Source organism: Nelusetta ayraudi, unplaced genomic scaffold (assembly GCF_046127955.1).
Source record: "Nelusetta ayraudi isolate G7.1 ecotype Tasmania unplaced genomic scaffold, CSIRO-AGI_Nayr_v1 ptg000005l, whole genome shotgun sequence".
Classification (NCBI taxonomy): Eukaryota; Metazoa; Chordata; class Actinopteri; order Tetraodontiformes; family Monacanthidae; genus Nelusetta; species Nelusetta ayraudi.
In genome coordinates, this window is record NW_027466055.1 from 7,015,160 (window position 1) to 7,155,000 (window position 139,841).

General features: G+C 41.6%; 6 protein-coding genes across 16 annotated transcripts in view; 2 read left to right on the forward strand and 4 right to left on the reverse strand.

The window, feature by feature from the left end:
* Positions 1 to 10,588: 10,588 nt before the first annotated feature.
* On the reverse strand, positions 10,589 to 25,984 carry minar1 (membrane integral NOTCH2 associated receptor 1). Of its 2 annotated transcripts, XM_076011509.1 has the most exons (6): positions 25,834 to 25,984; positions 25,489 to 25,719; positions 23,802 to 24,772; positions 21,738 to 23,243; positions 16,048 to 16,311; positions 10,589 to 11,787 (listed from the first exon to the last, which is right to left on the reverse strand). In XM_076011509.1, exons 3-6 carry the CDS (start codon positions 24,705 to 24,707, stop codon positions 11,590 to 11,592), a joined length of 2,874 nt encoding a protein of 957 aa, XP_075867624.1. In that variant the 5' UTR covers positions 24,708 to 24,772; positions 25,489 to 25,719; positions 25,834 to 25,984; the 3' UTR covers positions 10,589 to 11,589. The 2 variants fall into 2 exon arrangements, with proteins under 2 accessions (XP_075867624.1, XP_075867630.1); XM_076011515.1 differs by lacking the exons at positions 25,489 to 25,719; positions 25,834 to 25,984 and having other exon boundaries at positions 23,802 to 24,858.
* Positions 25,985 to 33,010: 7,026 nt separating this feature from the next.
* On the reverse strand, positions 33,011 to 93,322 carry adamts17 (ADAM metallopeptidase with thrombospondin type 1 motif, 17). Of its 4 annotated transcripts, none has more exons than XM_076011536.1 (24): positions 92,941 to 93,315; positions 92,051 to 92,445; positions 84,988 to 85,159; positions 77,964 to 78,136; positions 77,718 to 77,801; positions 77,183 to 77,340; positions 73,523 to 73,566; positions 62,230 to 62,335; positions 57,382 to 57,522; positions 56,290 to 56,440; positions 54,776 to 54,877; positions 54,481 to 54,626; positions 53,571 to 53,740; positions 51,670 to 51,797; positions 49,269 to 49,389; positions 48,562 to 48,636; positions 44,153 to 44,233; positions 43,024 to 43,181; positions 40,814 to 40,973; positions 38,316 to 38,451; positions 37,497 to 37,701; positions 37,059 to 37,211; positions 36,019 to 36,196; positions 33,011 to 35,031 (listed from the first exon to the last, which is right to left on the reverse strand). In XM_076011536.1, exons 1-24 carry the CDS (start codon positions 92,996 to 92,998, stop codon positions 34,880 to 34,882), a joined length of 3,447 nt encoding a protein of 1,148 aa, XP_075867651.1. In that variant the 5' UTR covers positions 92,999 to 93,315; the 3' UTR covers positions 33,011 to 34,879. The 4 variants fall into 4 exon arrangements, with proteins under 4 accessions (XP_075867651.1, XP_075867643.1, XP_075867657.1 ...); XM_076011528.1 differs by having other exon boundaries at positions 92,051 to 92,448; positions 92,941 to 93,314; XM_076011542.1 differs by lacking the exon at positions 48,562 to 48,636 and having other exon boundaries at positions 92,051 to 92,448; positions 92,941 to 93,313.
* A 6,061-nt stretch (positions 93,323 to 99,383) lies between these two features.
* On the reverse strand, positions 99,384 to 106,659 carry cers3a (ceramide synthase 3a). 2 transcript variants are annotated; one of them, XM_076011560.1, is made up of 11 exons: positions 106,486 to 106,659; positions 104,612 to 104,791; positions 104,094 to 104,211; positions 103,522 to 103,640; positions 103,387 to 103,444; positions 103,180 to 103,230; positions 102,457 to 102,549; positions 102,180 to 102,308; positions 101,151 to 101,257; positions 100,388 to 100,541; positions 99,384 to 100,105 (listed from the first exon to the last, which is right to left on the reverse strand). In XM_076011560.1, exons 1-11 carry the CDS (start codon positions 106,641 to 106,643, stop codon positions 99,911 to 99,913), a joined length of 1,362 nt encoding a protein of 453 aa, XP_075867675.1. In that variant the 5' UTR covers positions 106,644 to 106,659; the 3' UTR covers positions 99,384 to 99,910. The 2 variants fall into 2 exon arrangements, with proteins under 2 accessions (XP_075867675.1, XP_075867683.1); XM_076011568.1 differs by having other exon boundaries at positions 104,612 to 104,786; positions 106,486 to 106,617.
* A 1,480-nt stretch (positions 106,660 to 108,139) lies between these two features.
* lins1 (lines homolog 1) lies at positions 108,140 to 113,986 on the reverse strand. Its single transcript, XM_076011582.1, has 7 exons — positions 113,537 to 113,986; positions 111,646 to 112,425; positions 111,475 to 111,564; positions 110,789 to 110,921; positions 110,025 to 110,612; positions 109,440 to 109,623; positions 108,140 to 108,904 (listed from the first exon to the last, which is right to left on the reverse strand). Exons 2-7 carry the CDS (start codon positions 111,982 to 111,984, stop codon positions 108,154 to 108,156), a joined length of 2,085 nt encoding a protein of 694 aa, XP_075867697.1. The 5' UTR covers positions 111,985 to 112,425; positions 113,537 to 113,986; the 3' UTR covers positions 108,140 to 108,153.
* On the forward strand, positions 113,177 to 119,329 carry asb7 (ankyrin repeat and SOCS box containing 7). Of its 6 annotated transcripts, none has more exons than XM_076011610.1 (5): positions 113,177 to 113,424; positions 114,102 to 114,243; positions 114,746 to 114,957; positions 115,279 to 115,884; positions 118,556 to 119,329. In XM_076011610.1, exons 2-5 carry the CDS (start codon positions 114,173 to 114,175, stop codon positions 118,693 to 118,695), a joined length of 1,029 nt encoding a protein of 342 aa, XP_075867725.1. In that variant the 5' UTR covers positions 113,177 to 113,424; positions 114,102 to 114,172; the 3' UTR covers positions 118,696 to 119,329. The 6 variants fall into 6 exon arrangements, with proteins under 6 accessions (XP_075867725.1, XP_075867753.1, XP_075867707.1 ...); XM_076011638.1 differs by having other exon boundaries at positions 114,102 to 114,210; XM_076011592.1 differs by having other exon boundaries at positions 113,177 to 113,402.
* Positions 119,330 to 130,063: 10,734 nt separating this feature from the next.
* The window catches only part of aldh1a3 (aldehyde dehydrogenase 1 family, member A3), a 10,542-nt gene continuing 764 nt past the window's right edge, over positions 130,064 to 139,841 (forward strand). The window contains exons 1-13 of the mRNA XM_076011652.1: positions 130,064 to 130,192; positions 130,298 to 130,402; positions 131,029 to 131,169; positions 132,867 to 132,996; positions 134,743 to 134,804; positions 135,552 to 135,680; positions 136,444 to 136,557; positions 136,765 to 136,867; positions 137,509 to 137,693; positions 137,804 to 137,968; positions 138,154 to 138,311; positions 138,861 to 138,935; positions 139,040 to 139,841. The exon at positions 139,040 to 139,841 is cut by the window's right edge and continues 764 nt beyond it. Coding sequence (XP_075867767.1) covers positions 130,094 to 130,192; positions 130,298 to 130,402; positions 131,029 to 131,169; positions 132,867 to 132,996; positions 134,743 to 134,804; positions 135,552 to 135,680; positions 136,444 to 136,557; positions 136,765 to 136,867; positions 137,509 to 137,693; positions 137,804 to 137,968; positions 138,154 to 138,311; positions 138,861 to 138,935; positions 139,040 to 139,109 — 1,536 coding nt within the window. The 5' untranslated portion in view covers positions 130,064 to 130,093 and the 3' untranslated portion in view covers positions 139,110 to 139,841. The remainder of the gene's footprint in view (positions 130,193 to 130,297; positions 130,403 to 131,028; positions 131,170 to 132,866; positions 132,997 to 134,742; positions 134,805 to 135,551; positions 135,681 to 136,443; positions 136,558 to 136,764; positions 136,868 to 137,508; positions 137,694 to 137,803; positions 137,969 to 138,153; positions 138,312 to 138,860; positions 138,936 to 139,039) is intronic.

The following is a 139,841-nucleotide window of genomic DNA, read 5'->3' on the forward strand; positions in this document are numbered from 1 at the left end:
GATGTTAATTTAAAATACTGACACGACTTTGATTCAAGTCAGCCTTTGTGTGAGTTGATCTGCATTTGTTTTGCAACTTTTGCTGATCGTTTCACACAAAAACCTACGCACGCTCATTAACAAATGTATGACGGTGAAAAATAAGGAGAAAGGGATGACACATTTTTCCCGTGAAGAATCGTGTTGCAACAGCTTTTGCTTTGTCTCATTGCTTGATTTCCAGGAGTGTAGGCAGAGCAGCTGCCACCCACCTCTCGATGGCTCACTAGTCAGTCTTGCTAATCTTCTGACCTCTCACGTCTTTCCCTTTACTGCATGATTTTAAAAGTAACTGCGGACAACGTTGTACAAACAACACAGTCGCCGTCAAAATACTAATTTTCTTTGTGGAAACTAAGAGATCGATTGAGACGAAGCAATATTTTAAAACTTTGATCTCAGAGTGAAAAATAAGGTGAGCGCTTAGTTAACACTGATTGACAAATAGCTAAGAATCATGACCAAGTTAATCCAAAATTAATCCAAATTGACTTAAAGTAAGAAAGAAAAAAAGGGAATGAATTAATTTACACTAATGTACATGCAAACAATAAAATGAGAAGCTCAATGCGCCGAGTCTAAATGCTTCATCAGTAGCTGGCAGTCATAAAAGAGTTTCCTGCCTGCACCATACAAGCTGCTGGTCTGCTGCTGTGCAGTCCGTTCCAAATTAAGCCCAACTCCTTAACCAAAAACATTCCTCTGCTCTCCTGCAAAAAGCTGCCGCCTTTGCACTCTCTTTTTTGCAGCTGTTGCTGGTGTCTACATTTCATGCACGCCTGAAGACACTTTTTCCACGGGTGACCTTCAAAGCACTTGTTCTCAAACATAAAGAAAATTTACACCACTGGTCGATCTGCCTCCACTTAAAATACAGTGAGACAGCTATGCAGAAAATCCTTTCATGCCACACCTCTGCTGCTCAGCCTGACTGGCTCCCAGCTGAAATGGGCCTCAAAGGCACGTAGTTGTTTCATTATGGAGGAGCGCCAGTGCCCGGAGGACCGGCTGCCTCCGAGCCTGCTCCCTTCCTGACCTTCCTGGCTGACCTTGAAATCAAAAACTCGGCACAGCTCCTGCTCTTTCCAAGCCAAGATTCCCTGTGAGTTTGCTCGAGCTGCGATGTAATTACTGTGACTCCTGAATACGCAGGTGCTCTCGGGCGGGAGAGATGGCTGCAAGCACAAGGATCCGTCCTTGGAGCTTTTTTCTGTTTGAGGACAGAGGAGATGTAGGAGTTTGGAGAAAGAATATAACACATATATAATAACATTTTATAATAAGTACACACTGTTCAGCATCCGTTAAGCATTAATAAATACTGAATGCATCATTTATAAATCATGCTTCTGACCAGAATACTCATTAGTATATAGTTTTGCATGATTTATTCCGAAAGTGATGTGCCACAATAATCCAGGATAGTCAGCACACAACTGTGATAGATACATCTGATAGAGAACTTTAAAAACAGCTCCTCCGCAAAGTCGGCCACAAGTCTATACGACCCAATTCCAACTAAACTTAAGGGATCACCGGTAATTAATAGTTCTATACAATAATTAATAGGTCATTGGCCACAGGTTATGCACTACAATTCTTCAAAGTAGCTGTAATAAAACAATTTATTAAAGAAAAAAAATACACTATTAAAAATAAAATGATAGATAGATAGATAGATAGATAGATAGATAGATAGATCCCAAATTGGTAAACTACACTGTGAATTTTATTTTCAATTTTGCAAAAATGAAAAAAGTTGTGACAGAAAAACCTGGACTGAACTGCCCTTGAGGTCAGAGGTCTTGCCATCTTGAGCAGACGACGACTGGGCTGGCAGGTTGAACAGGTGATGAGCAGGTGGTCCGTCAGAGCAGGTAAATCTTGGTGCAGTAGAACCCGCTGCATCTGCAGCACCTTGTGCTACGATCGGGCGCCGGTGTCGTCTCTCAGCTCAGCTTAAGTAGCAGGTGTGTTGAGTGCTGATGGCTTGCATCTGACTCCACCTGCTGCCTCCTCACGCGGCTGCTGCTGGTCCTGTAATTAGAAACAAGAGCAGGAGGAGGGGGAGGAGCAGAGAGACTTGGCAGATGCAGTTTGATTGCAGCATTCTTCTGAAGAGACTGGAGGATATAGTTGGCATTAAAGATCAGAATGTAGAAGAGTGATGGAGTCCCTCAAGGAGCCCTGCTTGGACAATCCTCTCTCACATTTACATGTTGCCACCTGGTTATGGATGTTTGGTTCCCTTTCACCCCAACATGTCAAAGCAGAAGAGCGCCCTCTGTAGTCCGGTTCTGCTCTAGGTTTCTTCCTACTGGGGAATTTTTCTTGCTCTGGAGGGTTTCAGCTGGTTGTCTCTTGATTGTGCAAAGCACTTTAAGTTGCCTTAGGATGTGATCTAGCTCTTTACAAATACAAGTCGATTGAGTGATTGATTGATTGATTAATTGATTAAACTAGACTTACTGGACACACTACATTATATGTAGGTTAATCATTTTTTGAAATGAGATTTTAAATGAAACCTTAAACGAAACATTAAAACAACTGATGTGTCATCATAATGTGGATTACAGTAAAGTAAGATATATAAAGATAGATAAATGCTGTACACATGCACACATATTCATACTTTCAAGAACCTTTACAGCTGTTAAAGCCACTGACCATTTCTTGTTCTTTATGCCAATGTTATCTTATGTTCTTACTTTCCAAATCTGCTTCCTGATTGGTTCCATTGGAGGCTGTTTCTCATTACTGATTGGTGTGGCTGGGTTCAGCTCCAGAGGCACCAATTGCCAACCACCAATCAGGAGGCCACTTTATTTCATATCTTTAAAAGAAAATGGAATGGTTAATTTTCGTTTTAGATAGGTAGCTCTTATTACTTAAGGAGTCCTCTTTGGGTGATATTTACTTTTTTTCACTTACCAGCACCTGTAGGTACTTTTGTTTGTGTTTGTATTAATAAAACAATATTTGTCACACACATTTTCCCTTCCCAAAACTGAGCTGGGTCATAAGAGAACGCAAAAATACTTTTAATCCAACCAATGGGGACTACAAAATACATTTTGCTTTTTTATTATTAATATATTCTTTTTATTCTAATAGCACTGCAAAACGTTTAGAACAAAAAACAAAGGTCTTGAGTTGTGAGAAAAACAAACCTGTGTCCGGTGGCTGTCACCAGAATGAAACTGCTGCATGATTTATGAGGGAGGGATTTCCAATCTTGGCTCCAAACAACTGTCCACACACACACACACACACACACACACACACATACAAAGACATCGTCACTCTCACTTTAATTCTCTAATTTGCAACTTTACAGATTGGCACAGTTGGGCCGGCCTTAATTGGGCTGATTTATTTCAATTAGCAGCCCACTCAGGTCCCTTACATAAAGAAGTGTCACCACCAGCAATGGAAAAATAGGACAGAGAGAAGGTGGGGGAAAAAAAGCTGCCCTGGCCATATGCTGTATCGTCAGTGCCTTGAATAATTTAGCAAGGATGAATGCAACGTTTTGGAGGAGGAAGCATCGGCGAGCTGTTGATGATGCTGTGGCAGCTACAGACAGTTTTTTTGCAAAATAAAAGCGAAATTTCGAAAATGTTGACATAGTACAATGCCGATTTGCAGGTGTTTCCATTGAATGGTGTGAAGCGCATAGGGCGAGATTTTATGGGTCAATTTACGTTTGTTTGCTGTCAAGAATGGTTGTTCAATCTTTCTCTTTGATTACCTGTAAAAAATATTCCTCCTCCTCCGTCGAAACGTAACGTGCCATTTTTCACTTGAATTGAACTGGTCACGTGAACCCATGCGTCACGCCCGTTGACATGTAAATGCGGGGGGGGGAAAGTGCTTCCATGACACTTTTGCGATTTACCTCTGTATCAATATGTCTGGAAAACCACCTCATGAGAGCGCTAAACCTTTATTGCGATATTTAGGTTTTGCGCAATTCTAGGGGTAATGGAAACGCAGCTAGTGAGAGGCTAGCTGCAACTTCACGCACGATTATCAAACACTCATCATTCTTTACAGTCTTTCATATTTTAGCACAAACTTCTCATTTAACCGTCCCATTATGAATGAGTCTTCATGTAGTTGGTACTGCATACAGGTAAACCACTCTCTCTAAGTAAATTCCTTCTTAGGCAGTGATTAGATGGAAAAAGTATTTGCTTCGACATCAAAACCCTTCACATCCTTTGTTGCAGAGTTTTACTACAGGTGAGCTCTGCCGTCATTCTTTTCTCAGCCTCTCCAATTATGAGTCATGCATTTTCTCCGGCTTGCTCGCTGATCCGTGTCGACCGACAGGCGTTGTTTTGTCTCGCGATTCAGACAGAGGCTTGTCAAAAATCTGTGGGATGTCTGCAGCTCTCAAACTTCAGAAACAAGCCAACGGTAAACCACTGGAGCGTTTAGTTTTTTTTTTTCCTGTCAAAGACACATGTTTGACACTTCTAAAAATATATTAGACAACATTAAGGTCCCATATTGGCATTGTAAAAATGGCTCATACCCACCAAAACAATGTTTAATGTCATGCAGGAAAATGCACAACATTTTGTGTAAGAAGCCAACCTGATTCAATGCTTTTTGTTTAGCTTGTGATGATATTTGTGGACATTTAAAGATTGCTTTGATGGATTGCATGTCAGTCAATAGGGAACTTTACCAAAACATACCTATTCACAGGTTTAAGCAAACAATTGAGCCAAAAACAGCACATGTCATAATCAGTCTAAACCAGAGCAAAACCAAACCTCAATGTTGCAGTAAAGATTATTTTTATTCTCATGCGGACACTTTTGGATGCCGCTGTGCGTAGGCTCCTTGTTTGACCTGATTTTCCTCCAGCCGTCAGTCTGGGAAACTCTGCTAAGGACATTTCTGTCCTGCCTCTCCACTGTCCGGGACGGAGCAGACAACACCCAGGAGAAGTGTTCTAGATGTGCTCCTTTAATTGAAGCCGGCGCAGCACACCGTGTCACGTCGTCTCGGAGAAACGTGTGAAATCTCATGAATTTCCCAACTCTGGGGAAATTGATCTTTCAAAACTACGTAATTCTTAAAGAGCATCTCTATCTGTCTGTCCTGCGGCCGACGAAAGACCATTAATCACTATTTCCTGTCAGTGTGAATGGTGCCTCCTCCCATCCTCCCATCCCATCCTGTCTAATTTCTCTGCACTGTACAGTGAAATATTCAATTTAAATGCAACATGCTGTGCGGTGTGTCTGTGTATGAGTGTGTGCTTCCGGCATTTTTGCTCAGGCAAGTCCCGACGCTTCACAGCCCGTAGATGATAGCACTTCATCTTAATTCACATGCCTTGCCACTGGTTTAGACCTCCCACTGCTTTATGACCCACCAACGCCTCTCACCCGCCTCTCAAAGCCTGTTAAGTGTCTGAAACTAAAGGTTGCGACCTTTGCAAATCATTAAGACTCCCCGTGAGCCGATTTTTATGGCTCATCAGCCTGTGCAATGCAGAGATCACTTTCCCTCCAGCACGTGATTGAATCGTCGCCTTTCCCGAGTTTCTAACCAACTGTACATCAGTAATATCCAAATAAGTGCAAGTCCACGAGATGCCAGAACCTCCCTCCACCCCCCCCCGCGTTCGCCCAAGACATTTCCAGCTACAGTTAATTAATGGAGCGTCTTGGTGATAGATTGCATAGCAAAATATATGTATTTCCTCATTAACCTTTTCAGGCTTCATTTGTGTACTGTAAATTCCCGCAATAACCGTTCTCAGCGGTGACATTCAAGAGGTGGCAAGGAGTTAATGGCGCCCCCTCCCTCAACCCGTGACAACACACAGACACACTGTTGTTATTTCTTGCATTACTTAGTATTTACCTACAATGCTGGACATCCGACAAACCTGTGCACACATCTGCAAAGCAATATGAATCGTCCGCGTCTCTACAGTTGACCAAAAAAAATAATAGAATGAACAGAAAAGAAGATTTTATTATGGTTTATTATTTACCTGTTTTTGCTTACTCTGAGCACGACGAGGTTTAATACATTGTTTTCTTGTGAGGTGTCCAAGAACTGCTGCGTGATTGGTTATAGAAGAAGTGGCCGTGGTTAAAGCTGAAGTGTCATTCAATGCAGGAGATTAAAGACAGAAGATTTTGCGAAGGTTACCAGCAACCAGTTGACGAGTGAACACTGGCAGCACTTCACTTCTGTTGCCTAAATGTTTGTGCAAACTATTGATGACATGGGCTGTTGAAAAGGGCCCAAAAGATTCATTCAGTATAAGTGGCCCGCGCCCACTGGTTTGGTTGGTCAAACCAAAATCTGTTGTGTATTTCTTGCAAGTAAACAAAAGACTGACCACATGAGTGAACTATCAGGGACAGAAGACGACGAGGGTCTCCTTTAAGTGAAGACAATTCAAGTTGTCTGCTCTTGTGTTTCAGCTCACTGCTCATCGCGATGCAAAGTGAGAAATCAGGGCAACAGAGCCAAGAGAGTCTCAAGTTGCTCAAGTAACTGATGCTGCTGATGCAAATGCAGCTGTGGCACAAATGATTCAGCAGCTTTACTCTCAGTGTTTCATGTGTGCAGAATCAAGAAGTGCTGATTGCTGGACAAATGCAAATGCAGCTCATTTGCACCAAGTAAAAATGCTTCAAGGATAATTGAAAGCTCTTTAACACTGATTTTAATTTGTTTTTTGCTCGGGAAAACATGAGCGTTTTTTTTCCATGTTATATCCAGTATGCGTGTGTCGTTTATAAACAGTGTGTTCACTTGTTGATATTGCCTGATGTTTTGAGTTGTTTTGAGCCTAGGCCCCCGAAGCACCTCATTGAACAGCCTCTGGACTCGACTGGAAAGTGCCTGAGGCCTGATTGCACTCTGTCTGGAGCACACTTTGTCTTCACATTAGGCCTGAATAATGCTGTTCACCACCAAGATCGCTTTTATTTTGTGATAAAATAATGGAAACGAGGCGACGATAGGATGCGTTTTCATCACTCTTGGCTTTGAATTGTTCATATGATTCAGGTGCTGATGTTTGACCACCACAGCTCACAGTTTGCCTGCTTTTTTGGCAGAGAGCCAGTAGTCTAAGGTGTGGGGTGTGGATATGCGTGTGTTCAATAAAAATTGGGGGAAAAAAAATCACCCCAAAATAGAATGATAGCACAGTGTCAAACATGTGATGTACCTACAGAGACCTGGAGAGAGGATGAACATGTGACTGCAGCAGCTCACACATCGCTCAGACATGCTGAGTCACTCATCATGACACCTGCACACAGAAGAGGACCTCTGAGGTAGACACATATGGGCATCACACCACCAACCCAAAATGACAAAACCTCATTTGATTTCCGTCTGTGGTCTAGATAGGGTTGCCAACCCTCCCGTAAAATATGCGATTGTCCCGTATTTGGCAACTAAAAAACCTGTCCCGTAATGAACTGATACGCGACGCACTTCACTTTGTCCTGTATATTTCGGGGACGCCTCCGCCCCCCGTCGTCGACAGACTTGAGAGACCCCCCCCCCCGCGGAGATGTCCCTGATTTGAAATTCTAGGAGGTGGCAACCCCAGTTGGGACTCTGGCATTCTTTCTGGGTACTCTTGCATATTTCATTGGAATGAACAATAGACTGATTACAAACTTTGCACTGTCTGGAGGTATGACTGTGAATCTGACTATGGACAGATACGTTTATATCTATACGTGACCCTCCGCTTCCCGTGCCATTTGGTAGGCACTACTGAAAACACAACCTGACATGTGCAATAGCAATGTGTTCGGAGTTTGACGATAAAACAAGTATTCCAAAAACATCCAAAAATCACTTTGATTAACAGTTAGAACAGTACATTTTATTAGAGTAACACCCGAGTTAACACCTGTTTCCACAAAGTGTCAACTTATTTACAGATTACAACATTGTGTTGCAGCGTACAATTCCTCTGCTAAAGGCAGGTCACCGCACGTTTGATCGCGGCTCTTTGCTTGAATCTCCATTCAGCATCACCGACAGTTGGATAGGTCCAAATTCTGACCCACAACGCAGTGCAGTCAACGCGGAGGAGAAAGAAATACATTCTTATGGTTGAATGGGGAAAAAAGTCAACCACCAGTTGCCAGTCAGAAGGATGTATGTGGAAAATCCATTTTGTTTTGTTTTTTTTGTTTTTTTTTGACAACTTGTATGCATTAACCACTATTACCTGTTTTTAAATGCTATAAATCCTCAACAGAATGTAATGGAGTACATTCTCCTGATTGACTCTGTACTCTTCCATGAGGTCTGTGGCTCAAAAGAATCAAAGCAACAGTAGAGCACAGGACTGCTTTAAATGAGGCCCATTTCTTTTATTTGGACTTGAACTAACGTGTCCATTATCACCTACTAATTGCACGGATTACATGTCATGCCCCCTCCTCCTTTGAAACTTGACACTAAAAAAAAAAAAAAGCCCAATGTAATGTAGACATAGTTTTTAAATACACCAGGATGCTATAAATAGCCGCTTGGAGTGTAATACAATCCACAAATTGTAAATTGTGGAAGAACAATATAAATTTCACACAAATATTCAATATTCAGGTTCACCCCCAAAAATAGATACTGGGAAAACCTCAGCGTTATCATGCTCTTATAGGGATTGTACAAGCCTTCGATCCGGAACCATTTATTAAAATCATTTTAAAATGAACGTTAATTTAAATACTGCATAGATTGTGAGGTTACCGTTGAAACTTAGACATAAAGTTTCAACAGTAGCCTCTCAAACACAGTGACACGGGCCAAATTGATTTTATTTTCCTTTTCCTTTAGTTTTTTTTTTTCCTGTGAAAAATAATTTTCAATAACATGAACATTAATTTGTCTTGTTTAGCTTTGGCTGTGAATATTTATATACAGTAGGTATTGAAACATGTATGCATACAGCAAAAAAGCGGAGGAAGGATAGAATTTAAGAAACCGTCCTTAGTTGGATGTTAAGAACAAATGAATGTGCTCCAGTTCATGCATACAATTGTGCAATAAACAGTTCCTATAACCTGAACAGAACACAGGAAACAGTGTAAAAAATGTTTGTGCTAAAAAAAAAAGAAGAAGAAGAAAGAAATCTGTCAGTGTCAATATTGTTATTCCATGTGTTTTGGCATGCATAAAAAAACCCAGTTTGATACAAAAAGAAAAAAAATATATATAAAAAAATAAAAATAAATTAATAAATAAATAAAAAATATTGCCCATAAGCAGATTATCCACACCACTCTTAGTAACATGATTGCTTCTATAAGTACCCATCAATGAAGTGTGCTACTAAATTATCTAAAAATATATAAATATTTAGTATTAAGTTAGAGATAAATCAAGGAGAGAGGGATAGCTAGATTTAATTCAGTGTTTTAGTAAAGTGTGGGACTGTCTCTGAAGCTAAGTACATCGTGATTCAGTGAAATATGTTGTGGGCGTTCAGTGTTTCAGTCTTAGTTTATAAACTGACTGCAGTGTCCATCCATCCAGCACAACCAGTTTGCAGTTTAGCTGCTTCTGTGACTGTGGATTTCTCTCTCTACTTTTGTACTGGTTTATTACATTCCACAGTGTGATTCCAGTTCTCTGTGGGCTGATGATTTAAAAGCTGATTTATTGTTATTTCCCGTATTCCATGGATATCTTGGGGATGAAAAATAAAACAAAAATAAATCAAGCACACCATTTCTGAAACACAACTGCTTTTGGCTTTGCATTCGCACCACAAAAGGTAGAAGATAGGACGACAAAAAGGCAGATTTTTAACAAGAAGATAGCAGCCAGGCATAACATTAAATTGAGAAGGGACCATATGGCTGATAAACAGCTTCTTGTCTTTTACAACAGAACATCAGTGAATGGAAATAAATAACATATGCTGTTAGGAAACCAGGAAGGTCTACTAATGGCCATTATGCCCGGAAACAAATGTCCACTTCACTTCAAGCTCTTGGAATCCCACATGTAGATAAATTCGTCAGAAAATATCTAATATGACGTCCAATTAGAGGTCACCTGGGCTGATTCCATCTCTTTATGTTTGGGTACTACTAGTCACTGGAAGGCAATGAGAAGCCTGAGATCAGTGGATTGACGATACAGTTCCTAACCACTGGCACTGCAGTCATTCTGAGCAAAATGATTTCTTTGCATAAAAATGCATCAGCACAATATCCTTCCTTCAAATCTACAGTTGGCAGTTGTTAGTTTCCGTCACTTGCGCGTAAATGGGTAAATATGACATGACCAGAGTTGTGAAGGTCTTGCAGTGGTCGGATTTTTTTTTCTTTTTCCTATTTACATCTTATACATTAATACCATTAATACCTTGTTATGGTACACTATCATGGGTCGTAATAGTATGCCAATACAAAATCTGAGTCCGGTGTGCAGTGTTTTTCAGTCTTTTTGGTCAGTTTCTTTCACCAATAACATCAACAGTTGCTTGTTGATGTTACTGTGACCTCTAAAAAAAAAAAAAAAAGAGTACGAAACAGGTCGGGTTGTTAGTGGAGTCAGAGACGGTTAGGAAGACAGCACTGAGTGCTGCGATTTATTGCCACTAAGACGGACACTGACAGCATTTGACACTAAATCTAACACTACCTTCTCATGCTGAGCTTATATGGTATTGCAATTCTATGGTTATTATAACGTGTGTGGGCTGGATGGGCTTCACTACTGTTGGTACTTTAAGGCAATTTGAGGATGGATGCTGCCGCTGAGCCTACTATGAGGGAACCGCTCTGGATATGAAACTCTGTTGGTGTCAGTGGGGTTGGACTCGGTTCCGTCGACGGAGCGACTGCCTACAGGCCAGGCCTGTTGAAAACTGTTGGGAAGAGTTGTGCAGGGATGAGGAGGAGCAGGAGTGTTGTGGGGCTGGTTGCATTTCAGACAAAAAGGGAAGGGAGAGGGCTGCAACATTCAAGTTCAATTCTCAAGTCATTACTTTGCAAAGTGGGTACGTACCCCTACATTCAGTTTGGCTCTGTGGTTTGTGCCGGCAATCTATGTACAAGTAAACTTCTAATCCAACCAGAACTACTGAGTGTGTTGGTTATTAGAAAAATGTGTGCGCACAAGTTTGCTTACTTAAAATGCTCGCCGTTACTGAGGAAAGATAACAAAACGAGGGGTCAATTCTCACATTCAACCAGATAATTCATCAAAAATAACTTTGCTCAAAATACACTGTACATTATACCAAAAAATAAAAATATCGTTCCCTGGCTACAATAATAAATCCAGCTCAGCTTTGAAGACCATCAAATGAAGGAACTGTCCCTCACAGTTCGTAACAGTACAATAAAACTGCAAATTTGAAAGAAGAGATAAGTTAAATATATTATACGCACTTGCTGAATTGATGTCTGTCATACAGAAGCTGATACAGTCATTTTTATATTGGCAAGAAGGACCACCGGAAATCAATACAGCACTGAAAACAAAACAATCTCCCCCCTGGAAAAGTGTCTGCGTCCTGTGGGCTCATGTTTTCATGGTACAAAGCGGCACGACGATGACCAGGATCACAGTGCAGGTGGCAGCTGCGATCAGGGCTCCAATTTTACACAACTTGGCCCGCCGGAACTCTGCCTCTTTTCTTTTCAACAGTGAGTCATAGCCTGGTGTGTAAATGTCCTCCATCCAATACTCCAGGTTGTTGGGGTTGAGGGACTCCTGGGTCTGAGGAAACAAGAGCGAGAGAAATTATTTAGTCAGCAGTCTCGGGTCTCATCCCCACTCATGGACGCAATATTAAAAGCTATTTTAGGTAAGTGTTGTACTTTAGCCAAAGTATATCCACAGAACAATATGCTGATGTTGTTATGCATGGATACTGAATGCATTTTAAAGAGCAGGGACGTCTTTGTTCCCTTCAGTGGAGGTTCAAAGTTCAGTTTGCAAGGATTTCATACATTATATTGGTAGAAATGTGGAGAACGACTGAACTAAGAATGTAAATCACGCAATTTGGTAAATCAATAGGTAAAAGTAATTGTACAGATCCAAAGTCAGGTCAGTTGCAGAAAGGAGGTTTGCATCTGGAGGTTGCAGAGCAACTTTCAGCACTGAAATCCAGTCCGGGTCAACATGGCTTGGTCTAATTTTAATGCATCCGTGTTATTTAGCTAGCTTTGTATTTCTAACTGTTGCATCATATTTTAAAAATCTTTTTCTTTTTCCTAATTAACTGATAAGCAACACGATAAAGCAGTGTTTTTTACCTCAAAGATTGTTCCTGTTTGCACCTAATACTTGCATGTTTTTTCCATTTATTTTTAACTTTGGACATGGAGGTTTCAAGCGGGGAAGCCGTGGGTATCATTCTACCTGGTCGGGGATCGATCCCACAGTAATGTTGCAAAAGCAAAAAAAAAACAAAAAAAAAGCTTTATTTTCATATGCACACATGTCAGAAGCCAGGACTGACCCTCGTATTTGATTTTTGGAAGTCTCATAAACTACGAAATCTCTGACTTACTGGCTTCTGCTACTGGAGTTGTGTTTGCTTTCGTCGTTACTGCTCTAATTAGACAGCTATTTGTAAAGGGAACACTATGTGAAAGGCAATAAATGTGATTTGTCTCGTCGGTTAAGCTCTCGAACCTCTCCAAGTCAGTCTAAGTATCGTTTAATTCTTCTGTTTGGGAGCGTATAAAGATGCAGTTAAAGAAAAGGCAGCGTGACCTCGTGTCTCTGGCCACAGAAAAGCTGGTCTGGGACAGAGGCATTGATTTTCTTCTTCCAATCTGCTGTGTAATGGCTTCAGTGGATACAGTGTGGGGGGAATCATCCCTCTTTATACAAGCTACCAATTAACAGCATATTGATATTGTAACAACTTATGTGCATATATGCCTACTACAAAAGGTCACACTAGCTGCGTTTCCATTACAGTTTTTTTGCAAAATAAAAGCGATATTTCTAAAATTTCGACCAAGTACAATTACGATTTGCAGGTGTTTCCATTGAATGGTGTGAAGCGCAAAAGTCGCAATGTTAGCATTGGTTTGCTGACAAGAATGCTTGTTATATTTTTCTCTTTAATTACTGGTAAAAAAAAAATATCCCGTCTCCTCCACTTTTGCAATATACCTCTATATCGAAACGTCTGAAAAAACACCTCAAGAGAGTGTCAAAACTTTTCAGAGGATCTTCAAAGTTTTAGGTGTTTCCATGACCGGTTTTGTATTGCGATATTTAGGTTTTGCGTAATTCTAGGGGTAATGGAAACACAGCTACTGGTAGGCAAGCGGGACAACAACTGCTTTAACTTACTGCATTAATATATGTTTACATCAAACTGTTGAAGAAAACGTTTCCAGATGGACTGCGCCTGGAACACAAATGCCAAGGCTTCATTTGTGAAGTGTTTTGGAATGCGCGCCGCGAAAGAGAGGTGATGCATGTGGTGATTCATCGCAGGTGACAGAGTTAATGTCCTCTCAGGGACTCGTTTACGAGTGAGTGGTGAGCTGAAGCCTGACACAGACTGACGAATCAATGAAGTGTGTTGTGTCATGTGGGCATTTAAACCAGAGAGCTGCAGGATTCAGCAGCAGCAGCAAAATAGATGCTCATTGTATTATGCATCCATTCTTTCCTGCACGGTTTCGCAGTTATTTTCGGAGCTGCGGCGAGGAGCGGAGCACGATGCAGGTTGTGCACACGGCGTTGGAGTCTTTCAGCGGCGAGCAGCTTGCAGCTGGCATCGTGTTTCCTCACTCTTTTATCCATTCGTCACCACCCACTTGTTTGATGGGTGCAGGGTGCGTGAACTGCTCAGCGGGGGGATGGGACGGGGCTCAAGTACGACACATTTGTCACACAAAAAGATGCAAAAAAAATATATACTGAAACGTAAACTCCTGAGTGGGCTGCATTGGAGGGGGGGTCACAGGGGTGGTGGAGTTGTTGGAATAACCCTAAACCTAAGTCGTCATTTATGAAGTATAAATACACCACCAATAAACACATTTTTATGGATTTTGTCTTCTCAAAAAACATTTGCTTTGCATGCATCCATTCAGGAATGTAGATTAGAGCATCTGCTATACCCAGTAAGATCCCAGCTGTATGTCTATATTTATAACGTAACCCATAGAGGCAATTAAATCAAGTTGTCAGCCCAAAACATTATTTTCTGTCTGGCTCATTATAGCTTACACAGACCATAGAAACAAGGAGTCTCATATTTTTTCATTGCCGACCTACAATTACAACTCTTGTAAAAGTGATATAATCAATAAACAAACCCAGACTTGGTTATTTCCCTGCTGGTCGTGCACACAGTCTGGAATGTTCGCACTGCTGAGTCAGATCCCATTACACTGTGTTCCAGGGCTCGATTTTAATTGCACGCGCACAAAGGCCGGCACAAAATGGTGGATCTCCCTGCAAGTGCCTCCAAGGACACCTTGGTTTGACATATGGGATTTTCTCTCTGTCGTTATGGGGCTTTGCTGGATACAATCAAGTCCAAGCAATGAGCTGACCTGCTAGGAGAGGGCAGTGGTGAAATCCCTGCCGGTCACACTGTGTCGTGTGGACCCACTGGAGGTGATTTTTATGTCTTCCAGTTGCTTTTATCCATCATTTATTCACCTGACTCATAAATTCAGCCTAACAACTCAAACAAATCAGAGAATCAGAGGTGAGAGCGTCTCCGGGTCAGTGGTCAATGGAGAAGAAAAGGAAGGTGTAATACAATTTCAGTGAATGAGATGATTAATGGCCACAATCTCAGTCGTGATTACGGTTCTGAAATCCTCGTGGCTCAGTTGGGAACCGCGGCCACAATTAGTCTGGGTGGTGCAGAGCAGCAGCAGCAGCAGCAGCAGCAGCAGCAGCAGGCGCTAATGTGCAGCCAGAGGCAGATGGTGTGGGCTTTTAATAGTTAATTAGTACACTGATGGCTGCAGGGATTTAATGAACTAAATGAGAAGCTTTTTTTATGCTGCATTAAGCAGCTGTGGACAACAGACAGGATAAAAATACCTCATTTATTGACGAAAGCAAGTCGATTTCTGTTGCTCGACTCGTTTGAAGTGACGTGGCAGTCAACACCAGGAGGGAATCAACGCTGATGTGTTTGAGTTCCTGTTGCTGTTTGCTTTTCAAACTTTTTCTCCTTTTCTCGAAAATGAAGTGCAGGCAGACTGAGGCTCTTCGAGATGTGTACGACCAGTCAAAAGTTTGGACACACCTGTTTCTCCTTTATCTTTACTGCTTTCTATACTGTAGACACACACTGAAGACATCAAATGTATGGCCAAGATATGTGGATTAATGTGGCAAAAGAAAAAAAATGTTAAATACCTAAATATGTTATGTTGTATATACTTTATATGAAGGGTGGCTATTCTAGATCATCTAAAATATAAAACGAGTTGTTTAATACATATTTCATATGTGTTCATTCGTAGCTTTGATGCCTTGAGTGACAATCCACAATGTAAATAGTCATGAAAATGATAGAAAAAACGTTCAATTAGAAGTACGTGTCCAAACTTTTTACTGGTCGTGTATGTCCGAAAGAAGTCTCGGCAAATCACAATTTGTCACGTTCCTATCAAAGCTGAACTGCCTGATGGATTCCTTTCCTTCCTAAATTCTTTGGATTTGTGTCACGTATCACTCGCAGGCAGAGGCCACTGAATGTAAAAGGAAGGCAAAACTTCCCCAGTAACTGGAACATCGATCTAATCTTAGGGCAATGGGGGCAGGGCCAGGTCGAGTCTGCTTGTACTGCAAAAAACTGATCGCTGCAATGACATTTTCTTTGAAGAGAAGATACTTAAAGCAAAATAAAGGGGAAAGAAGTGGGCGTGAGACTTCATAAAATAACGTTCATCAAAGAAATACCATGTCAAAATCCAGAGAACCTTTTTCAAAGCGAGCACAATCACAGCTTTGCTACGTGTCGTCGCTGCCGCCCAGTACCTGCAGGTCCAGCGGCGTCAGCTGCTTTCCCTTCTCCCCTGAGTTGCGTTTGTACTCCTCGATGGTCCATGACGGCTGGCTGCGCTTTCCATCCGACACGCTGGTGAGTCTCAGGTCCGTGTACAGCGGGCTGCCTTTGACGTGGGCCTTGACGGAGGGGGTGTAGGGGTACGGCGAGAACACCTGCTCGATCAGGTAGGGTTCCTTTGGCGGTTTGGGGGGCCGATGCGCCTGAGGGAGCTCGTACTGTCGCTCTCGTTCAGCCTGCCGGTGGAGAGGGAACAGCAGAGAGGTCGTCAGGGACGTTCCCGCCGCCGCCTTGTGAGCCACTCTCTCATTCAAACAGACACTCTGGATGAGTTCAGCAGCGGCAGGCGGGGCCGTTGTCTCGGACGCCGCCTGCAGCGTCTATCGGGGGTTCGTCCGCAAGACTAAGAGCCAATTGCGTCTCACAAGGCGGACGGTTTGTTTTGAAAATGACGCTGACACCTTGGGAGAGCCGGCAGAGCGGAACTCTGCACATTTGCCAACAAAAAACAAAGGCCGAATGTTGTTGTAACGCTCTGTGATTTAATGATTTAACTGATGGATATCACATTACTGATAATATATTCATATATGTATGCGTGTGTGTGTGTGTGTGTGTGTGTGTGTGTGCCAAAAAATATGATAATATGAAACTTTTTAGCCTAATTATGACAAATAAGTCTCTCCATTTATTTACACACAAACCTGAGACTGTTTTATAAGCACACAAAGCTGATATCCAAGGAGGAAAATAAGCTCACGTTGCTTTTAAAGCACAGTCACTCCACAATGGAATGGAATGTTTGCGAAACCAATTAAGTGAAATTGGATGATTTTTCACGGCACACCTGACACTATCTCACGGTACGCTAGTGTGGCGCAGCACAGCGGTAGCACTGTATTAAGATACATGTAGTGAATACAGTATAACCTTTTACGTACCTACTCACTGATCTTATTCATGGATACAAGTTGTAATTAGTTTTTTTTCATGTACAAAACAATTATCAACACCTGTTTTCCCAAAATACTGATTTTAACATTTCAGTGTTAAAATCTAATTTTATTTAGTCATTTAAATGAGTTTGTATGCATGCGGCTTTCCGACTCACATTAAAATTGAGAAAGGAGCAATAAAACAGTACAAGCGCCGGATTCAATCGTAAGAATTGACTGCACTGGTTCTGAACCACTTACAAGCAGGTGCCATTAAGTGTGAAATCATCTCCCCCTGGGCTGTTTGCAGGTGTTAATAATGGGGTGTTTAACTGTGTTTAGAAGGATGTGGCCCTCAGGTAACAGCTTAAAACCTCCTGCTAATTGGATGGCTGTGCAGAGATGATTTCAGAGAAATGAGTTTGACGTGAATGATGTAGGGCTTCATATGTTTAAGTTTGTATGGCAAAAAAAAAAAAACAATTTGTGAGAAATTATGTAAAAGCCCCTATGCCAACACTAACCCTAATCCTTTATTTATAAACTAGGAATACATATTTGATAAACACACAATGCTTTCTCCAAGTGACGTAAACTGTAAAATTTAGTGTGATCCATCTTTTATTTGCAACCCGCATGTCAGTATCCTATATCTTTCAATAAATAGTTTGCATTTTTACATTTTAGGAGGTGTACAACGAAAGCACGATTCCAACACGAGTTCAATAGAATTGATTTACTGCAGCTATTTTTTTTTTTCTTTTTAACACCAACGCTCACACACACCGATAAGGAGTAAAGCCTCTGATTCTAGTCCTGGAGCAAATAGCAAACTGGGGTTTATAAAATCCTCTAAATAGCAGGCTCATCTTGGCGCTGCAGCTGGTAAACATGCCGAGGCTACACTGTGCAGTCAGACGAGCAGACATTGTCTGTTGAGTCACGAGCATTATATTTAAACCCCTGGCCCCCACACTGATTTTCATTTCCCCCGTCTCCAAAAAACAGAGTCGAGAGCTCAAACTGAAAGAAACCAAAAAACAGGTATTGATTGATTGATTGATTGATTGATTGATTGATTGATTGATTGACTTTTTTCACCATCAGAGAGCGCATGTTCTATCCTTCCTTGGTGGGAGCTGGGAGCTACCACATAGGAAAAAAAATGAATAAATATAATGTATCATACAGTGTAATGTAATACTATGCATAGCATATCAATGAATCAATCAATCAAATTGCATTTGTACAGCCCAAGTGTGCAGTGACAATTTGCCTTGAAGGGTTTTACATTTTGCAAATGATATTGGATAAAAAAAAAAAAAAAACTCAAAGTGAACCACAGAAGAGGGATCCTTCTCACTCGGACAAGAAAACATTCATAGGTTTCACATAATGCTTTCCATTTGAAGGGTCCAATTAAAAATAATGAGCTGCGTTGGCTATTCCTTCATAAGCCACCGCAGCCTCTCACTCCGGGGCCCTCATCAGTATTATCTGTAAAAAAATCAAATGGCATTCATCAACCTCAGCACAAACAGTTGACCTTCAGCACCAAACATTAACTGAAATCCATCAGCAGTGCAAAGAGGACACAGTCCCAAAAGCCTGAAAGCTACTTCCTGCAAAATAACACACACTGTATGCGGCAGGGTATCCCGTCAGCCACAAGAAGCAGCCAGACCCTCCCAAAACCTTCCTGTGACCTCAAGGACTCGGCTCTACTGGTTCTTTCTTATTGTACCAGTTCCCCAAAATCCAATACATCCACCCTGAATGACTACAGAGAGGAAGCGCTGATACCAAGAAGAGCCAAGGAAGGTTACTATGCACTCAAATTAATTCTCTGGCTCCTGTCATAAAATGCCACAATGTGTTTATTGGCAAGTTTTACAACACCTCTTTGTTTTACTGCTTACACTTTGGTGAAGTGTACCACAAATAAATAAGTTGTTTGTAGTCTTGCAAATCACTGTACTTCACTGTGCTGTAACAGCAGCCATCTGTGTGCAACACAGTTTAATTAGCACTGTTGTTTCAGACCTACTGAATCGAGATGCACTCCATTTCTCAGTATGGCATGTTGAATTATTGTACTTAAGCCTTCTGCATGTACTCCCTCCTTGGTTTTTTTTCATACATCTGCAATTGCTTCTACAAAATTAGGGTTAGGGAAAAGGCCAGTGGTGAAAACCACATCAGTGTTTACTTGCATCTAATCTGAAGCTGAACTTTCAGTAATAGGGTTACTTATTCATTAAAATGTTACTATTCATTGATTAATTCATTAAAATGAAGAGGTAACATTTCATAACATCACATTTTTTTCAAGTAAGTTATTTGATCATGGCTTGAAGCGCATGGAAATGAAAACTTCATTGTCTTAAATTATTACAATATCACAGCACCAATTAAAGAAGGAATTGGTTATCCAGAAAGGTCAAAAATAGTTTGGAAGACAACAGCGTGCTAACTACAAAAGTGACAAATGTCATTATTTTCTGTTTATGTTATAAGGTTCTACTTCTTCTTCTCAATACAATTATGACTATTAGTATTAGTATTATCATGATTATTATGATTATTATTATTATTAGTAGTAGTAGTAGGAGGAGGAGGAGGATGAGGAGGAGGAGGAGGAGTATTTAAGAATATCTGATTGATATACCTATTAATAGGTAAATCAATTGGGACCGTGCCAACACACACACAGGATATTAAATACATATACATAATGGATATTTTTATAATTCATACATTCAGTGTCATAAATCAGGTGCACTGCACTGGACACAGCCCTTTAAGGTCTGATTTTAATAACCAGCGCGCTGGTTCCGTGGTCCACGGCTCTGAAGATGTGCTGAGGCAGGAGATAGTAGCTGGTCAAAGGCAGCTCAGGGTCAGGAGACATTACAGCAAAGCATTTAGCTTCCTGTCGAGAGCTCACACAGAATGACTGGTGTGTTTAGCACCTGCTGACACTCCGTGACATCTCAGTGTGGTTAGTTACAAGCCGGGCAGCAGTCGGCAGGCAGGGCTGAGTGAAGCTCAGCAAGAGGAAACGCACAGAAATATGTGCACCCTCTGTCAGTCACATCACAGAATATAAAGAGCAAACTTTAGGGAAGCATGCATTAATGTGCCATAAATGTAGTGTTGAAGTCAAGACCGCACCAACTGAGACCAAAGCATTATCAAGACGAGAGTATTGAGATCGAGACAAGACCAAGACTTTGCCAACTATTTTGAACTATTTTCAAAACCAACTTTGCTTCATAAAATCAAAAAAAATAAATCAACTAGGACTAAGGGGCTGTGTCACTCTGGCTTTGAGTTTCTCCCCACCACCTCTACATACTGAGACTCTGAGGAGACTTGCCCACTGCCTAATGCCTCTTGTCTCTCCTCGATTAACTTTTGGCTTTATTCCATGTTAATGTTTCTCCCTGCCCTCATTACAAGCCACATCCATCAGCAGCATCAGGACAAAGACTTGGCCTGCATAAACACTGAACAATGTCTTCTGAGCTGCGTGTGAGCACCCTGACGGACTGCCAAAACGGCGATGCCTTATGGTGACCTGTTGATGGACCTGCCTTAATTAGCTGCTGCAGCCAGAAATCCTATAGACTGCAAGGTCGTCCTTGTGTAGTCACATGCTACCACACTGCTCATCGATCACAATGTGTTGTCGGGACGTCCCATACATTTAGGGAATAGCCAAAGTGATCAATATAACTAAAAACTATAAGAACAAAAACCAGGAGCAGTTTGAACTTTATAGGTAACTGCATGGCTTTGCAGCCACATGAATGCATTTCCATTAAAGTTTTTCGTAAAATAAAAGCGATATTTCTAAAATTTCGACAAAGTACAATTGCAATTTGCAGGTGTTTTCATTGAATAGTGTGAAGCGCATAAGCTATAATTCTCGTAAAATCTCGTCCTGCGAGACCATTGTCAGGAGGATGAGGAGGCTGGAGGTACAAAACATTTTGCGATAAATACAGGATGTACAAGATGATGAAATGACGCATGTGGCATAATTTAGCACTAAAATGTTCAACGTCAAGGTAATGAGTGCTGGTCTCAACATTAGACAAATTAATTTGAATTGCAGCAGACATAATGACTAAGCGGCCACTGTTATGGAAATGCCCTCACAATTTCAACACTAAATGAACTATTGTTGGAGCCACTTGAAACAGACTGCAGTCCCCCTGCTGAATGTTGTAATGAGAAAAGAAAAGGTCAACTTCCTGAATGTGAAAGACTTCTTTTCAGAATTACATGTCAAATGCTCTGTGGCTAAATATGTTTGGCACGTCCATTGAAGAAGAAGAAGAAGAAGAAGAAGAAGAAGAAGAAGAAGAAGGTGCACATGTTATCCAGGTTTGGGTATGCAGGCCACTGAAGTTCACTGGCAGGCTCAGGAGGGGGAGGGAGAGTAAGAGACGTTGCTATCTAAAATGTAACCACTTGATGTCGCTGTTTCTTCTTCAAAAACTCCAAATATTATTATACTATTATAATTACGCACTTAACGTCTGAAAAACCACCTTATGACAGCGTAATAACCTTTCAGTGATATTTGAGAGGTTTTTCGAAGTTTGGATGTTTCCACAACCAGTTTTTTCTTGCAATATTTAGGTTTTGCGCAATTCTAGGGCTAATGGTAGCGCAGCTAGTGTCTTGGTGGCGAGTGACGATGGAGACTGCATCCGTACCTCTTTGGCCTTGCGGTGCCGCTCCTTGGATTCTCTCTCCCTGTCTTTGTCCTTGCCGTCATCGGCGGCCGGGTGGCACGAGTAAGACACCGTCCTCCAATCCCGCGGGGAGTCGGCGACGCTGGAGACCTTGGACTCGGTGGCGCTGTTCTCCTCGTTGAGCGAACGCGACGACCTCCTGGCGAACACGCTCCTCTTGAGAGCTTGGACCCTGAGGCTGTCGCCGTCAGCCCCGTCCGGACAGCACCACTCCCCCGAGGAGCCGTTGTAGATCTTGACGTTGTGTCCAGTTGTGTGGCACTGGAAAACACGAGGCGAAAGCGGACTGCTGTCGGGATGAGGGTGAGGATGAGGATGAGGGAGAGGCTGCGCCTTCTCGGGGTCGGCATCCCCGTCCGTCCCGTCAATGTGTCTGCTACCGTTGGCCTCCGTTGGCTCCTGAATTTTCTCGTCCAGCTTGTTGAGTTTGGACAGCACCTGAGAGATCTCGCTGCGAACACCCGACAGAGACTCCAGCTTCTTCTCGATTTCCCCAATCCTCATGACCAGCTTGCACACGCTGGACTTGAGCTCGTCGTCTGTGTTCTCCAGCGAGTTGAAGAGACGGTCCAACTTGGACTTGGCCAGCTTGATGGTGTTGTGTTCAGGGGAGCTGTCGCCCTCGGACTTCAGAGTCACCTGAGAGAGGGAGCCGTTGCTGGTGTAGCACGACGGTTGGATGACCCCCAGGGAGTCGCAGACGCTCATTTCGTCCAGAAAGCGGAAAATGTCGCTGATGTCATCGCTGATGATCTCTGAGTCCTCGTCCGAGTGTTTGAAGGCGAGTCTTTCCCGCTCGCTGAACTTGGCTTGAAGCTCCTTCAGCTTCTTCTGCTCCGCCTGCTCCGTCTGGGTCCCAACGCTCGAGGAGTTCTCTACGCTGTGAAAGGAGGCGCCGCTCACGTTTTTGTCGCGAAACCTCTTGGCTATTTCCCTTTTGTCCAAACCGGCGGGGACGCCGGCCAAGTGTGTGACCTCCTTCGTCTTGATCAAGTTGGTTTTCTTTGCGAAGCCAGACGGTGACGCTACCACCTTCTCCTTGGGGGTCTCGAAGTGGTCCTCGTTGTCGGACCTGACAATGTTCACGTTGCGATGGTGGTTGTCTTTGGGCGGTTTGCCACTCAGGAAGGACCTTTCAAAGTCGGGGGGGCCCTCTTCTGTGTTGAGACTGAGACTTTTCACCGGCCACGACGGCTGTTTCCCTGTCCTGCTGCTTTGCTTCATATTGCTGCTGAGAGATTCGGAAACTGTGGTTGGGCCAAAATAGGTGGACGCCTGCAAATCGTCCAGGCTCTCATGCTTCACTCTCCTTCTGTCCTGAAGAGGGGAGTTTAGTGGGGGCTCGAAGTAGGGGTTACTGTAGGGCAGTTCAAAGCTATGGTTGAAGAAGGTGACAGGCTTCTGGAGCTCCCTCCTGTGGTAGGCATCGGCAGCCTTCCCGCATTTTTTGCGATCACTGGTGACGCCCTGCATTTAAAAAAAGAATAACATTAAATAATAATAAATTAATAATTTGAATCACCTCAACAAACATAGGCAAGATGGGTAACTCCAAACAAAAAACAAAATAACCAACAAACGAATGAATTAATAATGATAGGAATAGAATGCATGTCCCACCTATCTGATGCACCTCAAAGCCAAAAAAAAAGGCAACAAAGACAAATTTTCCAAGTAACTCACAATAGATATAGTTATATTGCATGTATATAATACATTATATGTTGTATAGTTGATATCACTTCACACTAGCTAGATTACTAAATACATTAACAAAGACTGACTATTTTAAGAGTAAATCGACATTTGTCTGATTTTTTACATTGCGTGTTCAATTAAATATCAACAATAGCCATATTAATTATTAATCAATTTCAGACAGACAATATGGTCATATCAAAACAACAACAGAGGTGTACTTATGCTAAAATAATAATAATAATAATAATAATAATAATGTAATAATAATAACAATAATAATAATAATAATAATAATAATAATAATAATAATAATAATAAACAGACCTGTGGTGAGAAGGCCACGAAATTGTGGAAGTCATCCTTGAAGATGTTCCTCTTTTGGACGCAGGAGTGAACAGAGAAAGGCTCTGGGTGAGCGACGTGCCTCAGGGACTCATGATCAGTGGTGGACTCGCTCTCAATGTCCATGGGAAAGTAGGTGCTCTGCATTTCACAGGGTGGAGTCGGGGGGCCGCTGTTCGGGTACTGGGGCAGATGGTGAAGTTTGTCCAGAGATGCTGCTCTACATTTCAGGTCCTTGCTGACACCCAGGAGGAAGTTGGAATTGGAGGAAGATGGGGACGCAAACTGCTGACAGTTGTTGCGGCTGGATGATTTGGGACAAGGTGAAGAGCTCTGAGCGGCAGGGAGCTGCTGGGGGTGCTGTTGGTGTTGATGGTGTTGGTGGTGTTGGTGTTGGTGGTGGTGGTGGAGGTTGTGGTGGTGATGGTGGTGGTGGTGTCCGTCCCTCTTGTGATCCATGTGCTCGTAACCAACTCCCACGTCACGCTCGGGAAACTTGTAGGCCTCGGAGTCAGACATGCACAGCTCCACCGAGTGGTTCTTGCGGAACTTGGCGCCACGCGTGGCTATGGGCAGCTTGTCCTTGGCAAGGCCTCCGTTCATCTGGATCAGGTTGAACATGGTCACGATGTCCGCCGCCGCCATCAGTTTCTTGGACTGCGGGTCCTCGGCCGAGCAGCGCATCTTGTCCTTGAAGAGGGTGGCGGGGAAGGCCGGGTCCAGGCAGGCGGTGTAAAAGAGCAGGCTGCGGAGCTTGGCCAGGTGCACCAGGTCGAAGCGGGCACACAGGGACTTGCACAGGTCCTGGTAGGACACGGTGTCGTGCTTTGTGTCCAGCTCCTCCAAGATCCTGGCGAGGAACGCGGAATATTCAGGGAGGGGATCCATGGTTCCCTGCAGGCTGCTGGCCTGAAGAAGCCCGAATAATCCTGTTCTCAGAGTGGGCTTGGAACCTGGACCCAATCAGCACAAAATTCAGAAGATTTTTTTTTAATGCAAATCAAAGACAACAATTTCAATTGATTGCAGCACTTCACTTGAATGTTGTTGGGTTTTTTTGTTTGTTTTTTTATCTTTCTTTCTTCTTTTTTTTTTTTACTTTTAATTGTTGTCAAGCACATTGGGTTGCATTTTATGTATGAAAGGTGCAATATAAATAAACTGATTGATTGACTGAATGATTGACCGACAACAAAATACCTTGTCAAGTGTGCTGAGAAGTGTCTCAATAAAAAGTGATGTTGAAATCAGTTTTTTAAGGACTCTAAACAGATCAAGGTCCTGTTATAAGACCATGTAAAAAGTGTTCAACTATACTAACAAAAGGATTTAAGGCAACATAGGCACAGAAATGAATAATAATAATGATTTCATCATGATTAAGACACTGATAAGTATTTAATCATGACAAAGAAATGAATAATTATTTCATCACGATGAAGAAATGTTTTGTATAAACGTGTGAAAGATGGATGTCTAAACTGGTATAATGGAAACTAAGAGAATCGTTGAATCAAGAGAGGAATTGAGATCAAGCCTCCTCACAATTACTAAGAAGCCTGGGACCAAGTCCCACCGATGCTGACTGATCCAGCCGGACCTCGGCCGAGCTGAGCAGTTGATAGGTTGAGCCCACCTAACTACCTTCACAGCTGCTGTACATACACACCTTCTTACACGCCTACATTCCGACAGCAACGGCAGCTGCGGGGGGTCTCGACGTCCACACAACGTCCTATTTCTCGTGCGTTCCCGGCCCGAGTTGTTTGGGAAGGAAGCGAGAAATCATCCGATCAGCTCGGTGCGGCACGGCACTGCACAGCACGGTGCATCATCATCATCATCATCATCATCATCATCCTCATCCTCAGGGTGTAAGAGGCGCCATCAGGCACCGCATCTGCGACGACAAAGCAGGTTTGAACGAAGCCTTACCCTTTCACAAATAAACTGAATTTAAAATTATAGTCATAATAAAAAAAAAAAAATACAAACACACACAGGGAATTCGTACCTGCAGGAGCACAGGTGAATGCTGATAAAAATGACGTCTGTCGTCATTTTGTCTGCTGTGAATTGTAAAAGGTGTTCTCGGTGGCTCCCGGTGAGTGCAATGATCCTCATTTGTCCGCCTGTCGCTCCGTCACCTCTCACAGCTGGGCTGCTGCTGCTGCTGCTGCTGCTGCTGCTGCTGCTGCTGCTGCGGTGCTCCTTCAGCCGTCCGCGGTTGGAAATACATGCTGGACCGAGAGGCAGCAGGGCGTCAAGCTGTGCAAAGTGTGCAAGTGACAACACCGGAAGTCACTTTCAGAATAGAAGCATCACACACAGAGAGCGATTGATATCTAATCCGTTCATGTAAGGAAACCGATTCAAGTTGAGGTTATACGAAACGATTTCACGTTCTGTTGATGAGCATCGGATGGATTATTTCCCGCTCTCTGGCGTTCAACTGCACGTTATTGACGCAAACACTTTTATTGTGAAACACTGAGGGACTTTTCCGGTTTGAACCGGCCAGACTAAATGTGGTCGATGCAGCTCTTTGTTCCCACTTGGAATGACGTAACTTTACCTGGACTGGACAATGGAGAGAAAATCACTGACTTGTGTCTCCAGGGTCTATCATCATGATGGTGCCATTCTATCGTGTGAGTTCCTGTGTTGACAGCGAATCCGAGCGGCTGGTGCAGTTTCTGGATGGTGGGATTCACATTTAAGGGTATAAAAAAGTGCAGCAGCATTATTTAGATGGCCTTTTGTTTCTTTATGTTACCCTGCTGCAGGGATTGTGAGTGTGAACGTGCGTATTTGAACGCTGGTTTCACCATGTATTTAGTGTAGAAAACTAAGTCATGTCAACACTATGTAGCTTCCTCAAACATATGTCATATCATCGACAACCGAATTGACTGCTAAAGTTAACATACTTAATTAGAGTAGAAAAGGTACTTTAAATTCTCAGATTTTCAGAGGCTTCCTTTGATACTCAGACAAAAACAGTACATAAATTAACAGCCTCTGTCTGCTTCCGCTGCTCACTAATTTTACAGGTTCATTGCAAGCCACACCGAGCAATTACAATCCAATTTACACGGGGTTGGTGTGAAGTTTGCGGCACAATGAAGAATCACAGCGGCTGTTGCCGACTGACCGCAGGAAGCTGGAGGACGAAGGTAAAGTAGGTGGCGAGGAAGTAAACAGCAAGACTGGGTAGATGCAGGGGAACAAGAAGGTCAGATGGCAAGTTGAGGAGGAGCATGGTGGTCGGGGCACTGCGGGCTGGTGAGACTTGCAAGCTGATCACTGGAGGCAGGTGGCTGCTCGAAGGGTGATAGTTGAAGGCAGGTGGAGGCTTAAAGGTGTGCACTGAGGTGATAAACACACTGAACCAGAGGGGCAGTGAACACCTGGAGTGCATGGGGGGGGGGGGCAGATGGTGAGTCGCAATGGAAAATAAATGAAGAAAACAGCGACAAGGTTTTGATCTCAGGAGGAAACTTCCGACCACTGAATAGCGGAGACAATCGGAAGCTCTGAAGAAAGTCACTACCTTTTAAGCTGTCCTGAGCTCTATCTGAACTCCATCTGTGCGGCGAGCAGCTCACCCATGGCTGAATATCCGAGGACAGCCTCTGCCAGAAAGGAAATGAAAACACAACCACCCATCACGCTAATGATTGCATGAACGTGTAAACACATAGTTCTGGTCCCTTTCTGTTATTTGTGATTAACTCACATTCTTAAAAAAAAAAAAAAAAAAAACATGTGGAATTCAACACATTCAAATACTGACTTTCCAGATCCAATTTTCAAAGACAGACATTTTAACACATAAGAAAGTAGAACTGATCTTTATTTATAGTAAGAAACGTGTGAACCTAACTCACCGTGACTGAGGAAAACTGAAAAATCTAATTGGTGAAGCATAATCTAGGACAAATTTGTTAATTTCCAGGCTGGCTAGACGTCCTTTAATTGGACTAAATGGGGAGGAGGGCGAAGAAAGGGAGGTGGAGATCTGACTTCACAGAGAGAAGAAAAATTGCTTCCCTCGTACACAAGCAGATAGTGGAGTTTGAGAATACATCAGGGTGAAGTATAATAATCCCAATACGTGTTGTCCAGTTTTTATTGTTTTGGCACCATTTTCAAGTTATTCCCAACATTCTCTGAACAATTCAATGCATTTTGCACATTACTAGTTAAGCTGTATTCTCCGCTATTGCTTGTTAACACACTTATGCTTACATTCATTTATAAGGTAGTGGCAGGAAATCAAGACTGCATGCTCATCAACAGAATACACACCAATCACCCACAATATACATTGATAATGTATATTCAATGTATTGGATTGAAAAAAAAAAAAAGTCTTTCAATGCTTTCCAGAGGAGACTATCTAGTATGTGGTCCAGTCCATGGTAACTTTGTGGTTTCCTTTTTACTACTAAAAATTTTCATAGCAGCAGTGAAGGTGGAGCCAAATTCCTCATTCGGACTGACATTCAGCAAAATAACCTGCCGTTAGAATTTTAAACAAGAAAACAGCTGTTCTCCAGGGCATTCCCAAAACATATGTGCAAAGGGGCCAAAATAGCACTCCACACATAGTTCGCACGGAGGAGATATTTGCAGCTTCATTGAATTTCTAAGTAAGCTAGTAAGATGACCTCTGTGAACAATTTCTCACATAGACATTCAGATTTTTTTGAGCTCGATTGATGTCTGCTTGGGTTCTCTCTCTGTCCAAGAACAGGCAATGTGAGGAGAACTAAAAATTGTCCGTCGGTCTGGGAGTTTGCAAATAGTTGTTTTTTTTTTTGTCTTTCTGTGTCCCTGTGATGAACTCACAACTTGGGCAGGGTGTACACCGCCTTCCCCAATGACAGCTGAGATGTGCTCTAGTAGAACTCTGCGACCCTGTGACCCGAGGAGTTCAGGAGAAAGCGGCGGCAGAAAATGAATGAATGAATGTCTGGGTGGTTATTATGTTGCACTGATTAAAGTTATTTTCAAAAAAAAAAAAAAAACTGTCCTCATATGATTTGACCAAAAGAACCAATTTAGTCATCTCTGTCTGCCTTTTTGCCCAAGGAAAAAAGACGTTGGGTCATTTCCATTGATCAAAACTTTAGCAGTACAAAGTAAAGGACACTCAATGTAATGGAATCTTTGCTGACCTACTTTTCCCTTGGAGTGTGTCTCGGTCCGCAAGCACAAAGCTGTTAAGGTTTTGAATCCCTCTCTTCTTCTCTTTATCCTTTCCTCTTCTCTCAGCACTGCAGAGATCACACGGTCAATTTTTGACAGAAGCTCTATAAAGCAGCACATTGAGGGAGGCTGAAGGTCAAGCAGGAGAATAACGTACAATGCAGTCAAAGTGAAACAACTTGGAAAGTCTGAAGAGCTTCAGCATGAACACGTACCCTTGCAAAGCATGCTCTCTTACTTTCCAAGCTCTTAGTGCTAGGTAATTAATAATGCATCTCAATGTACTGTATTTACAGTAACATCCATGTACTTTATTTTCAATGATTCAATAATTTTAACTATGAAATCAGTCCCCGAGCAGACCGTGGCCAGGTTTCCAGATAAGTTAAGAAGCTCTAAGTGCAGACCTTCTTAAGAAGCCTGAAGGAGCTGCCGTGGCTGGACCTGTGAGTGTTTGCTCACTAAGAAGGCTCTAAAGAGTGGGTCGGCTCAATCTTACAGCAGTTAAAGCTTCTTGAGCGAAGAGCGAATCTGGGAAACACTTTTTTCTTTTGCAGGCTTCTTAAGGAACTCTGAAAGAAGCTCTCAGCAATTAAGAGTTACTTAACTAATATCTGGTAAACGTGGCACTTGCCCCCCCCAAGTCCCAAACATAAATCAGTTATTTTACTCAAGGTCACACATTTCTTATGAATCCATGCATGTTCACTTTCCTCTGCAGACTTCTGGGCTGTCAGGATGTCCCCTCTGCATTCACACAGTGATTTCCTGAATGATGATATCTGTAACGGCTCTTTGCATACTACAGTACAGTTTCCCAGTATGTTTAAACAGAAGTAATAACACTCTGAGGTGATAGATCTCCAGGCAGTCATGACAGCATCAATAATTCACACAACTCTTCAAAAGTGTTTCCATCCTATGACACCTTTGGCTTTTAGAAATGTCAGTGACCACTCCATCAGTCTCACTGCCTTTCATGTGTGCAGACACACACACACACACACACACACACACACACACACACACACACACACACACAAACACATCAATATAGGTCTTGTGGAAGGAAGGTGGTGTGAAGTATTGATGCATTACAAGATAATGGTAACACATATGTATAGTTGACCTATACCTAACATGCCCATACATCATGGGATCCTGCCAACATCAAACACAAATGTTTTACAGACAGTAAATGCTTTCCTAAGGATAAATAGAAGACATGCTACTGTTTTGCCTGTACTGCTCATGTCCATGAGAGGAGATTCACAGCAATACATTTTCCTTAAAAGAAAATTCCCAAATGTACTTTTGCATTGGGGTAAACACACCTTCTGTAACAGCATCAGTAAGCAAAACTTGCTTCCAGTCTCCAATGGTGTATGGATCTGATGTATATGTGCATTTCTAGTCGAAATCTGTCTTTTAAAATAGTAATAACAGACAAAAATATCATTCTCCACTTGGATATTAAGTTTCTTGCTGATTTGAAACAAATAATCAATCAAATAAGTCAATTTCTCCACAGAACTGAATATCTAAACCCTCCAGTTCTTCAGGCTCGACTCCAGGTAACAAGGGCCTTTATGCACACACAGGCACAGCAGGAGCACAGTGCTATTTACCATCAGTGGCCATGAGTAAGGACACCGCCAGGCTCAGTTAGTGTCACTCTGCCACAAGTCAATTAGGGAGACTGACAGCTTTCCTCCTCTCCTCTGTTCTCTGTGCACCAGAGCTGTGACACCAGTTATTTTGCTTCGTGTGCTGTGGTGTATTTGACATGCAGAGAAAAGGTGTGATGTCTACTGTTACTCACAGTGAAAATCGACTGCGATGCGTGACAACTACGAGACGAATCACGCCGGAATTACCCCTTATAATTATACATTATATTTACCTGCCAGCATCTTTTGATGAAAGGAAAAAATATATTAATGTCCACAGTGAAGATTTTACTTCCTATTTACTCCGAATCTCACCTGTTTGACATAAAATGTGAATTGTGATAGAGGGTTTGTTGAGTTTGTGAGTGAGGTGACCAACACCAGTGGTTGAAGCCCCAAGTAAAGCAGTGTATTCATCTGTTGGTACTGAATCTATTGTCTTGTGTAGTTTAGGGATTGACCTCTCTGCAAATGACTTCTCTACTGCACGGCACCTTGGGGAGACTGTAGCTGTGCAGTGCTGTAACTGGATCTGCTGTATAGTTTGCCTTCCTATTAGGACTGATTGATGCTCCTGTCCACATGGTGCTCATTTGGGGCCTGCTTTTTACGAACAGTTTGCGCAAGAAAAAAACATACACAAACGTCATTGCACACACTGCTGAGCGGGGCCAGAGTCCATTTAGGGTGTTTGGCCTCATGAAGGGCGTTTCGGGCAAGAACCCGCAAAATATTGGGTGTTGAAGATGCAAATAGGTTATTTAGTGTGCGCAATGTTATTCACCAAAGCAGAACCTGATTACTCTTTTTTTTTTTTTTTTAACTGTTATTTAGCCTCTTGGAAAGGCAGGTATCAACTTTGCAACTTTGCACAAAACACGAGCAAGTGCCATTATTCTAACCATTCTCTGTTGTCCTTGGGTTCTGTGGCTGACGACGTGCAGCTGTACCTGGCAATGTTTCTAGTTTCCTTAGCATATCTTCTTACATTATCTTTCAAAGCACTCTTGGTATTGTCAGGTACTTCAGAAATAAATTAATTATACGGTGCATTATTTGAAATGGCCACTAGATGGCAAAGCATTTAGCTGCAATCCCGACATTCATGCCAGAGATTCGTGTGTGTGTGTGTGTGTGTGTGTGTGTGTATGTGAGACACAGTTTTGTAACATCAGAGAGGTGGAGATACAGCTGACCATGACAGAACAAAGATCTCTGGCACTCATTCGAGGCATTAAAACTCGGGGCGTTCAGTTTCCTTTGTTGCGTGCGCCACGTGCACAAAGACACGCGGACACAAACGGGTGGCGCGCAACCAAAAGTGCACATTTGTGGGACACCATCTGGGGCCTGAGCTCAGCTCGACACGGTGCTGAGTGACTCCTTCCTGCAGCATTTGGGTGAAATAAATAATAATGTCCCTCCTCAGCTGTTGAGGAGAACGTAGCGGAACATTTCTCTGTGCACAGGCAAACAAACGAGGATGAACAAAAAAAGGTATTATTTGATCAAGCTCAACACAACTGTGGCTTTCACACACACTTGTCTGCCACTGGGGTCTTTGCCAGTTGTGTTTATCTCTTGCACTGAAAAACAGTTACAAGTCCGGTGTTGTCCTCCAGGTTACCTCAGCAGCTGCTTCAACTCAAGATGAGCGATGGTCGATACATGTCATCATTTCGTTGTAGCTACCAGTTTTAACAACGTCTTTCAGTGCTCAAAAAGTAAACAACCAGCAGGACTACTAGAAAAAAAAAAAAAAAACTCCTTCATCTATCTTGCACCACCAGATTTAGTTGGAAGCCGGTGTGGATAATCAAGCCCACCTGACAGCCCATTTTTGTCCTCAAATAAACCAACAAAGAAGAAAGTGGATGAGGTATCCAGGTTTGTGTGCAAAGCCACTGTAGTTCACTGGCGAACTTGGGAGAGGGAGGGTGAGGGAAAGAATTCTAAAACGTTACCGCTTGATGTCGCTGTTTCTTCTCAAAATTTCCAAATATTACACACTTAAATTTAAATAGAATTCACACACCGTCTGAAGCTTCAAAGGTGTAGTTCAACATTTTGGCTAATTCACCTTTTGTCACGTCGTCCACTACAAAATCAGCTACAATCCGATGTCAGACAAACAATCACACAAAGAAAACATAATGTGATCATTTTTTTTTCCTTTGTGTTCTCACTTTAGAGTATGTTTTTCTCAATATTTTCCTTGACCGATGTGCTTGTTTTTAATAATGAAAAATAAGAAAATGTCACCTGTTTATGGTAATGCTGACATGCTGCTCTGCAGTCAAAGCCACATAAAATCACATCATTTATTATGTAACAAACGAGAATCACTTTACAGTAGACTTGAAAAACAATGTGATCCGACTATCCTGGTTGTCGCTCAGGACGATCGGCTCTATACTGTACACAAAGTGGATGACAGTACAAATATAGTATGGCAACTCAGGAAAACAATAAAACAGATCCCTGTATAAACAAATTATTTACTCACTTGCAAATTAGCACCATAAAATGTATGTAGTGGCTGTTCATATACCAAACATGGTGGATGTGCAACTAAAAAAAAAAAAAAAGGACATTACAATAATAATCAGGCATATACAACACTCATTAAAAAGCATGTCATTAAATAAACCTACAACATCATACAAATTGTTCACAAAGGCAGAGAAAATCCTCAATGAATTCCACGATAGTGAAACGGGTCATAAGGTAGCACCAATTGACCTCTTGGTAAGGACGCGTGTGAGCTCCTTGACCGTGTTTGAGAGCAGTACAGGTTGGCAGTGCTGTAACATTGACATGAAGTACTAGGGACATGACTTCCGAGTGTTCATTACTGAACTATTTGCAGACTGACTGCTTGTGTGGCTCCTTACTGTGTCTTTGAATGCAAGGAGCTGCGGGTGCAAGGAACAAAACACTCACCCCAAAACACTCTAGACGCGTTAATGGCCTTGGTGACAACACCTTCTGTAAGATAAATGTTCTTGATATTGAGGTTCAGTCCGTAGAGAAGTTGTGCTAATAATCTGTAGTAGCAGAGCACCAAGCAAAACCACTGTCTCTTCGGCTGCTTCAAGTGTCAGTTCTGTATTTTGTGCACGTGCGCACAGGGTCAGCTTCAGGACAATGGAGCAAAAAACAAAAAGAACAGAAGGTGTTGTGACCAGATCGCTGCTTCTTACAGGAAATGTAAATTGAATTGTGAATGTTAGAATACAACTTTGAGCGGTCAGTCTTGGTTTGTCTCCATGCACTGGGGTCTTTGTTACAACTTGGTCTCAGTTCAAGGTGGTCTGGACTAGAACACTGCTGTATATCCTTTACATCGCATTGGCCCTTACTAAAAAAAAAAAAGTTAAATATATTCAAGAATATAAAAGAGTGACATTACTGTCCAAAACCTTATAAACATATAAGGGACTGCATCTGAAAGGAAAGGAAAACAAAAAACAAAACTATGTACCCTCCAAGCTTGTTTTTCTTCCTCCACCATACTCTGCTACATGAGCTATCCACAGTCCAAGGACATGCGAATCAGTGGGTCTCCTATCATTGTCTTGGTTGACTCACTGTAATCCTACAGTATTTAACCACAGCTCCTGATCAACTCGCACACAATATCATACAAAATTGAAAAATGCGAACAGTAAAAAAAAAACAAAAAAACGGTTGACTTATTTTCTAGCTATTTGAATTTGCATCAGTGAGCGATAAATCAGTAAATCAAGGAGAAAAAAAAAAGATATGAATGTGAGCAAAGGTTAAAGAGGAAAGAGGAGAGGAAACCGCTGGCTAACTCAAAATCCGAGGTTGTCTAATGGACCTGCCAGAGAAAGTCTGCTTTAGAATCAAGCACGTATTATTGAACCATTCTGTGCAATATAGTCATCTACGCTGGAGTTTCAAAACCCACTCCCCTCCATTCTTCTTTTTTTTGGTTTACAGCACAGTAAATATTGGACACTTTCAAGTCTTTGTCACAACCGTGAAGCTTATGAGCCTGTTTAGAATGTACATGAGGCTACATAGACTTGCATCTCGTTTAAATATTAAAAAAAAAAAAAATCAGTTAAAGAAATTATTCTCTGAACATTGAACGACATCAAAACATTTACAGAAAAGAAGTTATATTTGGAGGCCACGTGTATTTGGTCATTAGCTGTTGTGCGTTACTTTTTTGGCATAAAAGTCTCTACAAGTTTCACAGCAGCGCTGGTACCACCTCATGTCCTGACAGAGGTTCTTCTCCCGGATCACGCGGCAGTACACCGTCCACTGGTCCCCCATGCATTTGTAGGTCAGAGCAGCTGGGACGAGGTCGGGGGAGAGGAGAGCCGACAGTCAGTATCCAGGTGACAAGGTAATGCAGCGCAGTTGCAACGAGTGATGACGGGCCTTCACAACACAAACGGTGCTCGGCATCTCTGTACTGTTGGGAGGTTTCAGTAGCTGTGTTTCCATTACCCCTCCAACTGCGCAAAAACTTCATATCGCAAGAAAAAACTGGTCACGGAAACACCTAAACTTGGAAAAACCTCTCAAATATCACTAATAGGTTTTCACGCTCTCGTGAGGTGGTTTTTCAACCATACCCATATGGAGGTACAGTAAATCGCAAAAGTGTCATAAAAAAGATTTTTTTTCACATTTACGCGTCCCCGGACTTGACGCACAGGGTGACGTGACCAGTTCACTTCAAGTGAAAATGGCTCGTTATGTTTTTCTTTTGCCACATTAATCCACATATCTTGGTCAATTCAACATAAAAGATGAAACCAACAAATTGTATTGAGCCATTACACGCAAATTGACATCTCAAGCAGTTCCCTGTTGTAACTTTGCTGATTAAGATTTTCATAAAGATTTGACTTTATGTAACATTCTAATTTTCTGAGTTTTTGAATTTGAGTTTTTTTTTTTTAAGCTGCAAGACCTGATCAGCAAAATCCAAAGCAATAAAAACTTGAAATATATTGATTTGCATATTATTTGTTTATATAATATGTCAAATTCACCTTTTAAGTTGAATTGCAGAAATACTACAACCTTTTCAGGATATTCTGATTAGTACTGTATTTGATGTCTTCAGTATGTATCTACAGTGTAGAAAGTAGTAAAGATGAAGAAGAAACAGGTGCGTCCAAACTTTTGACTGGTATCGTCTGTGACATCCAAGTGCCTAAGAATCTGCATTTAGGTCACAACACTATGTTATACAATGTAGGGAAGCTGTCCATGATCTGTGCATGTAGGACGGACTGCAGGACGGACTGCCGGACGGACAGGTGTCTCACCAAGCCTGGGGGAGGTGATGGTATTCACGTTGACTTTCTCGTTGCAGGTGCCTTGGTGACAGGGTCGGTAGGTCGGGGGTCTGGATGTCACCGGGCAGTCATTGCCATGGCGACCAGTCACCTTGTGCATGCACTGGACCACTCGTGACTGAAGGCCCTTGCCACAGGATGAGGAGCACTGCAACACATGATTGGAGGCGTCAGTCGGCCACAGCGCTAGGTTACACTCAGTACTGTTCACCTGAGTGGAAAGAATCCTGAAACTCCCCTTTAACTGCGTTAATGATCAAACTGATCACTTGTGCTCGAGGATGGCTGAGAGCACAGCCAGAATCATGCTTCTTTACCATTGGTTTTAACACCCAAGGACATTTGATCATAAATTTGTCTTTAAATAGACAATAACTGGGCCGTCTCTTGAGAAATGGTCGCCAATTTTGTTCACCGCATAAAACGGACCAAATTCATATGAAATACTCAAAGTGGGCCATATTCTTAACGGGCCTCTGTAACAATTTAAATTTTAACAACGGCATGTATCATCAAGGCTTAACACAGTTATTACAGTGGTGTAATAAAGCTCATGTGGCGTCTCAAAACAACTCATTAGACTCTTAATTAGTCCCTCCACTGCCCCACAGACACATAATCAGTGAAGGGGAGCAAAGCAAACATAAAAATTAAAACCACAAAAGGTCAAAGGGACGTTTCAAAATGTTTCAAATTGGACAGAAGAGGATGAAGAGAATGTCAATTCATTCACTAATATCTGTAATTTACCCCCCACGTGTGCCAAAAACGATTCTCTGGTTTTCAGGTGACTAAATGACTCTCTGGATGGCTTTTGCCTCAGAGAGAAAGTGTAAGTGAAAAGAATCAACTCCAGGAGCCGTTCTTGGACAGGTTCCAGTTTTAACGAACCCCAACCTAGTCTTTAACGCAGTGTAATACCGTTTGTTCTGCTTGAGTTTTAGGGGCCTCTAATTGTAAATGTGACTGAAACTTCACAATATCTTCAGGTGGTTGGACCCATTTTCTACCTTGGACCAGTCCCCTGTCTTCCACTCGTAGCATTTGGAGTGGTCTTCACATGGTTCCTTGAGAGTGGGCTGAGACAGAGGATCACAGAGTCCTTGAGGATTCGTGCATGTCACTGTCCGTTCACGGGTTCCTTCACCACAGTCTGAGGAACACTGGAACACACACATGATAAATTGTAAATAATAATAATAATTAAAAAAAAAAGGTTTACAAACGTAAACAAACAAAAGCAAACGTAATTCCCCAAGAATTTTGGCTCATGCGTTTCACACCAGTCAATGGAAACACCTGCAAATCGCAATTGTACTTTGTCGAAATTTTAGAACTATCACTCTCATTTTGCGAAAAACTGGAATGGAAACGCAGCTACTGCTTTGGACGCTAGGTGCTTTCTCTGTGGACGGCCCCTAAATGATTGAAGAGGTCGGCTGCCGCACCTTGGACCACTCTGAAGCTTCCCACACGCTGAGGCAGAGACGGCCTTCGCAGCCCAGGACGGTGGGAGGCTTTCCCCCCTGGCAGTAGAGATCCCTGGTGTGGATGAGCGAGCCATTCTGCAGGTGGTAAACACACACCACGTCCCTCTGCTGAACACCTCTGCCACAAGTGACAGAGCAGGAACCCCAATCTCCAGTCACCCACCTGTGGGAAATACAAAAATCCATGTTCAAGACCAGTAGAAGTACTGAAGGTGCAGCGTCATCTATTAGTGTTGTAGTACTCTTTTTTTTTTTTTTTTTTTTGCTGTTTGATTTACAAGCAAACTTGAATTTAAAAAAAGATACTGGTCATTCTTTACTGTTTTGTTCGATACTCGCTTGTCTAGATAATGTCTTGGTCTTGGTTGGTGCGGTCTTGACTACAACATTATCATCTATACAGAGTTGTACAGGCTTCAGTCTGGAGCCATTCTGAAGGTTGCTAGGTACTATAGCCCGCTTCTGGATCAAATATTACATATAAAACATTAAATGTTTCCTAAATCTGATATCACGTTCATCTCGCGTTCACCCCCCCCCTCCCCACTGCAGGAGTCGGACAAATGTTCCGAGCTTTGTGACACTACTGTCAAAAAGTCCTTCCGGTTATAAATATATGTATAATATGTATTAAAAAATAAATGAGTCTTTCAAACTGCATGTACCTGCTTGAAAAAAAACATCTCGATTTAATCTTTAATGATCACTCTGCATAAAATAATGGCCTTGCGAGGTGAAATAACGCTACTGAAATAATGTCATACATCTGGGTCTCACCGGTACTGGCAGGGGTGAGTGTTACAGAGCCGTACTTGGGGGTGTGGTTGGTTCTCAGGATGACAGTGGCTGTTATTGACCACCTCCATGGTTTTATTAGCTATCCTCATACAGGAAACAACTGTTCTTCTCTCACCTGTGAAAACATGAATATACATTGCAAAAATAAAATGAAAACACAGATTGCATCCTGGAGTGCAGACAGGCTCAGACTGACAGGAAAGAGAACTTAATACATTTCCATTGTTTTTCAAATGTCTATGCGTGCAAAATTCAGTTCAAAGTTTCAGTCCAGATCCAAAGTTTCAGAATAATTTACAGAAATACAGCTTTTCTTTCTCCCAAAGATTGATTATCAGGTCCACAAAACAAAAAATCTCTTTGCAGTCTTGATGCGGGAGGTAGAAAAACCAATCAAAAGAGTCCAGATCCTCACTTCAAAATGCCTCCGAGGTCTAAATGTTTGTTCTTGTTTAGAGCAGGTGGTGCATCACTACCTTCCCTTCTATTTACCCGACCCCAACAGTTTGGTGCATTTGGGATTGGCTTGGGATGGGCAGCTAATAAATAACCATTTAGATTTAACGATCAGCAGATGCTCTTTGGCTCCACGCTCCTTTTAAACCTGGTGTGTTTGCCTGTTTTCTGAGCTTTTGTTTAGCACAGCCGATCTGCTGCGGGACACTTCTCCAGTGCAACATCTTGCAACACATCTCCGATGCCAGACAGACCCGATAAACTCGCTCGCAGTTGTGTGGAATTACTGTTTGTAGCTGCGTTACCCTCGCCGCTACAATTGCGCAAAACCTAAACATCACAACAAAAAAACTGGTCATGGAAACACCTAAACTTGGAAAAACCTCTCAAATATCACTGAAAGGTTTTGGCGCTCTCGTGAGGTGGTTTTCCAGACGTGTCGATATAGAGGGATATCGCAAAAGTGTCATGGAAACACTTTTTTTCCCCCCATTTTACACGTCACCGGACATGATGTATGGAGTCACGTGACCAGTTCACTTCACGTGAAAATGGCACGTTATGTTTGGACGGAGGAGGAGACGGAATATTTTTTTTTACAAGTAATCAGAGAGAAAAATGTAACAACCATTCTTGACAGCAAACAACATCGAAATGCACATTTATCGCAAAATGTTTTGTACCTCCATCCTCCTCAAAGTGGGAGGACGAGATTTGACAAGAATTACGACTTATCACACCATTCGACCGGCATATCTCAATTGCACTTTGTCGAAATTCAAGGAATATCGCATTTATTTAGCAAAAAACTGTCCTGGAAACGCAGTTAGTGATGGGCAAGAGCTCATTGTTCAGTTTCAGTGTCCAGTTTCACCGCACGCACGCACACACACACACACGCACACGCACACGCACACGCACACGCACACGCACACGCACACACACACACACACACACGCACACACACACACACACACACACACACACACACACACACACACAGAGAGATGTAACACACACACACACACACACACACAGATGTAATCTCCAAAAGGCCCAACTGTTGATGCAACCAGGGCATTTACTCATGCTAATGTGTGCACTGGATGTCAAACCATACATGTGCGTGTGCTCCAAAAGCTGGAACACTGACTATAATCCACCATTAAAAATAGATAAACGAAACAGCGGTGGTCTGGCCCCCCTGCACGCTCCACTGAGCACTAATCCAAAAGCACCTGACCTTGTCTCCTGGATAAAGGCATTGGAGTGAGACTTCAAAGTGCTCTTCCCACATGCAACTTGACATATTTTGAACGCTGGATACTAACATTACAAAGCAATAAGAGGATAAAATGAGCTGCTCAGGAAATCAGCGGTAGGGTGCCTGATAATTATGTTTGCCCTATGCACTGTGTGTGTGTGTGTGCGTGTGTGTGTGTGTGTGTGTGTGTGTGTGTGTGTGTGTGTGTGTGTGTGTGCATGTATGTGCGCGCGCTTCAGCTTATTTTAACCGAACGCCGCTTCAGCTTCAAGAGTTTAATCTTTAACTTTTTACTGCATGTGCTGTAATTAGAATAACAGTTTTTTTTGTACTCCTGGTTGCTGACATGCTACACCGCATCATTCCACAACTGCAAACATATCCTGGACAATGTCCAGATTCACACAGCGACAGAAAGCTATATTTTTGTCTTGCATGTCTTCATGAAATACAAAGGACTCTGCTCAATGTCAAGAGCGCATCTAATGAACTGTGAGCCAGAGCTTAATGTGGAGGCAAATTAAGACATGAGAGGAAGAGAAGTGGGGGGGTGGAGGGTTGTTGTCTCAGTTTCCTCAAGCATGAACCAGGAGATGCAGTCAGGTGCAGTAGCTTGGCGGTAATGCATGAAAGCCCAATTTATCTCTTTAGATGTGGATAAAACTTTATCTAACTGCCTGTGATCTCAGGTTGATCCACAACACACACTGTTAAAACACAAGGTACAAAACAGTGTGTGTGTGTGTGTGTGTCCTACCTCCTCCACACTGGACCGTGCAGTCCTGCCAGCTGCTGTGTGTCCAGATGTACAGATATTCCGGCTCTTTCTGCTTCTCGGAGCTCCTGTCCTGAGTTGTGTTCAAGGACACCGTGTACTCATAGTGGATTTCATAACTCTGGTCATGAAACAGCAGCACCTGGATGGCAACAAACAGGACAATATTTAAGAAAGAGTCACATGTATTGTACATACAAGTGCTACTCTTGTCCCAATAAAACTACAGCATAATGGTTTTTAAGCTTTGATTGCACACGTCCAACCAATGACAGACAGAAAAAATGTTTTACATGCTTTTGGAAATCAAACACTGTCAAAAACAATACATGAAATTTTGAATGCAGAATCAATGAACCAACCAATGAACCAACCAACCAATCAATGACCAACCAACCAACCAACCAACCAACCAACCAGTCAATCAATGAACCAACCAACCAACCAACCAATCAATGACCAACCAACCAACCAACCAACCAACCAACCAACCAGTCAATCAATGAACAACCAACCAACCAACCAACCAACCAACCAATCAACCAATCAATGAACAACCAACCAACCAACCAACCAACCAGTCAATCAATGAACCAATGAACCAACCAATCATTCAATCAACCAATAAAAAATATAAGTGTTTACATAGTGAAATAAATAGGTGCACAAAAACAAAAGCCTCAAAAACTGAAGTAAAAGATAAAAGTTCAACAACAAAAAATGTTTTTAACAGGCCTGTTGGTTTTTCCTATATACTGCAATGTGACATGAGCGAAGATGTATGACTCCAGCTGATGTGTGCTAAGGCACTGTCTAATGTCATAAATTAGGTCATGAATTTTAGTGATCTTTCTTCTGCCAGACTCGCTTTTGACTGGCTGCACAGATAGTCTGCCAATCAATGTGTAGCCTGTATGTGAAGTCATCTGCCACATCTGTCACAAAGGCTCCATAAATTATCAACATATTGCAATTCCTTACATGCATTTAATGCGTCTTATTAGGCTAGAGTATTGGCACATGCAAACATTTAGTTTGGTCAATCAGCATTATTTCATTCTTGGCTCAGCAAGTTCTTTTGCCCCTTTTCACCCTTTGCAAAAGCATGTAAATATTTTTGTGAGTAAAGAAAAACATCATATAATGAAGCGCATTGTCAACTACATCCCAGAACAGGTCAATATAATTCTAACATTCTAAATAAGTATACTAGCCTAACAATGACTAGATGTATTGCAAGACCACAACCACATCACAATTTCTTTCTTTCAAAATTCAATTACCATACATACTTACATTAATTTACAACACAACAAATGTAACAAAGGATGAAAAATAAATAAATGAAAAAAATCCAAGTTGGCACTCAATCTAAAAGAGACATGAAGATTCATTAGCTCCCATTACAGCCCACATCACTGCTCCACAACTATGCCCAATAGTGCAATCAACTGTTCTTCCAAGTCTCCAGCTCCGCATGTGGTGGTTGAGGGTGGTCTTCTGTATCCTTAAAGCGCAATTTATTAGATCAGAAATAATTTTCTCTCTGTATGCATTTCCAGGAAAGAAAAAAACAAAAATGCCGTTTGCAGAGAAAAACACTCATTTACTTGCATGAGGACTGAAGCTGCGTTCAACACTGCACGCAATTTTGTTTCTGAAATCGGATTTTGAAGTGGTCCTGTTTGCACTTTAATCACACATCAGAGAACTACCATTACCAATCTGTTATTAATTATTAATTGCAAAAATCAGATTTTATGTGGGTATTTTTTTTTATCGCTGTTCATATTTCATGACTTTTGATCATCATCAATCCAGATACAACCAGGATGTGAAGAAAAAAAAAAATCAGATTTGAAAGCTGAAAATTACAATAGCAACAACAGAAGAGCAATACATACAAAAAATTACTTGAAATAAGAATTTTGAGCATCTTCATACCCTAATGGGCACAAAAAGTAAATACTCAGCATAATCCAGCAATGTGAGCATTGCAACTTTAATCCAGAATTTCCCATTACCTCCTGGAACCCTTGCACGCATCCAGGGCAAGTACAAGAATTTCCATCAGTTTTGTTCTTGTTTCTTGTCACAATAAACAAAACCCCCAAAAAAATGTTTTTCCACAAACATTTTCTTGATGATATTTACTTCCACTATGCCGTAAGATCAAACAGCTGAGGCCTTACCATGAGGTGTAAGGGGCTCTTGGTGGGGCCTTTGGCTGACATCTTCTCCCACAGCCCCCTCCTCACATAGCGCACGGTGGTTCCAGCCAGCTCAAATTCTCCTGGAAGTTCGATCTTCCAGTCGTTGTTGATGGACCTCTCACTGGAGTCTTTCAGGGCTGTGAGGGAGACACAGGAAGTCGTCAGGTTCACAGACAAAACCTTGTGTTTGACCTGAACTTGCAGTTTATGGAAGTAAAACACTTTTACTCGAGACCGTGTGAATATTTAATCAGACAGTGGCGAGTGAGTATTACATTAAACACTGTCAATATTTTTCACCATTTTCTTATACAATTCAACTTGGGGGACATTTTCATATTAAACATAATATAACGGGGTTTTTTTTGCGATTGAATTTAAATCAGTTTGAATGAATGATTTAATGAATTTAAATCATGGTCGACTTAATTTACAGCCTAACAATTTAACATTATTGTTAGTATGATTACTTTGATTTAAGTAGTTACACAAATATGGTTTAATGCATGGAAAACATTTTGAATAAAAAAAAAAAAAAAAAAAGGGACAAAGATGTATTTTATTTACAAAAATGTATGAAAGCAGGAGTGCAGTCAGTGTTTTTCAACCACTGTGCTGTGGCACACTAGTGGACCGTGAGGTAATGTCAGGTGTGGCGTGAAAAATAATCCAATTTCACTTCAAGAAAACAGGATTTTTCACAAAAGAATAGCATTCCACTGAGTGACTGAGCTTTAAAAGTAACGTGAGCCTATTTTCCTCCCTGGACATCAGCTTTGCGGGCATCTAAACAGGCCCAGGTTTCACACTGAGTGAGTATCAATAATCAATGAAGAGACTAGAACACTAACAGACTGAAATTTTGCTCACAGGCAGACATGAAAATGTCGATGAAAAATGAGTACAATTTTAGATAAATCTCAGCCAGATTACAGATCTGTAAAAGTTAAGAATAAATCACAAAATGATGGCAACGCTGCAGCTGGTGCGCACGATTCAGACGAAATCCATTTGAAGTGTTTCACTGCGTGGAAGCCCTCTGGCCATTTTGCAGTCAGCATTTCAAGGACCTTTTGGCTCCTAAGGGTAAAACCCCATGCATCATTACCCAGGAAACTATGTGAAGGTTTGTCCTCCACAACTTTAATCCTCCTGGCTCCCGCTGGGATGACTACAGCCTCGATGTAGCCTGACGGAGAGAAAGAGATACAGTAGGAGGTGGTGAAAACACATAAAGCTCCTGGTCTGGATTCAGAGGTCAAAAGTCAGATAAATAACGCTCGGCTGCTTATCTATCAGAGGAGGGTTTTTTTTTTTTATCTGACTTTTGTCTCTAGTATGCAGAGGTGGGAAAGGCTGGTAACCATCATGTCTGTACAGAGAATCTCTTTATAGAATTTCAGTTATACATTTTCCCATTTACACAGTTCAGTGATTTAATCCGTTTTCTAAACTTTTTTTTTTCTTTAATCAAAGTGAATAATATAATAATGTATATTTGTATAGTGCCAGATCAAAACATCAACAACAAAAAACAATTTAATTCCAGAAATTAAAAGTCATAGGTGTTTCATTTTGGGCCCTTTCATTTACGCATTTTTAATTTTGCACAGATTTGAAAGCGGCAATTTTCATCACTGTCAGATGTACGGGAATTACACTGACGCTGCAGCTGCCCCACAACCCATATAAATAGCAAGAACTTTTTTTGTAAACCAGATGGTAGAAAGCAGAAGGAAACGTTGCATCAGAAGGGAGCTGCGTGGACTAATGGAATTATTCAGCAGAACTTCCGCCAAATGAGCGTGTCCGGGTTGTTCATTCCACATTGGTGGCATCTTGCACTGACAGCGTCATTTGGCAATGTCCTCGCCCGTCAATGGGACATCGCTCGTTGGCATATGAGACTAAGGAGGAGGCGGAGTGATGGAGCCGAGAGGAAAACAAGACACTCCGTTTTGTTTTACATGCAGCGCCATCTAGCAGTGCAAAAAAAATAAAAAAAATGTGCTTATTGCCACTTAGAACTTTTGTTTGAATACCAAAAAAATTCATTAATCAAATTTAATTAAAAAAAAAAAAAAAAGATGGATGAAAGACTGTAAAGTCACTTTGACCGAATGGAAATTTAGTGTCATCAAACTGTAGGTGATGTTCTAAAAACACGTGATCTCTGTTGCACTGAGGGCCACCAGCCTTTCTCCTTGCACATTGTTGGTTGCTGAACATTATTCATTACAAAGCAGCTCAACACTGTTTGGAAATGAATGTTTCTACAGTGTGTTGAGGGTGATTTGGAAAACTTTTTCTTGTATGATCTCAATTTTTTTGTCTTTTCATTTGACTTCCAATTCTTGGAATTCTACAGGGAGTTGAGCTGCTTTGTTCCAGTCGTTGTAACACAATGACCCACATGATTTCTTGAACCACCAATGTGTCTTCACACTTACCAAGGCTCACAACACACAGCACAGTGATTCACTCTGTGAACATAGAAGGCTCCAAACTGACAGCCAGTGAATGTATAGAACACAAACACACAAAGAAAGCAAAATTTTGCCAAATGAACCAAAAGCATGACATGCAAATAGCTTGTGGAGGGAGAGACTGTCAATGTAACTGCTGACTAGTCATGTCACTGTTCTCTGTAAAACTTTTTGGACACAAAGATCTGTGTGTCCGCCAGAGACAACAACTGCTCAAAGTTGTGGGAAGGAAAACGTTTTCCGACAACTCTTGGTGCTTGGTCACTATTAGGGTGGGTTTGTCTCTAAACTATTACTAGTACTTCATAATTGAGAATTTTGCCCAGTCACCATTAACTATTAATAGCTAATAGTGACTGAATTGATCGTTTATCCCCAAATGTATTGGGAGCAAATAAATCACATACAATAAAGCATTGTAACGGGCAACAGTTTTTGTTTCGTTTTTTTGTTTTTTGTAGAAAAAAAAATATTTTAAGCAGTTAAATTACTTTATGACTTCTAACATCTTTACTATCATTAAGACATCTTTGACTGCACCACTTGTTGCCGTTTGAACTGAATTTTAGGTGCAAAGTCTTTGATGGTGCCTCTATTGTTATGTATGAAAAGTGCTGTATCAATAAAGTCTGATTTGATTTGTTTAGAACATCTGCCTGAAGAGTCTAACATGCCCACATGTCCCACATGCCTGGATTTGCCATTTAGCCACTTAGTACTTGGTTCATGCTTAAGGCATCAGGCTGACTCCCTCTTGAAGTGCATACCAGAGGAATCAACAGAAGGCCCTTCCAGTTCTTTTTCTTTATCTAAGGTCTTCCTGATTAAAGTCACTATTTAATTCTGGGTTTGAGATGTTCACTCTAATTTTAGTGTGTGACATAGAATAAACACACTAAGCTGTCTACTTGCAGACAGTTTTTTTTTTTTATGTACTTTTCTTTTTTGCTCAGTGGTTCCCCACCTAATGATACCATTTTGAATTATGACAGGGACATAACCTGTTCTTGTGTTTCTTATGAGCTGCCATCAAATTGAAAATGATGTAGGCCCATTTTTCTGAAGACATTTGAAACCGTCCCTAAGAATCCTTGCAAGTTTCCTGAAGACACCTGGGCTGCGTTCAGAACCGAGTCCTGTGGCGAGGCGAAAAAGAACAGCCTGGGAATGAGAGCGTTCACTCTCAACGAGTCCTTCCCCACCGACGGAGCCAGATTCCAAAATAAATACAGAGTTTTGCTGGAAAAAGCTGAAAAAAAAAATTGAGTCCGGCGAAACATTTATAGCCTGCTTCCATTCTGTGTCACACTGTGACAGTTCGTTCTGTCTTCCAGCGATGCTACACGACAAGGGCACAGAAAAACGACACCACTTGCATCGCACAATAGTTTCCGTAATGTTCATGTTATGTTGTTTGTTGTGTTGTGAATCCCCCTGGCTGCACAAACAGGATTCGGTCCTCAAGCGGCCTTGGCAGTGCTAGTCTAGCCTACTTTCCTTAATGAGATGTTGAAGTTACGTCACAGACCCACAAATGGCAACACACATGGTTTTCATTTACCATCCATGCATCCAGAGACATTTTCTAAGTTAGAAGTGTAACTTTTTGTGTGTATATACCACACATGACAACAACTGCCTACTACTACTGCCCGTTTCTCCTAAATCCATTTCATGTGATCGTCTTGAGAGTTCATGGTGTGTAGTTTGTGTGTGTGCGGGTGCGTGCAGACAAGCTATTTGCATTTCAAAAGCTTTTGGTTCATGACACAAAATTTTGTACACCCAAAGCTGAAACTGAGATCTTTGCCGAGGATTCAGGCCACTTCTGTCCAGTGTGAGCACACAACACAAACCGCTTCCCTCTGAGAGCCAACCAGCTGTTTTCATCAAGCCTCCACCACCAGGCTGCTCCAGCTACCGTGAGTTACAGACTGCCGTGGGCTCATCTGGGTGCACAAGCAGTTCACCTTGGCAAAAGCTTGGAACCGTTGTGTCAAACTTTCTTACGTTATATTTTCCACAAATATCTGTTTACCTTATTTTGTTTAAACTTGAGGCGTTTTCACATCGCTGGAAACAACTAATGGCTTTTTCTTTTTAGTTTGTTTTTTAGTTTTGGTGAGGCACTCGTCCAGGGCTGGGCAAACTTTTTGACTGGTGGGCCACAATGGGTTTCTAAAATTTGACAGAGGGGGCCGGAGCAGGAGCAGATGGGTGGAGTGTTTTGGTGACCCACCTCATAGGAGGAAAAATATATATCATGGGATATGTAGTAAACATTGCTTTAATGTCTCTTGAAAATGGACAAAAGCAAAGTTACAACAAAATATGTCCCATGGCATTTAGCTCTGTATTAAATAGACTCTTAATACAATGGAAAAAAAGGATGAAAAAAAGTTATTTTATGATTTACTTAGTATTAATATGCACTACTAATAGTGCTGCCAAGTGTGTTACTTCTTAGCTCTCTTTCTGCCTCTTCAGCAGTATAACTTACAGCGTAAACCACCGGTCAGATTACATCCAGTTGTATTACCTTGTATGGCGAATTACAGTTGTTGTTTTAATAGTTTACACTAATGTGATGAGCCTGTGCGTCAACAGCGGGTGAGCGTGCGAAAACACCTGTTAAAGCAGTGCCAGGTGGAGGGAAATGCTTCAATAAAAAAAAAGATTGTATCCTGGCAGACCTCATACATGACTTACACTACCAGTCAAAAGTTTGGACTCACCTGTTTCTGCTTTATCTTAACTACTTTCTACACTGTAGATGCATAATAAAGGCATCATTTGACTGGTAGTGTACAGGTAAAAAGGCACATGAACCATGACAAGAGCTTTTGACGGTGAACTGATGCAACATTCCCCAGTTGAGCCCACAGATAAGTGCGCGTCTAATCTTCCTATACAGTCAAACATTCCATGTAGTGCAGGAAACACTTAAAGACACACACACACACACACACACACACACACACACACACTCGCACACACTCGCACACACATACACATGTTGCATGCATCTTACATGAGAAACACTTGGGGACGGCTCTGGGCTTAGCCATCACACAGGTAGATACCTTCTTACACTGCCTAGTGGTGACTGAGGGACAAGACAAGGAAGTGGAAGGTGGAGTCACATGTCCTGTGGACCACACCAGCACGTGCATGCATGTGTGTACAAACACACACACACACACATACACACACACACACGCAAAACATTGCCCCAAACTCTGTTAGGATCAGCGTCAGACTCAGGTTCGTGTGGTGCACTGTAAACAACAGAGACTCGCGGTTCTTCCCTGTTCATGGCACATCCACTACTTGCTTTGTTTGATTTTTGTCATTCATTTATGCATCTATCCATCTAATCATTCATCTAGCAATATGTTAATTGATTTCTTGAAGCACTTATCGCCTATATACTTCTCCACAAAGAGAGAAGGTGATATTTCTCCCACTTGTTATTCCGTCCAGTCAGGAGCAGTCCCCATTGAATCGGTTAACATTATTCTATCATCCGTTGTATTTTCCTTGCCAGTTATGCCTTTTTGGAATCAGTGGACATCCAAATAATAAGACCCTTTACTCTCAACGTGTCGACTCTTAAGTTTGTTTTTTTACTTTTTCTACAAATGGACGAATTGAAATCACCTTGGCTTCTGAAGCAAATGCCTTAAAAGAAGGCATTTTCAGAAAACAACGCAAAAAAAAACAACCTCTTGCACTCACCCATTCCTTTTGTGTGGTTGAAGTCACCTCTCACTATTTTACACGAGCGTCCGTCTCCATTGCAAACACCGCAGCGGTCTTCTTTGGCCAGAGAGCCGATGATGCCGTCACAGCCGATTTTCTGAGCCATCAACAAAACAAGTGAGTGAGGAAAAAAAACTTGTGAGTTGACATTTGCACAATGTTCCCAACTTGCATTCCTGTCAGAGGCAAAGCCATTAGGGCTGCAACTAACAATTATTTTTGTTGTCGACTAATCTATCAATTTTTTTTTTTAATTTGTCACGATTATACGAAATGCAATAGGTATATTAATTCACAATTTAATGCTGTAACAATAAAATTGCTCTAAATAACACAGTTGATAAGTGATAAGAGACAGCGTGTTACAATTCGAATTCATGCTGTCGACGTAATAGATTACGTCAACTAATCGTTGAAAGCCATGTGATTAATCAACATATCTACATGGGTGACTGGTCGAGTCAGTCAAGAACGTCTGTGCTTTCATATCACAGTATTTCATCCGATGCACAAGTCTGAGTCAAAAACATCTCATGTGTTTGATAAATTTTACGCTAACACGATTTATCAAAGTTGGAGACGGAGTTCACAGGGTGAAAGCACAGCTTCCCATAAAATGTGACCATTTATCAAAACTGTTGACCAACTTAACACACTCTATTAATTATCACTTGTGGCTCTATATTGCCGCGCAGGCTCGGGCTCTGTTTTCACTGTAAAGTCTACCTTCCTCCAACCCACAGGCAGAAATTGGACACTGCTGTGCCTGCAGCGGAGACTGAAGAGACGGACCACATACGCGAGAGCAGGCCTGCTTCGAGTTTGCAGACTGGAGTGTTTTGCAGGCTGCTGCAACTGATCAGGATGAACTCGCTGACACCATGACATCTCACACTAGCTTTTGGGAGAACGAGTGTGTGCCAACTCAATCCGTCTGCACACAGAATAACAACAAGCAATTTCTTCCCTCTTTTTCCCCCCACACAGTCAGGCAACATAACGAGATCAAGGGGGGAGGCCAACAAACCAAGCCAAGCACACAATGACAAAGGAAATTAAAGGAGCAGAGATTTACTTTGAGAAATAAGCGAGGATGACGACTGGTTCTCATCGTAAAAACCACCTAGTGGACCTCCAGTCGCTGGGCAAAGAGTTTGGAGCAGTGTCAGATGGAAGTGCACTCCACCCTCCGACACATCATCGAGACGTCTGCAGTCTGGATTCACTCATACACTGTTCTAGCTGGAGAGCATCACTGCTATTAGCCTCATCTGGTAGAACTAAAACACCCGAAACACACACTTACATACGTACTGTAACATACATATATACACTACCAGTCAAAAGTTTGGACACATACATTTACATTGCAGATTGTCACTCAAAGCATCAGAACTAATATATATATTAAACAAAAAAGTGTTGTATTTTACATGATCTAGAGTTGCCACCCTTCATATAAAATATATATAACATAGTAGTAGTAAAGATAGTAAAGGACAAAGGAGGGTGTGTTTACTTAGAAGAAAAAAGAAAAAAAAAACAGCAAACAGCAGGCAGGGGGCAGTAATTGCTTACAAGTTTTAGGATATAAAAAAGAAAATCACACAAAGACCAGAGGAAATCAAGCACTGATCCACACATAATGTGAGTGTGTGTGCAAGTACACAATTTTATAAAGCAAAGCTGAGTCGACCAATTTCGACCTCTATTCCTTTTCCTTTTTTTTGTACAGCCAAACCCAAAGTCCTCCCCTAATCGTAAACCTAATAGTCCATACCCACCTTGAACCTAACCTCAGTCGTGCCTCTAAACTCAGCCTTCAACCTAAAGTTTAAAGATAAAGTTGTGTGACAATCAGCCGACATCTACTCCCTTTCCAAAAACGTACAAAAAAAAAAACCCTGTTACAAACTTGAGTAAGTCCTCACAACATTGTAGTTACAAGAAAATGCACGCACGCACGCACGCACGCACGCACACAGACAAATAGCTAAAGCTGAAGGGCATGTGTCAGGAGTTGCGGGCTCTCTGTCAGCCAGACTGCCTTTTTCTAGCTTCGCTGGAAGTTTCTCTTCATTTTCCCCCGCCTGGTTCCTTTATCGCTCCCCACCTTTCTAGCCAGTGTTTTCATAGCACGCCTGAGTCTGACATGCCAGGAGAAGAAAACTACCCACGCCTCCGCCACCGCCTCCCCCTCTCTGTATCTTCACTGTCTTCCATCATCATTATCATCACGTTCTGAGCGGCTTTTCTCGCTCCTCCTCACTCACAGCCTTTCACACCTACAGCCAAACTTCTTTTGGACGTACCCGCCAAGTCAAGACTGTGGGGAGATGTGATGAGAAAGTGTGTGTGTGTGTGTGTGGGGAAGTACCTGGCACCTGCCGTTAACACATAGGTCCGCGTCGTATGGCCCACAGGGCGTTCCATCCATCACTCTGTCAGCCATCAGCACCGGGACGTCCCGACCCACTGGACTGCAGAACAACACGCAGGGCTTCTCTGATAATGCACGCGCACACACACACACACACACACACATACACAGTCAATGTACCAATCATTGCCAACATTCAGTACCACCCACACCTTCAAATATGGAATCATCCGGTTTCAAAGCGAAGCAGAAACTCGACATGGGATTGAATGTTAAACCAAAGTCTAGGCATCAAAATTCTCAAGCCAGTGGGTGACATCATCACCTGATCTTTAGCCACAGTCCATGGTTGAATTAGAGGAACACTCACAACACACAAGTTTGATTATACTTTGGACATATATATACATGGCATCAGCCATCCATTGGTGTATGAGTGCGTGAGTGAATGAGAGGCCATTGTAAAGCGCTTTGAGGTACATGAAGTATTTTTTTTAATACTTTTTTTTTTTTTCTCTTTATAGTTCATGATATTCATATTTATATTCATGTTTTTATTTGTGGGTCCTATGAGCTGCAACCCAATTGCGCTTTTTGGGACATGAGACAAATAAACTGAACTGAACTGAAACTGTGAAAGTGCTGGAAAGCGCTGTACAAGTCCATTGCCCATCATATACATATATATTTGTTGCTGGTGAGGCAAACCTGTAATTGGCAGCTGTTAAACATTTCATCAATTTCGTCTGTGCTTCATAAGAATGGGCGATTGAAAAAAATTCAATCTGTGACCGCATTATGTAAGAGGGGGCAGCCTTGGCACAACCACGCGCGCAAACAGTCGCCCTTCATTTCAGATCAAAATTAAACCCAGCTCTCAAGTCCATTAAACTGTAACTTCCATTTCCATGGCAGTTATAAATGGGGAAGCTCTCCACATGACAATAGTTGATGCTATTTCTCACTGGTCTCTTTTACAAGGGAAGAGAGTTGGGAATCTTTCCTCACTTCTGTTCTACTGAACTGTAAATATTTCTTTATGAGGCACGCCCACTTTTCCTCTAAAGTACATCTGTTACACATGCACACAGTTTACTTTGTTTTAGTGCAAGCACCATCTCACTGTTGAGTTCCTCTCTCGCTTCGTCCAGTCGTCTATTCATTCTTATATTCATGTCCAGGGGTTGGAAAAAAAAAAAAGGGATTTACTTCCAGCTGCTTACACCCCAAAGTATGACGTGAAAAATGCAAATTTAGCCACATTACTAGAAAGTGAATGTTTTGGCACAATCCACTCCTGGCCGTGGGATACAATCTCAGAGAGGAAACAACATTTGAACTTGGCAGGGTCTTTGGAATAGGAGAACCTTGAAAACACATTAGCACTTTTTGTTGGAGAAAAAGTAGACATCAAAGAATCCGGCACTGGGATTCATGTTCTGCCTGCTCCAAAGGAAAGCAGGTCTTTCGACTTGACTTCTAGGTGCCTAAAGCAATTCTAACAGTTCATTTTAGCCTTTAATATGTCTACACTGTAAGTTGATGTAACATGAACTAACCGTGTAATGACATTTAGTGCTGTTTCACTCGTGTCCCAACAAACAACAGCGGCGAGACACATCTGTTGTTCACATTGGACACGTTTTGAATCACACCAGTACGATTGCAACACATCTGCCAGTGCAGATGTGATTTCCAATATATTTTTCATCCCTGCTCTCATTCCTACTTCATCCTGCCGACTTAACAGCCTTTACGAGGGGTGTGAAATACAGCAGGGCAATTCTTGAAAATGTGCAAACTGAAATAAAAGATTAGCGCTGACTCCGTGGATGCACATACAGGCGTAATACACACCTATACCCGCTTGAGAGGGTGTGTGTATGAGTGCATCTCACCTTCATTCAGGACGGCAGTCAGCATGTTGCCCTTTTTCTTGCTGGAGTGTCGGTCATGAGACAAACACTGCAGGTCTCTGAAGCTCGGCGCCCCCTTGGGACAGGGAGGACCATCGCAGGCCTTGTGCTCCACATTGGCCTTCTGACATTGTCTCCCGCCTGGGCCAGGCCTGCATGGCAGTTCACATATGTGACCTTTTGTTTAATATAATGGCCAAAGTCATTTTTTTTACCATATTTGCTGTATTTGGTGCAGCTCTTTTTTGGTTTTTGAAAAAATCTGAAAACACAATTAAGGCCTTACGAGTGGGGGAGGAGGTGTTGTGGTAAAAAGGGAAAGCATTTATTATCAAGCAACAAACTGATTCACTTCCTCCCACATTTACCCACAATTCTCCTCACAACGTGCAAACTTACTTGCATTGACACCGCACTATTGCCTGTGGCGTAAAATCATGTCTCACTGACTGAGTGAAAGGAAACCACTTACCAAAACAATTTAGTGTGGGATTTCTTCCCAGGTCATTAATAGTACAAATGAGCAATCACTCAAATTAAACAGTCGTAAATATGTTAAACTTAGAAGTAAAGCGTCCCCGCACTGTAAAAGCTGCAGATTTGGAAAATGCCAGTCCAATATGGCTTCCATTAAGGGTGACAGGAGCGTGAAGACTTGGTGCTTTAGAAAACTGCTATTTTTGGTCAACTTTGTACACACTTTGTATGCGTTTCAAGGACATCTGTCCAACCATCTCTGGAAGCTGGAGAAATAAAAATGCACCGAGAGACCCAAGTTGCCGCAAGCTATTTGTGTCCGAGGACACACAACTCTTGGGTGCACCACACTGTTAAAATCTCTTTCACACACAAGCTTTGTAGGAAGGCAAAACGTGAAAGGTGTTTGACGTACGGAGGGTTGTCACACTTCCTCTGCCTGAACTGAACTCCGGTACCGCAGGTCCTGCTGCACATGCTCCACTGGCTCCATTGGCTCCAGTCACCGTCCACATGCTGAGGGATGGGTGTCTTACTGACACACTCACCTGACCTGCACCACTGATGTACACACACACACACACACACACACACACACACACACACACAAACACACAGAATTACGCAAGCACATTGTACAAATCTGGGCTGATGAGTGCTGCGGGTGCGGAGCTGGTGCTCGGTGGTTGGGTCGGGTGGAAATGTCCTGCCTTGTCTGCTCCACACTCTGTTCCATCCAGCGGAGGGTCCAGCTTGGTCTTGCAGGACGAATCTCCCTCAATTAGACACCAGAGGCCGGCACACATGAGGTGCTGAAACACACAAATACTGTACAGTCAGATAGATAGATAGATAGATAGATAGATAGATAGATAGATAGATAGATAGACTAACCCTAACCTTAAATACCAGGCTTCCTTAAAAAGTTTACACGCTGGAACTTTAATGACTGCTTGAATGCTGTTTTTAATGTAACACAACAAGACTCAATTGAAACACTTAGATTAAATTTGGAAGGCATGCATCGATTTGTGAGGCAGGGGGCAACAAAATTGACAAATTGGGAGAGAAAGAAAGATCCTGTGCTTCACTGTTAGGTGTTGTTTTGTTTGTAGTGAGGCTAACTGGAGATTTTATGGTATGTCAGGTTTTGCAAGCACAGGATAAGGATAGACCTCTCTCTGAATATTACTAGCTAAGATTCCTATTCAAATAACAGGCCTGAAGCTCAGAGTATCCGAGTTTCCATTGCAGAGGTTATGTATTAAGTCAGTACCAGGTGGATATACACAGTGGCAACCTACTTAATATCAGGCTTTGCACACATAGGATATACCCCTGGAATCTCTGGAATTTTTACAGCAAAAACGAAGGGGAAGAAAAGCGTGCGTTAGCACTATAGACAAGCGCTAGCTAGCTAGATGCTAGATGCTGGAAAGTTAGCATACTTGCTAACTCGCAGGGTTTAGGTGGCAAAACTTGTTGACTTGAAGTTGATTTCTGCGGAAGTGCATTGCATTTATTGAAAAAAATAGGCACCTTATCGCTTAATTATGAGATCAGGATCTCGTGATTATGAGAAAAGATCTCGTAATTATGACATCAAATAAAGAATGAGGAAACGTCCTCTTTCTAAACGTGTAAATCCTTTCTAATCAGTGGGTAATAATGGTGCTATCGTAGTTAATCTGCTATTACTACCTTCTTGGTTTGAGATACTGGGAAATACTTGCATTTCTTAAAACTGAAGATGGTATAACTATTAGTGTGTCAACACTGCACGGGCATTTCAAGTCGTGCTCGTTGACGCTTTTTTCTTTTTTGTAGGAGCAGTTGAATAAACACAGGATGCATCATGGATATAAATTCATCCATTTGAAATGCATCCAGTCTGGTTTGGTAGTGACCCAAAAAACTGTACTGTATCTCGTAATTTTGAGATCCTTATCTCATATTTATCCAGTGAATGCAATGCGCTTCCTTAGATTTCTTTTGAGATACTTTTATGTTTTCTGCTTCTTCTGTCAGTTGAGATTTATACGTTTGCAGAATCAGAAAGATCAAAGCAAACGCCACCTGTCCGAACACCATATGAAGAAAACTCCTAAAATGAAAGCTTGTCAGTGCCCCGGGATTATACATCAAGCATCTATAATTAGATTCTTCTTTTTCTGAGCATTGCAGAACTCATTTCACAATTGGAGAACATTTAAAAGTGTTTCACCTCCATTTCATTGCAGAAAGTGGCATTGGTTCCAAACAGGATCTGGCACTGTTCATCCACACTGTAATGCATGCCTGGGAGTTTGGGGGGAAGCCGAATCTGGTAGCGGCTCCTGGGGTCTGTATGAAGCAGGCAGGCACTGGATTTTGACCTGTTTGAAAAGTAAACACGATCACCACAAATTTCACTCTGGGCTTCCCAAGAAACCATTTTTTTTTATCTCAATCAAAGAGTACTACAAAAGTATCGCTCGTGCGCAGCAGGAGGAGAGGAGAAATTTGAGTATTGAGTCGGTAAAACTGAGACTATTGTATGAGTGTTGACTCTCTGTAGTTCCTATAGCTTTCTATGGCTACAGCAATATCAGATTAGTCTGTAAGTACTAGGATTTACCTCAAACATGTAAAATGCCCAGCCAGGAGCTCACACTACCTTAATTATGAAGGCAAATGCAGCAGGAACAAAGCATTTCTTTCACATTTCTATTGGATTCAGCTCTTCATGTTGTCTTTCACACCATATTCAGGATTTTAAAAAAAGCCTACAAATGTTATCTAATCCACTTAAACACATACAGACACATTATTACAGTGTGCGTGCGTGCGTGCGTGCGTGCGTGCGTGCGTGCGTGCGTGCGTGCGTGCGTGCGTGCGTGCGTGCGTGCGTCCTGTAGGAAATTCATCATTTTGGCCTTCCCACCCATCAGTCCTGGAAAGCCAATCTTTGGAAAATAATCAATGAGACTTTGTGGGAAAGTTGCCACCAACTCAGATTTGAATTCTGTGCCAGCACGATGTCACCTCCTTGAGGGTAAAAAAAGCTGTTATACACAACCCTTAAGTTCCACATTAAGGGTTATTATCCAAGGCTGTAGAAATTGCCAACAGGGACAACTGAATGCACAAATACAATACAGTACAATTTCATGAAAAAGCCCCTTTGGATGTGTCTAGCATAAGGAATTTTATTATGCTACGTCCAGAGCATACTTTTCCACGTCCCAGCTGACAAACAGGGGGAAAGCACCTTGTAAATCCTGTCTCTGAATGACCCTCTAGATCACTCTCTCTAAAGAATGAACATAGAGATCACCTCAGGAAGTTTTCCAGATCATCACGGCTGCAGGAGGACCAAGACAGATCGCTGGGGTTTCTTCCTTTGACCCATTCACCGGACATAATGTGGGAGTGGCCAGTACACGTGGCATGGTCATCATCATGGCTCATTCCCATGCTAGAAAGAAAACAAAGATAGACAACCTGTTATGATAATAAGAATATATATTATAAGAAGTTATGTCCATAAACCCTGTCATTTTTCATATTTATTCTCATTTATTTCGTTAATGACTGATAATTGCAGCATTACCCTCCTGTACGCTGAGCAGTTTCCATTCAAAGGCTTGTGTTTTTATTCAATTCTCAACTTTCTGTTGTTTAATATAACAACATTGTCCACTGCATCACCTTTAGTCAATGTTTTGACAGCTGCAAGTATTTGCGATATGTCTCCTCCCAAATGGCTGTGAAACATGACTCAGAAAAGCTTCTTTGATATAAAGATACAGACAGACACTTCGAGTCAAACATCTAACCAACAGCACCAGGGTGGTGCAGTGGTTTGTCCCATCACATCACAGCAAGAAGGTGCTGGATTCCAAGGCCTGGATCCTTCGGGGTGCAGTTTGCATGTTCTTGGGTGGTGGGAGTTGAGCGTGCTTGGTTGCTCCATTTATGTTTTTCCACCCACAGTTGTGACTTATGTACAGTGTATAAATTGAGTATTCTCTTCCTCTTTAACAAGACAAAGACTCTGAGAGTAAAGCAATAAATAATTTCTTGTGCTTGTCCTCAAGTGTCTGCAGAGGAAACTGATCTCTTCCCCCTGCTTCAGAGTTATTGCAGAGTCCAAGAACCATTGGGCTCAGACGGAACCATTAAGATCTGACCAGACCTTGCCTTTTATTGCAACTGACACATAAAGAAACACCCTAACACAGTGTCCAATATGATGGATAAAACACGCATACATCATGCAGCTGAGAATATAACCAGACACAGTCATCAACAATTTACAATAATCATAAATCATAAGGTAATTGCGTTTCAGTCTATGTGTGTGTATTTTTTATTTTTTATTACGCATTAATCGCATACAAGGCACAATGCACACAGTTTTTCAATCGCAAGCCTTTTGTCCCTTATCCTCACCCGTATCAGGCCCTCAAGCCGTAGCACTGTGTTTCAGTCTTTTAAACCCTGGCAATATAATAACGGGCAATGAAAATCTCGCTCCACATCACGTGGCTTTTGTTGATTTGCTGATACAATGCAATCTCCCTGGTAACACTGATTGCAAAGGTTAATTGTACTGAACACCCAATTGCCACGTCATAGTCATAGTGATAGTGATCCCTCCACTCTGTCAGCTGAGCAGAGGCAGTTGTGAGCCCAAAGCTCACACTTTGCACCCGTGACTGAAATCCAAAACACAAACGCAGCACAATTTAAAAGTATGCAGCCAAAACCACCGTCTCAACAAAAGACAATAGCAAATTGTATTTGGAGAAATTTACCTGCATTGGTGCACAAAAACGGAACGTGAGAGGGCAAAAAGGCCTTCTGGTATAGAGCAGTGTTTATATGCCTCATGTGATTATGGCAAATTAGATTACATGGTTTTGGAATTATCTGTCCTGATCGCTCCCAAAGAGAAGCTCTACTTTTTTCCAGCTCTGCCTCCTGTTTTTTCCTCAGTGCCACCGTCTCTAAAGCACACAATGTCACTGCCATTTTCTTCTACTTCGACGCTGGTGTCCTTGGCAGGAAAAGACATTCACTTGGTTGATTTCTTCATCCCTGTGAAGAGTTGCCTGGATTGAAGAATGTCACTAGAGCCATCAACAATTGATTGAGCAGTAAATGGGTGAAATTTCAATTCTGAATGAGCTCTCTCTTTAATGTGTGACCAATGGCAGGGAGGCTGTGAAGCAGATGACCAAGACCTTCATTGGTACATATAACTGTGACTTTACCCTGTCAGTTATTTTTACTGGACTACAGCAGCCAGTGAAAACATTCAGTCAAGAAGAAATGGACAGAGTGAAAAAAGTAACTTAACTTATTTTCTTTTAAAAAGACACCACCTGTTTATATATTTGTGAACCGCGACAGGATCGTATTCAGATCAGCTGAATGCGGGTCACAAACTCATGACATGGCACATTATTACAGGACTGGAAAGTATTAAAAATGACAACTTGCACACTGATTAGCATAGTAACGACTCTGCAGTTGTTGTTGTTTTTTTTTAAAGTGGGTGAAGCTTCACCGCATGAGCGCTGGTAGCCATCATCAGCACAAGCAGTGAGCGGCTGGCCGATCACAAGGGGAAGCAGTGAGCTGCTTCAAGGCGTAGCCACAGATGGAGCAGGTAGGGAGGGGGGGGGGGAAGAGAGCCAAGACAGTGAGAGAAACGCTTGTTTTGTAAGGGCTACAAAGCTCAAACTCGGAGGGTTTCTGACCAAACAAACCTTGTTTATAGTTGGAAGTAGACCACAAAATGAATGTATTCAATTTGGATGTGGTCTTGATAGGGCCCTTCTTACACATTTAAACTGTGTCATACTTAAAAAAAAACTTTTAATTAATGTAACTTTAAAAGATAAATCAAAGACAAATTTCACATGTTGCTGAACCTTTTCATCCTTTGTTGCTTGTTTGAGTCCTACAATTCACCCTAACCTGATGTGATTCAGTGAAATAACTTTCACAATAAAGCAATGCCTCAGGAGGACCTTAGTATTTCAGTGGTTATAAGTGGCTGCAGTCTTGCATGTGCGCGCGTGTGCGTGTATGTGTGTGTATTTGGTGGCTTGTGTAACACTGCTTCCAGAACATGCACATACATGGGCAGCAGAAAGACCCGGTACGTGCCAGCTCTGTACCTTTTCTGGCCTCCAAAGCTGGAACAGCACAGCCAGATGAAACCTGTGACTCCTCCTGAGGGTGCTGGCACACTCACAAAGGAGAAACTAAGGGTTCATACAGTTTGGCATGACTCTTAGGTGAATTTGGCGCGGGCTTTGTTTAACTGTGCTGTCAGCGAGGGCTTAATGCGCAGACTGCATGTTTCCAGCTGTAATAGACACACTTTTACTGCCACACAGAGTGAAAGGAGTAATCAGCTGAGCTTGGCTCGCATGAATGTCACAGTCCCTTTTAATGCCTTCACTGCCTCGTGTGCCATGCTTTTTAATAAAAAACAACTGCTTCGACTTACACCAGATGTAAGACGAATTTACCAGTACGTAAAAGACACTGTTTTATTTGAAAGGAGTTAAACAACTCGAAATTAACTAAGCTAAACTTAAAACCAGAACTGGGTAATTTTCCGGTCCAATGATTTATTCATTTAAACTTTTATAGAGTGTTTTTCTTTTTTACATTGATATAATTAACTGTACCTGTATGTTTAAGTAATTTATAATGAACTATTGTAAAATCAAATGGTGCAAAACATGTTATAAAAGTCGGTACAAGGACGGTGGACCACTTTGTCAAACACAGGACAACTTTGTCGAACTGTGAATCCGAGTCTAGTTTGATTTCCGTCTCAAATTCCTTTCCCTCATTGCCATGTCGTCCTTCACATTTCTTGTCTCCCTGCCAGATTGTCTGCCCAGCCTGGATTACTTTCACCTGTCTTCTGTTAACTTCTCTTTCCTTGGAGTTTGACATGCATCCTCTTCTTCTCTGTGTGAGTAAATGTGTCACTAACGTTGTGCGCTGTTTTTAACACTTGTGTCTTTTCAGTTTTTTTTGCTTTTAGTTTCGATTTAACTGGATTTATTCATTTGACCTTTGACCCTTACCTGCATTGTGAAATGTATTATTTTTAATCAGCAATCTTATCTTGCCAATGATTCCGATGCCTGTCTAACCCCAGCATGTCCAAGTCTAGTTCCAGCCTTGTGTTAACTGGCAAAATGATCATCTTGTGATTTGCGACTGACACATTTACTCATAACAATGTAACAAACAAAATGTATTATAGATAAACACTGACGTGGAACAATCTGTCTACAGTTAAGAATCATGCAAACAAGATGATTCACTTTAATCTTATGTGACATTGGGTAAACATATAAATGACATTTCAAATTTATTTTTGATCAGTCTAAGTAATTACCATGAGAGAAAGATTCAACGGAAAATATGTAAGCTCCTCAAAAAAATGAGAAGAAGGCTTTGTAGACACTTGTATGTGTGCCGGACAATATTGGGACATGCTCCTAATGAGACGAAGGATGGTGAACTTTCCATCTTCCCACACTGCTGATATCAAAAGTGGCCTAGTGCAGGTATGCACTGAATTAAGCTGTGTCATTGTTCCAGTGATAACAAAAACTTGGGTTTTTGGTATCAAGCTCGGTTTCAATTATCCTTATGAAATCTGTTAAGTCTGAATAACGCTATTTTAAAAAGAAAATATCAAAGAACCACTAAAATATCGCAGAAAAAGTTTAACACTGTCATGAAGGAGATCTAATGTGTTGAGTGTTGCTGCTAATTTACATTGTAAAGTGTAATGGAAATTTATTTTAACGCCATGGGGCCCAACGCTTCCTAGAAACCTGTTATACCTGGATGCGACCATAAAAAAAGACTTTAGACTTTAGAACTATCATCTGTTGCCTTCATCTCTTGTTTAAAATAGTCACAGCAACAGCAGTTGATGTAATCAAAATCACTGAAATCACAGGGTAGACTCTGGATGTCCACCTTTTTGAAAGTGAAAAAAAGACATTTCAATAAACTTACTAGTAACCTTTCATAGTGTAGAGTTATTCTTCTGCAGGGTGTATTATTACAAGTTCACAACAGCGACACAGAAATAGAGCAGTGTCATAATGACGCAAAATATATATTTTGAACTTACTTGTGTCCCAGCTCATGAGCAATGGTGAAGGCCAAATTTAGTCCATTGTCCTCGGCTAACACACATTTTCTTTTGGCACTGCAGACGCCACCTAGATATGCAATACCTGCAACACAGCAATATAACAGTGATTTTCGACAGCATGGATTACAATTGTCTTGTCACAAGTGACGATAATTGTCTCAGCATGGAAGAGATTTTATTTATTGACTAAGGCACTGTGTGTCTCCACGCCAATAGGTTAGGATATATTTCTTTGTCCAGCTTTTTGCGATTGGACCATCCTGTCGCTCACCTACTACAACCTGAAAGTTACCACGTGACTGCAATTTTCAGGTCATTATTTTTTGGCCCCGATTCCAGTGGCAGTGATTACCCAAAACTCTGCAGATCTGGACGAAACAACATACTTAGCTCTCAGTGTATGGCTTCCATTGTCCAAAAAATGCTTCATGCTAAACACATACTTTGTTGGACCTTACACATAATTTGGAAGGGGAGAAAAACAAGACGGTTCAAGACCATCTCAGAGGGTGGAATGAACGCAATGGAAGGAACACCTGGCTGTGGGCTGTTGTCACTAACCTCTGAGGTCTATCACTCAGATGCTAGTACGTCATATGTCTGCCACACACTTACCATACAATGTAAATATATATACATATAAATTTGTGTGCGTGTGTGTGTGTGTGTGTGTGTGTGTGTGGGGGGGGGGGGGTCAAATAATAAGCAAAGGACGGTCAGTTGCCATATCAGAATGAATCCATTCCATTTCAAGCAAACACTGCTGAAGGAAGTTTTTGCAAAATATGTGACCATTAATCGTTTAGAGACAATGACTCGCTCTGCTTCGCGGATATGCATATCTCGCTGCCACATCTGTCGTGCTATTTTTGTCATCTTGTTTGTGCATTTTTACATGTGATAATATAACCAGTGTAACACTTTAGAGGGTTTTATTAGAGGGTTCACATATATATATATATATAAAACTGCGATGGCTCATCCTTTGATTGGAGGATCATGCCTTTGGTCAATAACCATCTATTATTTTGGCAATAATCAAGATAATAGATTTCATTTGTCACCATATACGTGTTTACTTAAAATCCAAAAATAAATCAAAGTGATCTGTATATTTCAGGCAGCTGTGGCTCAGTTCCAGGTTTGGAAGAGCAGCTCAGTTGGTAAAGATGGGTCCCAAAGGGCCTAGCAGGGAGTTGCATGGGAGCAGCTACTCATTGATGTATGAGTGTGTCCATGAGTAGGTGAATAGGAGGCAACTGTTAAACTCATTGGGCACAGTGAAGGTGGAGGGAAGCATAATATAAGCGCAGCCCATTAAACATTTTGAGAACGCAAAAAACAGAGCACCCTGAAGGGAAATTTCAGTGGTACTATAATCCAAGGGACAGCGGTTCTATCCGTAGGTACTGGATTGTGTGTAAGATCACTGATGCAAGATAATAATTTAAAGTTTCATCAGTAATTTGGATAATTTAAAATTAAAATTTTAGCAATTTATAAAAGAGATATTATCAAAAATGTTCTATCACGTAATTATATTAATCTATTAAAAGAAAGTAATGGAATGAGACAAAAGACAAATCAAATACTGAGAGCAAAGTGAAAGTTTGCTAGCGCTATTTTCAACAAGGCGTGCTCACGTTATCTTTCCCTCTCTCTTTATCACACACACACGCACACGCACACACACACACACACACACACACACACACACACACACACACACACACACACACACACACACACACACACACACACACACACACACACACACACACCTGCTTTCTCTCTGTGTCTGGATCAAGGCCCTGAAGGCTCATTTGAATCCAAAGAACCGTGAATGAAATCACCGAGGAGGATAAGACAATCAAAGCCAGTTGAGATTAAGGGGAAAAACACCAAGAGTGAATGTGAGAGCCAAGAAATCAGGTTTTGACAGCCAACACGGCAAACACCGTATTTCTTCAGGAACGCATGAAGTCAATGAACCTTCATGATGAGCTCTGTATGGTGGGACAAAAGAAACGTGATGGCTGTTAGACTAAGCAGATGCATTAGCTGAATCCTGATTATGACTATATCTTTGCGTACTGCCCCAATGTCCCCTTGGTGGAAATGAAGGGACAGACGGTTTCCAAGGTATCTGTCTTCTATTAGTGTATGATTAACCCATCATAGCTTAGAAATTACTTCAAAGTACCTGTGATCAAGCCTCTTCTTCAAAAAGCCTCTTAATAAAAAGCCAACATGGAGTGATGTGGTGGAGTGATATAAAAAAAACTTGCATCATAAAAACAATTTGTAGAGAAGAAGCACATCTTCCGGTCGTGGCGGATTTGTGGTGGATTGTGATGATGATTCATTTTCTAACCAAGATCCAGAATCTCACTCACTGTGCTCGATTTCTTTGGCTTGTTACAGCTTGTTGCAGTAGACCAAGGCTACTGGGGGGGACTTCCCATGATGCACTTTCATGATGATATCCCTCAATTTCTTTTTTCTCCACTATTCCTTTTTACTGGACAGTAACTGCACTTAGGGGCATCCTTCTTCCCTTTCTTTCTTTTATTTTTTTGTACCTTCCAGATGGACGGCTGGACAGATGGGCGGGTGGTTTTTCTCTTTTTGCTTCAGCATTACCTCACCCATTTCAAGAGTCGAAGGGTAGAGGGTGTCATTTAAGAATGTTAAGCCCCCTTTGAGCAAATTGCTTTTGTGAACTATTGTGAACTAACATTTGGTTGATTGATTGATTGATTGACTCACTCACTCGCTACCAGTCGCATGAGCACTTATATTTTTAATGTGTGTTGCTGTCATGTATTTGTTTTACTGTTAATGCAGCATAACTGTGTGTGTTCATTTAATTTAGACCAGTTTTGCCATTTGCTTTCAGATGAGAACCATCAAAATTTTCAACTAGAGGGAAAAAAAATGATGAAATACTTGTTTTTAAGTGACTGAATGTAGGCAAGAGACCACGGGATGAATAAAGTTCATTCTGAATGCATCGTGGAGGACCGTCGTGAGCTTTCTGGCACATCTCCTGCACTGCCAGATTTCTGCGGAATGGAGCCATTTAGTACAATCCAAACATAGTGGTTTTAGATTGGACTTGGCTACAGCTAAAGTCCCTTCAATGGAACCATTTTGGACTGATGAAAACAGATGTTGGCCTGGATTTGGACATGTGTTTTTTCCCCCCTCTTTGCTGGATTGTAATTTTTAAAATCGTGCATACTTCAGAGGCTGCAATAATGTGCATGGTGTCTAGGACACACAATAAAAATGCAGATTTAAAAATGTTATTTTTTGTGCAGTGAGACTATATTCAAGATTTATATTGGACAGACAGGATTGTTTCTGCAAGATGTATTTAAATAGCGACTGCAGATTGCCAGATAAGAACATTCATGGTGACAGGTGGCCATACTTTGTCTCTCACATTCTTAAAAGAATTTTAAGAAAAACAGAAGGTACTTTGTCACTTGACATCATCAGCAAAAGGGAGACCAACATTTGTGTTATATCCTTGTGTGTTGAATGGATCTTCTCTCCAAATGTCTGTAACTCTTGAATCAGAATCTTTCACTGTCGCATGCAGAGTATTTCACCATCAACTGCTACCTTTACCTTATTGCTGAGACGATATGGATTCTGTTTTGCCTGGTTTGATATAATATAATTTAATGCTAAGTGAGAACCTTGGAATGTGCAAGCCACCATACTGGGTGAGCTGGGATCCTCCCTAGCTATTCAGATTCCCTTCAAATGACACTGGCTGTTCGCACTGAGCAAGCCGTTGCCACTGTGGCCGAATAAAGCCCATGTGAATAAAGCAAAGCTGACCAGTGACTCTCTGCGGTGAGGTCAGAAATGTGGCTGCGATTTTCTGCAGCATCAAAGATCCGTTGAAGCCAGCACTTCTGAAGCCAAAGCCCCTGGACAAAAAGCTGCGATCCACAGCGCTGTGGTTATCAGCACTGGGTTTTGACCCGGGGTTAGAGGCTAGCTGGTTAATCAAACAGTGATGTGTTGGCTCAAATAGCTGGCGGCATATCGAGCCAGACAGCCGCAACAGAGCCACAAAGCCTCTCCAGGCCTCCGGGTCTGCAGCGCTGTGCTGTCCACAAGCAGCTTCAGCAAGCTATTTATTTTGTACTAATTAGCCGTTACAACATTAAGGGCTTTACATTCAGCCACTGAATCCTGAGCGGTCAAAGCTGTGAGTGCTGACAACACAGGCCTGAGTCAGCCTGGAAGAGACGCTTTTGTCCACCCTCTGGTTCTTCTCCCTCTCCCTCTCTCACTCACTCAAACACACACACACACACACACACACACACACACACACACACACACACACACACACACACACACACACACACACACACACACACACACACACACACACACACACACACACACACACATGCTTGCCCATTAGACACACGCAAAAACGTATTCACCGTAAACTGACCCCAGTGGATGTCACACTACTCTTCCCCTCTTTCAACACACATTCAAACATACACGCACACGCCCCACACACTGTATCCATACAATCAACTCGCGTGGATTCATATATACAAACATTTTACACACGCATGGATACGCTCAGATTAGAGGCTGTGTGCTTACTTAAGATTAAAGAGCACAAAGATTTAGAATTAAGAATTGGAACAACAAAGATTTCACAAGTGCCTTTGATAAATTCTTTTGGACATGACACAACTCTCTGTAGATGGTAACTAAAAGTTGGAAGTCAAAAAACAAAACTGTTGGAAAACGTCACACAATATACATTAGAAGTTCTAAGTTAGAAATGTTTCACTGCCTCAAAGTCACATATCTTGAGTAAGATAACTGCTGCATTCAAAGGACGAATTGCTTGAAATGACTACTTCTCTCAAGCCATCCTCAGCAAACTGATTTTATAAGTATGTGATTATATCAGTGCAAACTGTCACAAGGTTTCAAAAGGTTGTAAACATAAAAGACTTGCAATTTTGGACTTAAAAAATATAGATGACACAGGGTAGTCCACTTCATCTCCTCCAGTCTGACCATGCCAGCCCATTTTTTGGGGGGGAACATGAGCATAACTGGTTTCAAATGGCATCAGGTGTTTTGCCATGATGCAAAAGGAAATGTAAATGTTTATTGGTCACCACACTGAAAACTGTTGTTTGCTGTCTGCAAACTGGTTCCACTGCTGACAAGTCAAAGCCAGTACATACTGTGTCACCCAATCAAAGCTATGGCCAATGGTTTATTTACACTTGACACCATTTCTATGGGCTTGTGTGTTTTCATTTCACTCATTGTGCCGTTGTTTTGTTTTTCAATCCAATGGGAAACCAGCAGGACTTTTTATTCAGTGCCCCAGATTGCAGTTAACAAAGAAAAAACACGCGGAGCCGACTGGGAAAAGAAAGGCTAGAAAAACACGAACCTCCAACCTTCACTGCAATGAGAAGGAGCAGTCGGTTAATGCCTGTCTGGCACAAAAGTAACTTGACTTGAGTGGCTCTGTTTATCTGGCAGAAAGCGAGCAGTTCCTTGCTCTATGAGACCAGTGCTGGACCATTTCTTTGCTTTGTTGGAGTTTGTACCTCCATAACTGCAAAACAATAGATGTTTTGTGAGGCATACATGTTTCAGTTAGGACCAGGATCAGGATCACATGATTGCCAACAAGCTCCTGGGTATTCCTGAGACACAATGTGCACATGACCCAGAGAGGTGTCTCTGTGGACTAAAAAAAAAAGGACAAAAGACAACTGACAAAATTCTATTATGGTATGTTTAGAATTTCACAGTCGTATCTCATACAAACAGAAAAGTGAGGTTACTGTAGATGCCTAGCCACTCACTACCACCAATGTTGGACCTTCAGTTTGAAGACAAAGACGAGTTTGCCTTTCTTGGAATATTGCTTTCTCATCTACCTGTTTCGGCCATTGATTCCATAAAAACAGAACAACATTTAATGACCCTGAATTGATGACCTATTTTGGATTAAAAGGTCCAGTGTTTACTAATTGGGAGGGCCTGATAAGAAAGGCTTCTGTAAACGTTGACTTCTGATAGTGGCAACAAATGAGTATATGTTTTAGTTTTTACGCAGAGATACATGTAAAGCAAGTGGAAACACATAATTGAAGAAATGCGTTGTTTTTACTTCTTGCTGGCAATAGAACTAGCGTAATGAATATAATTCTTTGTTTTCAAAGTGTACATGTGATTCCTCCTATCAGGACTATTCTATCATATGAGCATTTTTTGCAAAGGTTATCCAGGGTTTCAAATTGAGAGGAAACTTGTAATTTGGAAAAAGTGAGTGTTTTTCTGGTCACGGGACAAGCTAAACAATTTCAAAGTTAAGGTTGTTTGCACAATTATTATTTTTTTCATACTTGAACAACCTATTTACTCATAAAAGATCCAGATGAGCGAGTCATACGCATTAATCTCTGAAGAAACATTTGCAGAGTGAAATGAGGCACATCAACAACTGGACTTTGTGGCTCCTTGAATGTTATCTAATTCTGTTCCATGGCCTCATTTGTATGTATTTGGTGCCTTATGGCATGAAAAAGCTTGAGACAGGAGGAGAAGCGGGGAGGGGAAATGTGGGTGGCAGGGGTGTTGAGGCAGGACCTTTTTATGAGTGCCGTGATTATAGTGAGGCTCAAAGTAGGTCACACACTTTGGGCCTGCTCGCACAAAGAGCAGGAGTGTTCTCATTGTGCAGGAAGATTAGCAGGTTGAGAGTATTATAGTAGGGCAGAGCAGCACAGGGCCAGGCATGGCCAGGAGCTGCCATGATGCCTCCCAGCACACAGCGATACCTCTGTCTGTATACATTACCTCATAGCACGCTGATAATATGCCGTGTGGGAAGTAGTGCTGTGTTGGGTTTGGCTGGAGTATTAAACCCAAGTAGGGCCTGCTTTACTTGGGTTCATTCTGTTTAATCAGCTTTTCACTTTATGACTGACACTTGCATCAACACTTGGCTACTAGGGAGTTCAATTATCAATGAATGCATTAATTGATTCTCTGGGAATTTCAACTCATCTCAGTAAGGTTCAATGTACACCTGACAAAAACATCTAATTATTTCTTATAATAAACAAAATGCAAAAATAATATTCCCCATGTATCCCTCAAACACACATTTGTTTCACCATTTGAAATACCAGCAATGGTATCTTTGCATGAGGAATAGAAAGTGAGCCAAAGTCATGAAATGTATTGTAGGGAACTTGTATTGTGCTCCTCTATAACTTCAAAGTGCATCACAAATAAATGACACAAAGGTTGTCGTCCATGATTTATTTCCTATCATAACTATTCAGACTAGCCATGACGCAATTCTGCGTTATTACATAAGGGCGGCTAGAAGTTGTCTGATGTAAATTGTATCATTGCAATAGGCTATGTAGCCGTCATGAGCCGGCAGTACGTGAGCAAGTGACCAAGTCCGAGCATTGCCAACGTGGATAGGCTGATATTGTTGCAGCATTGCAAATGCGGTGAAAAAGCAGGAGCAAAATAAAAAACTAATTAGCCGAAATGCAACTTTAATCAATTTACTGCTGTTTAATCAATTTACTAGAAAACATTGAAGCAAGAAAGCAGCAATCAGCCAGTGATCAGAATCACCCCGGTTATGCCAAAAACCAGTGAGTCGACTCGAGATGAGAACTGACGAGCCCATTAGTGACAGTCAGCACTACACATAATATGCACTACAAAGTTTGTGTGATTTTCTTTTATGTGCACGTTAAGAAGGGATTTTTCAATCCCTCAGGGGGAATTCCATTGTCAAAGCAGCACACACATACCAATACAAGACTGATCATTTAAACTTTGACACTGTGAAATTATCCACTAGATAATAAAAAAAAAAATCACTTTTTACCCTGAAGGTGCACTGCTGTGCTCCCTCTTCCAAAAGAGCAGTGGAGAGCAACCATGTGAAGAACAGGGAAGCAATTTTGTCTTGTCAAAGTGTCCTTTCACTACCACTCTGCCGCTGAAACACATCACTGCACTGCCCTTAAGTTTTTTTTTGGGGGGGGTGTGTGAGAAGGTCCAGAAAACCAAATATGTCACACATAAAATGGCATAACGAGCCTGTTTCCTTCTTTTGGCTAAAATATGTTTTATGAGGTCGCAGGGAACAAAAACTTCTCTGCTCAACTTGGAGTCTGGAAAAAGTGCTATATATGAGGAAATTCCCTCAAGTTCCTCTGAGGAGAGCAGGCAAACAGAAACAAAGGGTCACAATGGCGTTTACCACCAGTATGCCACCAGAACAAAAGTATTAAAACAATAGACCTCCAACACAAGGTAAGACCTAAATACCAACACTGGCCTGAATCGTTTATTCATATGTTTCCATTAATTATTTAAATTTTAACCTTATTAAAAAACTAAAGACTAATATAAACCAGAGATAAATACTTTTAAGATTCAAATGCAGCACTAACTGTGCCAAACAGGAAATGGGTTTAATGAAATTTAATGGGTTTCTACATCTAGTAAGTCAGTGGAATAGTTCCAAAGTTACTTTGTCTACATTTCACTTTCTCTGACTTCTGTGTCCTAACAAGATCCAGGATTCAAGCTTTAGTTTTTTAATTTTTCATAATGTGATTATTCCTTCAGAAACAATGCAACCGTGGTCATGTGCTGCTGGAAAGTTTATTTGCGGTGCTATTAAGCAGGTGACTGAAGACAGCCAGGTTGTGCCAGGACCTGCAGCTGAGAGGAGAACAGAAAAGCCAAGGAACAGAAAAGGGAGGAAAACCCCTTTCCACACTCCTGCGGGTCACTGAGGCTGAGGTGACATGGTTCACTGAGCAACACTTAGCAAGTCGAACCATCTGCTCTCGATATGCACCAACATGCTCCCCCAAATGAACTGTCACCCTCCTGAGAACAAATTCAAGAACCAAGGAATGCCAAGTTGGAAATTCCACTGGGGAATTTTAGGGTAATGGGTAAAGGTACAGTTTTCATTTGTGTTTATCATTGTGTTTCTTAAAATAAAACAAATTGTCACAATAGTGCAGTGTGCTAACACCAATCAGATAAGAATCGAGAATCTTTTTTGTCGTTTTGGGAACAAAACATTTTGCAGAATTCCCGGCTTAAGATGCACATCCGTCAATAAATAACACAGATATTGAAATCAAACAATACGCACATAGAAAATTTAGGAAAATATAAATAAAGAGCAGCTTTAATGCTGTGCATCCCAGTCTATGAACTGTTGTGTATGTGATTGTCTCACTGTGACATTTATTTGATTTAAATCCTTGTGTTTGTAAGCACTAGCAGAGTTGGTTCTCTAGTCGTATACTTGCAAAATAAAATACATTTCAAGGAGATAAATCTTATCCCTGAAGAAGGGATAAAAAATACCATGGTCTGTGAACTGCGTAGAGTCAAACTAAGGCCATAAATCAGGGAATGTTTTGCCTTCAATGAGTCAATAAGGCAGTTCATTTTAACTATGTTTGTGTCGTTGCCGAATAAATCAACAACAGGGCATCATTTATTGCAACGTCTTCATATGTTTGTCATGTGGCTGGTTGCAGCGACGCTCGAGCTGGTGCTCACATCATCCATCATCTTGATTTTCTTTAAAATGTTGGGAGTGCAAAAACAACAGTTGTTTGTTGAACGTCCCCACTAAAAGCACCAGCTCAATGCTTGGACCCAGTTGTTTTTCCTTTCGATTGTTCAAAGCGCTTTGAGACGCCTTTGGTTGTGATTTAGCGCCGTGCAAATAAAAGTTGATTTACTGATTGATATGCAGATCTTGTGGGTTTTTTGGTTCAGAATAAATATATTTCGAAAATGTATGGCACGTAAAAATGAAGTTGCTGAGTTTTTCTTTTCACGCAAGATAGACAACAAATATAGGCAAACTTGCCAACATACGAGCATAACATGCAAAGTACAGATCAGAGTTAAACAGAAACTGACTCCATCTGCATTACAGCAAGTTCACTGTAAGCCTCAAGTGTTTGCATATCTCCCATGTTGAAACCGCAATGATTTTTTTCCCACAGAAAAAAGGTTTGTGGACTATTGTGGATCATAAGCAAGAAAGCACATTGTGCTCTTCATTAGACGCTGAAGGAAAGTACAATAGTCCCATGCAAGTTCTGAAAGAATTGCTCAAAACTTGTTTTACTGACCCAGTATTGATTTCTTGTCTTTATTAACTCGTTCACTGAGCCTGATTAGAGGTACATCAAAATCCAATCATTATCCAGTTTTTTGACTTATTGGATCATGTCAATGGCATAATGTCATGTTCTTTATCAGATAAATTATATTATATCCAATGTTATTGGATAGCTCACACATCTAGCTTTCTCCCCAGTACTCTGTAAATCCCTTAGTTGGTCAAAGTGGCCCACATTCACCCACATACTGAACAAACTCAGTGGCTCAAAAGACTTAAAAACACTTATAAACTGGAGTCATTAAAAAAAGTTTCCCTCCGCAAAAGTCAAAGTCAGACAAGACAGTGGGAAAGGCCCGGCTGAAGTAACAAACGATTCTTCCAATTTTCCAACAGCTGTTCATGCTGTGTGCTAACACTGATAGCCGCTGGGGATGCATGTTGGGGGGCAGTATAATTCCAAATAAACTAAACCATCAGGCGGCAGATTAAAAGACTACAGTAGCCACTGGGGACTGTGTACATGTGCACACATGCGCAGGTAAATTCAGATATAAAAAAAAAAAAAATCATCAGATGTTACATTGCTAAATGTCAGATTCTTGGCTGACACGTGCTCCCCTACCTTGTTTGTTCGTCAATCAGCAGTCAATGTCTAAGAGTGTGTTATGAAGAGAACCGTTTCCCCATGACAACTTCATGTCATGGTTTTAATTAAGGGAATTTTTGTGCTCACTGAAGTGTGTGTTAATATTTTTCTTTTGCCAGTTTGAAAATCCAATAGTTTGGGGTCCAATAAACACAGAGACATCAGTTATTACATGAAAACTTGACAAGCTGACATATGAACATGCTCCTTTACCTTTCCCCAACTATAGCGTAATTTCTCGCAAATTACTATGCGGTCCAAATTTACCACAAAAACCAACCAACATAACCACATAACCTATTAGCTATCCTCTCCTCTATAAAATGGCTTGTACTGTGGAACAATTAAAGAAATAACAGCAAAAAGTCTCAATGCTTTCTTTCTGTTAAAAACAGAGCCGCACTCACCCACAGTATCACAGGGCTCTTCTTTGTGGACGCAGAAATCTGTCCTAAAAGAAAAACGAAAAATCAGCTTTGTAAAAACAAATTGATCACTTACACATTTAGTTCTGAGGTTAAGCAATATTAAATAGAGAGCACCATCATATGAGACAAAGGTTAAAGCTCCAGTGTGTAAAATATTCCGGGGTCTGTTGGCATAGGGAACAGAAAATGTTTTATGCAATAACAGTAAAATAAAAAGTGCTGTCTTTTCATTTACTTGCAATGCTTGGATACACTTCTATAAAGAGCAGTGTTTGCATTGTGTGTAATGATTTTTTAGAGACACGATGACAGTTGTGAAAAACCTTCAACAATGGTCAATTGAAAATGTTGCACTGGGCCTTTATGTCCTTTCTATAGTGCAATAGATTTTAGCAGGTCTTACAATGACATACTGACCAAATTTTCTTGCTAATCATCCAAAAATGTCTGAAAGCTCTGTGGAGCACATAGAGACATTTAACTCTCCATGACACATTTGCAAAGATAAAGTCTTTGCACCACATTGTCTGTGGAAATGTGCAGATAATTAACCAAGAAATCAAACCAGTAATACAATCTTTACAACAAGCAATTAGGGATAATTTAGGCAGTGATTAAAGACTAATCCCCTTCTGGGTAATGTAAACCTCCTGGACACTTTAACTCAAGACCGTTCGTATGACTCAACTCTGTCCTTCCCCTCTCATTACTGGTGAAACGGCAGCCTGAGCTGGCAACTTTCCTAGACTCCAGCACCTGATCAGCTGGCCGTGGGGGCAACAATAAGTGGATGTGACGCCGCTTTGGAATAGGTTGAGGATTAAAAAGACAGCGAGGGCTACAGTTGCATGTGGAAAGAACAGAGCGGAGCAGAAGTGGAGACAGAGTGCAAGAAAAACAAGGTGAAATTGGGACGACTGAGGAGAGCAAATTCTAGTTAGCAACCATCAATGGGTCAAAATGACCTCTATGACTTCAAAAATTTCTTGTCATTTTGCTCAAACATCTGTACTGTGTCCACAGATTTGTGGGTTTTCTTCTTTAGTGTGGTTTCCCCTTTTCTATCTTTTCAAATAAATGACAGGGGCAACAAAAAAAAAACACAGCTACCTTATGGAATCACATCTGGCACCTCTTAAGCTGAGGACTGGGTTATTTTAGAGCATGATTTATGCTTTGCGCATTTATTTGCCAGTTGCTGCATCTCACAGAAGCTTTACTGTGTGACTGAGGTCCGATGACGTTGAACAATGGCCACCATGTGGTGTTGCAGAACATCAGAACAATGTTGGCATCGTGGAACGTAAACTATCACAATTTCACCCAAGTAGACATCGACATAAAAAAAAAAATGCTGGCTACCAAAATCGAATCACTTCGTCCATCAATCCCAAGCAGACGTTAGTGCGGGATGGAGCCAAATATGTATCAGGTTTCCTCTGAATTATTGGGTTGTTTTAGGACAACTCAGATCATTTGCAGCAAGTATAGATACTACGTAAGTGAAACGAGGCTGTCCAGAGACCAGAATCAGATGTCTTATCTCCTGTTTAGAGGCTGTTAATGCTGCGAGAGACACGATGCAGTGATGTCATCAGCCAAGAGATTTCTTTGGGCCAAAATCCAGGACAACAAAGCTCACACACTCCCTAAACACACACAAACACACACACACACAGCTTACGTATGTGTGTGTGTGTGTGTGTGTGTGTGTGTGTGCGTCCCCCCAAAAAAAAACATTTAAACTTGATAACAACAATGGTCCTCTGGGCGGCTGGAAGAGGGACAACCGCCTGTGTCAGGCCAGGTCAGACGACTCCACAGTCGAATCTGGTTCCTCTCAGCTCCACTCCAATCAGAACATTACGCCCTACACCCGCACAAATTCATGCCATATTTACGACGTACTCTTGTCTCTTTTGCCTGTAATTTCTGCGAGTCTTTTCCACCTTTGCCATAAATCCCATTCGCCTGCATCCCATCAGCGCTCGACAATTGTTGTGCTGCGTTTTCCCTCATTCTGAACAGGGCCAAAACAAACAAAAACATACACTGGCTTCCACTGTCTCACTGGCTTTCATGCTTTCAGGGCAAAATCATCACATTGGAGACCAACAAATTAAAACGTTGGATAAAAGAGGCCATTGAGATGAGGTGGGGGAGAGTTTTTGGTTATATTCGCTGATTTGATTGAACAGCACCTTGTGGTCCCTTTGGGTTGTAGTTCTGCCTTGCCTTTTTTTGCGGGATAATAAAGCATATTTAATATATTTTCACCCAACACTGTTTTTATGAAACATTCCATTGTTGAGTGACTGTGCTATAAACGGAATGCGAGCCTATTTTCCTGCCAGGATATCAGCTTTGTGAGCATCTTCACAGGCCTAGGTTTTACACTGAGTGAGTATCAAAAAATTAAAAGACTCTATTATCATTATTAGGTTAAAAAGTGTCATTTTATAATATTTTTGGTTCATGGTGTATTTTTTCAATGTGAAAAATGTGCCGTGGCTCAAAAGAGGTTGAAAAGCACTGGTCTACTTTGTCTCACGCTGACCTCTGCAGATTGAAAGCAATGAAGCTTGCGAGCAAACTGAAGACCTGGGATTACTGGCCAGAGGAAAACACAATAAAATAAAATAAAATACTATTTCTAAAGTGGAAAGGGGGCATTAGTGGGCAGGCAGAGCAGAAAACGTGAGCGCGCAGGCACACGCTTGAATGTGCCCACTGTTCCACCTCACTCTCAGCCTGATCGCTGTTGGCAGCACCTCTGCACACTACCTTTGGCAGACGTTGATCCTGAACACTGCAGTCCCATGGCAGGATGTCTTATGACACTACCGGTGGTTGGTGGGAGGGTAGGGGGCTGGTGTGATGTGGGATCATGTTTATAAAAAACACCACAAGAACAAAAGGCCACTTTACTCACTCATGCTCTCAGTTCCGCTTCCTCGCAGGCTAAGAGAGATGCGATAAAATCTGACAGCAGGCCTGAGCACCAAGTTCAAAAGACCAAGTTCATGTTGCAGTGGTGGGCCAGCAAGACCTTCTCTGCATGGAAATGTCATATTATACCCGCTTGGTTGCGCTGCTTCCAGTCACATATTATGTCACATTATGGCAGAGTTTTTATCCAATCATATTCGAGGTAGCTTTGTGTTATCAGGTTCTATGGAATCTATGAAATCGGAGGCCTTCAGAATCAATCTTGCAGTCTCTTCGTGCTCTCCATTGATGTTTTTGTTATGTTTTAAAGGTGGATGTACTTTATAGAGGATGCTGCTGCAATTTTGTCATGCACCATGTATGGTGATGACAATAAAGGAAATTCAATTCAATTCAATTCAATTCAATTATTGAGGCAGTATGGGAGTCAGCAGTCTCCCTCTATATATACCCTCACATCCAGGTGATGCCCATTAAAACAATGCAACTCATACAGAAAGATGCTATAAGGCAAAGCTAAAAGAGTCCGAACCTCAATGAGAACTTTGCATTGAAGGTAGTTGATTTGTATTGTCTGTTTGTTTAGAACATGGATGTGAGATTTTCAACAGTGACAGCACTGAAAGATTTGAGATAACATTCAGAACATTGTTCATTTCTGCTCATTGAAGGAAAGTGATGGAAACAGACCTGGTGACCAGCACGGCTGTGTCCACGGGCGGAATGTCGTCTCTTCCGCCTGGAATGTGGTTGGTGCCAAGATAACGTGGCCCACCAAACTCTTGATACTGCCAATTGCAGAAGCTGTCCAGAGATCTTTCTCCATGATGCCCCACCTTCAGCTTTTCCTAAAATGAACAAATGTCACGCTTTAATGCTAAAACAAAAATTGTGTGTGTGATTGGAGTGTTAATGCAGAGGTGTTGAGTGGGGGAAGTGTATAAAGGCTTGGTGTGAACTGTGATAAAGCATAGATGAACTGCTATATGAGGAATTAGAGTCCGTTTTAGTGAATTATTTATAGATCATCATTTTTTAAATAAAACATAATGTAACAGATTTGTATACCGTTACCTGTAAAGTTGGAATTATCACTCAAATTAAAATTCCAATTTAAATTCCTCAGGAATCAGTTGACCAGGTAATAAAATTACCAAGCTGAAACAATTCATGCATAACAAAAAATAAATAAAAATAGACTTTTACTGTATAAAGCATGGCTTACCGGTCGGCTGTGAAGCAGCACGAGCTTGGTGACACGAATGTTAATCCTGATTCCCAGACTGCGATGATGGAACATGTTGAAAACCTGCAAAATACATAGAAACAGTGCAAGCAGAATGAATACACTACAGAAAGACAGGAATGAATGCATTCATTTCACAGAAAACATACAATAACCAGGAAAGAGATTTAACCTGAGATTAGATTTGACGTCGCCTTGCCATTGCGCAATGCAGAAAATTCTTACCATGTTCATGACCGTGAGTAAGAACCTCTGGGCCGCCTCAGCACCATGGTACTGCACCATATCCGAATCGGCCACCACCACAGTCTCCACAGTGTAAGCCTCTTGCAGACGGATAGCGTTTCTCTTGCCTCGAGCCTCGTCAACCACACTTGAAATCTTTTCCTTGTGTTTTCCTACAAGCAGGGCAGAGGGACATGAAGCCCAAAGTTAAAAAGACTGTGTCCGATAATAATAAAGTGTCTCCAACTGCATTCAATCAGTGTAATTCGAAGAACTAGACTTTTGCTGAGTTTTGTCTTTTGAGATATATCTCCACGCTAGTAAGGCGCTTACAAGTAAGTACGCAAGACAAAACTGGTATCAAATCTGACTTTTTTGGCCATATGTGACCCATATCTAATTTTCTTGACAGTCAAAATAGCACAATCACCATTTTATCAAATCAGACCCATGCAACTTCCATACATGGTCCTAATTTGGATACACATCTGACTTTTTCCAAGGTCCAACTCTTCATTGTGAATGTGAGCTTATTGGTTTTCAGTGCTCTGGAAGTGAAGTGTTGCTCGACTAGCCTCGATGGAGGTGATGTAACGTGTAACTGTGCTTCTGCACGGATTCTCAAGCTGTAGTGTCATACTGATGGTATCATGAGGTGTATTTGTTTCGGTAGGACTAAGTAGGACATCACTCAAGGCCTCGGCGTAGAATGCATGGCTAATGCCTGTTTAGGTTCCTCCTCCTGAGTGCAGAAATGTGGGTGATGGATCTTTTGCTTTAAGTAAAACCCCAATAGGCCTGTGACACTGCATTGTGGATTAACTTAAGATTCCTGACTAAGAACCAAGAGGGGCCCAAATTGTTGGAAGGCAATGGGCCTGAATAATCCATGTAATGTTGCATATTTATTGTATAAAAGCATTGCATGTCACACTTCAGTCTTTGTAAGCGCATTGCTTATTGAGCATGTCGAACTGTGCAGAGAATCCAAGCATGGTGTGATGGTCACTTTTTTCCCTACTTTTTTTCTTTCTTTCTTTTTTTACTTTGTATCTTAATGCTTTTTTTCAATGTAATAAAGTCAGACATCTTTGGGCATATAACAGTTTTTAATATTAAGTCTAATCTCAAGTGGATGAATATTAAACAACTTGTTAGGTTTGGTATATCTTCCTGTCCCGGAAACAAATGGAAACAAATGGCAATTTCAGCAGAAATATTGCAATTTGAACATGAACAATTACTTACATGACTACGTCTGAGAGCATTCTTTTTTTTTAAATCCCCACAATTACCTCACTTACTGTCTTTTCTTTTTTTTTTTTCTTTTAGAAAATTGAGGTTTTATAGACAGGACAACTGAGTGCAGAGGGTCTAATCAAAGCTGTTATATATCCCACCCAGGCAGGAAAATTAAATTCTCTGGCAGGAATCACAGAGCTACTCGGTGATTTTAAGGGGGGGAAAGCTTGTAATAAGAGAGCAGAGAGGATGTGTTTAAGCCACAAAAACAAATAACACCGCTTTGAAGTGCGACACCAGCACCACAGGGTAAAAAGGACTGCCTGTGCATTACTCTGTGGTAGAACATTGCCTTATACAGTAACTGTGGGCTGCTGCTCTGGCCTCAAGCACTGCACTTACAATGTTTGAAGATTCTCCAATTCGAGTCATTGTGTAATCTGTCGCTAACCTAACAAGTGCTATTTCACAAATTTCACACAGCATGACACACTTAGTCAAAATCAGCGTCTCCACACATTACCACAAAGTATCGTACATTATTTTAAAGCTTGTTTATAGCTACAACGAAGCCTGGAAAAGCCTCTCCATTGAAAATGTTGGTTTGAGTGTAGCCCTCTTAACTGTTCTAAGAGGCTCACTATAATAGGCTCTACACTGAAATGTGAGGGTTCCTATAGAGTTAGTGTGTCAACAAATGCAATGAGTAATAGCAGAACCTTTAGCAGGCGTCTGGAATATGCATTTTGAGTCGTGTTCAAAAGCTGGGTCTAAAATCTCAATTGTTCATCTCAGCAGCCTCCAGTATACATCATCTTCAATTGGTCTGGAAAATTTTCTTGAAAATCACAATTTAAAAATGTTTGCATTTGACATCCCTACAGAAAATACAACCACAGTGTTCACTCCGCTCTGGACTGGTTTTGGTCAGGATTTTGATTTCAGATGATTAGAATTAAAGAAAAAAATATTTTTCTACGTAAGGGTTTGCTAAGTGTGTTGTTTTCTTTTTGCTGGTTGGGCCAAGAAAGTGTTTATGTTCCAGAATATGTAGCCCTTCATGCAAAAACATGGTGCTACCCTGGGCATTCACACAGATGGAAGTGCCTAGAACACATCCAATTTGGGATGTCCTGGAAGGATTTTGATCAGAGACCCATCCCATCTCAGTTCCCGCCAGGAGTCTATGCTTGTCAGCCAGTCTGTAAGGTTAATCAATCCTCAGTCACAACCCACACCCCTCAACTAAAGCAGAAGACCAGAACATAGACAGTACAGGTAAAACCACAACAGTCCAGGACAGCGTCTGCACTGTCACAGACGACATGCAAAATGCATTTCTGTTCATGCTGGATAGTTATGGGTGATCCACCATCCATTGGCTCCTTCCAAGAAGAATAAAAGAGATAAACGCATGGATTCAGGAAACCTAATGGTGTGCCGGGTTAGGCCCAAATTGAAACACATCATCGTAATTATAGGTGGCATAGCGCTACTGCCTGTCAGTTATGCAGGATGCATGTTTTGAACTTGGGAGGGGTTGGCATTAAAATGGCCAAAACTGCACAAGAACAAACAACAGTTACCAACATCCGGACACTTTATGCATTTGGATAAAGGTTCCACTGAAGTACCTACTTATTTTTAGCGTGCTGTGCTAGCTCAAAGGCTATTGTGGCTTCCCATAACAGAGACCACGATGAGGAAAGCATTATGGAGATGGCAGGAGGGTGGAGGACTCCAATATGCAGACGGACACAAACTCTGTGCTTTGAGAGTCAGAATAGCATTTCTGGGACTTTATAAAAACCACATGTGACCTTTTTTTAATTATAAAACTAGTAGCGTACCAGACAGTAACTTGACACTTTTTTCAGGAGAAAAATCTAAAAGTTTAGACAAGAGCGTGACATGAATAGGGCCCATGAGTTGGATTGCTTGAAGGAAGCACATGCCTGAGCTCTACTGTTTCCTTGACTGCCCATGTCTGTTTTTTCTTTTTTTTTTTTTCTGCCGTTCACTGGGTGACAGTTTCAAATTCCATTCACGGGGCAAGAATTTCATTATAGGGACAGGATGGAGCAGGCTACTACAAAAAGTATTATAATTAAAAAGACTTCAGAGAGCAGGAGAGGCAATTGAAGGGCTAAATGTGCTTTTTTTACAAGTGGTAGTTTTGAGAGGGAGAAATGTAAACCCTGTAAATACCTTACAATGTACTGCAAAGTATGCTTGTTGTGAACAGTATTCACAACAAGCATTTTTCTATCCCTTTATTATCTTGTGTTTCACACCTCTGTTGTGTCAGTGCAAGTACATGTATTATAAAAGCCCTTTAAAGGTTAAAAACTAAGGTTGAAAAAGCAGTGCAAAAGAGGTAAGAGCGGAATCTGTTTTCATTCCCTACAGTTTAAAATGCCGTAAAATTTCTAGTTTAGATTAGTGACAAAATAATAATTTCAATCAAAATAAAAAACATGTACATAAACATCCTGTTAACTCCACCATGAATCAAAATGTCTACATGTTGGCAAATAAAACGCCAAATAGTATTGTATCATCAGCATAAATCATGAATTTACTAAGGATTCATTATTGTTCAACAGGTACCAGTAAATCCCCAAATCTGAACTGAGTGAACTATGTGAGCGCAGCTCTGGAAGCAACAATTAAATCAACTGAAACTTTTTTTTTTAGAATTTAGAAAATAAACTTGGCCCTAAATTCCTAGGATCTGTTTCAGGGTAGGTTTAGAGAGAGAGAATTCAATTCAAACTGCCTTTGATCCTATATTCTATACATTGACACATAAAATGATAATCACTCGCTGAGCCAGTGGCATGACCGGAAGGTCTGCAGAAATGACAGCTGAAAACATCAGAAAATTTCGGAGAAATCAGTTGCATGGGGTGTTATTGCAAACAAAGAGCAGGCATGTTTGTGTTTGTCCTCACTGGTTGTGTTTTTGTGTGTTCCCTTGAGTTTTGACACACCCGCAAAATCTAATACATCTCCATCCTTAGCACGTTACAAACTCAAGTCTAAAAATATTAATCCAAGCTCAATATGATAGCAGAGGCCAACAAACTGCTCAGTCACTCTTTGTCCTCCTCCAGACTCTTATGCAATATGACACACTTAGCTCGATCCAAGTAGAGAGAAAGAGAGCAGAGGAGGGAGTGATACTGAATTCCTCTGGAAGTGCAGCTGATTTTTAATGGATATACAGTCTGCCTTAGTTTGCATCTGTCTCCAGAGACCAAGGAAGGAAATGAAAGATTTAGTGAAAAAGAAGAGAGGAGAGGAGAATGGATAGGAGAAGAGAGGAAGAAATGGGGAGGATGGTATAGGAAAGAAAAGGAGAGTGTAAGCACACTTAGACATGAATGCAAAGGAAACGGTTCTCAAGCTGGTCTCTTTGTCTACACAGCTGTCTTAAGGACACAAGAGGCCTTCACAGTGTGTATAAATAGATGGATAGATAGGTAGATGTACTTTATAGATCACAAATTGGAAACTACCACTCAGTTGTCACATTGCCTCTTGTAGATCGATAGATCGATAGATAGATAGATAGATAGAGCCCAAATTGGGAAACTATATAGTCTATACATTTTCTGTGTGTCCACTACTGAAAACTTCTCAAAATTCTCCTCCATACTTAACGCTGTTAATCCTAAAGCTGTTTCTGGTGGCTACCCAAAATTTAGCCCATGGGAATGTCAGATATCCCTGAAGGGATTCCAAGAAGTTGCCTGGCAGGGTAAGAACTGGCCTCACTTAACCCTAATTTCATTCACTAGTAATGATGTAGATTAGAGGCTGCGGAGAGCTCCACATGTCATTCAACGTCAGGAGACGTCTTTCCTTACAGCAGAGAAGCAGAGTAGGTCGTGAGGCCATTTAGGGCCGTGTATATTGAAAACATCTGAAAATCCCTGCTCAACCTTAGCATGATGCCCGAAAAACAAACAGAAAGAAGATCTGCAGCTCAGCACACGCAGCTCTCCACATTTTGCCCTTTTCCTTCTCAAGTGGGGGTTTGTGGTTATTGTGTATGCCCCAGTTATGAGCATATGGAAAGAATTTATTTATACAGGTTGTCAAAAGTGCTGGTGGTCTTTAGCTTGGGCGGTGTTATGTAACTTTAGGGGTGCAGCTCAGTTCTCGAGGTCTGGTTGCTCTAGTTAATGACTGCGCACAGGGGAAATGTGCAGAATGTTTGAGAGGGTTTTTAATTGTCTGAGCTTCAACAGAACGGTAACAACAGAAAAATCAAGGCCGCCTGGCCCAGTTTTAGGGTTAGAAAAGAAGCTCCGATGCAAAATTGGACTGCTCCTTTACTCAGTTACCCCACAACAGAAAACGTATTGAATTCTTTCGTGTTTGATCCAAGTTTACTTTTGAGTGTTGAACAATGATTTCAAAAATTTGTATTTGTAAAAGAAAAAGTTGTATTAAAGAGAACGTTAAGGACAATTAGCATCCTTTGTCACTTCATAACACCTTCAGAACTCCAGGTCCCAATTCCCACACGCCAGGTCTTAAAACCCCCTCAAGGCTGTTCCTAAAATATTGTGTTCAAGTCCGGGTCGGACATGACCAACCTGAAAAATCTAATGCCGTCAGCGACAGCTGTCAACACAGGGGAGGCATAAAAATGAAAGATGGTCGAAATCCACCAATACTGATATGTTTTTCTAAAGGAATGTGGTCACACCATGTAGAATAAATTCACACCTGAGTGGAGGCCTACTACAATATGATTGCCATGTGCTCTGGAGAATTTGCACCTGCATTAACATGTTTTTTCTCATGGTCTACATGCAGGAAAGGCCATCAGACCTTGTCTGAAAAAGTAGAAAAGATTCCACCTAACAATAATAATAATAAAGGCTGTGGACCTGTAACAACCTCTGCTCAGTAAAATAACACTTGACTATATCTTGTACAAGTTGAAACCTATAGTCCTGAGAAGATACAAGGGCTTAGAAAAACGTCCAGAATATTGATGCTAAAGAGTGGGTGAGTAGTATGCTGAGTGTTTGATAGCGCCAACAGCATAGGGCTCTACAGGTTCCGACATGATCTTGCAGAGTGGAAATAGACATTAAATTAGGAAACATCTGCATTCCACACTGGCCTGCTTACAACACGCTGAAGCTGAATGAACATCAAAGCACATCCGAGGGCACTAAATGTTGCTCTAAAAACCTATGATTTATTAGTACTGCCTCCTTGGGACGTTCGCGTGGATGTTCAGGCGGCAGTTCATTGACACAGTTCACCGGCAAGGCGTCACTGCTGAGGCTGCTGATATGTTTCGGGATTTTTGATTTTGAGGTGAGGGCAGAGAGGTAAAAAAAAAATGTATGTATTGGGGTCCTTTTTCGCACTGAAATATAAAATCTTCACATTAAATTGTAAATGTAACAAAGAAGAAAGAAGTACAATGTATTTTTTGAAGTATAATAAGAGAATAAATAAGAATAAATTTCCTGCAAGAAATAATACAATATGCTGTTCATTTACGGGTGAAGACAATAATTGTTTTGTTGTACATCTTTTCTGGTTGTTGGGGGTTTTTTTTCAATATTAACAATTATAGCGTTGAGCTTGAGACTTTATGTGTTTATTTGTCATGGCAGCAGGTAAAATTTCCCTGATGTGAATTCTTTTGGTAAGAGCATTGAGTGTGGCTCTCGGTGGCCTCAGTAACACTTGATTTGCATTAGGTAAAATCCAATCTGGGTCGTCCAGTGTATCAGTCCTTGACACTTACCCCGAACGGTCCCACAGTAGCTGGGCTGGTCACTCTCTGGAGCAGAGCTATTCTTGGCAGAGCGTCGCTGTCGCAGCAACCGATGCTTCAGTCCAGAAAACGACTGCAATGGGTCGTTTTCGTCCAGCGGCTCGATGAACATGCTCTCATCCCCGAGTCGGATGAATCCGGTCTGTGCACAAAACAAAGGCACGGTCATTGTGAAACTTGCAACAACCATGAAAAGGGAAAGTAGAGTTTGGTGTAGGTTAGATGTGTAACGTAATCAGTGGTGACAATATGATATAGTGTGGCGATTGTGCAAAGGTGGGGCTGTCGATTACTGTTTTAATTAGCGTAACCAATCACACATCTTGTCATGTCAAGTTGTGGACTGTGTTCTTATCTCAATCCAAAGGGTAAGTCAAGCATTGGTGAACCCCTGTGACCTCGAGCTGCATTTCACCAAATTTCTGTCTTTCATCGTTTTTTGATAGATTTTGAGTCATCCAGGTCACTGTAGTCTTGCAGTGGAGTTGTAGGTGACTGGATTTCATTCTTAATTTTTTGTTACACTCGTGAAATCAATTCTCGAGTGGATGTTGTTGACTTTGAATGGAGCTTTTTTTTTTCTGATTAGGAACCAGAGAGCAGCTACTTACTTGCTCTTTAACCTAACTTTTAACTTTTTAAAATTCTTTGTTAATGTTTATGCTTGCAAGGAATTTGCCATTGACATTTTAATTTGAATAAATTCAATTAGTTTGAAGAATACTTGAACGTTATTCGCAGATACAGTCTGTACAAGAGGAATGCCGGCAAAGGAAAACCCTTGTGGATCACGGAAAACAATGGAAGTTTTTTTTCATAGCAGTGAAGTGACCTGGGCAGTACACCAAGCCAAAGTTATTCATCAGTATGCCAAGCAGCCTTCGTTAAACATACAGTATTCTGGTAATAGTATACCGCTTCACACTGTGCAGAGAACACACATTAGCAGATTAAGACAACAAATCAGAATAGGGGCTCTGATGAGCCTGTGCACATCACACACCAGGCAGCTGGGTCAGATCAACATTGGAATACAGTTTATATCACAAATAAACCAGCACAGAGCTTGTCTGGAACTCTACCACACCTGAGCTCTATTATTGCATTCCACCTAGCGAGACAACCCATGCAAAATAGAGCAAAGTTTAATTCAAGCGACTCGAAGACGGCGCGAGTTAAAGCACCGTGGACCTCGCACAACACCGGGCACCTCTATCTGGTGAAGAAAATCTCTGGCCATGTTTTTGAAAATAAATGCACTGCTGCAAAGCAAAACAAAACTAATCTTGCTTTCTTGCCCCAATGAGCAGCAAAGCGTCAAAATGCCATCTGGAACACGTTCCCAAGGTCTCTCACTGGCAACAACAATGACAACGAAACTAGAAAGGCTGTGAACAGGCGACAGTCACAGAGTAACGACCACGAAGCGCTCTACTCTAACTCCAGAGCTGTGGTATGTCTAAGACCAGCGTTTCTCAACTGGTGGATCGCGACCCAAAAGTGGGTCGCGGAGCTGTTTGAACGGCTTCGTTGGCAGTTTCCCTTTTTAAATAGAGAAAATGCTGGGCGTTCATTTCGCAGGACTCATAATTCAATTCAATAATTTCAATAATTTATTTACCAGGCATGACAGAAAGTGGGCTGGCGTTTTTAATTTTGGGGAATAACTTTGGGTCGTGACTTCATTACGAGGACAAAAAAGAGTGGATCCTGAAACTCCGCCAGTTGAGAACCACTGTCTTTGACACTTCACCATGGTTTTTAACCACAAGTTTCACTTGTTTCACTTCACTCGCAACTGAACACCAAAGCTGCTCAGCCCTGTTTGTGAATTAACCATAAATTACAGATATGAATGCTGTTCTGCAGCTCTGCAGGCATCAGCACAATGGAAAAGTCCATCACTGCTACATTATGATGTGGTTATTGTTCCTGTGGCATATTAAATCTGATTTCATTCCAAATGCTACAGTGACTTAAGAGGGTGATACATTTCATCAGTACCTTGAGGAACTCCTACATATTAGAGAATATTTCCATTCCCACACACCTCTGTTTATTATTATGTTTAGCTACAAGATGCAAACCTTCTGTTCTCTCTAATAATATGTCTGGAGCTTGAATGACCCAATTTCTCAGAATGAATAAATAAACATTCTTTCTAACATGAGAGCAGGTCGGGTGCTGGGCCAAGTGTCGGCTGCTGCCATTGCGGAACTTCTTGGAACGCAGTTTTAAGGTACTTTTTCTTCAAATTTGCAGTGAGGAAAAACAAGACGACAACTAATCTGGAAACCTCAACTCTTTAACTCTTAACTCGCATCACTTCAGTTCGGGCATAAGTGACTTACTGATGAAAAAAATCAACAAGTTAGCACTCGCCGAAAAAATTGGAGAGGGGAGAGTAGACTAACAATCTGATAATAAGTCAGCCAGACATCTGTTAGGTTCATTGGTATACAGTCCCAATTAGTTGAATATTGAGCAGCTATTTTCAGGGTAAAACTTTATTTCATCAGTATGTTAGTTAAACCCACTGCTCAACTAAGGCTGCCAATCAATTCTTAGCTAACAGTGAATTTACATGACCCATGTGTCTTCTTGTGTTGTTGTTTCGGTGCTGATTGCATATAACCCTTTTGCTACAAACCACATTCCTTTCCATACAATGCTGCATTTATAAGATTGCACAAAAACACAGCGAGATTGATGTGCCAAGTTGTCAGATCACATAAGGTCCTTTTGACTCTCTGAGTCAGAGCAACTCAGAGAGATTCAGACTGTAGCTGCCCTTCCATTACAGTTTTTCACAAAATAAAAGCGATATTTCCAAAAGTATAATTGTGATTTGCAGGTTTCCATTGAATGGTGTGAGGCGTATAAGTGCAAGTGCAAATAAAGTGTTTGCATGACACTGCACTACCACATACCCCTATATACTGTAGATACTGAAAAACCACCTCATGAGAGCATCAAAACGTTTTAGCAATATTTGAGAGGTTTTTCAAGTTTAGGTGTTTCCATTACCAGTTTTTTATTGTGATAATTAGGCTTTGCTCAATTCTAGGGGTAATGGAAATGCAGCTTGAATGAGCTTTCATTGTCATTTTCCTAATTTCCATGCCCTGCAACAGCTGCGCTAACTGAAAATTATTTTTATCAGCTGTGTTCATTTGAAGTTGTGCTTGAGTTCAGGCTCCACGTCAGGCTTGGTGACACCTTGAGTGGTAAAAGCAAGTTTTGGTCTCATTCACCTACACACCTCAGCACATCGAATCACTGCTACTCTGTATGACACTGATCTCCATATGGTCTGAGCGGTATGTAACACTATCCAGTCACAGCTGCCGTCCTTAACCCTCAAGTCCCTCTGCAGGGCTGCCTCAGCTCAGACTCACTCACACACTAGGTGTGTGTGTGTGTGTGTGTGTGTGTGTGTGTGTGTGTGTGTGTGTGTGTGTGTGTGTGTGTGTGTGTGCACGCACGAGAGAGAGAGAGAGAGAGAGGTGGTGAGAGAGCCTGTATGTGTGAAGTCTAGACAAATACAGACAGCACTGTCACACTTCCAGTCAGACTTAAGATCAAACACACTGCGTATGTGCATGTGTGTGTGTGTGTGTGTGTGTGTGTGTGTGTGTGTGTGTGTGTGTGTGTGTGTGTGTGTGTGTGTCTTGGGGGGCTGGGAAAGGGGCTTCCAGTGCTTGTAAGAGTAATTTCCCTGGAGTCTTTCATGTCTCTGCATCCCAGTTACACCAAAGCAGAATTACAATACCAGCTCACTTCTTGGGCTTATAGTGTTATGGATGACAATAGATGTCGTTAGTGAGTGTGCAACATGTGTTTCTGCTGCTGCTACTGACTGAAAATATTCACATAAATATAAAATCATTTTCTGCGTTGTGGCTTTTAGATTGTTCATGTTGATTTTGTGAGCTGCACTGAACCTTATGGTTATAGTGACATCTACCACATACAGCACTGCCTCGGCTCTGTGCCCTGCCATCTTCTGCAACGGATGAGGGTCTACAGGGGTGAGACGTTACGGTGGACACAAATTATCTGAGAGTGAATTTGACGTTTTGTTGCGAGGGACTTTTCTGTTTGCGTCGGCCTCAAGTCATGGAGTGATTCGCTGGCGCACTAAAAACCAGTGTAGAGCAGTGGAGACCTAAAATGTAATGCGATGCAATGATAATAAGACACAGGTCAAAGTCAACGACCAACTCCGACAGGTTTAGCGGTGAATACATGGAATGACCACACCGACTGTGGAAAATAACCATAGGGTGTCATATTCTAAACGAAAAACATGAAGCACACGTTCCAAAAATCACTTTCAACTGTGCCTCTGCTCGTAACGGCCCGGACAACTACTGTATCAATTGAGCTACAATTCTCCATAGCTCTCTGCAGACCCTCACAAATGCGAGCACGAATGACAAAAACTGCCTGACCTCTGACTGCAGTGCTGTTGGACAAAGATTCCAACATGCATTACACAAGAGTATAAAAGGCTTTAAATGAGCTGTGGCACCATTGTGGAAGGGGGGTGGGAAAAACCTCAAACATTCTTACATTAAGTTTGAACTTGGCAAATGATGTACATAAAAAAAACTGTTTGTGTTGATGTCATGTGTTGCGTCATTTCCCATTTGTTCCTGGCGTCGCATGAATCTGAAATGATTTAAAAACTGTGCGCGCTCCGCTTTCTCAATTTATGAACAAGTTGGAAAACCGCGCTTTGTCTTTTGCCCGACTGCGCCGTGAACGAACGCCGTAACTCTGAGGGGTTATGGTCAAGAGAGCGTGTGAGCGGCTTCAGGTTGAACTGGCGCAGCTGTCCCCCTTCAACCGCCATGTGTTTCACTCTTTCTGTACACAGCTGGGCGCCTCGTCCGCTCTGGGTCAACGCAAAAGCTTAAACTGTCACCGAGGATATAGGCAAGGAAATAAAAGGGTGTCGTTTATACAAGTGCTAGTTTTAAGTCAGTGTCTTTCTGCCCGACAGTCCAAAACCAAGCGAGACCGCCTATAATGTGCACACTGACTTTACATAAGAGTATTACCCAAATACCTCGGCTCACCAAGAACTTCAATCCTTACGTGGGAGAATTTGACATTTTCCTTCACCCTTCCTCCACAAGGAGGCCAGAGGTCAGCCCACACAACACAACGGCAGGCCCATGCATGGGTGCCCCTTCTGGATTGGTCAGCTCTCCAAGGTTGGAATCATCTCCTCTCAGTAGCTGCGTTTCCATTACCCCTAGAATTGCGCGGAAAAAAAAATCTTTGTCGAAATTTAAGAAATATTGCTTTTATTTTGCGAAAAACTGTAGGGAAACGCAGCTCACTCTGGAAGATTTTGACTCCCTCGTTGAAAGCATAAAAAAAAATCTCTAGTATTCCACTTCGAGGTATCAAATAAATAAATAACACTGTTTTTTTTACAATCATGTATGTCACATTTCCTCAACAGATTTCACTTTGGAAACTGGGCTCGCCTCCAGAGGCATTTGAGATAAAGCTGTGTGGGTTTGGCTGCAAAGTGAGACTTTAAACTGAGTGACCCCTCTGGCAGGTCAGTGGGGTTTTAAATATAACCCACAATGAGTGATTCGACAGAGGCTTAAGACTCCCGCTTCACGGAGGCCGCTGCTAAGTTTCTCCAGGGCAAACCTCTGAAATCCAGCCTGCCCCAGTGAGCAGGAGCGGAGCTACGTGTTGGCCAGTGGTGTTGGTGGGGGGTCATTTGACCAAAGGCACTTCCACACTACAGCATCTCAAGTCATATCTTTGGTGATTGATGTACAAAATCTTTTTTCCTGTATTCATACACAGTATGTAAGAATCTCATGTGTATATTGTATTTCTGAGTTGAGGATTGGCCTGGATTTTGTACTTGGTGCAAATAAGACTCTCAATGAGACTCTTAATGTGACACTAACCCTAATCATAGCGCAGTAGGAACAAGCTGATATAGGTTTATTATGAATATTAAAATTGGTGAAGATTTGCAGTCGGCGTAACTATGGCCCGGGACCCGTATGCAGCCCGTTAAGCTTTTTAATCTGGCCCGCCGAACTTGAAGAAACATTATCAATCGTCAGTAGGTCAAAAAGAGCTCCATCAATTTTTTCAGCATTTTAAAAGTCATTTCATGAAAGAGCTAAACACTGCAGCTCCATGATATGTTTTCTACATATCCCTCCATCCGTATTTTTTCTCTTATGAGGTGAGTCACCAAAAACACTCCATCCATCTTCACTGGCCCTGTGTGACATGGTGGCGCAGTCGTTAGCGCTGCCGCCTCACATCAAGAAGGTTGTGGGTTCAATTCCCGGTCTGGGGCCTTTCTGTGTGGAGTTTGCATGCTCTCCCTGTGTCTGCGTGGGCTCTCTCTGGGCAGTCCAAAAACATGCATAGGTGAATTGGAAACTCTAAATTGTTCGTAAGTGTGTATGTGAGTGCACATTGGTTGTCTGTTTCTATGTGGCCCTGCAATGAACCGGTGACTTGTCCAGGGTGTCACCCTGCCTTTGCCCTCTGACAGCCGGGATGGGCTCTAGCGGACCCCCCTGACCCTGAGCTCAGGAAGAAGTGGGTATACAGGATGGATGAAAAACCAGTCATGTAGTCACTCTTAATTTATTTTGTTCAGACAAACAAGTGGAGATGTAAAGATGTGAAGTGATCACCTGTTGCATCTCTATTAATTTGTCTAAACAAAAGAAAACAAGAGTAATCTATCAATGAAGACAAAATGAACATCTTCAGTCTCAGTCATGTAGTCATTTTCAGATATCTACTTATTGCCACCCCTATGTGTGAGTCCTGAACTCACATTGTGTCCCCCCCTCTCAAGCACCAGTCCCCCCATTGACAACTTTCTGGCTGCATTGAGTGCAACAAATGCTCAGCTGCTTGGTATAAGACAGAGAAATAGAGAGCGAGAGAGAGAGAGAGAAAACGAAAACACTCCTCCCTCCTTCCCTCTCTCTCTCTGCTCCCTCCCAAAGGCAGAAAATGGATTTACCAGTCCGCCGCAGGTGCTCACAGACGCCAGAGAACTCGTGTGGTTTACGACGGAGCCCGAGTAGAAGCAGAGCTGCGTCTCCGACAGGCGTCTGGGCGCTGCGCTGCGCTCCCCGCCGCGCCTCTCCTCCACCGTGAAGTCCCCGGAGAGGAAGGCGCTGCTCCTGGTCAGGTTCAGCTGCAGCGTCCTGCCGAAGGCCGGTACTGACAGGACGATGTTGTCACCGCCGCTGCTGCCGCCGCCGTTGCCGGGGTGCCCCGAGGTGTGGCGGCGCGCGCGGTGGCGTGCAGCTGCTGGTGCGACTGCGGCTGCGTGGTGGGCGGACAGGTGCGCCTCCAGCCCGGACAGCAGCCGCGGGAGCACGACTTCTTCATCCGTCTGCGGCTCGGCCAGCGCTGCTTTAAAAGGAAGGGACGGTGTCATTTAGAAAGAAATACTACTACTACTGATAATAAGAATAATAAGAATAAGAATAAGAATAATAATAATAATAATAATAATAAGAAGAAGAAGAAGAAGAAGAAGAAGAAGAAGAAGAAGAAGAAGAAGAAGAAGAAGAAGAAGAAGAAGAAGAAATAGCCTTCACTCCTGTCTGTCTGGCCACGTTTTAACTTTCATCTCAAATTTTGTGGGGAAAAAAAGAAAAGAAAGAAAGAGAGCCCTGAACGCCGCACAACCGGAAAGCAAGCGCGCAAATTGTCTTGTTTTGTCCCTTTTTTTTTCTTCTTCTTCTTTTTCTCCCCCCACAAGTCGCAGATAAGGTTTGCACTGTCCAGCTGAAGGAAACGCGCCTGTGCCCGGTGACCTACATCCTGAGACAGCGCTAGAAGCTACAGAGCGACGGAGCTACAGAGACAGACAGAGTTTCCCCCTGGTTCACTTCAACTTACCCGTCAGTCCGGCGCAGAGGAGTGAGAGGAGCAGAGAGGTAACATGGCTCTTTTGCATGGTTAAAAGGCGCCAGCGGGAGAAGAATATGACGAGACGGGTGGATGTTTGGAGGGGTGGTGGTGGTGGTCGGGCGTAGGAGGTAGGAGGTGGGGGAGGTGGGGTGGGGGGCTTTGTTGTCTTCTCCGCAAGACTCTTGAACCGGACTGCACAACTTTGCCCAAGTTTGAAGAGTTTGGGGGTAATTCAAGGCTGGAGTGACTTTTGTCAAAGCGAGAACACGCCTCCGCGGCTCCGGGGCCGCCCCGCCCCCTCCCGCTTGCCCACTCCCGCTCTCCCATTGGCTGCGACCGACGCTGGCCTGGGAAGCAAGCGAGGGATCCCTCGTTCTGATTGGTTGCAGGAGCCGCCTGTCTTCGCCGGGGGTTGAAACCCTACACGTGGTTCGGAGAGTCGGGGTGGTGGGGGTGGAGGGGTCTGTCTGCAGCCACTTGGCAATTTAAGCTTTTATTTTGAAGGGTGGAGAAAAAAAAAAAAAAAAACTCCATGGAATTACAGCGGAGAAGCTTTACAACATATTATTAGGGGCAGGCGTGGGCAAACCACGGTCCGGGGACCGCATACGGTTAAACTTTTTAATCTGGCCCGCCGAACTTGAAGAAACGATATTATTAGCCAGTAAGTTATAAAATAGCTGTATTTCATTCGGTTTTTTTTCAGTGTTTTAAGAGTCATTTGAATAAAGAGCCATATACCATGCAGCTTCAGACACATATTTTGTTGTAGCTTTGCTTTTGTCCGTTTTCAATTGGCATTAAAGCTACATGATGTGTTTTCTACATATCCCTCATACATATATACCAATATACTGCGTCCATCTCCTCCTGCATCTCCGGCCCCTTTGTCAAATTTTAGAACCTGTTGTGGCCCACCAAGTCCACAAGCATTTTTTCATGACTTACAGAGAGAGGGCAGTCAAACTCAGCACATATGCTAAGCAACTTGAAGTCAGCAGGTGCCTCCTTCTCTCCAACAGTGTTTGTGTGAAAATATTTCTGAACGGTATTTCTTTTAAAGTGATCTAAAAACCATTCAAGCTGCAAAACAAAATGGTCTGAATTGGGTGTGGAAGAACTTGACTTGCCCGTGTAGACCTCTTGACCTCGGTCCCACCCAACAGCTTTCAGGATGAACAAAAAATGCACAACACAGTCACTACTCAGGGCTCATTTGCTCCCGTGCTTCAGTGGTAACAAGCCTCCACAGCAGATAGAGCAGGCCCAAAAAAATCTGTTGGAAAGACTGAAACCAGATGAGTTCAAGCTGTCCAGCTGCCAATGTTCTTCTTCACAAGTGCTTGTTAGATAGCTGACCAGCTCCAAAAGCCCCTCCCCCCACACCTTTCCATTTGACAGTTTTGGTCACTTTCTGAAACTAATAAGCCTCTCAGTCTTGAAATCAATGATCCTGCAGAATCCCAGAAATCCCAGAGGAGGCCTGCGTTATCTCCATGAGCTAAACATGGAGATAACTCAGGTCTTTGGACAAAGGATATCTAAATTCATTAGCATGAAAGAACGCAGAAACGGCTGGACAGTGTAGTCTGAGATTCATTTCCAGATATCTCAAAAAGTATAAATTATTTCAAATGTCTGTTTAATTTACATGTAGCACGAAGAACAATCTCCCAACCAACGTTCTCCTCAGGTTAAAGGGACACAATGCGTAAAATGGGTCACCTGTGTATGGAGAGAGAGCGAAAGAAAAAGAGTGAGTTTAAAAATGTAATTAAAATTGCATGACGCTAGAATTGCAACGCAACTTTTGACAAGACATATCACCTGTCAAGTTCATATGTAGGAGGCACAAAAAGATGCACCAGGGATCGCACCACTGGGCATAAAAAGTTATTTTTTTCCAGATTTGAGGGCATTAGGTATACAGTTGTTAAATATTTGGTCAGGGGGCTGGCAGAAGCCACAAATTCAATCAGAAAGACATTTCTGAACTAGCGTAATCAACTGTATGTTGTTAGATTAAAACAGAGAGTAAAACAAATGAGGGATGGTGAAATGAAATAGAAATGACAAATATAACATGGGATGATGTTATTGTGAAGCTTTCAAACTAAAGCAAGGTGGTAATGGTTTTAAATTAGGGGCAAATTGTTTACTAGCAACAATAATAATAACTTCATTTATGTAGGGCCTTTAAGTTACAAGGTGCTGCACAGCAGGAATAACATCTAACGTCATAGCAGACAGACCTTGAGGCATCTGGTGGACTGTTGGGGAAGACCTTGACTTAGCTGATGATCTAGCTCTCCGATCATCCAACCACAACATGCAGGCTCCAAATGACAGACTCGTCAGACAAACGTTGCCAAACAGGTCAGACTCAGCATTAACACCTCCCAAAACCTAAGTGATCTATGTAAACTTCGCCCACACGAGTCCCATCTGAGAACGCGGAACCGCTTGAGTATGAGGAAGACCTGGCCTACCTGCGCTGCCTTGTTAGTCTGGCCAGTGAGAGATCAAAATAAAATCCAGGCGAGGCTGGGAAAAGGCTCAGGCTGCTTTATCCTATAACTCCATTCCATCTGGAGGTCCATGCAGTACAGCCTTAAAAAAAGATGCTCGTATATTAAGCAACGTCAAGTCTGACCTGCTCTTTGGTTCTGAGAACGGGCGAGTGATTGAAGCAGACACTGGGAGGCTGGATGTGTTCCACAGCGCATGTTTTGCCTCAGGTGAATATGCCAGATCTTTTGGGCAAACAGAAATCTCCCACAATGACTTGTACAAGGAAACAAGGAGCTATCAGGACTGGCACTGGGGAGCTACAACCAGTGGTTGTCATGTTGCTAAGGTGGTTAGGTCACGTGCTGAGGATAGAGCAGGAAGTGTCAAGACGGCACCAAGCGAGACCAAGACATTATCAAGACTGTCGAGCATCGAGATGGAGACAAGACCAAGGCATTTGGAGGTCAAGACCGAGACAAGACCAAGACTGTATATGTCAAAGTAAAATAAATAAATAATAGGAATAAAAACAGAACAAATGACCAGTAGTAATTTTTTTTTTTTTTCTTTAATGTCAAGTGATTCTACATAAATGGAACAGCAACATTCCTTTTTTTTCCGGCAAGGTATCTGTCAATAATTTGCTTTAACATTTTTGCTGCTTTGCCAACTATTTTTGAATCACTGTCAAAAAAGAACTTTCCTTAAAATTAAAAAATCAAATCAATTTGGAATATGGCAGCGTGTCACGCTGGGTGTCACAAACAGAGCGTCACACGGCAGCAGCTGGATTATTTTCTGTTATTATCTGTTAGCGAAAGAGTTGGCTGAGTCTCAAACGAATCTCGTGATCAAAAATCTCGAGTCTGCCTAGTCCGAGACCAAGAGGAGACCAAGTGAAAAGCGGTCTCCAGACCAGTCTTGAGACTAAGACCAATCTTGAGTACTACTTAAAAACTAGCAGCAGGACCACATCCCAAAGGTGGCATTAACGAACAAGAAAAACCAGGGAGACCCAGAGCCACCTGCCGCAGGACTGTGATGCAAGAGCTGGATGAGATGAACCTGTCGTGGGGGAGAGGCCCAGCATGCTGCCAAGGACCAGATGCAGTGGAGAGAGCTCGTTGAAGCCGTATGTCCCATTGGGGATGAAGAGGAGCAAGTAAGTACAACAGGAAGTAATGATGTCCAAATATGAAAAATGAAACATACACACTTGGACAGAGATCAGCAGACCTCCGCAAACCTGACTTCAGGAACCAACTGGTATTGGAAATGGAAGGATTGGTAGTTATTTAATCCCAACAACATCCTTGTTTCTCTAAGTTCCTTAGAGTGTTAGAACAGCAACGGTAGACACGCTAACGCTGAACCAAACTACTGTTCAATTTTCCACAAATGCTCACACACCCACAGCACACGTTTCATTTGTTCAGGCTGGCCGCAGGAGTGTCTCCCCCAGAGAAACACACAAGGCAGAGAGGCACTGCTGCGCTGCCCATTTCATCACTGCCCCCGTCTTACTAGGACTAACTCTCAGAGTTGCGTTCAGGGACCACTTGTGCCTTACCTAAAGATCCAAACAGTTGTCTTAAATTGGTTGGGGGGATTTATGCTGTGCTGACAAATGTCTCTTTTTGTATTATTTCCAATACAGATCATGCTGATTATAAACATGTACCAAACAGGAATGGAACATTGTGGCCTTTTTTTTGTATTGTCATCGCCAATCACCCCCTGTGAGCCAGCCCTCTGTGATATTTCCTGTTTGGGAAATGAAAAAGATGTGTCCGAGTGCGCATGCAAACAAAAGGATTTTAGTTTTTCCAGGGCTTGGCTCTACTCCTACACAGTACTTCATACTAGTAGAGACTCTTGGTGATTTGTGAATGTGACTGACTTTAAAGGAGTCTATAACTCACAAAAATGAGGAGAGAACACGATAAATTAGGTAGAAGTGCAAAGAGTTAAGAGCTGGATTTTATGTAATTGTGTAATTGGTAAGAAGCCTCACATTTCCAGCTGTGACAGTGGGTCATTGCACAGCCACATAACCACATTAGCATGACTATGTTGTTCGACCACTGTTTTTGTTTTTTATTACTATAATGATGATGATGATGATGATGATGATGATGATGATGATCTCTGGACTAGATCCATTGTGCGCGGAGGGAATGTCTGCTGAGCAGGGCACAGAAGCTTCTTTATGGAGGCCAGAGGTGATTTTCTGAGCTGATAGAGCACAGCAAGGTGACCTGCTTTGAGCTCCAGAGCTGTTACAGGCCTCACACTGAGTCTGAGAACCCACTTTTAGATATTTGAGAGGTTTCTGGCATACTCATTTCATCGCTGCTGAAGGCCTGTTTGACCCGAGGAGACCTCCAGACGTCTATAAACGTTATACCTGGTCCCCCCCCCCCCTTGTGCCAATCAGGCAAGCGTGCAAATAAATTCCAGCATGGATGAATTCTCCATTATTCATATCTCAAAACCTTAACCTCACAATTCTTTTGAGACTTAACTCCAAATGACTTTAGATAAGAAAACAGTTGACAATGACTGCAACTTTTTCCATTCATCCAAGCAATTTCAATTTTTATTTGTTTTTGTCTTTGTATGGTCTATTATTTTTTAAAGCACATCGTTCTATTTCTTACTCAGGAGCATAAGTTGTCTCTTATAATTCAATAAAGGTTATAGTAAGTTAAAGTTAAGTGCATCTTGGTGAATTTTTTTCCTCCCTGTGGAGTACTGATTTTGTTTTGAACTCTTTGTTGTAACGTCTTTTTGGCAAGTTTTTCTTTTTGCCCCTCAAGGCGTGAACATTCTTGTGTAGGCAGCTTCGAAAACATTGAGTAGATTGTGAGCACCATCCAGTGGACAACGGCAAAAATGCAACGATATCGGCTTCTGGTGAGAGATTTTTTTATTTTATTTTTTATTTTTTAAAAACGGCAAAGTAGTGACACTGTGTGTCATTTTGATAAGTTAATCATCAAAGCATTGAATACATAGAAAACATTTTTTTAAAAAATCAACTGTGGTTAAACCTTATGTGATACAAACAATACTAGACTCTCAGCCAACCTTTGAACATACATAGCTGACCCCACTCAGTACACAATCATTAACAGTGGAGAACACTGACATTGACACAGCACCCGTGATGTTTGGAGATCTTTTTTATCTTTTCTTTCTTTTTTCTTTTTTTTAATCTAGAAAGCATGTCCTGGGTATTGTGTGACAACTCATGAACTCATGATTAAACCCATATATTGTAAATTAATGAAAAAGGATTTTGCTAAACAAAACCCACAGTGAAAGGAAATATTATTACATGCTTAAAAACGTATTTAAAAAAAAAAAAAAAAAAAAAAAAAGAATCAAAAACAGGGTTTAGGTTAATCCGAAACATTGCTTTGGCTCAGGTGAAGGAGAAAACGCGTCTTTTCAAAAAAATCTGAAACAGTGCAAACAGGCCAACGTATCAAACTGTGTGACAAATGGCAAAGGAAAAATGTTTCAATGGGCCAGCAGGTGGAAAACAGAATGACGGGAAAGCTGCAGTTGTTGAGAATGTGGGGATGGGTGCAAGCAGAGGCAGCTGCAGGATGGGCTATGAAGAGCACAAAGTTCCTAACTCCCTAACTGGCTAAAAGAAAAAGTGTGAAGACAACAGAAAACTAACGGAAGACAGCGGGCAAGTTTGGAATTTGCATTGCTTAGTTGTTGTTGTTTTTTTAAATGCTCCATTGTGAAACATGAAAGTCAAGAGTGTCGTTGATTTGCTTTAATCCTGCTATATATGAACTTCTTGAGAAGTCCAATGGAGGAGACAAACAATATTAACCAGAATGAGATTTGGTCAAGCAGGACTAAATTAAACATTCTTTAAAAAAAAAAAAGAAGAAGAAAAAAAAGGATAAATTCTCACAATGTAAAACTATAGAGAATGTCAAACATACTTTTACAATGTAGATAAATTCAGACTAGAGAATAGTATTAAAGAAAAAAGTCACACGAATAAGTAAGGAGAAGGGGTAAAGGAAACACAAAGGACTTTCAGAGGATTTAGGATTTGTGTGTGTGTGTTTTTTGGGAGGACAGTCTGTGGTGGAAGCTGTTTTACACTTGCCGCATAAATAAGAAATAACAAATGTGATCTAAAAAAATAAAAATAGACAACATGATCTCTTAACCAGCAGGGATTGTGGAGCTCTGCCACTGACAACACTGTAAGCAAAGCAAAGTCTCCCTCTGGGCCTCGTGCCTCTCTGAGCACCGTCAACAGCAGGGCTCTGAGGACTCTGGCTCGTCTTCTATCATTTGGAGTAATAATTCACACACTTCACAAACTTTTCTTCCTCATCACCGGATGAAAAGTGTTTCTTGCTGCACTGTTGCCAACATCTGTTACCTTTTATAAAGTCATTATAAAAGACAATCATCGCACTGTCTTTGACCGACAGAGGTCCTCCGGGGGAGACAAGCACCCGAAGCATCCGCTTTTGTCCATCTCTGTATGGACCGCTAGTCCATTGCCAACCTTGTGGTTTTTCTCCGCCTCCGCCTCCGCCTCTGTCGTGCTGCTCTCATCCTCCTCTTCTTCTTCATGGTCACTTCTTTCATCTCTGGTCATCTGTGACATTAGCAAGAGAGAAATACCGGTTGAAGATACATAATCACATTAAGTGTTTTCTAACACATTGCTTTCGCGCAATGATATTTCAAACAAATTACAATTCCTATATAAAACCAGTTATGAACCAGTTGTCATTTGGTTGGTGGATTCCCAATGCCAAAGTCTTAAAGTCAGAAAACAGAGAGGTTATTCTCTGTTCCCATGTTTATTCCAATTCCTACTTAGAGTTACATAGATGTGGTATCAGCTTTGAGCAGTTTTAAAAGACCACCAACTTACATTGCCAGACATAAATTTTCTGACCATGCAGAGGATGAGGTAAGCCCAAAATATGTGCAGAAACTGGAGCACCAGCAGCATTATGTTGAAGAAATAGTATCCAAAGAAAGCAGGGTATTGCTCAACAGGGTAGACCCAAGTACAGTGGATGAGCCTAAAACACAGGAGCAGAGAGATTAGTCCAAAACACCAGCAGGCCATGTGGAAGTGCAGAATAATAATGAGCAAACGGTTTGCGAAACATGATGAGGGTGAGCAAGGATAAAACTTAAGAGGCATTCTAGATATAGTTTTGTCAGAAAAAAATAACACTTGAAACACTGACTGTGCTTTCATTAAAAAAGTTTAACCAAGTATGATTAAAAGTATAAGCCTTCCAAAGTGTTGTCACATTCTTAAAAATTTCTTGAATTGATTGTGCCCAAGATAGATGGACAAAGGAGTAGAAGTAAAACTATTCAAGCTGGTAATAACATCACATTAGCATCTACTTGATAAACAGTGCTAGCTAACCAAGACAGTGGGAACGTCTGGTGCGTGTGCCATGTAAAGCTCTATGGCCATTAAAGTCACATCTTAGACAAACCAAACTTTAAAATGGAGTAACTCTTTCACACACTTCAACTATAATCTCTCTCTCTCTCCCACTCTCTCTCTCTCTCTCTCTCACACACACACACACACACACACACACACACACACACACACGCACATACACCCTCACACACTACAAAATGGACAACTAAATACTTTCCGAGCTTACCAGAATGGGAAGATAATCAGCCGAGTCACCATGAAGACGATTGAGAACAGGATGAACAGGATTTTGCAGGTTTTCTCCCATTTTGCATAGTTAAACAATTTGGCAGACTAAAGGTAAAAGACAATAAAGTTTAATCAGTCATATGACAGTCATATGATGAAAACATACAAATGACACTGTCTCGCTCTATACACCAGCAGCGTGTGGAAAACATAGAATTGCCTTCATGCATTATTTCTTACATGCACTGCATTTCTCCAAATCAGGTGTCTGTTTGAATTTCAAGCATTCTCACACAATTTAAAATCTGTTATAATGTTTTAGTCTTGTTGCAAGGTGTGATCCGACAGAGGAGGCATCTGTATCTACACACTCACTTTAAAAGAGAGAGACCAGAGGATTGGATTGCAATAAGGTGATTTACATCTATGAAAGATCAGTAAGAGTAACATGAAAAGCGAGCTCACTTTTATCAACGTTAATAGGTCATGTGAGTTTACAACCTAAATAGAGAGTCTGTTTATTGGTTAGTATATTTACAGACAACAGACCGTGGTGGGTTGTGATTGGAATTTATTTGATATGGCTATAGTCAACATGTTGCAGTCTACCATGTGAATGTACTGAAGACTTATGTGGAAAAATCATCAGCAAGACGAGGCTCAGGAGCAAGATGCAAAATACAGTTACGTGAAGGAGAATCCATTATTCTGCTTCCCTTATCTCCAGAACCTGCTTGTTTGCTCTCACTCGTGTTGCCTAATCTCATTACAACATTAGCTATGTGAAAGAAGCAGTCTTTCCACTGCAGGTCTCATTTGCTGCTCCAGTAACAGTTGTAACATTGAAAGATTAGGCAAATTGTTTAGTTTAAATTTAAATGTTTGTTGTCATCGCTTTAAATGACAAATAGTTTTTGTCATTTAAAGCGAGGCACACAATTCTAATGCAAATACCGAATTTAGTATTCGTTTACTTTCAATACCCTGTGTCTTGTCAGGTTTAAACCCGTCGGTTACCATAACTGACCTCCAGCAAAACATCTGAGGCATCGTGAACCAGCATGACCAGCGTCCCAATTCGTATGTAGTTTACACACCAGGAGAACGATAAAAGAATTAGTGTGGCCAAGTGGTGGATGATTTGCTCCTTAAAATCCTACAGAATGAAAATCGGAAGGGGGAAAAAAAGACATCACTGATCATGAAAAGGTCCAACAGATTCCCATAAGCATCTTATTAAATAGATGGTGGATTTTCAAAGTGCCAAAGGTGGTTTACAGTGAACCAACCAACATGCAACTCACCTTTCTCTTGACATCGAAGGCGACGCTAAAGAGCAGTGAGCCGTAGAAGCTCATCTCCAAGGTGTAATACCAGTACTGGGAGTCCAGCATGGACTGTGGAGGGACAGAGACACACAGAATGACTGTCAAAGAGAAAGTGACACTGAATGTTTCCCCCCGCAGGGCCTGTAGTCCTCGTGTGAAACTTTAGATTCCACTATTGTCCAACCCAACTCCTGTTTTCAAAAGCAGACACAGGCCCACAATACAGTTTCTGTGATACAATCCTCACACAGTTCTCAGCATGTCATTTTATCCTGGGGCTGTGGTGGTGGTGGTGGTAACTGGTTTAACAAATGTCTCATTTATTGCACCTCAGTGCAGACAGAATAAATCCAGGCCTGATTTATAACTCTGCAGAAATACTAGACCACAGTTTCTTGCGAAAGGCAAACATCCTTCAGCAGAGTGGGACACTGGGTTCAGAAATTCATGTGAATTTTGTTTTTATAAAAATAAGCCCAAGTCCATAAATTCATGGTTAAAAAGATGCACGTTGTTTTCATGTTTAATGTTGATGGGTGTTTGCTCACTTAGCAATATAATGGAATTTAATTTGTTTCCATGAAATGTTGTGTTTTTATTGTTTTAAACCTATCACAACAGGCACAATTATACATGCACGATCCCAATTTAAAGCTCAACTGCTTTTCAATGACTGTTGTTGTTAGAAATCCTTCATACCTGCTTTGGAAAACCTCTCCATACTTCACGGGTGTCATAGAACCATTCTTTCTGCAAAACAGACAGGGAAATTTTAGTTTTATTTTAAGGCCTTAACATATATAATCAATGCAATATTCTCTTTTTTTCTACAAATGTATTCATTGGCTATGAATACAGTTGCATTTCTAAGCTACTGTGTCTTTTTCATTCATGAACAATACTCACGTCGTACAATGCCAGGATTCCGCCAATGAACGCGAAGAGATAAAAGGCAAACCTCCAGCTGTGAAGCAACAGAGATCGCAGTGTTAGAGTTTAGTGAGGGTGTGCACTGGCTGTATAATCAGCCCCTGTAACAACCTGGCCTCTCGAAACTTCTTCAAGATTCCAGGGCGATCCTGAGTGCGTCTTCTCCGGAACCATCGCTCAACTTGTCTCACAGTCAAAGCGCTTTTCTTAGACAGGCCATCAATGTCTGCCTGGGAGAGAATGAACATGTCATTGCATGTGCAATTTGCAGATGATGGACTGAGTTAATAAATGCTGTCAGTGGTAATGAGAGCCATAGTCAGTAAACTGTCCAATAAAAAGGGTTAAATTAGTTCTCGAATGAATGCTGCTGTGATATGGACGCGCATGCGGTGGTGTTTGGGGTTCATTCTGATTCTCACCTTGAGACAGCTGATTTTGTATTTGATGTGTTTTAGAGTAACAGTGGGTTGTCAAGTGGACTGCAAAAGCTGTTCAGAGTCTTGTGGGAATCTTGTAAGATTCTAGTAAGCTATCTCCTGTTGATACTGAAGCGATGTGCTTTGTCAGTGCTGCAGGGCAATTGCAATGTAGCAGTTTTGACCAATCAAAATCTCAGTGATGACTTTCTCTCAACCAGGAAGAAAATGTAATTCTAGAAGGATTAGTTAGGTTCCATTTACCTGGGAAGGATCTTTACTCTGAGATGTGAAGTAGGCCTCCAGAATGGGGTTGTCCTCCACTCTCAGATGAACCCTCGGCTTGATTCCAGCAGACGCTGCGAGTGGAGTAGCTATCCACCTGGCGAACATCAACCGCTCAATTTTGGTGTTTTATGGACGCAATCACGAATGACGAACTGGAACTACTGGTATTATTTAGCTCAGAATGCATTGTATCATTTTCCCAAGTCATTTTGACTTCTTTTAATCACTTCACATTTTAATTGACTTCACATCTCTAACCGCTCAGTGTTTCTGTGCTACACAAGTAGTAGCCTGATCCGCTGGAAACTGGATAATACTTTAACCCCATCTGTGACATGACAGCCGTTGCAAATGCATAAGTGCGTCACTTAACAGTGTCTGGACAACACTGGCAAAGATGAACGAGACCAACACAACAAGCCTTGTGCCTGTTTGTTTAAAAAGAACAAATGTGTACAGCACTGTAATACTGAAAAGCAACATTCGGGTTGTACCTTTCAAATACATAGCGGACAAGTAGAAACATAAAGGCACAGGGGACGGTGACGTAGAGATGCGATGCTTTGGCGTAGACCCTTCCCTCCTTGTCCTCAAGGTCCGCCCACGTCAGGTTGACAGGCAGCCAGATATTGTCGCTCCAGAACCGCTCGTAGAGTGTGACAAACATCTCTGCACTTTATCAGAGCACAAGGACACAGAATCACTGACAGGAAAAGACTAAGTTGATTGTAGTTGATAGTAGTTTTATTATAACAAAGTCAGGAGTAACAGTTGACTTGTAAATCAAGAGGGAAACACTACTGTACTCTTTAACCTTAAACTACTGCAGTAGAGTCTCTCTCTCTCTCTCTCTCACACACACACACACACACACGCCTGTGACTCTGCCTGAGCAGAGCGCGCTCGCAGATGCTCGTTACAGCAATGTACACAGAGTTCTATTTCCTAAACAAATATTGACCCAGTGACCCCTCACGTATCCCTCCACACCTTTTTCAACAGCTCTATCTTTCACACAAGCCCTTATTACTCGGAAAAGCCACAGGAGTGCCTTAATGCACATCAGTTTTTGATAGCATGACTTTGTCAATAGACAAGTTGCGATGGGTGAATACTAGCAATAGTTCTCAGTACTGTGCAGTTTATGTTTAAACCATACCCTGTTTATGTATTTGATCTTTCTGACGTCCCAGTTCAGTTTAATGTTTAATGAGAATAGTTAAACAAAGAAACAGTCACAATGGAAACCTGGGTTAAAGCAGGACAATGTACAATGGCGTTCATGGAAATGACAGATTTGAGCTTGTTTTGTGTCACAGCTGCTGTGAATTAACAGCGAAAACAATTTGCCCGGTCAAAGAATAGAAACGCAGATGGACGCCACATATCCACTTCCACCTGTGGTGCAGAAATAAAGGCAAGGCAACCCAGATCACTACTGTCATCCTGTAATGCTGATTGTATTTTCAGTAGTGACTCTATGCTGGAAAATTTGAAGAAGGATTTTCCTGACTAAGGAGAATAATTTTTGTTTATTCCAATCCAGTATGTATAACTTAACACAGCAACCAGACATCAATCGTTATCTTTAACGTTCAGGAGGGCTTTTACGTTGCAACTTTTTATCTCAATATTTTATAGCTGTGATTGAGATGTATGACAGTGGCAGAATATCATCACTTACAATAAAAAGTTCTGTCACATTGTCTGAGAAGGTTGAGAGCCCAAAAATTACAGGTACCAAGATCCTTGTTGATGGAGACAGTTGATTGATTGCGACTTCAAAAGCTGTTAAATATATAAGCAAATATTTGCAAAACAAATGTCCATTAATCCTAAGCTGTGGCTTTGAGCATTTTTTTTTAAGCTTGAAAAGGGAAAAAAAACTTATTTTTAAATATCCTCAGGCTTTGAAGAAAAAGCTCATAAACATTCCTGACTTATCTGCAAACCTTTTGTCTGTTATAGAGTTTCAAACAGCATTAAAAGGAGAATTGCCTCTGGCAACACTTATTGCTTAGCCTCAATATAGCTACTGGCTCTGTAAAGGTTGGACAGCGCAATACACCTTCCAACTATCCAGAGTTGATAGTTCTGTTCTGTTTGAAGCATTTGGCAGACAACACTCTGATTCCATGGGAACTTTGTGTTGATCTCCAGACAAAAGAGATGTCATTCATCTCAACTCAGCCATGAGAAAACCACCAGCAGCGCCGGAGAGCTCCCGAATGACAGATAACTCATCGAACAAGAAAGAAGAGGAAAAAAACAAAGGCATTTCACCACGTTTCAGCACAAAAAATACAACATTAAAAAGGCAATAACCTCTTCGATCTTGTTCCAAGGTCACCGATAGACATGGCCTTACCTTTCAGCGGGCAACGCAGCCAACAGACAGCAGGCGAAAGCAGTGTTTTCCACACCACCTGGTTGCTGTGTTTGGAGTGGGATGTGACACGGATAGCAAAAAAATCCAATATTCGACCTGTCCACCGAGCAGTCAGCGACTCTCTCTTTGTTTGACATTCCTCAGCGTCACGCCCAGCACGGCCAAAATTACCTGGGAAAGGCAGCGCCTCCTCCCCCCTCCCTTCAGTAAGTGGAGGTAGGCAGGTGGATTGTCACAACACACACTCTCTCTCTCTCTCTCTCTCACACACACACACACACACACACACACACACACACACACACACACACACACACACACAAGCCTGCAGGGATCTAATAACCTTGTGTGTACTGTGTTCCAGATAAGGACAAAAGCCGGTTTTCTCCTCAAGCCTTGACAACAACCACTTTGCACTTTTACATGAAGTTTGACACCCTGGTGGTCATACACACAAAACCCAACATGACTGTGTGTAAAGATGGCGAGCTGTACAGTATGTGGCAAGAGAGGGAAACCAGCAGTGTTCCAATATATCAGCTGCAATAATAATCATGATTGTGAAATCATTGCACTCTACAAAGCCTGACACTTTGCAATGCCTTCCATTGTTTTGCGCATTTGTGAAATTGTTCAATTTCTTTATTTCAATTTCCTGGTTACAGAGTTCATTCTAAACTTGAAAAATCAGTTTGTTTTTTCTCTAATTTTTTACCTATTTTTACATCATGAACACAGTGAAGTTAGATAACTACCAGGTTCTGAAAGGTGAGGCTATCCTAAGTAAATGAATATATGTCTAGGCAGCCTATGTGCTATTCAGGCATTAGGAGGGTTTTAATATCATCCTTTTTCTTTCTCTTGGCAATTACACTTCTGGTGATGCCTCAGACGTGTGCGTCATGTTACACTTCAGTTGTTTTTCTGGCTGTTTAAACCACACAGTCTGTTTGAAGTTCTTACACAGTAACAGGTAACCATAGCCACACATTTACATCACACTCTGTCTAAGCACTTTCATTTTAGAATGCTTGTGATTACCCTCCGGTTGTGTGGATATGTGTTTGTTTATTTGTTTTAACATGACATTTATGGTTTCAAAACCTACACTGTTTACACTTTAACAATTTTTACTAGAGTGCTTTTATTATAACACAAATAATAGGCTTGTCCGCTGGTTGGGTGGTGCCTTCACAAAGCAAACAGAGCGCTGGAGAACATTGGCGAGTGTGAATCAATCCCGAACTTTGATGGCACTTGGCTAATGATTAATATGGCTGCTGCATTATGTACTGTACCTGCCATGTTTCTTTGAAGATTGCACAAAATGATTCTTTTTAAAAGGAACAGTGTAAGCACCGTAGACGTAGTTTTTTCTAATAACGTTATTTGGATTTCCATCCCCTCTCGGTTTAAGACAGCCAGTGTAAAACAGAGACAGATTAAAAAGTGAAAAAAGTAGAGGAGTACATGAAGCGACAAAATCAGCAACAGAATCGCACTCTTGTGAAAGCGATTTAGATGTTTGTGGTTGTGATGTAGTGATCGGTGGTGCCATTGTGATCATGTGAAATTGAGTGTTCAGATGTTAACTAAGAAGCCACTAGGTAGTGCAAAGACGACAAGACCACAATTTCATTTTGTAGTTCACTCGTTTATTGATGGCGACGGAGGCGAGCGTGAACAGTTCTCCACTTGTGTTAGGAGCTTTAAGAGTGAAGAAGGGTTGTATGGGAAAAGTTTCTTTGCCTGCAGCCTGGTCACCACCTCTCGGAGTTGCGACAGGCAGTCAACAGCTCTCGCTGACGTTTTGCTGTCCGTATGTTTTGACATAGGAGTGGGCGTGACTGGACACGATGTTAGCGCACCCAGTGAAACCCCCAGCGAAAGCCTCCCAGGTCTCCTTCCAGTTGTGCTTCTGGTTTTACTCCGCATTTGTGTCAAGTAAGAAGATTCTGAACGAAGGCCCCATGTTTGTTGCTTCACGTTCCCGCTGCTTGACCTCGTTTCATCACAAACAGACGTCCCCGGTGGTTCGCCCTGAGAGTCCTGGTCGGACTCGTCTGAACTGGGGTACTCAACCAGGCGAAACCTATCCGCAGAACCCTTAGTGTCCTCGTCCTCGGCGGAAGCGCCATCGAGTCGCTTCGGGAAGCGACAGTTCGACAAGTCGATCCGTCGACAGGCTGCAGCGAAGCCCTGCGGGTCACTTCTGAGGAAGCGGAGGTATCGCACAAAGTACTCGAGGAAACAGGTCTCGGTGGAGATGAGGAAGTCGAGGAGGATGCTGTGGTCGAAGGAAATGCTCTGAAGCAGGACGAGGAAATGGCAGTGAGGGTTGCAGCCGCAGCCACACGCCGCCTCCAGCGCGGCCACGCCGTCCCAACCAGGGCGCCGCCTGCACGGTGACACCAAGCAGATGGTCAGCGCACTTGTGAAATGTATGACTGGTCCCGCATGAAGGTTTAGTGGAAGTGAATGAATGAATAAGTTGCTTTTGCAAATATTATTTTATTGCTGAAGTGAGTGTAGATCAGCGTTAAACCAGGAGATTGTTCCATCATTTACATGAAGATTAAAAACTGGGCTCAGAACATGTAAAAAGAATGAAGTTTAAAAAAAAAAAAAACGTGTTAGCTGCAGTGATGCTACATCATAAAGTAGAACATTGAAGTTATAGGTGTCAAACACTGGTCCGCAGGCCGACTTTGGCCTGCAGTGCAATTATATTTGGCCCGCGAGGCAATACAAAATCAATACTACAGCTGCTGGCCCACTGCTATTATACAGCACATCTACCACTAACTAATAAATAATATTGAAAATGTTTTACAGCAATGCAATACATAAAAGCTATTCTTCAAGTTAGATTTCTGTCCTTGCCACAATATAGACATCAACTATTTTGCTGTTGGTTCTCTATCAGTTTTTACCTGTGATGAAGGAAAAGAGAAAGCAAAGCTTTGGCTGCCTCCATCATGTCGTCGTCCTGCTCCCCGAACAGCAGGCTGAGCCAGCAGCACAGGTGAGTGGCCTCCTTCAGCTGGGCACTGTTCCTCTGCAGGAAGCACCACAGGCGCTGGAAATCCCCTTGGATGTCTACAGTGCCGTCCAGCCCTGCCATGAAATCACATTGGTGAATGAAATATTAGCACATTTGCTGCCACCTGCTGATAAGATTCTTTATTACAGCCAGTGCAGTGCAGGTTTTCCATTTTTAACCAACTAAAGACAAAACATTTTGGAAGAATTGAAAATCGTTGCATAGCATTTTGACTAAATCCATTCAAGTTGTACCGATAATGTATCTTGAGCGCAACCGTCACCTGAACTAAAAGGAGACTCCTTGACTAAACATCTATTTCCAAGGAGCAAACTTCTTGTTGATATGGCAGAGTGTTCTTATCTATAGCATGAAATAGCGGTGCTCAGGCTATGTTGTCCATGTAACTCAGGTTCAATTGTGGCATTTCATGAACTTTACTCAGTATGTGATCAGAGGAGTTGTGTCTTCTCACCTGTTCCACCAGCACTTTGGATGTGGAGATCCATGGACTTGAGAAAGAGCAGGCTGACAGCTCTGAGCGTCACACAGTCTGGTCTTCGAAACTTATCCCCTCCAGGTTTGGTCCCCCCAAAGAAAGAAGCACCATCGACCTGTACGCTCTCCAACCAGCCGGCTGCCACCGCTGTGAGCACGCTGTGAGACAGCGTCCTCATATCGGCGCCGAGGTGCTCGTGCGTCGGCTCCGTCGCGAGTGCTCCCCCTAGAGACCAGTCCTCGCCGGCCCTCTGGAGCACGGCTCTCTTCAGAAGGAGCAGGGCTCGTCTTCTAACAAAGGACTCTGTGGAGCAGCTGATCGCTTTCAGGAGCACCGATGAGTGGACGTAGGTCAGTTTCTGACTTTGCAAACAAAAGCAACCTCCAGACGTCACGCTGGAGGCAGTCAACACTTCCATCAGGTCCATCAGGAGGCAGAGCGTGGTTCCCCACTGCCTGCTGTCGGGGTGGTCGGTGAGGCGTGCCGTCTCTTCTCCAGGAAAATACTTTAGACACAGAGCACTGAGGCTGGAGTCGAAACCTTGCAAAAGTTTCCCAAAGAGCCCTGACGAAAGAAACCGAACAGCCGACATGTGAATTCAGAGCCAGCAGAATAACAATCACAATCCAAGAAAAAGGTGCAGCTCAGAGGTGGCCTTTAAGGTGACGTACAGGGTCACGTGACCAGTTCACCTCAGTTCACTTCATTTGATTTGATGACTTGATTCATAAACACTGTACCTCCATTAGCCCCCTTAAGAAGTCTTTTTAAGACCTCAGTCAAAGACCACAGGCAGGCATCTAATTTCCGGCCGGGGGTTGAACAGCCAAACGCCTGCAGACATTTCTGCTTCCACACAGGACAGACGGCACCCTGGAGCAAAAAACAAAAAACAAAAACATATATATGCAATTGCTTTTCTCAGGAAAATCCCCCAATAAATAGTCGATAAGGTGAATCAACTATTAATGGGTGAATGAGTCAGTCATTCACATCTCTGGTTTGGATGTCCCCCCCCTGGGGGCACACTGAGCAGCCACATTGTTGGTCTAACAGAAATTGTGTCTTTAAACACTGATTTAAAACAATAACAACAACAACAACATAAAGCAGCATAATGTCACATAGAGAACCCAAAACCCCAAAGAGTGCCAATGCCATCTATGCGAAAAATGAAATCAGAATGTTGTCCCCTCAAAAATAATTTTCTAGTCACTTTTTTTTTTGTTCACATTATGTCCTCAAGTGTGCCACACAAAAACCAGCCTGACCTTGCGACCTATTGTAGTCAGCCCGTCAAATGTTTGCATGTAGTACATTTGACAATACAAGGTTGTGCCACAAATATGAGTCACGCAAAAACATGAAAGAATGCCAAAGTGTAAGTCGTTTCACAGGACACAGCGTGTGTAGCAGGAGCTCTTACAGACTGGTGAAGAAGATGAAGAACATATGCTGATGCACTCTTGGCAGCCAGATGTGAGAGAATCTGATCCTCATCCTCAAAGTGGGACACCTGGTGGAGCGGTGGACATGGACAACATGTGACACATCACTGGGCGGTGGAAGATTCTGAGCGGGTTGTGGTGCCACTTACAAGATGTGCCATGAGCTTCATGTCGTCGAACAGCACTTTCAGGAGCTCCGTGAAGTATGAGGCGACCTCCGGGAGCAGGGTGCTCTGAGCCGTCACACAGGAGGCGATCTTCCCCACCACGGTCAAGCCGATGCGGCTCAAGTCCGCGCTTCCGCTCCCACAAACCTGCGGCTGCATCCACCGCGCCACCTCCGCCGGGCTGCCGCGGGGTTTGGAGGCGGTCTCAACACACCGATACACCTCGGCCAGCAGGGAGAAACTGTCCGTGTGGACGCATGGCTCCATGTCGCTGCTGCTCGATAGATACTTCCCCCAACAAGCTGGCCATGTGATGCACATACACGGAAGCGTCTGGGAAAAAAAGCCGACCCGACGTACCAGGCTTTGACACCGGAAATACGCAACGCATACCTTCGAAATAAAGCACCTCAATGAGGTTTCAACGCGAAGTGCTGAGAAGAATTTCGAAATGACTTGGATAGGTGACAAATAAAGGCAGAGGTGGCCAAAGTATTCTCACTGTACTTACCTAAAAGTATGCATACTTGCATAAAAATACTATGGTAAAGTAAAAGTACTTCATCCCCTTTAATCAAGTAAAAGAAAGTGCAGATTTTGAAATGTACTGGAGTAGAAATTATTTTGTTTTTGCCATTCGTGGCGCAATACATACATACATACATACATCAATTTTCAATACCCACTTCTTCCTAAGCTTAGGGTCACAGGGGATCTGCTTGAACCCATCCAAGCTGTCACAGGGCGAAGGCAGGGTGACACCTTGGACATGTCGCCAGTTCGTCATAGTTCCACATGGAGACAAACAAAGACAAACAACTATTGTCACTCACACAGAGACCTACGGACAATTTGCAGTTTCCAATTCACCTCACATACATGTTTTTAGACTGTGGGAGGAAGCCAGAGAATCAAACCCATGACCTTCTTGCTGTGTGGCGGCAGCGCTAACAACTGCGCCACCATGTCACTGAAGTAAAAACATTTGTTAATAGTTTTGCAAAACTGGAAATGTTGTGACAGAATAATATGGACTGAAAGACCAGAGGACTTGCATGAGCATCTGGATCATTTTTTTTAAACAGAGTTGGTACATTCAATACTACGGTTTTGTTTTGTTTTGAATAATACTTACGATCAGTGAGCCATTAGTGGATGTTTGCACTTTTAACAATAACCAATGTTGTTTTCAACATTTTTATTTTTCCTCTGTTCTGAACACAGAACAGTGACCCCAAAGTCAAGGTACTCTAAAATAATCTCCCTCTGAAACATGATCCAGTTTTATATTTAACTACATAACAGCATAGTTCAAAAGGTCGTGTAGGGTGTCTCTGCTTTTTAGAGTTTTCAGAATATGGTCACTATGGCCATAGTTGATGCACTAATGGGCTCAACTGTGGTTTGATGCAACCAAACCTGTTTGATCCTTGTTTTGTGACCTCACAGCTTCAACTAGCAATTTGTAAATTTGAAACGCTCCCTTAGATTTTATTTTGAAAAAATGAGGCGGAAATGTCATTGTTTTTACTACTGGGTCAAGCTGCAGTCTCTTCTTGGGAGAGGTTTTTTTCTTGAAAGCTGATCGTTTTATAGCAAAATGGTGCTCAGTAATATCTAGATTACTATTCGAAAAGTTCGAGATTGACAACACTGCCTTGTAGTGCTATATTTGGTTTGAAATCATACGAAATATGAAGATTTGACAACTCCAATTCTACCCGTCTGCAAGCTGATTGGCAAGTTCAACGTCTGCTCAGCGTCTGTTTAGTCTTTGTTTTACGCTGCTAAACGTGTCTGTAAATATGTACAATTAACTTTGCCTGTTATGGATGCATTTAGTCTGCAGACTTTTGCATTGAGCCAACCGTACCTGTTCACAACGTTGACAAGCGAAGCGTCACTGCTGAGTTGGTTAGCTTTGTGGCTAACCACCGTGAGCTAGCAGCCTTGGATAAATATAGCCCCTAATCAAGGGATTTTTCTTCTTCCCTCCCGCATCTTCCCTGCGTTAAAAGACGTGCCCTGTCAACCCGTTATAGTCGAACTGGGTTTGTTCTTTCAGCTCTTGTGTATTTGTTTCTGGTTTAAATCGTCGCTTTTAGTATTAGCAAAGAAAATGCTATTCTATTGTCCATTGTTTTTCTTCAGCCAGTGAAGCTAACCACCTGAAAATACATTTAATTCGACGAGCAGGGAACGTATTTCTCTCTCTGATGGTTTTTGTTAAACTCCAATTATTCTAGGCTTCGCTTAAATCAGTTTTATTTGCTGACACAAAACAACATGCGCTAATGTGCTCACTAACTATTAGTTTTGATGATGATGACGAGTAGCGTAAGATCACGCCTACTTTTCTTGTTCTATCACTTTTCATATTTGCTCTTGGCCTTCTTAAAAATCATGTCATGCTTAAAAGTATGTTTTGTGTGTTTCAGAAGACTTTGACGAGAGCTGCCCATCAACTGTCTTCACAACGCAGCTGTAGATTTACAGGTGCAGCCCAGATATGACTAAGAGACACACATCTCTTCAGCTTGTCAAAAGGTACATCAAGACCATCTGTTCCACCCACACAAAGTGAGAATTTGAAGTTCAATTATAGCAATTCAACAGCGTTTCTCGACATATGTCTGACTTTTTTTTTTTTTTTTTTTTATGTTGATGAGTTCATGTCATTTATGTATCAGCTGCCCACTTTCTATTCATTTCAGAAAGTTGCTCTGACTTGGAATGTCCATTTCTGACTCGTTTTTTGCAAAAAATACAGTGCAAAAATAATTAATCAATGAACATTAGGTTCACCACTGTAATTGATAGAAAGAGATACAGCTTAAAGAAAATCAAAGTAAACAAACAAAAAAAAAATCATTATTATAATTAAGATTACTCTACTGATTTTTAAAAAGTTTTCAAATTTTTTTTTGTCTCACCCAATAGATGTTAAAAAAAATTATGTGATGTCATAATTATTTTTTGTCAGCAGAAAAACACCAGTGTTTGTGTGCTACTTGTTGTTATGACGGGTACCATAGACTTTGCCTCTAACGCAGAGCATTGTTCCTTTGCCCAAATGTGAAAGGATGCTGAACCATCACTGCAGAAGGAACCCAGAGCTTCATGAGGAGCTGCAAATCCAGGCTGCAGTGGCGTCTGGGGACGTGTGCACTGTCAGGAGAATGCTGGAGCAAGGCTACTCACCTAAGATCCGCGATGCCAACGGCTGGACGCTGCTTCACTTCTCTGCCGCCAAAGGAAAAGAGCGATGCGTACGAGTGTTTCTGGAGCATGGAGGTCAGAGACTTTATACACGTTTGAATCTTGCAGCTGTAGTGACCAGTAGAGGGCAGTGTTTAATTTGCAAACGTTTATTGTTCGCTCTGTCCTCTCAGACAAGTCCAATATTGTGATATACGCAGTTTATTGCGCATATGTCATTGAAATGATCTAAAATTTGCTCAGGAGCAAAAATCAATACATTGTGTATATGTATTTGTTTGATTTTATACTTACATGTGCAAATAAATTAAGTCTAAAAAAAAAAAGAACAGTCTAAGGAAAATTGTACTACACATCAGTGCTGACATTTCTCTCCCTCCGCTCTTCTCCGTGCAGCGGACCCCACAGTCAAGGACTTTATCGGGGGCTTCACGGCGCTGCACTACGCCGCCATGCACGGCAGAGCGCGCATCGCCCGGCTGATGCTGGAGTCCGAGTTCCGCGGCGACATCATCAATGCCAAGAGCAACGACGGCTGGACGCCGCTGCACGTGGCCGCCCACTACGGCCGGGACTCGTTCGTGCGACTGCTGCTGGAGTTCCGGGCGGAGGTGGACCCCCTCAGCGACAAGGGCACCACGCCGCTGCAGCTGGCCATCATCCGCGAGCGCTCCAGCTGCGTGCGCATCCTCCTGGACCACAGCGCCAACATCGACATCCAGAACGGCTTCCTGCTGCGCTACGCCGTCATCAAGGGCAACCACTCGTACTGTCGCATGTTCCTGCAGAGGGGGGCCGACACCAACCTGGGGCGGCTGGAGGACGGCCAGACGCCGCTGCACCTGTCGGCCCTCCGGGACGACGTGCTGTGCGCCCAGATGCTCTACGCGTACGGCGCAGACACCAATACTAGGAACTATGAGGGCCAGACGCCCGTCGCCGTGTCTGTCAGCATGTCGGGGATCAGCCGGCCCTGTCTGGACTTTCTGCAGGAAGTCACCAGTAAGTTTCTAACACAACACCACACCACACTCGACCTTCTCGTTCTTCTCCTCACATCTCACCTTGATTATATTCCACTACAAACAAACACACTACAATCAGAAAACCCATAAAATTCATATATATATATATATATATATATATATATATATATATATATATATATACATATATGTATATATATATATATTTATATATATATATATATATATATATATATATATATATATATATATATGTATATGTATATATATAAAATCAGCTGTCACTGATGTTTTAGTGTTTTATTACGGAATCATGAGACAGTAGAAGATTGGATCAAGGTGAGGTCGTTGTATACGCCTTTTGGCTTTCCTCTTCTTCACATTTTGTAAAATATAAAATATCAAAGCGTTAAAACGCAGACACGAGACTTGGACGAGAAGCAGAAATGTGTCACAATTTCTTGTGGGGGTGGCACGCTGAGGCCTCCAGTGTCGCATCACATCAAAAAGCCTTTTCATCGTCGGCTCGGTAGCAGCAGAAACGTAAGAAGGAAGAAGTGGGTGAGTGAAAGGGGGAGTGTGTTGGCCAACTCAAGGTCCTGGTAACCAGTGTTCAGTAGCAGAGCAGCATTGAGCATTGATCTCAAGAGCACATCACCTGGAGCGTTCTGATCTCGACGGAACAATGGCCGCATTCCAACCCCACTTTTCTCTCCTCCCCCCCTTGAACTTTGATATCAAAGAGAGCGAGCCGACTCCTGCCAGGCCCTCGGAGCCCCTCAGACGGATCACATGTCGGCTGTTGCTGGTTATTGATCACGCCGCCTGCATTGATTCTCGCGCCAGCTAGTGTTGTAATAATTTTGTTTTCCTACCCATAGAACAGTTCTTATATGTACATAAGAATATACATAGATGTACATAAGAATATACACGTACAACGTTGTAATGTCACGCGCTGGGAATAAACTCTTTTCTGGTGATTTTCTAGCCTTTATAATTTTTTTAAACGACTATATACTTAAAAGACCATAAATGAAAAATCTACAACAGAAAGATTTGCCATGAATCTCGTTTCAGGTCACAGTCATCATGTCAGCTGTTTCAAAGGTGTACATTTTTGTATTGCAGTCTATTGGGAAAAATGTTTTTGGGCCCATTGCATTTTTTTGCTGCAGTACCTCGAGTGACCACTGTGAAAAATAGGCGTCATCTTGCCAGTCCTGTATCCAATTCTTATAATACATCCATGAGGTGAATGCTCGCGTCCTCAAATAAACCAACGACGAAAAAGGTGGACGTGGTGTCCAGGTTTGTGCTCGCAGTGCCGCCGTAGTTGACTGGCGAGCTCAGGAGAGGGATTGTACGGAGTCACTCAGGGTCCCCTTAAGTGAAAGAGTTCTGCAGTCTACAATGTAACCACTTGATGTCGCCGTTTCTTCTTAAAAAATCTCCAAATATTCGACGCTTCACCTTTAAAGCAGCGTTGATCCCAGACGACGGCTTGTGAAACACGAATCAGTCGTTTCGCAAGTTTGTCAAGGTGATCCGACCTGGAGAGTCGTTCTGTTGGTCGGGAGTGGTGGGGTGGGGGTAGGGGGCGTGGTAGTACTACACATGCTGCTCCCCTCCCCCATCAGCGTGGCAAATACGGCTTTTATTTAGGAAGTGCAGCAACCTCCTTGCGAATCTAAGCTCATTTAAAACGCTTTGCAACTCTGCGATTCGAAGCAGAACAATAAATTGCTCCTCACCTCTGCTCCTTGACCTTTGACCTCCTAAGTAGAGGGGTGAGGGCTGGGGGGTACAGGGGGACAGGTCATCTAGCACCACCTTGTGACCATAGCTGCACTTGAGGAGGGGGGGCAAAAAAAAAGATGTAATTTTCACCCTGTTGCTCTGCATGTTGGTCGCTGCCTGGTCGTATCTGCGCCTGCTTGGATGCACTTTGCTGTTGATGTGAAGAGACGGTTGACCTGGTAACAGGGAAGCACCTGTTCTCCCCATGAAGTGAACTCTTTGAGGGACACAGCGAGGCCAGATTGTTTCTGAGCTTGGGGCTGAAAAAGTCGTCAGGATTTTTTCAAATGCAAATTAAACTATGAAATGAATGCATTAAGTTTGTGTCTGACATTCTACATTTTGTCAGGTTTGCGTTGTGTGATCCCTTTTTCCTCATTCCTGCTGAGGGGTCTGGATATAAAGCTGCATTCCGTCTAACCCTAATCCTGCTTTTGCAGCAAGTCTTTCAATGTATCATCTATGCTTCTTTTGAAAAACATGCTTTTTTTTATACCAGTCTAAGCAAGCTTAAATACTTTTTTGTGGTTAAAAAAACTTTTTTTTTTGTAATTCTTGTTGGTTAAATGCTCACAGTCTGCAGTTGCTTTCAGCAGCATTCAGTATTTTCTCAATATTGTTTGACAGTTGGGTGGGAGTGGCCAACACACTAATTTGAACTGAAGCGTCCACAAAGGGAACGACTTTACATAGAGCTCAGTGATAACACCCACGCACAGTAGATCGCTTCCTGGAATCGTCTGGATTTTTCCTCAACTGTTTGCATACAGCCCACGCTAGTGAGAGGCCCAAGCTGCCATCTGCAGGAAGAAAGAACCTGGTGTGAAGAAAGGCCATTTCTCATTAAAGCCAACATCAGATTTGTGACCAATGTCTCTGTTTTTCAGGACAACCTCGGAGCCTTCAAGACATGTGTCGAATAAAGATCCGTCACTGCATCGGCCTTCAGAGCTTAAAGTTCTTAGAGGATCTACCCATCGCCAAGGTCATGAAAGACTATTTAAAACACAAGTTTGACAGTGTGTGAGGACGACATCCGCTCAAAGGAAGAGGGGATATAAAAACTCTAGGTCTGTCAAATTGAAGACTATGCAATCGCTTGTTGCTCGTCTGAAAGAAATGTCACCTGTCCGTGTGCGCTGGAGAGTAGTTTGTGGATTTTGTTTGTCTAGATCAGCACAATCGAGTATGGATTTTTGTTTGTTTGTTTTTGTTTTTTCTGGCATCGTTCCCCATTTCAGCCTGGATGCTGTTTGGAACAGCTGCTGAAAATGGACCCCCCCCCGACCCCCCACCAACCCCAGTGAGAAATATTCAACGTTTTGGCGCCAAGATAATGAAAACAATGCATCACTGACTGTGGATACCGTTGTGATACAGCTGTCATTGTAGACATTTGTTTTCCTGTAAATTATGTTTAAATTTTAATTAAGTGCTTCTACCCCCTTAATGTACTTTAATTAATTTGAATTATTATTATTATTATCATAATTATTATTACGGGGCTATTGTATACAAATGTCATTACTGCATTGATGACCACTTTCTGTTCCACTTAACCACGTATGGAATGTTTTCAAAAGTTATTGTATGCCTTTGCATGTTGGTTACTTGAATTCTTTTTTTTTTTTTTTTAAAGGCAAACATTATTTAATATAAAACACTTATGTCCTGTTTTTTTTTCCAGTCTAGAAAAACAAAAGTTTGAAAACAGTGCACCGTCTCAGACCTGTAGGAGCGAAACAAGTATCTCATAAGAGTAGTGTTACTGGACCAGGGATGGACAAACATGGGTTTGAGAGATGGGGCCGGAGCAGCAGCAAATGGATGGAGTGTTTTGGTGACCCACCAAGATGTAGAAGATGTTCTTTTATTGTAGTCCAGTTGCCCTAACTTAACCCTACTACCTTAAGATGACCTGGATGACCGAGAACCTTCACAGACAGGTGCTTTGATGTCAATTGAAAATGAAATGAAATGAAAAAACAAAAGCGAAGTTATAACAAAATCAGTGTCTTTGAAGCCCCACGGCGTTTAGCTCTTTATTGAAATGATTGTGAAAACCTTGAAAAAAAAAATGGATGAAATACAGCTATTTTATTACTTAATTTAATTTCAAGTTTGGCAGGCCGAATTAAAAAGCTTAATGGGCCGCACATGGCCCCCGAGCCGTGGTTTGCCCACGCCAGGGCTCAATGCTGTTCTGCTTTGAATTAAAAAACAAAAAACAAAAAAAGGAAGTGAAAATGGAAGTGGAAATGAAGAATATATGTATATTTTGCTTTCAAGCAGACATCTTGTCCAAGTCGAGTTGATTCAATCCTCTCTGTGGTCTTCGTAACACCACAGCAAATAACCATCAATTCACTGTTGTCCATCGTTTGGCTCCTGCATGAACAGCACTAACTTTTGTCTTGCCGCAAGATGCAGTTTCAACATTTTTCCAACATTTTATATTTTATACTAGCAAAGCAGCAGTTGAGGAAACATAAGCTGAGTTTTATTCCAACCCTTCAACATTTCATGAAAATTCCATTGAGTTGCGCCGCGAAGAGCATTGTGAAGTAAATACATTTGTTTTGTTTTTTTCTGTTGCCATTTCACTGTGCAAGTTTATATTTCTACTCAGAGGGTCACACAATGGTTTTCACTTTGAGTGAACAAAGTGGCAGATGGCAGTAACATCCACATATCGCATCATTTTCAATGTTAAAAGAAATTATTTATGAAGTGAGGGACTGATAGGTCTCCATTTGAGTGAGCTGTAAAAAAAAAAAGCAGTAAGGAAAAGGTCCTTTACAAAAGTAACTGAACAAGGAAAAGTTGCTCAGATCCAGTTTTAGAATAAAACTGTTAAAAAAAAAAAAAAAAAAGACTGAATCATTTCTGAACTTGAGTGTGTTTTAGAGTGGTCATCTTTAACCTAGGTGTAAAATATGTTTTCTTTTGTTGTTGTTGTTGTTCTAATTCAGCAAACTGAAATGTTTCAAAATGCTTCATAGTCTGGAGACAAACACAATCTCACTTGATGCTACATTCAGTGTAAATACACAACATGTACAACAGATATTTTTCTAAGATTTATTTAAATAATGATCTTTTGTATTGTACACGTATTGAACGTTTGCGAAGTATTTTGATCGATTTAATGTGCGTCAACTATTTGTGTGTGTTTGTGTGTGTGTGTGTGTGAGAGTGACAGAGAGAGAGAAAGGGAGGGGCTAGTACTCTGTACAAGTATAACTTTGAAATGAGTGATGTTAGTTTTTTACGGTAATAATGTTGGGTGCTTTTTTTTTACAATTCATTATGTCTTGCAAACAACTTTTTTTGCAGAGAAAATACTGTGAACCTTTTTTTATTTTGAAATTCAAGGGTGGGAGGGTGAGAGGGGCGGGGGCGGGGGGGTATGTGCAATCACAGCACTTAGAGATGAAAAGATATTACCCCACAGGCAATGTCTTCTCTGTCTCTGCTTGTGTCTGCAATGCGTGGTGGCATTGTGCGGCGCTCAGAAGTTGTTTGTCCTAAAAAATGTTTAAAAAGCCCTTCTGACGTGGCAATGCGTCAGCCTTCTCCAGTCATTTTTGTATCTGTGATTTTTGCATGTTTGTCGGGACACCTTGCGAAAAAGTGCACACTTTCAGATTTTTTATTTGTACAGGTTAATTGGAGGGTCTGGGGGTGGATTTGGAATTCATCATGAAGTATGGCAAAGATTAAGAAAGAAGCTGGAAAAATGAAGCTGTTGGGGTCAAAGAAGTTACATTGAAACAAATTTTATTCTACTTTATTCTAATTATTAAAAATAAGTAAAAAAAATATGTATCAAAAAGTTGACATCTGCAGCAAAAATTGGACAATTGAAAGGGGTGTATCTAAAACCTGAGAGGTTTTCGCATTTGAATGTAACTCATAAACACGGATTGAACATGGAGCAACATGGAGCAACTTCATAAAAAAAGTTTCATCAAAAAAAAAAAGAAATTGTAACAATTGTCAAGATCCATGATTCAAATGGCTCCACTTGTAGCTGTGTAGCCACGCACCCATGTGACTTTGCTGTAGATTGACTGCATACAGCTCTTCCACTCTCATGCACTCATATATGCGTCCAGCCTGATGGTACCAGTCCAAAACTCCCCCAGCGTAGTTACAATAGACCCATTGCTTTACAGCTGATTGAGGGTAAAGGGCCAGATTTTTCAGTGAGGGTTTTTTTTCATACAGAACTGAACGATGTCATCTGTGTTCACACCACTTCGAGCCATTTTATATTCAAGTTGCCCTTACTTCTCTCAGGAACGCTGTACAGCTAAATGGAACCTGACCTGAGCTCTGCCTGTCCTAGATTGGGTGAAAAAAAAATTAAAATAAATGAATGCTGACTGCCATTCAGAGTTCACCATGCCACAATATACTCCAGAAAATTTTACGGGGGTTTTGTTTTTTGTTGTTGTTCACATCACATACCAGCCTCATTTATGACATGACGGACGGAGTGCCATTTTGCGGCGGCAGTTTTTGTGACATAGCTGACGGTGTCTTCCACATACATGAGCTGCCTTCTGAGTTGTTGTTGTGCAAATGTTTTGTTGTCATCGTCAGGGAAAGAGAACATTATTGTCTTGCGTGTCCGTCCGATGACTCAAAAGTCTTCCACACCGTTATTGCTGAATGTACAGAGGATGTAGATTTTTTTAAATCTATGAAACAATGTCTCAATAAACTTAAGTTAATGGTGTGTGCAAACTTTTTGACTGGTGGGCCACAATGGGTTCTACAATTTGTCAGAGGGGGCCGGAGCAGCAGCAGATCATGATGGATGGAATGTTTTGGTGACCCACCTCATAGGAGGAAAGAATATATCGTGGGATATCATCATGGGTCAATTGAAAATGAACAAAAGCATTACAAAAAATAATTTCTGTCTTTGAAGCCTCACTGTATTTCGCTCTTTATTGAAATGATTCTTGAAACCTTTGGGGGGGGGGGGGGAAATGAAATACAGCTATTTTATGACTTACTTACTATTAATGTGATTTCTTCAAGTTCAGAGGGCCTGATTGAAAAGCTGAACAGGCTGGAAATGACCCCCGTGCCGTAGTTTGCCCATGTTTCATTCAATACATTCAAGGCTCACTCAAGATATTCAAGGTTCATTCAATATTTTCGGGGGTTTCATTCAATATATTCGGGGTTTCATTCAATATATTCAATGTTCATTCAATATATTGAGAGCTTCATTCAATATATATATAGTTATTTTTAATGCAGCTTCAATAAAAAAAAAAAACCTGCATACGACTGTATACTACTCTCATTTTACACAAGGTACTCTCTTTCCTCTCCCCTGTTGTGTAGCCTTAAAGAAAGTGGTTTCTGCTTTCACCTCCATTTGTTCCACAGAAGCACATAGTCAGATTCTGCACTGAGCTGAGGTAACCTACTACCTGCTGGAGTAAACCTCTGTCTTATTTTTCCAAACCCGGGGCTATCATTGAACAGATCACTGGTAGCATTACATGATAAAACAATACCACTGCTCCGTGGCCCGGCAAACCTTCAGACAGCAGGAACAAAAGCAGCTTTGTTAAACGCTATGTTCAGTTCCTAAAAACTGCCTTTAAAATATCTGACAACCCACACAATCTTTCATATTATTTCAATGTAATTTCTTATATAGTTTTTGAAAGGAAGATTCATTTGGTGAAATAATATACACAAAAGCCTTTCACCCCCTTTAATTCAAGCCCGTTTTAGTCACCATGTAATATACACACTGCTGCTATTTTGTTTGCTCTCTTGTTTGGAATATGTAGAAAATGTGCTTAAATGTCCATTGAAAATGAACGAATGAATGAAAGCGGTACAACAAAATATGTCTTTGAAGCCCCACAGCTGGGTTGTTTTTTCTTTTTTAAATGACTCTCAAAACACTGAAAAAAGAGATAAAATACAGCTATTTTATTACTTATTTACTGTTAATATAATTTCTGGATTAAAAAGCTTAACAGGCCGCATAAATGTAATAGTAAAATATGTCATATATAAAGTGTAGAGAGTGCACGTGAAGAATGCCCAGCAGACAGAGAGGCTCTTTCTATCTAAAACAAGCTGTTCGGTGCACCGTTTTATTAAGACTTTATTGGGTGGTGAAAGCACTTCACTTTCTTGCCAGATGCACAGTCCACTGAAGCGGAACCAATAGACCACAGAGTGACCACAACTGATATATGAGGCTCCAGGAGGCACAAGAGCAACACTGTGACTCTCCACCCCACCCCCCTGAATGGAACAGAGGCTTGATTGGATTCATTTGACATCCTGTGTTAACCCAATACGTCTGCTGTAGACAGAGTCAATTTATCAGCCCAGCAATGAAGCATATTTATATGTTGACTCGCTGTATTCCTGCCTGGAAAAGTGATGGAGCTTCACCAAGATCAGATGGATGGCTTTATGCAAATCATCTTAAATCAAATGTGATGTGTCAGCATTTGGGATTATTAGTCTTATTGTCCGAAGAGCTCACTTTATTGAAATTATGTCTCTCTGACTGGGTGTACCACAGTTGAGTGTGGTAAAGGTTTTTACACACTTGATGCTCAATATAAAGGAGAACTTTCACAAAATCCAATGTTATTGTGCATTCAGGCATTCACAAAATGTATATTTGCAAAATAGAAACAATGGAAATAATAATTAAACAAATTTTAATATAAAGTCTTGTGCCAAGGTATCGTTGATACCGTAATACATAATTATTATATTTTAGCTAAATTATTCAGCTGTTGCCATGAAAAGAAAAAAAAAATAGAGCATAGCTCTTTCGATGAGCAAACCACCAAAACATTTGTTTTGGAACAGAAATGATACATTTACATTTTACAAATTAAACATTACAGACATCCTCCAATGAAACACCCATGGGGAAAATGAAAAGGTCAAAGGCAATCTGGCTGCAGCAAGAAGTGCTTCATATTACATTAGTGCCTTGCAACAGAAAAGTCAAACACTTATATGTAAAACTGTTTTTTCAAAAATTTCTGCTCACACTCAAACTACCGGTGATGAGAAACAAATGAGGCTGCAAATAAATAAATACCCTGGAACAAAAAACAAAACATATTATAGGTCTGCTTGATTACTTTGAAGCAGATTTTCTAACACCCTTTTCTTTTAACCAAGTGGGTCAATAAGTTTGTGTCCAAACAGAAGACTCCCGTTTTACTTTTCCAGCATCCACACCTGCCTCCTTGAACAGTCACCTCTCCTGAATGCTGTGTGAGTCTCTCACAGAACTGTCCTGATTCATGGGGACATGGAGATCCAGTATGGTCACGGATGATGAGAGAGGGAGAGCAGGAGCAGCTTCATCACAATGCTTGCCGAAGCCGCGACTCGCGGTGCACAGCTGCAGCGGATCACCTTTCCTCTGCCGCTCCAGAGTTACCTGTGAGCTCGCCGCCAAAACCGAGTGGCGCTCGCAATGGCCAGCTACAGTAGCAGCCCTTGAACACACAAGAACTCTGCAAGAATGGAGTCTCTGGAAGTGCTTTGGAGAAATATATTGGAGTCAAAAGTATAATGGAGTTCTAAGAGTTACAGTGGAGTTAAGTCAACGTCTTAACTCCACTGGTGTGAACAACGTACAGTTATGTATTGCTTTTCTCTTACATATTTTCTTTTAATGTTTTCTATCATACGCAGGATGCACCAACCTAATTTTATTGTAAGCTTGTCAACAGCAGCGCAGAGAAAATGGGGCTATTTGTGTGTAATGTCTAAGATTGACCAACTGAAGGCTCAATTTGTGTACACAGCAACCGCCAAAGCTTCCACAAAAACCTACAAAATGACTATTTAAATACTTAATGAATCACTACTTAGAGGAAAGCACAACATGAAATTGACTCTTCCTGACGGGCACTGCTTCCATAAATGGCATGACTGACTTTCTTCTTTTGTTCAGTATGATATTTTGGATGTCATCAAGGTCGAAAGATGATCTACAGCCCATTAAAATAGCGGCAGGAGATTATATATCTGAGCACCTTTTGTTGAACACAAAAAGCTAATTGCTCTGATCTGAAAACACAAAGCACTTTCTCACTCTTCATAAGGGACCGGGTGAGAGGCCGGCCCGACGTGAATAGGTGAGAAAGAGCCGCGGCAAAAACCTCCTTCCTGACATCAAAGATGGCCAACTCATTTGTGTAAGCTTATGCGGAGGCAGGATGACAGAGGGCAGCCAGGCAGACACATATCCAGCTACAAGCCGAGCCTACAGAGCTCTCTGTGTTGAATGGCTGTTGAAGGCGATGACAGAACTGCTCGTGAAGTTTCTCATAAATATCGAGGCGCCGAGACAGTTGAGACGACAACTTGCAGTGATCCGCAATCTGCGACCTGCCTTGACTGCACTTTTTGTGTTTTTGTGTCACCTGCGTTAGTGACGAAAATACTTAAAAACTATCTGACATGATTGTCTTCAGTTCATTACGTTTTACTTTCTATATACGGCATGTTTGAAGAATAAAGCAGAGATTGCTGCTGCCATTGCTGCTTTTTTGGTATGATAAAAATCCAGATGACAGAAAATTTACTGCAAATGTTGTAAGCTTGTGCTTAAATGGCTACGTACTTTCAAGCAATTGCACAGCCATGGTTATTATGAGCCAGCTCAGACTGCTTTCTCTCTTCTTGATATCGGAAACCGTCCACACTATTAACACAATGTAGCACAATTCATTGACTGTCAGTGTCCACAGTTGCCTCGGGGTTTCTCTCTCAGCTAATAACGCTTGTTTATTGGCAGCAGTGAGGCTCAAGTAATTGGACAGGCATTCCCCCGCAATGTATTTTGGTAGAGTAAAAGACTATGAGCTTCTGCTTGAATTGTGCCCCTTTTTTCTCCAGTGTTGTATATTTTGCAACAAGTGGAGGAGCAGTGTGTTCTCATCACGGTCTGAAAAGGGCCTTTGTGTGGGCCTGAACACCTGGACAGAGTTATCTCAGCGCTTTAGCCCTCTCTTCCTACTCCCTCTATCTCCCTCTCTATTTCTCCCCCTTTTATCTTTCTATCCCTTCTTTCTTTATCCATCCATCTTTTTCTGCCTGTGTCATCTCCCCTTTCTCTGTTCTTCTCTCATTCATAAAATGTCAATGTTTTTTTGGAAAATACAACATGATTTTGGCAGAACCACTGTGTTATTAAATTTCAAAGTAGTTTTCTAACCTTTACAACTTGAGCCTCATATGTTAAGATATATTTGGTGCACTTGCCTAAACATAAGAAACTGGCCACTTGAAAAAGACATTCTGACTCATTTATTTAATTGTATTTTTTCTACCGTAAAGATACACACAACCAAAAGTAACAATATTCCATCTTAGCATGGTACCATTCTTCTATAGCCCATTGGATGACAGGCTGAGGAGTAACCGTTGAACTGATTAATTAATATCTTCATTTAAGCAGACTTAAGATATTTTTGTGGTCAGTTATACTCTTTTGCTAAATTGCATTTATTAAGTCATTATGCGTGGCAAACCTTCCTCTTTTTTATATTACTTTTATGATGGTGTGCAGTCTACATCTACCACTGGTTTTTGAAGTATTTATGGGATTCTATAATTTTCTGTGAAATAGCATAGAATCAATATGAAATGTCATACTTTAATTGGCTATCTGAATAGTGACTCAAATTGGCCTTAAATACTGCTAATTTGCAGAATTGACCTTCATTAAGAGGTGCGACATGCCAATTAGCCAGGGCAACCAAGCCCAGAAGAAGAGGTCTCCTGGCTCAACTTTCCCACGATAGGGTGTTCTCACAGTTTTCAGCCAATCGGTGAATAGAATATTCACTACATTCATCAGTATTTGTGTGCACGCTTGTAAAAGGGGAAAATAAGGAATTACTCAACCGCAGAATGCTACTATGCTCACTCCCAGGAAAGGAATGAGTTGTTCTCAAAGGGATTTTCTTGCTATGGATTAACCTTTAAAAACATACTTTAATTTGTGTGGTTTGACAAAGAGAAATACATTTACACTAACTGCCCCCCCTTCACTGACACCTTTCCACCTGACCATGGTAGAGAGATTTTAGTGCCCTTAAGGAATCCTTGGAGCTTGGTTGTCATGGGTAGTTGCCACTGGTATGGTATACCAAGGCAAATCTGTCCAATAGGTGAAGGGCCAGACTAATAGCAGTTCAGAAGACCTCCATGAGAAGTAAGAGCGGGACAAGTGTACCTGGCCAGGAGGGGTTACTAGAGCGCCACCTTGCAGCCTGTCCTGTGGTCCGTTGGCCAGCATTTGGTGGCCGGACCCCCACCCTAAATCCCTATGTTCACCGTTGTCACCGGTACCGGTGCCTGCCCAATTCACAACTTGGACCCGGCCCCAAATGTGCGTCGACCCACCAGGAATTGTCCGGTATGCCCGATGGCCAGTCCACCCCTGCTGGTGGTCTATGTAGGTCCCCAACTTGAAGAAGGGGACAACCACCCTGTTGAACAAGGTCAAGAGGGACCAGAGGGTCTATTGTATTGACCTGATCATCATGTCTCCTCTCAGTTTGGTCAAATGCAGACCTTCAGCTCTCATGAGAATGGTTTACCAGTCAATCTACATTCCGAACCTCACCTTTGGCCATGCACTCTGGGTAATTACCAAAAGAAGTACTATATTTTACCGAATTATGATAGGTGAAAGTCTGTTAATTCAGCAACACATCAGATCTTCAATGTGTTCATTTTAGCTTTTGAAAACACTATTAGCAATTAGCTATTGAAAGAGGATTCCTGTCCGCTCATATCATGCAGGATCTAAACTACCCTACTCACTGATGGCACAGTTCAAGTTTCCCTGAATAAAAATTATTGTTTTGTTGAGGTTTTTTTTTTTTTTTTCAGCTTTGGTCAGAATACGGGGTGCAGTATCATGAATCATCTTGAACGTTTCGCGTCTCCACCCTAGAGCAGTTCCTGCTTATTTGCATGGGCTGGGAGCGAAAGCTTTGCATTTCTTTTGGCATTTCTACTGACTTCTCATAGGACTTTCCCTTCCCTGGCATCATACTCTCTCACGTACACACCAACACTCATCACTCTCACGTACACACCAACACAGACACACAAACACAGAGATTTCCATCAACTTAAATCAAAACCTCTTGATTCTCACCAAAAACATAACTATACCAGCTAGCCCAATCCTGGTCCTTTTATATTAATATAAAAATCTTAAACCAAGTCTTTATGTAAAAAATAAATAAATAAATAAACAATGCATAAATAAACTTTTTGGTCATAATACATATGAACACAAACAGTGTTTCCTTATTTTTAACAACATGTTCAAAGGTCTGGGCCTATCCTAACAGTGAGACCACAAAAACTTAAAATTAGAAAACTAAAATGAGAGCTAACGAGAATGGAAAAAACAAATTTTTATTTCTCTAAAACAGGAATAGTTTGAACCAGGTGCACTAATGCTCAAACAGTCTTCACAAAGGCAGACACATATATGCAGCATGTTCCCTCTCACTCATGCTTTCTCTCTCTGAATCTCTCCCTCCTCTCAGTCAGTCCCTTTGAGTCCCCGTCTCTCATTATGAAGTGTTAGAAAGTTGCTGAAGTGAGAAATGAGCCTGCGAAAGCCCGCTGTCCTAATTAAACTTTGACATAAAGAGTGACAAGAAGCGACGAAGGGGAAACAATAGCAGACTGTGTATGAGTGCAAGTCCGCAGCAAGCGAGCCGGCTTTGTCCCCATGAACAAAAGCATTTGTTTGCATGTGTTCAACTCCATTCATTTCCAACAGGCCCAGGTGCAAAAACCAACTTTGCGAGGAACATCACAACTCATAACACCTTTGCACAGTTGATGAGCAGCCTGCGGTCGGTCCAAATAGGCCGACAGGAGCAGATCAAAGCTTGCTGTGTTGCGATGTAAATATTGTGCAGCAGAATGGATTCAGACTCATTACTTTCATTGGCTGGACTGAGAGACGCAGTTGAAGAACTCAGTTGTACAACTCTCTCTCTCTTGACTCTCTTCGGCTCTTAAAAGAATATCAAACTGCACAGTATATCTTTGCCAAATCGTGACTTCAGAATTTAAATGCTGCTCAGCTGTTTTTATTGCTACAACAAGAAATACCACAGGAAGAACTTTGCAGCAGGTGCGTGCCATATGGTCACCACTTGTACACATAATTCATGAGAATCTTATGTATTGAACAAGTAGGTTACAGGAGATGTTTCGAGAGGGACTTTGACTGTTGACAGGGGCGGAGTTGAGTTCTCTTTAACTGTGATGTGAGGAGGGAGGAACTCCACGTTGTTATAAAAAGCCCGTCTGTGGGCTGAGCAGACAGAGCTGGCGGACCTGGATTGTAGTGCTGACACGAAATGGCACAAAATGGAACAACAGCGAATGGGGTTGTTGAGGAGATCCAGACTCATCCTCTTCCTCTGCCTGTGAAAGTCTCAAATATCAGACACACTAAGGTAAGCGCTCCCAAGGTGCACTGCTGCAAGTGATTTTGCACCTCTCAAGTATGGCACGTATGCATTTTCTTTATTTATTTACTTGTTTTTTTTTTAACACTGCAGATTTTCATTGACAACAAATGGCTTCCATCCACCAGAGGAAGGACGTTTCCGACTTTCAATCCGGCGACAGGCGTTAAAATTTGTGATGTTGAGGAAGCAGACATAGTAAGAAGATATATGTATAGATATGCAAGATGTATGTCTACACACATATACATACATATACATACATATATATACATACACATATGTATGTATGTATGTATGTATGTATGTATGTATGTATGTTATACATACTGAATTTGGTGTTCACCTTCTTTCTGAACTGGATAGGATTACTTCTGTTTGTCTTTATTTATTTATTTTATATTTATTAGTCATTGTTTAACAAAAAAAATCTCTTGTGCCTCTGTCACGATACACATGTAACTCAAACAATTACTTTTTAAGTAATGAAAAGTAAGTTAAGTTAGTAAAGTATTTATTGTAGAATAATAATGATATGATATAAATGTGATCAAACGGGTGACTTAAAGTCACCTACAGCTGGAACACAGATATTCCTCATCTTGGAAAACCTCTTTGACGACAAGTTTTGTCCTGATTTGAATTGAATTTCTACATCCGCAAAACGTCATGCAATGTCTCTTTTTCGGACACCTGTCCAACAGCGTGAACTTTGTTTTCACAGCAGCCGTGATTCGTCTCTAGTTTTGTGCGCGCTACGTCCCCTTTCCATCCCCACCCTACGTCGTTTTTTTTTTTTTTTTAATGTTTTATTTTCTATCTAGGATGATGTGGACAAGGCGGTGGAGGCGGCCAAGGCTGCCGGCCAGAGAGGCTCTCCCTGGCGGAGGATGGACGCTTCCAGCCGCGGCAGGCTGCTACACAAACTGGCCGACCTGGTGGAGAGGGACCGGCTCCTGCTGGCGGTGGGTTCACTGTTTACGGGGGTTCATTCTCCGCACTTTTATGTGAAATTAACGAGAAGCATGCCCTGTACAGCTAATATAAGGTACTATTAATTCGTACGGTTCGTAAGGTTCGTAAGGGGGTGGGGAGGGGGGGAGGGGGTGTAACCTACGTGTGTAAAATATGTCTTACTGCCTCTATAGCTCACTTTATACCGAGGTACTTAATAATAGTGCGCCATGAGTTAAAAAATGAATTTAAAAATGACTTAATAACGGATTAAAATAAAAATAGTGTTAGGTCTAATTGTTATGATTAAATACAACACTATATAAATACTGTACAAGTGTGTGTGTGTGTGTGTGTGTGTAGGGGTGGGGGGGAGGGTACATGTTGGACTTTTTCTAGTTTAAAAAAAACATTTACATTTAATTACTTGGCAATGTTTCAAGTCATGCACCTGAATCTTGTGTATGCTTTGTTAATACAATAACAATATAATAATATAACAATATAATAATACAAAAAGGAATCTTAATTGTAATCTTACGTGACATTACATTGAGTTGATTTAGATAAATTCATAAATATCACAAGCCATAAATAAGATGCATTTCTGGTATATTTCTTTAATTTAACAGTATTAATATACCATTTCAAGAAGTTGGTATGTCTTCAGTCACGATAGAAGCCATGCATGTTCTGACGAGGAATTGGACTGCTTCGATGATGTTGACTGGTCGTCATGCCAGCCTTGTTTTGGATACAGTTCGGCATTAAATCTTCATTCCTGTGCCTTTAAGCATTATTATGCTGTGGTATCTTGCGTAAGACTGTCAATGTTCCGCCCTTGAGTGAGGTAACGTTACTATATTGCTTGTGGCGGCTGATTGCAAACAGGCTCAGCAGTAATATTGTTGTTGATATGGCTTATTAAACTCCCATCCACATTTTGAGGAAATAACAAACAGATTGAGTTCATTGAAATGAACACTGAAAAGTGTCCACCTCAGTCTCAAAGCTCAGATACATGTTGAACTCCTCAATCTAATTTGGCAGGTGATTTGGTCGTTTCAGATTAATGGGTATCTAGCAGACAAGTTCAAACCAGGGGGTCACTGGTCACGTTTGGCAACATCACAATCCTTTGATCCAAGACAAAATGTTGACGATGCCGTTTCTCGATTATTTCAGTGAAATGTATCTGACTGGTTTGACTTAGATCTATATTATTTTAGTATAATTTTTTTTTATATTACAAATGTTACATTTAAATAAACATTTAGCTTTAATTTATTAGAACAGTAACTGATTTCTAACTGTGAATTAATTAGCTTTTTACTGTGCAAGAAGGGATACCGGAACTATACAGTGACTTCAAAAACTCTTGATTTTAGTCACATGTCCTACGTATTAGTTACACTTTGTTATAGACAAAATATTTTTGACACACTAGAATAGAAAAATCTCTTGTTTGCGAAAATATTTACCAGTAATGGACAGTAAACTAATTTCTGTTATGAACTTGTTCCAAAACTCACTTTGATTAATTTGAAAGAACTTTTTTTTTTTTTTAATATGTCCTTCTGACCAAAATCTTTAAACTCTCTTGAAAAGATCCATGTGTTAACAAGTTACTATTTTTTCTGGACTTTTACACATTGCATTTTTACAAAATATCTTGTTTATTTATACTAGTTAAATTGCTATTCTCTAGACTCTGGAGACTTTGGACACTGGGAAGCCCTTTTTGCAGTCTTTCTTCATTGACCTGGATGGAAGCATTAAAACCCTTCGCTACTATGCGGGCTGGGCCGACAAGATCCATGGCAAAAGTATGCACGTCGGTGAGTGTGCGCGTCATTTCCAACCAAATTTCAAAATGTACAATAGCTCTGTTTCACTAAATCACGGAATCCCAACAAATTTACCAACACCATTGAGATGCCTGAAAAGGTTAAAATCAGCAGAAAAAAGTATTAAAAAAAAAAGCAAAAAAAAAGTGTGTTTAAACATTACAGGTTCATTAAGACAACATTTAAGACTTCATGACTTTTCTTTGAATGGCACACCGACGCACTACTGGGAAAGAACCTAATTACCAAAGGGCAAGTAACTTGTCCTCAGCCCAGGTGGTATCTCCTTAAGTCCCCTAATACCCCACCACCTCGTACGATCCCACTTGGCATCTCCTCTGTCCCCCGCAGGACAGCAGTTAGACAAAACACGGTTTGCCTTTTCCTCTCGATTAGATGCCAATAGAGCGGTGGCAGACGAAAGGCGCGGCGGGACAAAGGAGGGAGGAAGCGGCCGAGATAGTAATCAGTGAGGTGCAACCGCCTGTGGGGATTAAGAGTCAGCGTTGGCTCTGTGCCTTCTCAAACCAGCGCCCACTAATCCCCACCCTTTGACATCAGACCAGTCTCGCCAGCAGACATCAAGATGGGCCGCGCTGCTGTTGATAGTGTGTAATCTCCATGAGAGGGGACTGAAATGTTACTTACAAGCTCGTTAAGATACTGAGCTGTTGTTATGGACTCAATGTCTTATCCATTCTTTACTTTGGTCTTTTTAAGCCCTCCCCATCAAAAGGCCATTCAAAGGTTTTTTGTTTTTTTTATCAGTCTACAGAGAAGAGGATGATTCTTGTCAGTTCTTCGTCAGATCTTTTTTTTTTTTTTTAGTAATTTTCTTTGACCTGAAGTAAGCCCACAAGTGGTCCAGACCCACCGTATTGGTACATATTAAATACATTAGTATGTATTGGCACATATGGTTCCATTCATTTTGATTTGCATGGAGACGTTTTGTAGTACAAGCAAAATCCAAAGTAGGCTACATGAAGTCAAAATGCAGATATAAAGTGAGAGTGCTTGATCGGAGCAGATGAAATGAGCTGTGTCTCAATTTCCAACATGTCAGCTCTGAAGAGTGACCACTGAGAGTTCCTGTAAAGGCCTGAAGGTGCCAATCACACTTGGTGTAGTGCAAAGAATAAAACTATCGCTAAGCTTCAGTCTCACACAGTGGCTGACAGACAAAAGCAGCTTGAGGTGGTTCCTGACACATGGGAGTCTCCCAGTCTCTGAACAGTCACACAAGAAACTGGAGAAGGTCAGTCAGGGTGTAGACGGAACTGTAGCACATTCACTGTCAAAGAGTAGACCTTGACAAATGTACAATACAACATGTTAGTGTAGATGTCTGTAGGTGACTTGCTGTTCCAGGTGTTGTAGGTTTATTTAGAAGAGCTAAAACCATCTATTTTCTCTCTGATGAAAAGGGGTGTGGTGAAGAGTTACCAAGAAGTTACCACGAATTCAAAGGAAGACCTGCAATATCTCACTACAAATGACAAATTACAACTGTGAAAACAGTTTTTATAGATTGTCTGTACTCTGTGCTTCACTTCAGATTGAACATAACTGCACAAACTCTTTGTCTCTTTGTCAGTGTGACTGTAGTATGAAAAACAAAAATAATCTTTAATGCCAATTCAAAGTATTTTTTGCAGTGTTTCAATGGAAACTGCTGCTTAAAGCGACCATGTTTTTTCTTTCTTTCTGATCCTTCTTTCTGTCTTTATTTCACAGATGAGAACTTCATGTGTTTAACCAAGCACGAGCCTGTTGGCATATGTGGAGCCATCATTCCAGTAAGTCCAGAGGGAACCTGTTTTAAATTTATGAGCAATAATATTGCTTGGAATGGGAATTCTTATTACTGTTGTAATACGTTGGCTTGGTGCAGAAGGTACTTTTGTTCAAATGGAACACACACAGGCATTGTTGTTCATATAATAACTTGTGTCTGCCTGGTTTGTTCTGAGTAGGTTTAGAAACATTAACTTCAGAATGGGAGACCACTTAGCTGTAAGACAATCTGTTTTCAATAAGCACTGATATATTACATCTATGCATTTTATGTCTTTGTATGCACTGTCCAACACACTGTTATGATGTATTGGTTATTGCTAGGCTCCAGCTTTGCATGTGGTTTGCTCTGGCATGATGGTATGGTGTGATTTATTTCTCTCTGTCTATATACTGTATTTATGGTAAATGGACTGCACTTATATAGTGCTTTTCACACCTTCATGGTAAAAAGTGCTTCACAAAGCCTCTCATTCAGCCACTCACACACATTTACACACCAATGGGCAGCTGCTTCCCAGCAATTTAGGGTTCAATGTCTTGCCAAGGACACTTTGACATGTGGACCCACTCTACCAACATCCACCATACATATGTATATATACGTACATACATACATATATACATACTTCTGGTTGCACACCAGTACAGTTTGCCTTTAGGTGGACTTCCATGGCTATATCATATACTGTACATACATATACATATATATATATTATATTTACGTGTTTTGTTTCCTTATCTTCTAGTGGAATTTTCCTTTACTCATGTTCATGTGGAAGATAGCACCAGCCCTCAGCTGTGGAAACACTGTGGTCATCAAACCAGCTGAGCAGACCCCTCTCACGGCCCTCCACATTGGATCGCTGATCAAAGAGGTCTGCATGTAGAGTGGGATTGATCCAAACTGTCGAATTAGAGGGATTTTGATTTAAAATCTTTGACCTCACTCATTTTAAACAGAATGTGGAACTGAATTCCTCCAGAAATCCTGATTCTTATGTGATTAGACAAATCCATTACGCTGTAATAGCAACTGTTCCCAACAAGTGAGCACATCTGCTCCGCTTCAGCTTGTTCCAAAGACTTCAAAGTCTTCTAAGAGAGATGTGTAAATTTCAATCGAGTTTTGATGTGATTTGTTTGAGGTAAATGAAATTCATCTAGTAATATATATATATATATATACTAGGCAAATTAGTACAGTACTGCTATGGGCTAAGTGTCACTTCCCTGCCAGCTAGCGCTAGCAATGAGCGGCTTACCAATCACAATAGCGTGGGCTGTTCCAAGGCAGGTAGGGGAGGGGCCAAAGCAGCCTCTTTAGGTGAGAGATACTTAGTGAGAGATACACTTCATGAGGCCTGTACAGCTCAAACTAGGGAATTTTTTTGATTAAACAAACCTTTATATTGTTGGAAATACACCAGCTAAATTAATTTAATGAATCTGGCCATAATAGGGTCCCTTTAAGAACATCTGCCTCTCTACACAATAAGTGGAAAATTTCCCAGAGCCAGAAATTCAAAACAACTGTTTGATTTAAGTATGAGTAAGAACTGGGCTGAGTATGACCGTGGTTGTCCTCCCAACTCTTCCCTGAAGCTTTTGACTGAGTCTCTGTGTGTCATGCTATTGCAGGCAGGGTTTCCTCCTGGAGTTGTGAACATCATTCCAGGCTTTGGTCCTACAGCAGGAGCAGCAATTGCCAGCCACATGGACATCAACAAAGTGGCTTTCACTGGTTCCACAGAGGTGCTTAAGTGTTGTGTGTGTCTGTGTGAAGGGAGGTTTTATTGTTAGTCTTGATTCAGATTCTGCATATTTGGGATTACTAGTTCTCATTTTTCTCTTGTTCATTTGCAAACGTGCAGAAATATTTTCTTCACAGTGCAGTGAATGAAAAAAATTAGAACCACCATTTTCAACAGTATTGCATTTGTGATTTGTTGTAAACCACAGGTGGGCCAGCTTATCCAAGAGGCTGCAGCCAAAAGCAATCTGAAGAGGGTGACTCTGGAGCTGGGAGGGAAGAACCCCTGTATTGTGTTTGCTGACTGTGACTGTAAGTAAACCTTTGTTTACCAGATTCTGATCTACATGCAACAGTTGAAATCAAAATTCCTCAAAACAAGTTTGGTAAGTCTTGTTTGAATTGTAGCCTCAGTTTCCTATTCTTGAATGGAATGGAACTTGGTTTGGCCTTCTGTTGCTGTAGCCTGTTTGGTGGAGATTTGAGGTTCTGTTGCCTTTCTGTCATTTTGAACCAACCATCCATTTTGTATATTCTCCTCTAACCTCTGCCATCATCAGGGAGTTTGATTTCCAAGTGCCATTTATCTCTTTTTTTGGACCCTTCTCTTTAAGCTCTATAAATGGCTGTGTGTGAAAATGCCTGGAGATTCTTGATTCTCAGTTTAAACTTCAGCAGATCATCTTGACCATGTCTATACGCCTAAATACATGGAAAATAGTGATTATATGTATGAATGTACTTGAACAGGTGTACCATATAAAGTGATTGTGTATGTACTAGTTAGTGTGTTTACAACTACTATATATACTTTATATAACTAAACTTTGTAAAGATATTTTTGTACATTGTTTTGAGCAGCATCATATCTAATCTATGTGACAGAGTGTCACCAATATCAGCTTTTTTATTTCCTATTTTTCTGTCTCCTCTCTGTCTTTATTTCTCCACAGTGCAACTGGCAGTAGAGGAAACCCAGAAAGGTGCGTTTTATAACCAGGGTCAGTGCTGCACAGCTGCTTCACGTGTTTTTGTGGAGGAAAGTATTTATGAAGAGTTTGTGCAAAAGAGCATAGAAGAAGCAAAGAAGATTGTCATAGGAGACCCTTTGGATCCCCAGACATCACACGGGCCCCAGGTAGGATCAACAGCAACACTGTGTTGACTTTTGTTTCATGTGTATTTTTAAAAGGTGGGGAGACGAGCGAGAGGGATTGACTCTTATTGTGTGCCCGCCTCTGGCTTCAGATTGACAGAGAACAGTTTGGCAAGATCATGGATCTCATTGACAGTGGGAGGAAGGAAGGGGCCAGGCTGGAGTGTGGAGGAGCGTCTGTTGCAGACAAGGGACTCTTCATTCAACCTACCATCTTCTCTGGGGTCAGAGACCACATGCGCATTGCCAAGGAAGAGGTGACAACACCCTCTTTCACTGTAACACATAATCACAATCGCACATTTGCGAATGATAAAAATGAATACTAGTAAAAAATGCAATTTATTTAAAGGTGCAGTTCTAGGCACTAAAAGACACTGTTACTCTGATTACGTACTTCAATTTACCTGCACATTAGGACTCTTTATCTCTGTCTTCTCAGATCTTCGGTCCTGTGCAGTGTATATTCAGCTTCAAGAGCCAACAGGAGGCTGTGGAGAGAGCAAATAGTTTACAGTATGGTCTGGTGTCTGCAATCTTCACAAAAAGTATGGACAGAGCTCTCGCTGTGTCTGCAGCCCTGGAGACCGGCACTGTCTGGTAAGTCTCATCACTCTATCTTAAGTAGTGACTTTTCGCTGAGGACTAGTACATTAGACTGGGCGCAGCCATAAAAATGCTGTTTTCTACCACTACTGCACTGTGCAATATTTATTTTTTCAAGTTATACCTATCTCTACAAACAATGGGAAAGACAAAGCAGGTGTTTGGAAAACGATGAAACATGCTTACATTTACTTCTCATGATGTAAGACCTAGAGCCAGATATACAACTTCTAATTCATTGACCAGTTTGATATTTTCACAATAAATTTTGCATGAAACATTCCCCTTGACTGGCTGCAGCAACCATGAGTGCAGGAGAAATAGTTGTAGAAAACAAAACATTCCCCTTGTGAAATGAAACATGTTGTATTCTAGCGACCTCTTTTAAATGACTTCATACACTCAGACACATTGGAGTTAAAAGTAGTGGGATAAGAATCATTCACATGTAATTTTACAATACTGGATTTGCTTTTAAATTAGTTTGTTAAAATTCAAAACCTGAATACAAATTAAACAATCGCTCTCTCTTTCTCCATTCAGGATCAACTGCTACAATGCCCTGCACGCTCAGACTCCATTTGGAGGGTACAAGATGTCTGGCAGTGGACGAGAGCTGTAAGAATCACCAATGCACCTGAATGCAGCATATTTTCTGGATGACTCAAGTTCTTGGTGCATTCGTTGACCTGTTTTTGTGTGTTTCTCCTTTATCTTGTCAGGGGGGAGTACGCCCTAGCTGAGTACACAGAGGTGAAAGCTGTGACCATCAAACTGACTGAATCACTGTGAGATGAACACATCCCATCCTATTAGGCTATGTCACATTTTTCACTCAAACACTCAACCTTTTCCCGGTGTCTGTGTCAATGTTTTTATAACAGGTTTATATGTCTGTGATAGAATGGTTAGTCTGCAGCTTCAGTGAATAATAAATACAAATTTTCAGCTGACTTTTTGCGAACGGAGTGAGTGCTAGTGTTAATAGGAATTATTAAGGAAAATCTAATAATTTTAACTAAAAGCTAACTTTATTTATTCTTTTCTGCCTTAATTCATAGAGCTCAGCAGGGCAACGGAAATTCTTATCCAGCCAAGTATGCAGTTGAAATTATCTGAAGGAAATACGTTTGAAGGTAGTGTCCAATGACAGTCGAGTTAGGTCTACTAAATTCAAACTGAACTGAATTTCTGTTCATTTTAAATTTGATTTGACATTGTGTCCCTTGTCATGTGAGTCCTCTATCATGCCTTTATGAAAAACTGAAGGTGGAGATCTCACGGTAAAGGGCTGTTGCAGATGTAAGGGAAGAATAGAGCAAATATGTAGTGGAAATTAGTGTAATTTCCACTACATAGTTCACATAACATAAATCACAATTCATATGTGCTCCTAATGTAATATAGCTTCCCAAAGAATCCCAAAACTGAAAACCCCTTCCCCAACCAAAGCGACCAGCCAGTTTTTCCTCCCAAACTGATTGTATCTTTTCTTTGAGGGGGAAAATCCTGAGTGCAGCCAGC

What these genes read in the sequence shown, in the direction of transcription:
- minar1 (XM_076011509.1), bottom strand. Translation starts at nt 24,707, where the DNA reads ATGGATCCCCTCCCTGAATATTCCGCGTTCCTCGCCAGGATCTTGGAG. An exon ending in GGCACCGCAAGGCCAAAGAG is followed by an intron (nt 16,312 to 21,737) that starts GTACGGATGCAG and finishes CTCCACCGGCAG; the next exon opens with GCTGAACGAGAGCGACAGTA. An exon ending in TGACGCCGCTGGACCTGCAG is followed by an intron (nt 11,788 to 16,047) that starts GTACTGGGCGGC and finishes TTGTTTCCTCAG; the next exon opens with ACCCAGGAGTCCCTCAACCC.
- adamts17 (XM_076011528.1), bottom strand. Translation starts at nt 92,998, where the DNA reads ATGCAAAAGAGCCATGTTACCTCTCTGCTCCTCTCACTCCTCTGCGCC. An exon ending in CTTTCTGCAATGAAATGGAG is followed by an intron (nt 54,878 to 56,289) that starts GTGAAACACTTT and finishes TGTGTGTTTCAG; the next exon opens with CACCTCATGTGTGCCGGCCT. An exon ending in GTGTTAACGGCAGGTGCCAG is followed by an intron (nt 49,390 to 51,669) that starts GTACTTCCCCAC and finishes TTGATGGCTCAG; the next exon opens with AAAATCGGCTGTGACGGCAT.
- cers3a (XM_076011560.1), bottom strand. Translation starts at nt 106,643, where the DNA reads ATGTCAAACAAAGAGAGAGTCGCTGACTGCTCGGTGGACAGGTCGAAT. An exon ending in GCTGCGTTGCCCGCTGAAAG is followed by an intron (nt 104,792 to 106,485) that starts GTAAGGCCATGT and finishes GCTCTGATAAAG; the next exon opens with TGCAGAGATGTTTGTCACAC. An exon ending in GAATCCTGGCATTGTACGAC is followed by an intron (nt 103,231 to 103,386) that starts GTGAGTATTGTT and finishes TCTGTTTTGCAG; the next exon opens with AAAGAATGGTTCTATGACAC.
- lins1 (XM_076011582.1), bottom strand. Translation starts at nt 111,984, where the DNA reads ATGTGCATCACATGGCCAGCTTGTTGGGGGAAGTATCTATCGAGCAGC. An exon ending in TGAAGCTCATGGCACATCTT is followed by an intron (nt 111,565 to 111,645) that starts GTAAGTGGCACC and finishes CCGCTCCACCAG; the next exon opens with GTGTCCCACTTTGAGGATGA. An exon ending in TCTTAAGGGGGCTAATGGAG is followed by an intron (nt 110,613 to 110,788) that starts GTACAGTGTTTA and finishes TTCTTTCGTCAG; the next exon opens with GGCTCTTTGGGAAACTTTTG.
- asb7 (XM_076011610.1), top strand. Translation starts at nt 114,173, where the DNA reads ATGACTAAGAGACACACATCTCTTCAGCTTGTCAAAAGGTACATCAAG. An exon ending in ATCTGTTCCACCCACACAAA is followed by an intron (nt 114,244 to 114,745) that starts GTGAGAATTTGA and finishes CAAATGTGAAAG; the next exon opens with GATGCTGAACCATCACTGCA. An exon ending in CTTTCTGCAGGAAGTCACCA is followed by an intron (nt 115,885 to 118,555) that starts GTAAGTTTCTAA and finishes TCTGTTTTTCAG; the next exon opens with GACAACCTCGGAGCCTTCAA.